Here is a 144179-nt window from a genome sequence, read left to right as displayed (position 1 = left end):
CATCTAAAACATTAACTACCGTTCAATAGAACGTAGTGAGTGCAGAAGCGGTTTGGTGGTCAACATTTGGTCTTTGACTTCTGATGAAAACCCTTTTCAATCAGAATTAGAACATGTTTGTCAAATACACAAAATACAAACGTTATAGTACCAAAGTTATCCATACTCAATATATATACTTGCTATCATCAAAACCTAGAGATGTACACAGAACCAAATCTTGGTCTTACAGAGCTGTCATTTAATTATGTTATAATTTTTATGAGTGATAACAACACATACTTTAACACACTATTTTCAAAATTATTTTATTGATTGGTTGAAATTTATGTTTGTTCAACACATGAATTTCATGGACAACACATGAATTTCAATCAATGAATGAGAAAGTGTTAGAAAGATAGTATTAAAGTGAATGCTACTATAATTTTTTTTTAAATAGTAGTTATATATCAATTTTGTTGCTCATATTAGACATGTTCAAATTTTAAATTTTCTTATCTATCTATCTATCTATAATCTATCTATCTATAATCTATCTATATCTATAATCTATAATCTATATAAAGGGAGAGTTTTTGCATTCTTGGGGGCAAGCCAGTCATTCAACAATTAATTTCAAGAACTATGGAAGTTGGGTATGGTTATTTTAGTAAAAATGCAATTTATTTCCGTGAGATTGAATTAGGGCCGTTAATTGCATCTGCAATGAATGTTGGCTTTTGGCCTTCTATAACGTGACCTGTGCTGCTTGATTTCTAAAACGTATTCTCAAACCCAAATCGACTAAAACTCCTTCAACACCCAAATTCGCGACACAATTCCTTCTTCCTCAGTCGAGCCATCACTGCTACCGCTTCTCTTTCCCCAGCCAAACCACCTTTCCTGCGTTGTTTTCCTTCACCAAATCACAACTCTCAAGGGAATCGAGAGTGAGGGAATCCATGGGGGTGGAGGATTTGCGAACTATCTCGCGGTGGAGAAGGCTACTGCTCACATCGCAACTCATAACGTTTTTCAGGTGAGAACAACTTCTTCTCCTCTCTTCTGCACCATTTCTTCTCCTCAACACTTGGATCCGACGACACTTCTCGTTTTCCAAAACTAAGATTTGCATCCTAAGCTTCCTTCGAGATTATTATCATTACTTAAAGATTTAGAGGTTGTTTAATGTCTTATGAGTTTTCTTTACAAAGTAATTTCCTTTTAGTCTTATCGCAAATCTTATGAGTTTTCAACATCCCGTAATCCCAATTAACTCCCCGAGAATGTCTCGATCCATTATAACCATAACAAGGCCCGAATCTCATTCGTCCTATCAAACTTTCCCCAAAATCTCAAAATAAAATCGGCATGACCTGCCCGCTATTCTCACTACTCAGAATCACAGATATCAGTGCAAGGACATAATTAAATCAGCACAATCAACAAACATGTCATATATCAACACATTCTAAAATAACCACATAGCACTTAGCATATAAAGCATGCATCACACATCCTAGATTACCCACTTAGCACGTACCATGTAATTCAATCTAAAAAACAGTCAGTAGATGAATCATCTATATTGTCAGCCGAAGCCTCAGAAAACATTTTTCCAGTCAAACACAAACAAGTGCGGAAAAAGTAAGTCAAGTCGAAGTATCGACACCTAAGCATTAACTAAGGATTCAGTGGGTAGCCCTCACCTGAAGATTCTCCAGGGTTCCCGTCTAGCGTTCCTTCACAATCAATGCCTTGCTCTTCAGGAAATTCCTCAAAAGCACCTTTAGAGCAAAACCACAGAAATCAATCACAATGAGTCAGAAACTCAGCAAACAATACTCACTAAGGTTACACGAAGTAGTATATACTCCGAGGTACGATAATCTAGCGCGAAAGGACAAGTTTTCGAAAAAGGAATTTTCCTCCCTCCCCCCAAGGGTGCTCGGCCACTATTGGTAGGTGGGTCGATTTTTCTTCGATCAAACTTGGTTCCTAGGTTATTATTAGTCGTAACTAAGGGTATTCTAAACTCGGAAAAATTATCGGATCGAAAACTGTCGCAGGGGTATTTTGGTCAACATTTTAGCTCAGAATTTCAAAACTGAAATTTCGAAAAGCAAATTGGATGGGGACGTCACCAACGACGTTTATGACAACTAATCCTACTAGCACTAAGCTAAGGCGATAGTTTTCAGCCCAAAGGACGAAGCTTTGCCCCAAAATGGGTATTTTAAGAAGAATTGAAACTCGACGGTAGTTTTTCGAGAATCGGCGAAGTATTATTAGCTAAACATGCTCTTGGGCACGTAGGGAAGATGTTTAGAATCAAAAATGAAGTTATCAGGATAGTTTTGCAAAAACCTCAAAACTATGAGCACAGAAAGACATAGAGAAAAGCTATGGAAAAGACGATCAGAGGTAAGGATTAGCGACTATACCTCGATACCTTCAAGCAGCAACTGTTGAATCAACGATCAAGCAAGAAATGAAGAAAATCTCTTCTCCTCCTCCTCTTGTGAAGCTCGCGGGTTTGGGTGGGTTTTTGGGTTAGTTTCGTGATTTTTTTCTCATTTCTTGGCTATATATAGAGGTTGGAAAAACGCGGGAAAATGAAAGTTTCGCGAATCTGATTTTTCCGGCTTCATTCTCCGTGAATTCTAAGATAGGTTTTGGCGACATAAATCCAAAACTAAAAAGAGGTTTCCTGGTATTTTAGGTGACTAATGCAAAGTCGGTGTAAATTTTACCCGATAAGTTACTTTTTGCATCGAATGTTGGAATAGAAAACTTCCTTCTGTAGAAAGATTGAAATCATCAAGAGAAATGGGTGTACGCGTGTGGAATCTTAATCTGAAGTTCCGAATAGAAAAAGTCTTCATTGTCGGTTGATTTTAGGGTTTTGAACTATCAGGGTTTTAGTTTCGGCAAACTTCCGAGGATTGGAATCGGACGTTCGTAGATTCTAGGGTTTCGCCTTGAAACGCTTGTCATGGAAAGGAATAAGAGAAATCCCTATATTCCTTTTGAATATTTTCGGAATAAATTCCTACAGTGTTCCAAGGGTGGAATTTATCTTTTCCTAAGGCTCTTGTCCTAGGCGTAAACGAATAATACTAATCGTGTTATAACATTTTATCGACTTCGATACAATCCTTAGACTTTTCCTGAACTTTCTCCTTCATAAATTTATTTCATTTGGTAAACTCTTGTTCAGGTTTCCCTTCACGATACATCAACCCTAATCGCGAATAAGAATTTTATTCTCTTGGCATAAGTTTAAAAACTTGGGTCTTACAACTCTGGTTCTTCAGTACCTCTTGAGATCTTCTATCTTCAGAACTTTTGAAGGATTTGCCACTGTTCTGAACGAACATGGTGAGCTTTAGAATTCTCTTTTGGTTACTCTTGGGTTTTCATCTTCTGATGGAATTGGCTTGGGTCAGAATCAGAACCTGTTTGTCACAACTGTAAAAGACAAACGTTAGAGTACCATAATTGTTCATCCTCAAAAACCTTAATTGTAATCATCAAAATATAGAGATGCAACCACTGATCAAATCTTGATCTTACAATAATTAAGTGAGTAGTTGGGAGTGGGGCCCATTATAAGACTATTTTAGGGTTAGGAGTGAAATAGAAAGAGAGAAATCAAAATTTGAGAATTGGAGGAGTTAGCAGAGCAGAAGAAAAGAAGTGTGAAAGAGAGAAGAAAACCTAGAATTTGATCTTCAAGAGGTAAGGGTTTGAGTTCATGTTCACTGGATTGGTATGATAGTGGATATTGATAGAAAGTCTGATTTAGGAACCCTAGGATGCAATTTTTCTAAACTCAAGGTGGATAGTTGAATTTAGGGTTATGAATTGTGGGTGGAAGAGAAGGGGTAGCGTGCCGCGCATGAGGCTGCGGAAATTTACGAGCTCTTGAACCCTATTTTGAGTTGTGTTATTGACCGACTTTGAAGAAGTAGTCTTCATAAAGTTGTAGCCCTTTCTGTTATAAAACTTTTTCCGTTAGTTTCAGGTCATTCCGACGTCTGTAGCTTGAGTTATATGCGTTTTAGTGAGGATAGGTTAAGCTGTCTCGTTTCTCACGAACTGCTGTTAGTGTTAGATTTTTCCTGAATTTTGTACTTCGAATTATAGTTGAAAATTTACATAGATTTACAAAACGTGTATAGGAAACCATGATAAAAATATGGGATTTTTCTGAGTGTATTTGAGGTATTTAAAAATTCGCCTAGTTTGCTGTACAGTTTGTAACCGTTAATTCGACAATCTTCTTTTGTATCAGACCATCTTTTCTTCTGCATGGCTGCACACGTTATTTCATGATTAAAAATGAATAAGGTGCAAAGAAATTCTCAAGGGGTGTAAAACAACCAACTTGGTCACCAATTTTCCAGCACTTGAGAAAGAAACGAAGACCCACCTTTCTCCAACTTCAAAATTCAAGACATTTTCACCAAAGCAGCCTTTTTTACTATCGAAAATTTCACTGGCACTTGCCCTCATCACTTTTAGATGATAGATGAAATACCCAAAACATGAATTTTTTTGGAATTAAGAACAAACAGGGGAATCAAATTGTGATTTCAAGAAGTGGTAGTTAATGGGAGAACCTGGAGAAGTATTGGCCTTCGTACACACCCCTCTTCCTCTGTCCTTTTTTTATTGGCTCGTTGAGCAGTTGTGACCATCAGATGGAGATGTGTCGGATGATTTGGAGATCATCATGAGTTATGTGTTGTTGTGAAGAAGTGTCTTTTGTCGCAGAATCGACTTTACCTCAGGGTAAGCTTTTAGAGACATTAATTTAGCTAGAACATGTGGCGACGTGTCGAGTGAGGTCGGAGACGTTGTTTGGCTAATCATTTCGCATTCATGCACCATTAATGAGGTATTAACACGAGACGGACTTCGGACCTCGGTGGATTCCAAAATGGTCATAAGACCCGGATTTCCGCGTAAGAGCGCTATTAGGCGACTCTTAGTAGCAGACCGAAATGGCAGACCTTCGGGTTTACTGCTGATCTGACTACCGTTGTTGTTGGTGTAAGAGGCACGCGGGCCGAAATGGTCCCACCGTGGCTGGTGGTGTTAGGGCTGATCCGTTGATGTCCATCCCTTCCGGAATGCATTTGGTTAACTGGGTTAACCGTCATTTGCATATCATGCAACATGCATACTAATTTAGTTGCGGAGTGTGATTGTTACTTGTTAATCCTATTTGGAACATGTTAATTGTTATTATTGTCGTTATATTCCTTGTGGAATATACAACCCTAGGATGCTATCTCTAGCTATAAGCCTAAGTGGCTAATCTCTTATCTGTATCTATTGATGATATTACTTACATAATTCTTTGGAGTTGACCCTCGCGTCTTCTGTGTGTGTTTTGGCGGACTACGCCCATTGTCAGATGTCTTTAGCGGACTGGTTCACGATGGTCCACCCTTCGGGGGGGACTAGATACGAGATGATAGACCAGGATGACCCCGGTTCGTGGGTGGTAGACCCCGCTAACCATCGCGCGACGTACTCGGGGAGGATCATGGAGGATCGGGTAGACAGAGTAGGACACTTGATGGAAGGAGTACTGAGGAGGAGCACTGTCAGTTTCAACTTGCCGCCTGGCGTGCATTGCGGACCAGGAGTGGGAGCACCACCACCGACGTCATCTTCTGATGATGAGGACCCTTCTGAGGAGGAGCCCGTGGGAGTGCATTCTTCAGAGTCCAGCACACCCACCGTTGTTATCATTGATGATCATGGTTCGGCCCCTAAGCCCGTGAGTCCAGAACCGGAGCGCATTGCAGTTGCGAGAGGAGGACGGATAGTGTTTGTAGACTTGGTCGTTCTGGATTCAGATTCAGACGACGATCATGCTAGCTTGTAGGTTTTAGTGCTGGTGTGAGCTCCTCGAGATAGGATTAGTGTAGGAGTAGAGTCTTAGCTCTGACTCTCATTTGTTTCTTTGGGGACAGGGTAGTTTCCCGCCTATAGCTTTTTGTGTGGTTTCTTTACGGGAATCACAGAGAGTTGGTTGGACTTAGGAGGTCTTGTTTTAGGCCGATAGGCCAGCTTATTCTCATTTTTGAGGTTTGTGTTGCGGACACTTCACCTTTACTTTGGTCTGTACATATTGCCTACGGGCGTTACACTTTTCTTCTTTCCGTCACTGGAGGTTACTCGTGACGAGGTTGCTACTTACAGCGGGGGGCTGTAATATATATTGTATATTAGTTCTATTGTCTTTCGCATTTGCGTTTATTTATTTCAGTCTTGTTTATATTATCGACGAAAAAAAATATTCACGTTTTTTCGCATTAAGTTTATTTTTGGTTACTAAAGTGACGCCACCGAAATCGGGGTGTTACATTGTGGTATCAGAGCTTGTCGAGTCTTTCGAGAGTCTTTGGGGAATAGGTCTTCTGTGCTAGGTTGTGTGACTCTGCAAAGAGTGAAAATTGATTGTCTGCAAGCGATTTTTCGCTTAGAATTGATTGAAGTTATTGCTTAATCATATTGTATGGTTATGCTAGATGCTATCTTATGATGAGTACTAACTGTTTGATTGACTTAACAGAACCTAGATGTTATCCTAGGAATGGATTGGTTGTCCCACTATCATTGTCTTTTGGACTGCAACCGAAAGAGAGTGGTATTTCCTGATTCAGATCTTTCCGAGTATTTATCTGCCAATCACATTAGCGTCTCTTTGAACGAGGGATCTCAAGAGTATTCCGTTTTGCTGAACTTGGAGAGTAAAGGGAATCCGGAAGTTGATAATATTCCAGTGGTGAGAGACTTCACGGATGTTTTTCCTGGCGATGTACCTGGATTGCCGCCTGTACGCGACATTGAGTTTGCTATTGACATCGTACCGGGAACAGGGCCGATTTCGATTGCACCATATCGTATGGCACCTGCGGAGCTAGTGGAATTGAAGTCCCAACTAGAAGATCTTTTGTCGAAGGGATTTATCCGACCAAGTGTTTCACCTTGGGGAGCGCCAGTCTTATTGGTGAAGAAGAAGGACGGGAAATCGAGATTGTGTGTCGACTACCGACAGCTGAACAAGGTAACCGTCAAGAATAGGTATCTGTTACCTAGAATTGATGATTTGATGGATCAACTGTGAGGAGCTGCGATATTCTCAAAGATCGATCTGAAGTCGGGTTATCATCAAATCAGGGTCAAGACCGAGGACATCCAGAAGACGGCATTCAGAACCCGTTATGGACACTATGAGTACTTAGTGATGCCATTTGGGGTGACAAACGCACCTGCCATATTCATGGATAACATGAACAGGACCTTCCATACATTCTTAGATCGGTTCGTCGTGGTGTTTATCGACGATATTCTGATCTACTCAAAGAATGCTGAGGATCACGAGGGCCACTTGCGACAAGTTCTACAAGTGCTGAGGGAGAAGGAGTTGTACGCCAATCCTTCTAAGTGCGAATTTTGGCTCGAAGAGGTAAAATTCTTAGGCCATGTGATCTCTAAGGAGGGGATAGCTGTGGACCCAGCAAAGGTAGAGACCGTATTGTCATGGGAACGGCCGAGAACAGTGACTGAGATCAGGAGTTTTGTCGGTTTGGCGGGATACTATCGTCGCTTCATCGAAAATTTCGCCAAGATTGTTGGACCATTGACTCAACTCACGAGGAAGGATCAACCTTTTGCATGGACCGAAGCGTACAAAACTAGTTTTCAGACGATGAAGGAACGGTTGACGACGTCACCTGTACTCGTCTTACCGCAACCAGAGGAACCTTATGAAGTGTATTGTGACGCTTCACATCAAGGTTTGGGATGTGTGCTGATGCAACATTGGAAGGTAGTTGCTTATGCTTCAAGACAACTGAAGGTTCATGAGAAGAATTATCCAACTCATGACTTAGAGCTAGCTGCCATCGTATTTGCGCTGAAGATTTGGAGACATCACTTATATGGATTCAATTTCACCATATTCAGTGATCATAAGAGCTTGAAGTACCTGTTTGAGCAGAAGGAACTGAACATGAGACAGCGACGCTGGATGGAATTTCTTAAGGATTATGAGTTTACCCTACAATATCATCCTGGAAAGGCTAACGTTGTCGCTGATGCCTTGAGCAGGAAGATGCATATCTCGTCGATGATGGTTAAGGAGCTTCAACTGCTGGAACAATTTAGAGATTTGAGCTTGGATGTGAGATTATCCGAGGGAGAACTGAAGTTCGGAATGATCAGAATTACCAATGGATTGATGGAAGAAATCCGAGACCAACAGTTACAAGATGAGTTTCTGCTCGGGAAAAGAAATTTGGTAAGTCAAGGTAAAGACCCAGAATTCAAGGTAGGAAGTGACAATATCCTACGGTGTAAGGATAGGGTTTGCGTACCTAGCAACCCTGACTTGAGGAGGTTGATTATGGATGAAGGTCACAAGAGCAAGTTGAGCATTCATCCTGGAATGAAAAAGATGTATCAGGACTTGAAGGTAAATTTTTGGTGGCCAGGAATGAAAAGACAAGTGGCTGAGTATGTAGCTGCATGTTTGACATGTCAAAAGGCAAAGGTGGAACATCAGAAATCTTCAGGTATGCTACAAAGCTTAGATGTACCGGAATGGAAATGGGATAGCATATCGATGGATTTTGTAGTGGCTTTGCCAAGAACTCAAAAGGGATATGATTCTATTTGGGTGATAGTGGATCGGTTGACTAAGTCGGCTAATTTCGTACCTGTGAGAACTACGTACAACGTGGAGAAACTATCAGAGATATATATAGCTGAGATTGTACGACTCCATGGAATACCGACCAGTATTGTTTCCGATCGAGACCCAAAGTTTACTTCACATTTTTGGGGAGCTCTTCAAGAGGCTTTGGGAACGAGGCTGAGACTAAGTTCTGCTTATCATCCACAGACTGATGGACAGACTGAGAGAACTATCCAATCATTGGAGGATTTGCTACGAGCTTGCGTGTTAGACAACAAGGGCAGTTGGGATAACCTATTGCCATTGATTGAGTTCACATACAACAACAGTTTTCATACCAGCATAGGTATGGCACCGTATGAGGCTTTGTATGGCCGCAAGTGTAGAACACCTTTGTGTTGGTATCAAAATGGAGAAAATCTATTAGTAGGACCAGAACTTCTACAGCAGACAACCGAGAAGATCAAGCAGATCAGAGAGAAAATGAAGACTTCTCAGAGTAGACAGAAGAGTTATGCAGATCAAAGGCGCAAAACTCTGGAATTCGAAGAAGGAGACCATGTATTTCTGAGAGTTACTCAGACTACGGGAGTTGGTCGAGCAATCAAGTCAAAGAAGCTTACGCCCAAGTTCATTGGACCTTATCAGATCACTCGTCGAATAGGACCAGTCGCTTACCAGATTGCACTACCTCCATTTCTATCAAACATTCATGACGTATTCCACGTGTCACAACTGAGGAAATATATTGCGGATCCGACACATGTTATCGAACTGGATGACATTGAGCTGAAGGATGATCTGTCTTTCGAGACACCGCCAATTAGCATTGGTGACACCAGGATAAAGCAGTTGAGAGGAAAAGAGATCGAGTTAGTGAAAGTCATTTGGAATAAAGACACCGGTGATGCGACATGGGAGCTGAAGGAGAAGATTCAAGAACAGTATCCAGAACTTTTTACTGACCCTTAAGATTCGAGGTCGAAACTTTCTTTTTGGAGGGTAGTAATGTAAGACCCAAGTTTTTAAACTTATGCCAAGAGAATAAAATTCTTATTCGCGATTAGGGTTGATGTATCGTGAAGGGAAACCTGAACAAGAGTTTACCAAATGAAATAAATTTATGAAGGAGAAAGTTCAGGAAAAGTCTAAGGATTGTATCGAAGTCGATAAAATGTTATAACACGATTAGTATTATTCGTTTACACCTAGGACAAGAGCCTTAGGAAAAGATAAATTCCACCCTTGGAACACTGTAGGAATTTATTCCGAAAATCTTCAAAAGGAATATAGGGATTTCTCTTATTCCTTTCCATGACAAGCATTTCAAGGCGAAACCCTAGAATCTACGAACGTCCGATTGCAATCCTCGGAAGTTTGCCGAAACTAAAACCCTGATAGTTCAAAACCCTAAAATCAACCGACAATGAAGACTTTTTCTATTCGGAACTTCAGATTAAGATTCCACACGCGTGCACCCATTTCTCTTGATGATTTCAATCTTTCTTCAGAAGGAAGTTTTCTATTCCGACATTCGATGCAAAAAGTAACTTATCGGGTAAAATAGTTTTACACTGACTTTGCATTAGTCACCTAAAATACCAGGAAACCTCTTTTTAGTTTTGGATTTATGTCGCCAAAACCTATCTTAGAATTCACGGAGAATGAAGCCGGAAAAATCAGATTCGCGAAACTTTCATTTTCCCGCGTTTTTCCAACCTCTATATATAGCCAAGAAATGAGAAAAAAATCACGAAACTCACCCAAAAACCCACCCAAACCCGCGAGCTTCACAAGAGGAGGAGGGGAAGAGATTTTCTTCATTTCTTGCTTGATCGTTGATTCAACAGTTGCTGCTTGAAGGTATCGAGGTATAGTCGCTAATCCTTACCTCTGATCGTCTTTTCCATAGCTTTTCTCTGTGTCTTTCTGTGCTCATAGTTTTGAGGTTTTTGCAAAACTATCCTGATAACTTCATTTTTGATTCTAAACATCTTCCCTACGTGCCCAAGAGCATGTTTAGCTAATAATACTTCGCCGATTCTCGAAAAACTACCGTCGAGTTTCGATTCTTCTTAAAATACCCATTTTGGGGCAAAGCTTCGTCCTTTGGGCTGAAAACTATCGCCTTAGCTTAGTGCTAGTAGGATTAGTTGTCATAAACGTCGTTGGTGACGTCCCCATCCAATTTGCTTTTCGAAATTTCAGTTTTGAAATTCTGAGCTAAAATGTTGACCAAAATACCCCTGCGACAGTTTTCGATCCGATAATTTTCCCGAGTTTAGAATACCCTTAGTTACGACTAATAATAACCTAGGAACCAAGTTTGATCGAAGAAAAATCGACCCACCTACCAATAGTGGCCGAGCACCCTAGGGGGGAGGGAGGAAAATTCCTTTTTCGAAAACTTGTCCTTTCGCGCTAGATTATCGTACCTCGGAGTATATACTACTTCGTGTAACCTTAGTGAGTATTGTTTGCTGAGTTTCTGACTCATTGTGATTGATTTCTGTGGTTTTGCTCTAAAGGTGCTTTTGAGGAATTTCCTGAAGAGCAAGGCATTGATTGTGAAGGAACGCTAGATGGGAACCCTGGAGAATCTTCAGGTGAGGGCTACCCACTGAATCCTTAGTTAATGCTTAGGTGTCGATACTTCGACTTGATTTACTGTTTCCGCACTTGTTTGTGTTTGACTGGAAAAATGTTTTCTGAGGCTTCGGCTGACAATGTAGATGATTCATCTACTGACTGTTTTTTAGATTGAATTACATGGTACGTGCTAAGTGGGTAATCTAGGATGTGTGATGCATGCTTTATATGCTAAGTGCTATGTGGTTATTTTAGAATGTGTTGATATATGACATGTTTGTTGATTGTGCTGATTTAATTATGTCCTTGCACTGATATCTGTGATTCTGAGTAGTGAGAAGAGCGGGCAGGTCATGCCGATTTTATTTTGAGATTTTGGGGAAAGTTTGATAGGACGAATGAGATTCGGGCCTTTTTATGGTTATAATGGATCGAGACATTCTCGGGGAGTTAATTAGGACTACGGGATGTTGAAAACTCATAAGATTTGCGATAAGACTAAAAGGAAATTACTTTGTAAAGAAAACTCATAAGACATTAAACAACCTCTAAATCTTTAAGTAATGATAATAATCTCGAAGGAAGCTTAGGATGCAAATCTTAGTTTTGGAAAACGAGAAGTGTCGTCGGATCCAAGTGTTGAGGAGATTGGTAAGTTCTGAGTATGTTGATACTCTTGTGCTCTGGGAGCAGTTGTGTTGTTGGGCTATCCGGGGGATAAGTCCGGGAAACAGGTAGTTTCCGAGTATGTGATACTCTTTGCTCGTTGAGCAGTTGTGACCATCAGATGGAGATGTGTCGGATGATTTGGAGATCATCATGAGTTATGTGTTGTTGTGAAGAAGTGTCTTTTGTCGCAGAATCGACTTTACCTCAGGGTAAGCTTTTAGAGACATTAATTTAGCTAGAACACGTGGCGACGTGTCGAGTGAGGTCGGAGACGTTGTTTGGCTAATCATTTCGCATTCATGCACCATTAATGAGGTATTAACACGAGACGGACTTCGGACCTCGGTGGATTCCAAAATGGTCATAAGACCCGGATTTCCGCGTAAGAGCGCTATTAGGCGACTCTTTGTAGCAGACCGAAATGGCAGACCTTCGGGTTTACTGCTGATCTGACTACCGTTGTTGTTGGTGTAAGAGGCACGCTGGCCGAAATGGTCCCACCGTGGCTGGTGTTAGGGCTGATCCGTTGATGTCCATCCCTTCCGGAATGCATTTGGTTAACTGGGTTAACCGTCATTTGAATATCATGCAACATGCATACTAATTTAGTTGCGGAGTGTGATTGTTACTTGTTAATCCTATTTGGAACATGTTAATTGTTATTATTGTCGTTATATTCCTGGTGGAATATACAACCCTAGGATGCTATCTCTAGCTATAAGCCTATGTGGCTAACTCTTATCTGTATCTATTGGTGATATTACTTACATAATTCTTTGGAGTTGACCCTCGCGTCTTCTGTGTGTGTTTTGGCGGACTACGCCCATTGTCAGATGTCTTTAGCGGACTGGTTCACGATGGTCCACCCTTCGGGGGGGACTAGATACGAGATGATAGACCAGGATGACCCCGGTTCGTGGGTGGTAGACCCCGCTAACCATCGCGCGACGTACTCGGAAAGGATCATGGAGGATCGGGTAGACAGAGTAGGACACTTGATGGAAGAAGTACTGAGGAGGAGCACTGTCAGTTTCAACTTGCCGTCTGGCGTGCATTGCGGACCAGGAGTGGGAGCACCACCACCACCGTCATCTTCTGATGATGAGGACCCTTCTGAGGAGGAGCCCGTGGGAGTGCATTCTTCAGAGTCCAGCACACCCACTGTTGCTATCATTGATGATCATGGTTCGGGCCCTAAGCCCGTGAGTCCAGCACCGGAGCGCATTGCGGTTGCGAGAGGAGGACGGATAGTGTTTGTAGACTTGGTCGTTCTGGATTCAGATTCAGACGACGATCATGCTAGCATGTAGGTTTTAGTGCTGGTGTGAGCTCCTCGAGATAGGATTAGTGTAGGAGTAGAGTCTTAGCTCTGACTGTCATTTGTTTCTTTGGGGACAGGGTAGTTTCCCGCCTATAGCTTTTTGTGTGGTTTCTTTACGGGAATCACAGAGAGTAGGTTGGACTTAGGAGGTCTTGTTTTAGGCCGATGGGCCAGCTTATTCTCATTTTTGAGGTTTGTGTTGCGGACACTTCACCTTTACTTTGGTCTGTACGTATTGCCTACGGGCGTTACACTTTTCTTCTTTCCGTCACTGGAGGTTACTCGTGACGGGGTTGCTACTTACAGCGGGGGGTTGTAATATATATTGTATATTAGTTCTGTTGTCTTTCGCATTTGCGTTTATTTATTTCAGTCCTGTTTATATTATCGACGAAAAAAAATATTCACGTTTTTTCGCATTAAGTTTATTTTTGGTTACTAAAGTGACGCCACCGAAATCGGGGTGTTACAAGAGTCAGAAGTTCTAAAGACCAGATGTTCCAGAAGGAACGATCCTGAAGTAGAAGACTCAAGTTCTGAAGACCTGCAAGAAGTTCGCTCTGAAGACCCAAGCTATTCTAGCTCTGGCGTTCAGAAGTTCTGAAGAACTTGTCTAGAAGCAGAAGGTTCAAGGTCAGAGGATCCAAGCTTCCGTCTGACTATGATCAGAAGCTTCACCAACGTCCATCTGAAGCATTCCAGATCTTAAGTCCGCTGGTCAAAGGACAGGTCGCTGTCATAGTTCACATCGTACTGTCATAGCCTGTCCGCCACCTACCTCGTTCAGCCTAGCAGTCTGATATTACAAGATTGCCACTCCAACGGACAAAACCCTAGCAACGGCTGCATCATATGCCTTTGAGTATATAAGGGCTGAAGATAGAAGAAAGAAGTTAAGAAACTTTGCTGATATTCTTGAATTCATTCTAACCAATCTCTTAGCAATATTTCTTCATTGTTCTTGAACATCTGAGTTTACCATTAGCTTTTCAGAAGCAATTCTTGTAAACCCAAAACCTTTTACAAATACTTTGTAAAGTTCCTTAAGAGACCAAGGTTGGTCAGATCTTAAGAGAACTGAATCAAGTTTGGTTCAGTGTTTAGCTAGTCTTGAGAGGATCGGTAGATCAACTTCTTGAGAGAATACTAGTGAGAAAATCAGTGTACTGTTAGTCACTTTGCAGGTTGCAAGTGCAGTTGTAACATTCATTGATTTTAGTGGATTGCCTTCATCAGAAGAAGGAAGAAATCACCTTCACGGGTGGACTGGATTAGCTTGAGCTTTTATCTCAAGTGAACCAGGATAAAATACTTGTGTGCTCTACTTCATATTCTTTAGCACCTAGTTCTTATCTTTAAGTTTGTCAAAACTTAAAAAGGGGAAAACTTTTGTTCAAAAACTTTATTCAAACCCCCCTTTCTAGTGTTTTTCGCACCTTCAATTATCTAATAAAATCACTTAATCACCTTATTATATAATAAAATCTCATAATCACCTTATTATATAGTAAAATCGCCTATTTATTTAAATCACTATAAAACCTAATAATAATTAAAATAAATTAATAAATATTCTACTACTCGGAAAATGAGGTGTTACAGTCCGAGCCTCAAAATCCTCCAGCACGACATAGGTATCCAAACCCCCATAAGTAGTCCAATCCATTATATCCAACACAACTGGAGAATCAGGTCGCACAAAAAACTTTACCTCACCATCAATAACAAAATGATACACATCACCTACTTCTCGAACCAAGCGCAAATTAACCGGAGACTTCTCAAACAATGCCAAATATGACAAGCCCTCATTGTCATACCTAGAAGAGCCACCATTGGCATCAGGCAAAGATACCATCACATTATTAGGAACTTCGGAAACACCTGCACTAACACAAGTTTCCGGGAAAAAAAAACGCATCTGGAATCCGGTTCTCTAGAACCCAAGGCCTAACCACTGAAAGTGCAGCCATATCTCCTTCAGGACTTGAACAAAAATGAGCCCCATACCAGACGGCTCCCCACAGAAAGAGTCGGACATAACCTTCATAATCTCATGATCAATCCCCAATTTCGTCGCAGCCAGAGTTGACTCACTTTATGCCTCCATCCCGGTAGGAATGAACTTATGCTTCCCTTTGAAATAAAAATGAGCCATAGACACAGAGATACGAGCACCACCCAGTCTCTTCTGATGCACCGCCGAAAGCGCCTCCAAAGCATAATGCGAATTTGAAAATCGCACGAAACTAAATCTTGACTTTCGCCCACGCTTTGGTTGTTGTTGAACCTAAACAGACATTAGTCTCCCATAAGGAACACAACTCTTACCTGATTATATGTCACTGTTGACGAGAGTCCATCAAGGAACAAAGTGGATGAGCGACGCCAATCGACATGACGCTGATGTTGCATGTTGTCACTACGATCAAAGAACTCCACCTCCATATCGTTAGAACCTTCAACGACGCCAATGTCAGACTCCTCAAGAAGCGGCGCATTTTTGCACCCAACACCCAAACCAGAGGAGCCTTCATCACACCCCGAGGACCCACCAATGCGAGACACAAGTTTTTAAGCTTAGATTGAATTAATGGAATTTCTATTCACGATTAGGTTCAATGTAACGTGAAGGGAACCTGAACAAGTGTTTATCGAATGGAATGAATTTATGAAGGAGAAAGTTCAGGAAAAGGCTAAGAACAATACTAAAGTGGATATAAGTGATAGCGCGAGTCTTATTCGCTTACGCCTAGGGCAAGAGCGTTAGTAGACGACTAATTTACTCTTAAAGCACTATAGAAACTAATTCCAAAAAATCTTCAGAGGAATGTGAGAATTTCTCTTATTCCTTTCCATGACAAGTGTTTCGACACGAAACCCTGGAATGTGCGAACTGTAAGACCCAGGATTTTATAATTAAATAAATAAATAATTTCCAGCTCACGCATAGGATTCTGTGTAAGCGTGAGAGGAACTTGACTTTCGTTTCATGGTTGGATTAATATTATGAAGAAGAAAGTTCAGGAAATGACTAAGAATAGTACTATAGTCGCTATAGTTTATAGCACGAGTTTTATTCACTTCCGCCTTAGGGCGAAAACGTTAGTAAAGGGCTAATCTGCTCTTAAAGCGCTGTAGAAACGATATTCAAAAATATTCAGAGGAATGTAAGAATTTCTCTTATTCCTTTCTGTAAGATCAAGTTTTGATCTAGTAGTACAACTCTATGTTTTGATGATTACAAGTTAACCTTTTGATATGAACAATTGTGTTACTCTAACGTGTTTTTCTGAGTGTGCTAGTTACAGGCTCTGACCTCAACTCAATCTCACACAAATCAGAAGCACTGTGTATAAAGGGTAACCCAAGCAACGCTTTCGCATTCACCATGTTCAGTATGAACAGTGGAAAAGCTTCAGAAGATCTGAAGCTATACAAACTCTGATGAGGACTCAGTCGCTAGAAGCTCTGAAGATCCAGAAGTTCTGATAGCCAAGAAACACTGAAGGTTCAGATGTTCTGATGGTGTAGAAGACTCTGAAGATCCAGAAGCTGAATAGTGGAAACTCTGAAGTCCAGAAGCAAGAAACTCTGAAGGCCATGTTCTTCCCTCTGAGTTCAGAATCAGAAGATACAATGGTCAGAGGATCTGTGCTTTCCCTCTGACTCTGATCAACCGGCTTCACAAGTTCCAATATGAAGTATTCCCCTGATCAGAAGTCTCCTAGGTTAAAAGGTCAAGTCGCTATCCAAGTACAAAAGCAAGTGTACCTTCCTGACGACCTACCTAACGTTCTCAGCCACAGCAGAAGCTGGATTTTCCAGAACTGCCCTCCAACGGTAGCATTTCCCATGCAACGCTCAACCCTAATCCTTGGAGTATATATAGAGGCTGAAGATTGAAAGAAGCGGCGTAGAAAAATACGAGAAGCAACACACGCGCAAGATATTCAAAATATTCTAAGCTTTCTTTCATCCTGTAATTTATTTAGTTTACACTCAGCTTATTCAGAAGCAAACCCTTGTAAACACCAACCTCAAACAGTTGTTTGATTTTCCTTTAGGAGATCAAGGTTGATCGGATCCTAGAGAAGACTAAGAGAGTGAATCTTAGTGTGAGCTAAGTCAGTGTAATTGTTAGTCACTTGTAGGTTTCAAGTGCAGTTGTAACTCTTACCTGATTAGTGGATTGCCTTCATTCTAAGAAGGAAGAAATCACCTTAACGGGTGGACTGGAGTAGCTTGAGTGATTTATCAAGTGAACCAGGATAAAATCCTTGTGTGCTTTTCTATCTCTATCTTTTGCACTTAGTTCTCGAAAAGATTTGTTAAAATCTTTAAGGTGGTAGTTTTGTACTGAAAACGTTATTCAAACCCCCCCTTTCTACCGTTTTTCATACCTTCAATTGGTATCAGAGCGCAAGTTCTGATTACCACACCTAACAGTGTTCAGTGATCCGGGCCGGTGTGAAAAACAATGGCTGCCACCACCAGTGAAACTCAAAGAGATGGTTACAACGGAAAGCCTCCTATGTTCGATGGTCAAAGGTTCGAATATTGGAAAGATAGACTGGAAAGTTTCTTTCTGGGTTTCGATGCAGATCTCTGGGATATTATTGTGGATGGCTATGAGCGTCCAGTTGATGCAGATGGCAAGAAGATCCCAAGGTCAGAGATGACTGCAGATCAAAAGAAGCTGTACTCACAACATCACAAAGCAAGAGCAATTCTTCTAAGTGCTATCTCCTATGAGGAGTACCAGAAGATTACAGATCGTGAGTTTGCTAAAGGCATTTTTGATTCTCTGAAGATGTCTCATGAAGGAAACAAGAAAGTCAAAGAATCAAAGGCATTGTCTTTGATCCAAAAGTATGAATCCTTCATCATGGAGCCAAATGAGTCCATTGAAGAAATGTTCTCCAGATTTCAACTGCTTGTAGCTGGCATACGTCCTCTCAACAAGAGCTACACAACAAAAGATCATGTCATAAGGGTCATCAGGTGTCTTCCTGAAAGTTGGATGCCTTTGGTGACTTCAATAGAGCTCACGAGAGACGTTGAGAATATGAGTTTAGAAGAACTCATCAGCATTTTGAAATGCCATGAGCTGAAGCGCTCAGAGATGCAAGATCTCAGGAAAAAGTCCATAGCCTTGAAATCCAAATCTGAAAAGGCTAAGGTTGAGAAGTCAAAGGCTCTTCAAGCTGAAGAAGAAGAATCTGAAGAGGCATCAGAAGATTCTGATGAAGATGAGCTGACTCTGATCTCCAAGAGACTCAACCGCATCTGGAAGCACAGGCAGAGCAAGTTCAAAGGCTCTGGAAAGGCAAGAGGAAAGTCTGAATCCTCAGGTCAGAAGAAGTCATCAATCAAGGAAGTCACTTGCTTTGAGTGCAAAGAATCAGGGCACTACAAAAGTGACTGTCCAAAATTGAAGAAGGACAAGAAGCCAAAGAAGCACTTCAAGACCAAGAAGAGTCTGATGGTGACATTTGATGAATCAGAGTCAGAGGATGTTGACTCTGATGGTGAAGTCCAAGGACTCATGGCAATTGTCAAAGACAAGGAAGCAGAGTCAAAGGAAGCTGTTGACTCTGACTCAGAATCAGAAGGAGATCCTAACTCAGACGATGAAAATGAGGTATTTGCTTCCTTCTCTACCTCTGAACTGAAACATGCTTTGTCTGATATCATGGATAAGTATAACTCCTTGTTGTCTAAGCATAAGAAGCTGAAAAAGAACTTATCTGCTGTTTCTAAAACTCCTTCTGAACATGAGAAAATCATATCTGATTTGAAAAATGATAACCATGCTTTAGTTAATTCTAACTCTGTGCTTAAGAATCAAATTGCTAAGTTAGAAGAAGTTATTGCCTGCGATGCCTCTGATAGTAAGCATGAATCTAAGTATGAAAAATCTTTTCAAAGATTCCTTGCTAAAAGCGTAGATAGAAGCTTAATGGCTTCAATGATCTATGGCGTAAGCAGAAATGGAATGCATGGCATTGGCTATTCTAAACCAATTAGAAATGAGCCTTCTGTGTCTAAAGCTAAATCCTTGTATGAATGCTTTGTTCCCTCTGGTACCATATTGCCTGATCCTGTACCTGCTAAAGTTGCAAAAAACCCTCTTAAAAAGGGATCTTTCTCTATGACTAAATATCATGCAAATATTCCTTTAAAATATTATGTTGAGACACCCAAGGTGATCAGAACCTCTGGGGTAACTAACAAAAGAGGACCCAGAAAGTGGGTACCTAAGGACAAGATTATCTATGTTGCAGATATCCTTGATAGCTCCACTGAAACACCAATCATGGTATCTGGACAGTGGATGCTCGCGTCACATGACGGGAGAAAAGCGTATGTTCCGAGAGCTGAAACTTAAGCCTGGAGGCGAAGTTGGCTTCGGAGGAAATGAAAAGGGTAAAATTATTGGTACTGGTACTATTTGTGTAGATAGTAGTCCATGCATTGATAATGTTTTATTGGTAGACGGCTTAACACATAACTTATTGTCTATAAGTCAATTAGCTGACAAGGGTTATGATGTTATATTCAATCAAAAGTCCTGCCGGGCTGTAAGTCAGATCGATGGCTCTGTTCTGTTTAACAGCAAGAGGAAGAACAACATTTATAAGATCAGATTATCTGAGTTGGAGGCTCAGAATGTGAAGTGCCTTCTGTCTGTTAATGAAGAGCAGTGGGTATGGCATAGACGGTTAGGGCATGCCAGTATGAGAAAGATTTCTCAGCTGAGCAAGCTAAACCTTGTCAGGGGCTTACCCAATCTGAAGTTCGCTTCAGACGCTCTTTGTGAAGCATGTCAGAAAGGCAAGTTCACAAAAGTCCCTTTCAAGGCAAAGAATGTTGTCTCAACCTCAAGGCCGTTAGAACTTCTGCATATCGACCTGTTTGGACCAGTGAAAACTGAGTCTATAGGTGGCAAGAGATATGGGATGGTTATCGTTGATGACTATAGCCGCTGGACATGGGTAAAGTTTCTAACCCGCAAGGATGAGTCTCATGCTGTGTTCTCTACCTTCATTGCTCAAGTGCAAAACGAGAAGGCTTGTAGAATTGTGCGTGTCAGAAGTGACCATGGTGGAGAGTTTGAGAATGACAAGTTTGAGAGTCTGTTTGATTCCTATGGAATTGCACATGATTTCTCTTGTCCCAGAACTCCTCAACAAAATGGTGTTGATGAGAGGAAGAACAGAACTCTTCAGGAGATGGCTAGAACCATGCTCCAAGAAACTGGCATGGCTAAGCACTTTTGGGCAGAGGCAGTAAATACAGCATGTTACATTCAGAATAGAATCTCTGTGAGACCAATTCTGAATAAGACTCCTTATGAATTGTGGAAGAACATAAAACCCAACATTTCTTATTTTCATCCTTTTGGCTGTGTTTGTTATGTTCTCAATACTAAGGATAGATTGCATAAATTTGATGCTAAGTCTTCTAAGTGTCTATTACTTGGTTATTCTGATAGATCTAAAGGTTTTAGATTTTATAATACTGATGCTAAGACTATTGAAGAATCTATTCATGTTAGATTTGATGATAAGCTTGACTCTGACCAGTCAAAGCTAGTTGAAAAGTTTGCAGATTTAAGCATTAATGTTTCTGACAAAGGCAAAGCTCCAGAGGAAGTTGAGCCAGAGGAAGATGAACCAGAGGAAGAAGCTGGTCCCTCTAACTCACAAACTCTGAAGAAGAGCAGAATCACTGCAGCTCATCCTAAGGAATTGATTCTGGGCAACAAAGATGAACCAGTCAGAACCAGATCTGCCTTCAGACCCTCTGAAGAGACCTTACTGAGTCTGAAAGGATTGGTGTCCTTAATTGAACCCAAGTCCATAGATGAAGCTCTTCAGGACAAGGATTGGATTCTGGCCATGGAAGAAGAATTGAATCAATTCTCCAAGAACGATGTTTGGAGCTTAGTGAAGAAGCCTGAGAATGTCCATGTTATTGGAACGAAATGGGTATTCAGAAACAAGCTAAATGAGAAAGGAGATGTAGTCAGAAACAAGGCAAGGCTAGTTGCTCAAGGCTACAGCCAGCAGGAAGGAATAGACTACACTGAAACATTTGCTCCAGTAGCTAGACTGGAGGCAATCAGACTATTGATCTCTTTCTCAGTAAATCACAACATAATTCTACATCAGATGGACGTAAAGAGTGCCTTCCTAAATGGTTATATCTCAGAGGAAGTCTATGTTCATCAACCCCCAGGTTTTGAAGTTGAAAAGAAACCAGACCATGTGTTCAAATTGAAGAAATCACTCTACGGTCTGAAGCAAGCTCCCAGAGCATGGTATGAGAGACTTAGCTCATTCCTTCTGGAGAATGAGTTTGTAAGGGGTAAAGTAGATACAACTCTCTTTTGCAAGACTTATAAAGATGATATCTTAATTGTGCAAATTTATGTTGATGATATTATATTTGGTTCTGCTAATCAATCTCTATGCAAAGAATTTTCTGAGATGATGCAGGCTGAATTTGAGATGAGTATGATGGGAGAATTAAAGTACTTTATGGGAATACAAGTTAATCAAACACCAGAAGGAACATATATCCATCAGAGCAAGTACACTAAAGAACTTCTGAAGAAGTTCAATATGCTGGAATCTACAGTGGCCAAGACTCCAATGCATCCAACATGCATTCTGGAAAAAGAAGATATAAGTGGTAAAGTATGTCAGAAGCTCTATCGTGGCATGATAGGTTCACTTCTATACTTAACTGCATCTAGGCCAGACATATTATTTAGTGTTCATTTATGTGCTCGTTTCCAATCAGATCCAAGGGAAACTCACTTAACTGCTGTTAAGAGGATCCTAAGGTATCTGAAAGGCACCACTAACCTTGGCTTGATGTATAAGAAAACATCAGAGTATAAGCTTTCAGGTTATTGTGATGCTGATTATGCTGGAGATAGAACAGAGAGAAAAAGTACTTCTGGAAATTGTCAATTTCTGGGAAGCAATCTAGTCTCATGGGCAAGCAAGAGGCAATCAACCATTGCACTATCAACTGCAGAGGCAGAATATATCTCAGCAGCAATATGCAGCACTCAGATGCTCTGGATGAAACATCAGCTGGAGGATTATCAGATCCTTGAGAGCAATATCCCAATCTATTGTGATAACACTGCTGCAATTTCATTGAGTAAGAATCCTATCTTGCATTCAAGGGCAAAGCACATTGAGGTAAAGTATCATTTTATTAGAGATTATGTACAGAAGGGCGTACTTCTTCTGAAGTTTGTTGATACTGACCATCAATGGGCAGATATCTTTACAAAGCCCTTAGCTGAAGATAGATTTAATTTTATTCTGAAAAATCTAAGCATGGACTTTTGTCCAGAGTGAGGATGGATCAGAACCTCTGACTATGATACTTCTTGATCAGAAGATGTCTAGTCCAGAAGGTAACTCAATCAGAGTGTGTGTGCCCACTGGTACTGACTCTGAAGCTAAGACAACAACACGTGCGTCAGAATTTCTGATGCATAGTTCCTTGTGCCCGTGTGACAGTCTGTTATGATTGCGTGTAGATATGCTTATCTCCTGTGTGTGATTGTGTATTTTACTGTTACTGTCTATCTTTAATTTTCAACCGTTGATCTTAAAGTGCTTTTTGAATCAACAACGGTTATTTGATAAAACCCACTATACACACACGTTCTCTCTCACTTCCGGTTTTCACTCTCGCACTCTCTGCTTTTCAAAACCGCCTCCTTCTTGATTTCTCTCTCGATCTCTCCTCATCCTTCAAACTTCATCTTCTACCTCAAACCCTCAACCTCTTCAAAATGGTGAGACAAACCAGAAGATCTACTGCAGATGCACCTCAGTTCCCTCACATGGTAGTCGGTTTGGCAACGGGTCAACAAGGCTCTGAGAACCCAGCACAAGAACAAGCTCAAGCTCAAGAGCAGGTTGTTCCTATTGCAGAACGGGGCTGTGCCGTTCACTGTGTATTTCCTCCTGAGGAACTCCAAGTCCTGGCAGAATGGAGATTCAACCTCGACAACTTGGCTGCTAATGGGTTTGATCTTCGTCCTGAAGTCCAAGCTCAAGGTTGGGGAAACTACTTCAATCGACTTCGAGGACCGGTGTATGAGAAGCTAGTAAAGGAATTCTGGAAGCACGCTGATTGTGATGACACTCAGGTAGTCTCCTACATACTGGGTAGGAAGATCATCATCACGGAGAAGTCATTCGTGAATCTGCTTGGTGCAGAAACTGCTCATGGGTATCGGTTCTCACTAACGGAATCGAAGCTGAAACCCAGAACCAAGGACATAGTCAACAAGGCCCTGTACACCACTTTCAAACCGGGCAAGACGAGCTACAAGGTGATGGACCTTCATCCCAAACTCAGGATCTGGCACAAGATCCTGCTCAACTGCATCAATCAGCGACCAAAGGGAAGTTCTCCAGACTACATCAACTTCAACCAGAAGGCGATGCTGTTCTTCATTCAAGACAAGGAGAAGATCTGCCTTCCCTACTTCCTGTTCTCCTATTTGAAGGAATGCATCCGGAAGTCTCGCACCACCGCCTCCATCAAGTCAGCCATCAAATATATCCCTTTTGGGAGGCTGCTCTCAGACTTTCTCATTGAAAGCAACTTGGTGCAAGATTTGATCAATGCTGGTTGCACAGAGGACTTGAGCACAATTGTCAGTGACGTCTTCACTGCCAACTCTTTGAAGAAGATGGGCTTAATCCAGAAGAAGATTGCTCCTGCTCATGAAGACACATCTTCTGAGATCAGAGGAAGAAGAATGCCTCTGAATAACTACCCTCTGTGGACTCAAGCAGACCATCCTGAAGCCATCAGATGCTATGTTGAAGACCTCAGGGCTCAAGGATTCGAGATTGACCTTGATGATTTTGTCAGCAGACTTCCACCAGCTCCAGAGTATTCTTCTCCTCCAAAGAAGAAAACCAAGAGGAAGATGGTTCTGGAAGATTCCTCAGAGGAATCTGATGTCCCTCTGGTCAAGAAACCGAAGAGCAAGCCTGCTGATGATGATGGTGATGATAGTGAGGATGGTCCTCCAAAGAAGAAGCAGAAGAAAGTCAGAATTGTGGTGAAGCCTACTCGGGTGGAACCAGCTGCTGCAGAGGTCAGAAGGACTGAAGCTCCTGCCAGAGTGACTCGATCATCAGCACATACAAGTAAGCCTGCACTTACCTCTGATGATGATTTGAATTTATTTGATGCACTCCCGATTTCTGCCTTACTCCAACACTCTTCAAATCCCCTCACTCCTATTCCTGAAACCCAACCAGCCGCACAAACCACCTCTCCACCACATTCCCCAAGATCTTCCTTCTTTCAACCTTCTCCTACTGAAGCACCTCTCTGGAATTTGCTTCAGAACCAACCCTCTAGGTCAGAAGATCCAACCTCTCTCCTTACCATTCCATACGACCCATTACCTTCTGAACCCATCATCCATGACCAAACCGAGCCCAACCAAACAGAACCACAACCCAGAACGTCTGATCACTCTGCTCCCAGAGCATCAGCACGTCCTGCTGTCAGACCCACGGATACAGACTCTTCATCAGCCTTCACACCTGTATCCTTCCCCATCAATGTGATTGACTCTCCTCCCTCCAACACTTCTGAATCAATTAGAAAATTCATGGAGGTTAGGAAAGAGAAGGTATCTGCCTTGGAAGAATATTACCTTACATGTCCAAGCCCTAGGCAATATCCTGGCCCTAGACCTGAACGTCTAGTTGACCCAGATGAACCTATCTTGGCCAATCCTATCCAAGAGGCAGACCCCTTAGTCCAACAAGCTCACCCTGTCCCTGACCAACAAGAGCCAATTCAACCAGACCCTGAACCTGAACAATCAGTGTCTAACCAATCCTCGGTTAGATCACCTCACCCTCTGGTTGAAACTTCAGACCCTCACCGTGGAACCTCTGAACCCAATGCTCCCATAATTAACATTGGTTCTCCACAAGGTGCCTCTGAAGCTCATAGCAGCAATCACCCAGCCTCTCCTGCACCCAACCTCTCCATCATTCCCTATACTCACCTTCAACCCACATCTCTCTCTGAGTGCATCAATATTTTCAATCATGAAGCCTCCTTGAGGCTCCGCAATGTGCACGGTCAGACTGATCTCAGTGAGAATGCTGACAATGTGGCTGATGAGTGGAACAATTTGAGCACTTGGCTAGTGGCTCAGTTTCCCGTTATGCTGCAGCTCCTGCATGCAGAGGGCAGTCAGAGCATTGAGGCTGCAAAGCAAAGGTTTGCTAGGAGGGTGGCTCTTCACGAACTAGAACAGAGAAACAAGCTTCTTGAAGCCATTGAAGAAGCCAAGAGAAAGAAAGAACAAGACGAAGAAGCTGCACGTCAAGCAGCAGCTAAGGCTGAACAAGCAAGACTTGAGGCAGAGCGTCTTGAAGCTGAGGCTGAGGCAGAGCGACTTGCACCAGTTATGTTTACTCCTGCTGCTTCTGCTTCCGTTCCAGAACCTCAAGCTGCTCAGAACGTTCCTTCCAGCTCTACTCAGACAAGCTCATCCAGACTCGACATCATGGAACAACGTCTTGACACTCATGAATCCATGCTGATTGAGATGAAGCAAATGATGATGGAACTTCTGCGCCGTACTGACAAACCTTAGTCTTAGGATCTCTTCTTTTTCTTCTTTCGTTTACTTTGTTTTCCTTTTTGTTAAACTCTGTTTATTCTTTTTAATTACTTATTTTCATTTGTTCGTTTGTGATTCTATATGCATATATCTACATATATTTGTGTCACATATGTTTGCAAAACCTGGTTTATTCATAATTGTTCTATGTTTACATCATACTTCTTTCCATCATACATTATTCCCTATATCTAGAATGGAGGATCCTTCCTCATTCTTCTGCATTCTTGGCGCTGCTCCACTCTTTCCTTCTCCAGACGATCCAGTGTATACTCTATGTTGCCGAGTCTGATGCTCAGCTCCTCTCTCTCTAGACTATCTTCTGTCGTCTTAAGTCTCTTTTCCACAGTCTCCTTCTCTTCCAGCAGATTCAGCTCCCGCTGGCAAAGCCCCTGAATCTCCTCCACGAAGCAGAGGAACTCCTTCAGATCTCTCTCCATCTCTGGACCAAGATCTTCTTCCAGCAGTGTCTTCGTCAGCTCTTGTATGGTCTTTGTACCATCGGGATGCCTAATATTGAGGAATATATCTTCCTCAAAAGCCTTCCTTCTGAGCTCTTCTAATGTCGTTCTGTATGATGCCATTTTTTTCTTACTGAAAATTATTCGAGGTGTGAAGCTTACCTTTCTCTCCAACGTTTCTTTTCTTATAGGCTTCACTTTCTCTCTGAAAGTTAATGCTCCTACAGTTTCTCGAGGTTAAGTTCTTGGTAACTGACCCTTCTATTTACTCACTTGACCGGTGGTAAACGTTCATCCCTTGCATTAACTCTCCTATTTATTTTCGCCTAACTCTGATTCTTACATCATTTTCATTTTCCTTAAACTTAGACCTTCTCTAAGGGGGAGTACCTTGTACTTCAAGCTAAGTTTTTCACACCCCAAGCTTTTTGCTTATGACAAAAAGGGGGAGTAAACCCAGTTTTTGATGTGTAAGATGTGTTAGTGTGACTTATTTTTCTTTTGGAGATTTTAAGAGTTCCACCTTCATGACCATAGATGTGTCACTGGGCAAATACAAGGAATACATTTCACTTCTTCTGAAGTGATTCTAAGTTGACTCTGATACCCAAGACTCTGATACCCTGTCTATGACTCTGATCACTTATGCGCTCTGATTATTAGTTTTTCATCTATGTCATAAGCCTTTTACTCTGAACTCTTATATGTTTTAGCTCAGAATCTAGATTTTACTAACGTTTTCATCAAGTGTTAGATTCAGGGGGAGCTAAGCTCAGAATCAAGCAGTGACTTGAATTCAGAATGAGCAAGATAAACTATTCACATCAGGATAAGTTTTTTTTTTATTATCTCTAAACTCTGAGTGAATTCAGTTTATTGTTTAAGAATTGTTCATCAAAAATCTTAGTTTTGTCATCATCAAAAAGGGGGAGATTGTAAGATCAAGTTTTGATCTAGTAGTACAACTCTATGTTTTGATGATTACAAGTTAACCTTTTGATATGAACAATTGTGTTACTCTAACGTGTTTTTCTGAGTGTGCTAGTTACAGGCTCTGACCTCAACTCAATCTCACACAAATCAGAAGCACTGTGTATAAAGGGTAACCCAAGCAACGCTTTCGCATTCACCATGTTCAGTATGAACAGTGGAAAAGCTTCAGAAGATCTGAAGCTATACAAACTCTGATGAGGACTCAGTCGCTAGAAGCTCTGAAGATCCAGAAGTTCTGATAGCCAAGAAACACTGAAGGTTCAGATGTTCTGATGGTGTAGAAGACTCTGAAGATCCAGAAGCTGAATAGTGGAAACTCTGAAGTCCAGAAGCAAGAAACTCTGAAGGCCATGTTCTTCCCTCTGAGTTCAGAATCAGAAGATACAATGGTCAGAGGATCTGTGCTTTCCCTCTGACTCTGATCAACCGGCTTCACAAGTTCCAATATGAAGTATTCCCCTGATCAGAAGTCTCCTAGGTTAAAAGGTCAAGTCGCTATCCAAGTACAAAAGCAAGTGTACCTTCCTGACGACCTACCTAACGTTCTCAGCCACAGCAGAAGCTGGATTTTCCAGAACTGCCCTCCAACGGTAGCATTTCCCATGCAACGCTCAACCCTAATCCTTGGAGTATATATAGAGGCTGAAGATTGAAAGAAGCGGCGTAGAAAAATACGAGAAGCAACACACGCGCAAGATATTCAAAATATTCTAAGCTTTCGTTCATCCTGTAATTTATTTAGTTTACACTCAGCTTATTCAGAAGCAAACCCTTGTAAACACCAACCTCAAACAGTTGTTTGATTTTCCTTTAGGAGATCAAGGTTGATCGGATCCTAGAGAAGACTAAGAGAGTGAATCTTAGTGTGAGCTAAGTCAGTGTAATTGTTAGTCACTTGTAGGTTTCAAGTGCAGTTGTAACTCTTACCTGATTAGTGGATTGCCTTCATTCTAAGAAGGAAGAAATCACCTTAACGGGTGGACTGGAGTAGCTTGAGTGATTTATCAAGTGAACCAGGATAAAATCCTTGTGTGCTTTTCTATCTCTATCTTTTGCACTTAGTTCTCGAAAAGATTTGTTAAAATCTTTAAGGTGGTAGTTTTGTACTGAAAACGTTATTCAAACCCCCCCTTTCTACCGTTTTTCATACCTTCACTTTCCACGACAAGTGTTTCGACATGAAACGCTGGAATGTACGAATGATCGATTTCGATTCTGGGAAGTTTGCCGAAACTGAATCCCTGATAGCTCAAGAATCTTAAAGTAAACTGTCGATGAAGAATTCTTCTATTCGGAGCTTCAAACGAAGATTCCACACGCATACACCCATTTCTTTCGATGTTTCCAATCTTTCTTCAGAAGGAAGTTTTCTCATACGACATTAATTGCAAAAAGTAACTTTTCGGGTTAAATCGATTAACACCGTTAGCGAGTCGTTTGCTTAAATTCCAAGAAACCTGTTTCGAGTTCTGAAATTCTGTCGCCGGATTCTATCTTATAATTCACACAGGAATGTGCAGGAAACATCGGAATCGCGAAATTTTCATTTTCCCGCGTTTTCCCTTTTCTATAAATAGCTTGAAAGAAACAAAAAAAAAACATCACCAACACACACACAACCCGCGACCAAGGAGGAGAGAAAGGGAGGAGAGCTTTTCGCCGATTCTTTTCTGATCGTCGCCCTGTTCGTTGCTACGCGTAAGCCTCGAGGTACTGATGCTTTTCCTTACCTCTGATCGTAAATTCTGTCGCTTTTCTCTCTGTCTTTCTGTGCTCAAAGTTTTGAGCTTTTTGTAAAACTGTCTAAATAACTTGATTTCTCTGTCTAAACTTATTCCCTGCATGCCCAAGAGCATGTTTAGCGGATTACATTTCGCCGAATCTCGCCAAATCGCCGCAGAACTTCAATTTTGCTCAAAAACCCATTTTTGTGCTGAGGTTCCGCTTTTTGAATCAAAAACTCTCGACTGAGCTTAGCGTCAGTAGGATTAGTTGTCATAAACGTTATCGGTATCAACCTCATCCAATTTATTGTTCGAAATTCCGATTTTGAGTTTCCGAGCTAAAAATCTTGACCAAAATACCCATGTTCTAGTTTTCGATCCGATAATTTTTCTGAGAGTTTCCCTGGCCTAGATATCGCCTAAGAATACCTAGGAATTGATTTAGATCGAAGAAAAAGTTCGGAAACCCTATTTTCTAAAGTGGCCGAAACCTGTTTGTTAGGATACCGTGTCCAAAAATAATTTTTAGGTCTATATGACCTAAGCCATTGCGTAGCTCTTTCAATTGTCGAAATTTTGGCGTTGGTTTCGTGTCATTCCGAGTTCTGTAGCTCGAGTTATGCTCGTTTTAGCGAACGAAGTCTCCGTTGTCCATTCGTGCCCAAATGTGAACTCTGAAGCTTTAAAAGCTTTCTTTTCGATTTCGATTAGTATTATTAGATCGTGTTGCTCCTAGTGAGGCTTGTGTTGATGATTGTGTTTCCTTGTTCTAGGTTCGCAACTTCCATGCACAACTTCTTCTCACGAAGGTAAGGGTAACTCAGTTTTAGCGTGTCTTTGAATCTTGCCTGCTTTTATCGCACTGCCTGCGTTTGAGATGAAGATGTTTATATTGATTGGCATTGGGTTATGAATATTGTACTGAACTGGTAAAATGTTTTCTGGAGGCTTCAGCCGAGTGAACTTATTGAGACGTGTGTCTCCGTTTTTTGAGAGGCTTCGGCCGTTTACTGGTTTCTGTCATTGAGCTGATTTGATATGCAATTGAGTTGATTTATGGTCATTGATAATAGGAATAACATGTGGTTACTCTGAATTGATCATTGGTTGGGCATTGTTGTTGACTGACTTGGCATATAGGCTTTGGTCCTTAAGTGGCGATGAGGTGGATTTGTCCCACGTGATTGTCCCGTCTTTCGAGGCGTTATAAAGTGGCAATGAGGTGGGTGTGGTCCCGCGGGATTGTCCCATCTTTTGAGATGTTCTAAAGTGGTGATGAGGTGGGTGTGGTCCCACGCGATTGTCCCGTCCGTAGTGACGCTAAGTGGCGATGAGGTGGGTGTGGTCCCGCGTGATTGTCCCGTCTTGAGAGACGATATTGATCGATCCATTTTGGTAGAAGCATATAGTCGCATTATAGGACACTAACATACGATGGTACTGATGTTTGATTTGATGCTATGTTGTTCAATGAATCGTCATGTAACTTGATATACGTTGTTAGTTTAATTATCACGTTATATGATTAAGTTTGAATGACATGTTTTCTCTTTCATATGTGGTAATGGCATGAAGTTAACCCTTTCTGTTTGCTACTTGTTTTTTGGGCGCTTAACGCTATTAGGCGATGAAGAGCTTTCTGGTGATGTTTAGCCATGCTGAGATGGAGGAGGGATAGTAACCGGCGGAGCAAGGATGGAAGAAGCTGTTTAGTTCCTCTTAGAAGTTTATGCTTTGAGTCTTCTTCGTTATCTGAAAACTCTGCTACTGAAACCCTGTTTTCGCCACCGTTTAAGGGTGCGCACTTATTTTGGAAACTTGCTTATGATATTGTAAGACACTATTATTACATGTCAGGAACGGGTTGTTTAATTAAGACTATGCTATGTATTAAACTATGTTTAGTCGTTTTGAGAAGAAAAAAATATATCGTGTTTTCTTAGGATTACGAAATAGTCCTTAGACTTTGTTAAGTTACTAATGCGACTCCTCAGTTGAGAAATTGGGGCGTTACACGAACGTCCGATTCCAATTCTCGGAAGTTTGCCGAAACTAAGTTTCTGATAGCTCAAGAACCTTAAAATAAACTGTTGATGAAGACTTTTCCTTTTCCGAGCTTCAAACGAAGATTCCACATGTGAGTACTGATTCCTTTCGATGTTTCTAATCTTTCTTCAGAAGGAGTTTTCTTATCCGACATCATCTGCAAAAAGTAGTTTTTCGGGTTAAATCGACCCACACCGACTTTGGATCGTTTGCTTTAATTCCAAGAAACCTGTTTCGGATTCTGAAATTCTATCGCCAGATCTATCTTAGAATTCACAGAGGAACGCGCAGGTAAAATCAGAATCGCGAAATTTTCATTTTCCCGCATTTTCCCTCACCTATAAATAGGTGAGAAATCAAAATTTTTAAACCCACACACCCATCCAAACCCGCGAGCACCAAGGAGGAAGAGGAGAAGAATTTTTTCGCCGATTCTTGTCTGATCGTTGCTATGCGTAGGCCTCGAGGTACTGATGTTATTCCTTACCTCTGATCGTAAATTCTATCGCTCTTCTCTATGTCTTTCTATGCTCAAAGTTTTGAGCTTTTTGTAAAACTGTCCAAATAACTTGATTTTTCTGTCAAAACATCTTCTCTACCAACCCAAGTACCAACCCAAGAGCATGTTTAGTGGATTACATTTCGCTGAATCTCGCCGAAACGTCGAAGAGCTACAATTCTGCTCAAATACCCATTTTTCGACTAAAGTTTCTCTCTTTGGACTGAAAACTCTCGACTGAGCTTAGTGCCAGTAGGATTAGTTGTCATAAACGTTGTTAGTGACGACCCCATCCAATTTGTTTTTCGAAATTCCAATTTTGAATTTCTGAGCTAAAAACACTGACCAAAATACTGCTTCAGTTTTCGATCCGATAATTTTTCCGAGCTTTAATTCACCTTAGTTACGACTAATGATAACCTAGGAATCAAGTTTGATCGAAGAAAAAGCGCCGGAACACATTTTGATGTGTTGTGGCCGAGAGCTCCCCAGGGAGGGGGAGGAGAAAATTTCTCTTTTGCGAAAACTCGTCATATCGCGTTAGGTTATCGTACTATGGAGCTTATAATGCTTCGTATAACGTTAGTAATTATTGTTTGGTTAGTTCTAACTTGTTGTGATTGAATTCTGTGATTTTGCTCACAGGTTCATTTGAAGAATTTCTTAGAGCGGAAGGAGAGGATCGTGAAGGAACCCTGCAGGAGCGCACTGGAGGAAATAGAGGTGAGGGCTACTCACTGAATACTAGCTAATGCTTTAGGTATCGACGAATTCGACTTGATTTATTGTTTATGCACTTGATTGTGATTAACTGGGAAATGTTTTCTAGAAGCTTTGGCCGAGTGAACTAATTGAGACGTGTGTCTCCGTTTTCTGAGGCTTCGGCCGACATTGTTGATTGGAATTTATTTATCGCTTTGATTGTTGTCGATTGATTCATATGTTGTGTGCTAAATGGTTAATCTTAGGATGTGTTGATATATGTACCATGACTGTCTGATTGTGTCATTTGGCTATGCAATTATACATATATCTGTTGTACGTCAGAGTGAGGAACACGAGCGATTGTGCCATACTCATGAGGAGATTTTGGGAAAGTTTGACGGGACGAACCGAGGTTCGGGCCCTTGTTATTGTTTTAGTGGACTGAGGCCTTCTCTGTGAGTTACTTGGGATGATGAGATCTTTTAAACTCATAAGATTAGAGACAAACCTAAATGGGAACTATTTTACAAGGAAAATTCATAAGACACTAATCAACCCCTGAACCCTTTTAATAATGATAACAATGTTAGATGATGGCTTAGGGCTTGGATATTAGTTTTGGAAAATGAGAAGTGTCGTCGAATCCAAGTTTTTGGGGAAACTAATAAGTTTCTGAGTATGTTGATACTCTTTTGCTCGATGAGCAGTTTGTTGTTTGACTATCTAAAAGATAAGCCGGGAAACTATAAGTTTCGAAGTACATTGGTACTCTTTCGCTCGCTAAGCAGTTTTTGACCATCGGAATTGGATGAGTCAGATGACTCGAGAAGCCATCAAGGGTGATTGCACTCCTTTTTATATTTAATTGCCTTTTGTCGCAGAATCGACACTTACCTTAGGGTATTCTTTTTAGAGTCTGATTGTGTCATTTGGCTATGCAATTATACATATATCTGTTGTACGTCAGAGTGAGGAACACGAGCGATTGTGCCATACTCATGAGGAGATTTTGGGAAAGTTTGACGGGACGAACCGAGGTTCGGGCCCTTGTTATTGTTTTAGTGGACTGAGGCCTTCTCTGTGAGTTACTTGGGATGATGAGATCTTTTAAACTCATAAGATTAGAGACAAACCTAAATGGGAACTATTTTACAAGGAAAATTCATAAGACACTAATCAACCCCTGAACCCTTTTAATAATGATAACAATGTTAGATGATGGCTTAGGGCTTGGATATTAGTTTTGGAAAATGAGAAGTGTCGTCGAATCCAAGTTTTTGGGGAAACTAATAAGTTTCTGAGTATGTTGATACTCTTTTGCTCGATGAGCAGTTTGTTGTTTGACTATCTAAAAGATAAGCCGGGAAACTATAAGTTTCGAAGTACATTGGTACTCTTTCGCTCGCTAAGCAGTTTTTGACCATCGGAATTGGATGAGTCAGATGACTCGAGAAGCCATCAAGGGTGATTGCACTCCTTTTTATATTTAATTGCCTTTTGTCGCAGAATCGACACTTACCTTAGGGTATTCTTTTTAGAGACAATAAGTTAGCTAGAACACGTGACGACGTGACGACGTGACGAGTAAGGTTGGAGACGTTGTTTGGCTAATCATATTGCATCATTCATACATTGGGGTTTATACACAGTGGGATGTCGGACCTCGTTGAATTCCAAAAATAGTCATAAGACCCGGATTTCCATGTAAGAACACTGCGGTTATTCTTAGTAGCAGACGGAAATGGCAGACCTGCGGGTTACGGCTGATCAGACTACATTTGTTTGGTGTAAGAGACGCCCGAGCGGAAATGGTTAAACACTAGGCCGGTGTTAGGACTGACTCGATGGTGCCCATCTATCCGGAGCTTTTTGTTCCTTAGCATGTCCTTGCATCTCATCATACATGTTGACCTAATTGTCGAATGTGATTGGTATTTGTTACCTTACTTGATAAGTGTTAAATTGTCATTTATGTTTCATTGGAGGATATACTACTTACAATGCTATTATAAGCCTATGTAACCTAAGTATCTATCCCCGTGAACTTTATCTATTGGGTGTATTATTTATGTAATTCTTTGTGTTGACCCTTGCGCCTGCTGTTTGTGTTTTGGCGGTTGTACGCCCATTGTCAGATGTCCATGGCGGATTGGTTCACGATGGTCCACCCCTCGGGGGGGACTAGGTTCGAGATGTTAGATCAGGACATCCCCGACTCATGGGTGGTTGACCCCGCTAGCCACCGAGCTATCTATTCGGGGAGAATAATGAAGGATCGTGTCGACAAGTTGGGACACTTGACGGAGGGAGTACTGAGGCGTTATTCTGTCAGCTTTAACCTATCACCCGGCGTGCACTGCGGACCTAGTGCAGGAGTACCACCACCACCGTCGTCGTCTGACGACGAGGACCCCTCGGAGGGGGAGTCTGTGGGAGGAGCTTCTTCGGGATCGAGCTCTCCCACTGTTGCTGACCGTGAAGATACTGGATCGGGTTCCAGACCCGTGATACCAGCATAGGAGCTTGTCGTTGCGGCCACCCTTCGCTTGAGGACATCGATTTCCTCTCGTGGTTATCTTGTTGTGTCGTTGGCGCACATGATGGAGGAGGACATGCTCGTTTGTGTAGTGGATGCGGTGACGGGAGTTTCTAGGATTGAGACTCGGTCAGTAGCGAGGGAGGTGATTGATGTAGACAGGGAGCTAGTCGTTCTAGATTCTGATTCAGACAACGACCATGTCAGCGTGTAGGATGAGGAGTGTTGAGATACGCTTCTCTAGGGAGGTTAGAGTAGGAGTAGCGTCATAGCTCTGGTCGTCATGTTCTCATTTTGGGGCAGGGTAGGTCCCCGACCTTTAGCTTTTTGTGTGGTTCTCTCTATGGGAATCACAGAGAGTTGGTCGGACTATGTGGTCTTATTTAGGCCATTTGGGCTGACTTACTTTCGTATGGAGGACTGTATTTCGAATACTTGACCTTTATTTTGGTTTGTACATATTTGCCTGCGGGCACTACTTTCAGATACTTTCTTTCACTTTTCCCGTCACTGGAGGTTACTCGTGACGTGGCTTGCTACTTACAGCGGGGGCTGCAAATATACCTATACATTATCTATGTTTCTCGTTTATGGGTTGAGTCATTATTTCGGCAAGTCATTTATTTTTAAAACAAAAAAAATATTCACGTTTTTCCGCTTTATTTAATTTTTGGTTACTAAAGTGATGCCACCGAAATCGGGGTGTTACAACCAACACCCAAGGAAACCATCTCGGCATAAAACACAAGACACCAACAGCGGACTGAGCAATCTCAAACGCAAGAAAACCACCACAATCACAAACACCAGCACGCCAGGACAAACAAGAATTCAGAAACGAACTCAGCAACACACCCAAAAACGAAAACAGGGGCACGCGTTACAGCCAAAGAAGATGATACAAAAGTACCAGAACCAGAAACCCAAACAAGCAGCACTTGAGTACACACCAGAAACAACACACGACCTGGATGAATCAACCACACAAACCCGCTCAACAAACCGCCCTAATGTCAGCAAACACAGCAAAAACAGGGGAAAAACCTAAGCCTTACCGTCGCCACACCCAATCACGCTTCCACTCACCCTACCTCCGTCAGCAGACACAGCAGAATTAAAAAAAAAAAAGAACAATTTTCCAAGGCCGTTTCTGGTTGACATTCTCTGAAATAGGCGTTTATACCTCCAATTCCAATTTAACTATAAGTAAATAGGATAAATATCCCTTGCAAAAAAATAAGATAAAATATGCAGATTTATGTTTACCTCACATCAAGGAATAAGTGAGGGCTCAAACCTACAATCTGAGAGATACAAGACTCTATCATGCTCCATTCAACCAAAACCATTCGGGTTATCTGGAGCCCGATTTCCTCAAGAATTTCAGGAGGGAAAAAAATCATCCTTTTCCTAGCTTTACTAGATACAGTTTAGATGTGAATATGAAAAAGCCCCTTCTATGTCAGGGGTGGGGGAGAAAAGAAGAAATACATACGGGTTTTGAATTGAACCAGCACAATATTGTTACATGTTCATACATGAAGTATACAACAAAATATGCATTTTCTGATCCAGTAATGAAGTTCCACCACTTAGTTGCATGTGCTCAGTATTGTTCTGTGTTGTTTGTGTAGATCATCAGCGGAGAAAGCTGCATGGGAGATCAGATATCACCTCATATACATATAAAGAAGGATAACTTTATCAAAAGTAAGACCCTGGAGAGGCTGAGCTCTATTAAGATGAATTGATTTTTCAATGAACTTAGGTTGAGGTATTGGTTAAAATATCAAGATGAGAATATCAACTTCATGGAACATACTTATGGTGAGAAAGCTCAACCTCCTGAGAGGTCCACCGGCTTCTCTAAAGTGAGGGGGTCACTTTAGAAGATAAAGTAAGCTATCACAACTGTCAACAGTTAAGGTTGTGATCATATACGCCCATGAATACCAAATCATGATGTTTTTTAAATCATAACCGTTATTTCTCAAACAATAGTTGTGATAACTTACTTTTTCCTTTAAAACGACTCTCACTTCAGATCAGCCAAATCCCCTATCTATACAGCATTGTTAATGGAAAGATAAAAGAAAGATTTTATCCACTACTTGAGATAGAGGAAAGATCTTCTAAAATGACTTTCACATTTCACACAACCCAAATGGAAACAGAGAGGAAGGAAGTGAGAGTTCCGCTCACCATTTTAGTTGTGCAGATAAATCTGTAGCGCATAATTAAATTCTACCCCCAATCATGAGTTTAAACCTACAATAAGACGTAAATTTGGCAAGGATTAATACACTGTGTGAATAATTAGGTACAATATCTTTCTAGATTTGTGAATAAAGAAAGTTGCATAAATAAATAGTTAATACTACATAAAAGGCAAGATGATCCTCTCTTGAAAAACATTTGCTTTACCCTTACCACATTTTCTCCAACCAAAGGCACCATCATATAAAACTCAAAATATTACAAGTCAATATACTTTACCCTCTGTTTTCATTCTACACAAAAAGTCATCCATATCTACCGGCAAAGCCAGTTTAAATAATATGTAATATGAAAACTCTCAATGTAACGAAGTTGCAACGACTAATAAGTTAGTTTTTGAGCTTCTAAAACACCTTACATGTGAAAATCAATATATCACGACTCCAGAAAATGGTCATGCCATAGCAACTACTCCTTTCCTTTGTTGCATTAACAATTAATACTTAACCAAGAACAGAAGGGAAAAAGAGAAAAATTTGACTTCTACATTGGAAAATATAATAAAAATACAAACTCCAGGTATTCTAATTCATCTTCAAAACAAAATCTCAATCACAATGTCGGTTTGACTTGACCAACCAGAACATTCTTTGGCTAAGAACATCACATCTGCACCAAGAGTTTAGGTGAATGCATTATCAGCACAATCTATCACAAACCCTTATGTGACCTTGATATTCATTACCCATCGCCCAACTATCTACACAATATTCAATTGAAACCAGAGCTAAAGACTACATTGATCTAATAAACATTAGAAATCCTCAAAATAAGTTACGTATATAACCTTGCTCACTGACCAACTCCAATGAAGTTCTCCGCAAGGAAGTAACCTGGTCCAGTGCCATTCACAGTGCGAGCGCGGTCAAACTGGAAGATCCTAAGCTTTCCTTCCTACAACCACAAGCAAAAGGTTATAAATGAAAGAATGCAAATGAAATTTACAGTTACATACAAAAGCATACCTTGGTTCCATAAACAAGCCCTCCCCCAGGAAAAGGATGAAAGCATGCCACATTGACCTCATCGTCTGCACTAGGCAGCACCCTGACAAGTTCCATATCAGACACTCTGTATACCTAAAAGACAATAGCAAATTGGGGCATGAAACTCAGCTTAAAACAATTCTAACTACAACAAGCATGTAGCGACTATTATTGTCAGTCCAAAATCCAAACACAAGCATTAAATGATTACCATGACCAGTTAGGGCAACAATAATAGAACATGAAATCGATGTTCCAGAAAAAATGCTTACATTGTAATTAATGTTTATACAGATTACATAATAGGTTATAGGTGGATTATTTATTCACAATGAGGCACAGTTCAGATTAAAAGAACATTTTAAGATAGAGAAAAAGAAAAAGAGGAGAAGGTTACCTCTAACACTGTATAGATTGGTAATGTTGTTTCTCCATCAATGATAATGCTTTTAAGAAGAGAGCCATGACGTCGACCATACGCAAGCAGTATATGCTCAGATGTAGGTGAGAACTACATTTCAAACAACAGTTGCACAAATTCAATCACCAATTGATAGGATGAACAGTGCGCGTGAACAGTAGCAGCAGTAGCGGTTAGATTGCAGTTAGGAAGTTATTATTTAATTACTATTAGTTGAGTAGTTTTATGATTACAGCAGTTAGGTACCTGCTATGGTTTGAATTTAAATTATATAGGAGTGGTTATAAATAGGAGTTATGTAAGATAGATAATTGAAATTATTCAGAAGTTGTGTGAATTTAAATTATATAGGAGTGGTTATAAATAGGAGTTATGTAAGATAGATAATTGAAATTATTCAGAAGTTGTGTGTTTAGTGGGAGAGGTCTGGCTCTCGAAATCCAGAATTACTAGGAGAGACTGGCTCTCGAACAACCAGAGTTTGCATAATTATTTCTTTAATATTCTGTTCCTATCACCAATATTTTCTTTAATTACAGTTGATCAAGTGAAGAAATGTGTTAGAATCAAAAGAGTGTGTTAGAATTTTTCTAGAAACTATCTAGCATCCACAGTTCAAAAAATAACATTAGTTAAAAATCTGTCAAAAATAATATATTCAAAATTTAATCATTTTAAGTATGCAATAACATCAGGAAAATGAAAAAGTCATTAAATAACCTGAATTGAAGTCAGACAATGAGCAGCTCGAATTGCCCGTGAAACAAGCACCGATCCAAATCTGTTGAAACAAATATCGATTTCAAAAAACTCAGACTGACTTAAACTAAGAGTGCATGTGTGAGAGGGATAATCAAATTCTTGGCAGAAATTGTTGAAGGAAGGACTCCTACGTTTCCTCCTCAAGGGAATATATCCGGAGCTCATACATTACTTGATGCGCTGAGATCGGATGTCGAGTTGGCGATGTTGCAACTCCAGGGTCCTGGCGTGCAAGATTTTGTGATCCGGGATCACCTTCTGTATGAGGATGCATACATGCAACGCAGGCAGCTAAAAATCTACCACATGGTGAAAAATGGGCACCCATTTCACTGCAAACCCAATTGCAAATTAAAAATCAATGAAGGCTCTTCAAAAATTTACAAACAAGAATCTAGAATATTATATGGTTAGTCCATACTCATTCACAAGAATTTAAAAAAAAAAAAAACATTCAATTCACATAATGCATGCAAAAGTGCAAAAATGCCATGCTGAAGCAGATATTATAAATTCATAACTTCACAAGGTACCTGCAAAGGACAACATGTGGTATGACTAGACGACATCCTCTTAGCAGAGCACAAGGATTTTCAATGTCATATGGCCATACTTTTAACTTAACAGTGCAAGGCAACTCTGTAGCAGCTGCAGCAGCCGCAGACGTAGCATGTTCTGACTGGATTCGATTTATAATGGTTTGGCTGTCAGACCCATCACGTGGGGCATTAACAGAAGCAAGAAGATTGCCAGAGTCAGATACAGGTATATGGGATTGAGAAAAATGATTCTGTAAACCTGATCTCATAGAAGCTGCAGGTATGCTGATTGTGGCAGGCATTTCTGAAGACGACATTGCTGCCTCAACATTAGTTGTGGACGGATTAGATCCCATGGTGGAAGGACCAATCTGCTGTGGAAAGCTGTCACGACTACCACCAATGTGATGAAGCATTGAGGGAACGCCAACTTGGCTTTGACCCATTAACCATCCTTGCAGAAAAGGTAACTCCCATCCACTTGGATTTCTTGAAGGGAAAAACTGATGAAATCCGTTTGCAGAGTTTTCATGTTGGCTTACATCTGCTGCTTCTGTTTGTGTTTCATTAGTCTCCATACCACCCATTGTGAGGTTACTGATGCCAGTTCTCATTTGATTAGGTGAAGTAGTATGAGCATTATATTCTGCACTAGTTTGAGAGCTAGCGGGAATCTCAGATGATGACAATGCAGTATCATGTTGTTCTGTTTCATTTGCTTCAACCTGCATGCTACTAGAACCAACACCATGCCTAGCATGCTGTAGTTCTACTCTGGACTCGTCTGCAGTATATGAAGGCATGAAGAGACGTAATGACATGTTGGGCGGTTTACTTGACAAATGGATCAGTGTCCTAGGTTGAACATTTGTGACAAAAACAACAGGAGGAGGATATTGTAAATAACCGAGAGATGTTGCCTCTGTCATAGAGTAATCTGACGGGTCGAGATCATTGACCTGATCATTAACCCAAATGTGGTAACCAAAATTAAAAAATGTAATTTGTGCAGCATGGGAAGAGAATCAATTAAAAATATGTCACTTTTTATACCTGAGCAGTTAAAAGATATGGTGCAGCATGTGGGTGAAAATGCACGGCACGGAGTGAGCGCCTTGTCTTCAACACAGCCACTGGTTGAAATGCTTCACCTCCATTATTGTAGTGCCACATGTACAACTGAGACAGTATTCCAAAACACACCGTAACAAGATTTAAAAAATTGCCACCAGTTACCAGACAGAGAATAAGTCATTGAAAGTTTAAACAACAAAGCAGGTTTTTAGAAAAAAGATTACATTACCTTGTGGCCTGATGCAACAGCAATTATTTCCCCGCTGGCATGTAAAGCAAGGGATGCAATAGGGCGATCTGAGAGTAAATTCCATAAATTGATCAAAGAGAAACCATAAATGTAACAAAAGAACAACAAACAATTTCAGCAATAGCTATAAATATAAATTAGAATAGAAAAGGGGAGATGGGGCTGCAAAATTACAGAAATAGTGAGATAATATCCGCTCTGATGTGTTAGCATCCCATAAACGAACTTCTTGGTCCAAGCTCCCGCTAACAAGTATCCGTTGATGTAATGGATGGAACCTAACCTGTAGCCAATTAACACCTAATTAAAATTGGAAAACAGGAAATGAAACTTTCTAAAAGTTAAGAGGAGAAAGATGATAGTAAATTTTACTATATTAGAATATCTAGAAAAATATTTCATTATATCATTATTGTATCTTAAAATGTGAGAGCATCTAGATGATCTTTAGGACAGGTTTCTGCATTTCATGATTTGTTTCCTTTTTTAGCTAAGATTAAGGCCTACAATTATAGCATAAATAAGGATTAAAGATTTTCCTTTTATAACAACCATTATACATGAGATTCCCCTGTCATTATTCTATTGTCAAGTTTCCTAAAATCTGGAAATCTATTACAGGGATGACATTATTTCCATGATTCTTTTCTTGTATAGCCATTGTAACCCTAGATCTTTTTTTGTGTTTAGTGGTTACGTCTAACATGCTTTTGAGCTATTTCATGGCAAGCTTCATAGAGGTTATTTATGAGCTGCCATTGTTTGGGCTACTATGTGGCTTTTTTTTTCATGTCATCTGTTCACACAGACAAATAATGAATCATATCAGTCGTGACTTCTCCTACCACCTACAATCATCTAGTTGTGACTTCTTCACCAAGAATTAATCATGCCAGTAGTAAATTAAGTGATCATAACTCGCACTAGTCCCATGACCCATCCTTTTGTTTAAGAAGAAGTATGGCTCTCATCTTTGTTCCAGGTGCACTCTAGCCCCCGTATCTAGTCTCAGATGTTACCATACCCAGTATATTTTAGTTTACTTTTATTAGAATTTGGGAGACCTAACTCAACCCAAAAGCTAGCTCAAGAGTTGAGGGTTGCTCTACCCTTTATAAAGGTTATCTATGCCATATATTTAGCCAATGTGGGACTTCTAACACCCCCCCTCACGCCTAGGGCTGGACATCTGGAGTGTGGAATTGCAGGACTGGACATCTGCCAGGTGGCCCAAATATGGGAGGTCTCCACCAACAAACGGATCTAGAATAGGCTCTGATACCATATTAGAATTTGGGAAGCCTAACTAACCCAAAAGCTAGCTCAAGAGTTCAGGGTTTCTCTACCCTTTATAAAGATTATCTATGTCATATCTCTAGCCAATGTGAAACTTCTAACAAATTTCTTGTAGTGCTTTACTACTAGTAACAAGTTCAAATGATTTCCGAAGCACCAAAAAAAAAAAGAGTAACAAATTCAAAGATTAGTAAGCTTTAGTTTGACAGGGAGTGTTACAATATCTAGCAAATGTCTCATAATATCATTATTGTATCTTGAAATTTCTTACATGATCTCTTATAAGTAGTTCACATATTTCATGATTTGCTTCATTATTTAATTACGATTAAGAGTTTTGTATCGGTAAGAATAGGGGTTTGTGCTTTGTTTTGTGTTATACTCCAATATACATTAAGAGAATATCATTTGTAGCCCCTTTTATCTCCTTTTCCTTCTTCCCTACTGAAATTCCTATATTTTAAGAGTATCAGGCTGCACCAAAAAAACATCATCATACATAAAGCATGAGTATCTGGCTGGGAACTTAAAAAAGCCTTCAATATTTTTAGGAATCAGTGTGTGAAACTAGTATTAACTTATAAATCTACAACAAAACCTTAGATTAAAAAAACTAATTTATCAAGATTTGCATATCCTCAATCAATCATTGTTACACAAAAACTTGTCCAAACAACAAAAATCCTGATCAATAAATACAATCATCAACAACATGAAGCATTCACCATCTATCAGAAAAGCTTGCAAGCCTTCTCCATATAAGAAAAAATCAACGAATGATGTAATATATGTTTTTGGATCAAAGTTTACTAAATAATTCAAAGGAAGTAATTTATGAATACATTACAACAATCAAAACCAATGAGCATTCCTATATATACCCTTAATGCTGACTAAGACTGAAATTTTTTAATCCACAACACTAGGAATGTGTTAGGACTAGAAACACAAAAGACACCTTCAGGAAATGGCACATGCACTAAAGTAATTCTCACATTCTCTAATAATGGGCCCAAAGCCACTTCTTGGCATCAGAAATTCCAGGGATTTGGAAAGATCATAATTCATGTTACCTACTTCATTTAAGCATCCATGCAATAGTCCAGAAAGAGCAAAAGAAAGTTTTTGGTTAAAAGAAAAATTATTTAACTGCAGGAATGAATATATCACATGCTTAAATTGGAGATAGTTGCCTAAAATGAAAAACTGTACAAGCTAGGAGAAAAAACAAAGTTTAAAGAAAATGGAAAAGAAAAGTCAACTCAATTTACAAGAAACATCATCTTAAAAATTAAATGTAAGATACTGCATTCATTAAGTACATACTAAGTGCAAAATTTGGGCAGCTAGATAGTGCTTCATTAACAATGAAAATTGTGAATCCATTCCATAGAATTGTCTCATCTTTAGAAGTATCTCATCAAAACTTATAGCAAAATATTACTTCTGTCAAGAGTTATTATTATTCCATTTCGTTGTACAGATTTTTTTTATTAGATTCCCCTTTATTGGAACAGAAAGCAGCTTGTAATGTAGCTCTAGTGCTCTACTATAGGAAAGTAGTAAAAAGGACTAGTCTATATTAAACAATTCCTATTGTACAATTATCATCAAGAAATAATATTCAGTTCATTACTTTTCAAGTTGGTATTAGAGCCTAATTCCGATACAGTGATAAATTATTTGTGTCTTCACCTAATAACTTTCGGCTTTTAGGATATTTTGTTTGTGACATTCTCTATATATTGAAATCAGCATAAGAAGAAAATGAATAATAGAAGAGATATAGAGACAAGAAACTAAGGAAAACAGGAAGACTTGAAACTTACAACCCAAGGTGTCCTTCTATGGCCAACTAACACCTGTAAGCAATTTCCAGTTTGACAATCCATTAACTTTACTGTGTGGTCACCACTGCACATGCCAAACAAATAGAAAAGTTCAATCACAAGAGAGTCTTCATTCAAATTAGGAAAGATGAGAAAAACCGGTTACAACTTACTGTGTGGAGGCAAGCACTTTTCCATCTGGACTGAATGCCGCAGCAATAGTAGACCGTGGTGGAGGCAATAAAGGGCAATACTTAGCTGACAAATGCAACAACGACTCAGCCTCAACCCTGACAAGTACTTCTAGAGATGTTAGTCATTGATATTCAATTTCTTTAAAGAAATGAAATCAATCCATCATTCTCAAAAGGCATGCTTTTTCTCAATATAAACTATACGCTGAAGTTGTGTAAGTACCATGAGAGAAGACCACGCTTTGCATCTATTACTGCTTCACTTTTCCGATGGGAGCAAGAACCGGATTTCGATTTGCAAGATTCTCCCCAGCGCCACCTTGGAACATGTTTGGTTCTAGGCGCAATCTCTCTTTGTGCTAGCAATCTAAAGACATTTGTGCCACTGCCAATTTGGAAAAAATAAATATTATATGAGAGAAATATTGTAGCAAAAATATCAAACTTCAAATTCTCTATAAACAAGGGGGGGATTGGTTCTCTGCCTTAGCCCGGCAATAATAAAATTGAAGTTCATTGTTCTATTAGGAATCTGATGAATTATCAACTAAAAGTGGCATGACCTAACGCTAAGCATAAGATGGGAATCAGGATGGCGAATATGTAAGAACTAAGCAAGAACATAAATTATGAAAATGTGGCAATAATTTAAATGGTCCATAATTATCCAATTCCAGAGCATGCATAAAAAGTTCCTGACTTCCTGCACTTGCCATACTATCAAGTATTTATGGTCAATAAATCAATGTGTTTTTCTTTCCAAGAACAACACTAATTAGAGATTCCCAATTGATTTGGCAACCAGTTGGATATAATAAATCAAATTCCTTAGACCTCATCACCTAGCTAATTTCAAACAACTGGAACAGACCTTGGCTAGTTTTTGAGTCAGTGACTATGAATTGAAATTTATCAGCATTGAAAATTAAAAATTACTTCAATCATCCAAACCAATTGAGTCTCATCCAACTTGAAAACTTAGCATGAAACAACCCTCAGAAAAAAATGGTACAATTATGCTGCCACTGAAGAAGCTCAGCTGACTCTACAATGGGGAGGACATCAATAATCATACAAGAAGTGCCAAGGGACAGAACAATCACAAAGTGTATACATGCACAGAACAAAGAGAATGCCTTCAGAATCATACCAATGCATCAAAGTTTGTAAATTTGCATGAAAAATTCACAACCCAGAATTCAATTTTCCTGTGTATACAAAATGAAGCAAATGGGGGGCAAAAAGAAAGAGAAGCACAAGAAAATTCAGACCTGCTGTTAGGATTATAGGAGGATGAGTTGTGATCATGATACCGAGGAGGAGGAGGAGGAGGAGGAGGAGGTTCCGCCATTTCCATGAAGAATTGAGACTGAAGAAGAAGGATCAATTCTGAGATGTTAGTTCTTGATTCTTGATTCTGTAAACCGCAGTTTTCATTGTTTCAACAGCACAGACCCTTCTCTCTGTCTGTCTCTCTCTCTCTCTCTCTCTATCGGTCTAAGTGTTTTCATTTTTTGGAGATTAGAAATATATTAGTTAGTGTTAAGAAGTTAGTCTTCTTAGTTAAATTTTGGTTACTGTATTAGAATTTTTTTTAAGTTAGTGTTATGAACTTATAATATTAAGAGTAAAATACACTCACCCCCCTCAAGGTTTGCAAGAATGACACTCCACCCTATTCTTTTTTTAAATCTACACTCCACCCCATTTTTTATAAAGGCAAAATTTAGTGACGAAAACAAATTCGTCACTAATAAAAAATAATTACTAATTAGTTAAAATTTAAATAAGTTTAATGAATATACACTATCATACATTAATTTATGAAAATAATTTTACTGAATATACTCTGTCTGTTAAGTCCACGTCCTATCTGTCTCCAAATCATATTTCTCACCACAAACGGTCACCACCAAGCCTTTGCTCCCTTTAACACGACGGCCACTGTCCCAAAATGTGAAACCCCATGGCACCACCATGCATCAAAGTTTTGTTGCGACCTGAACCACAAAACGTGAATCGCACATTCCCAAAGCTACCTGTTCAACTACTTCTTGTGAACTTCACCCCCTTTAAGTTGCGAGCGAACGCTCAGTTGGTTTAAGATGTCGTTGGATTTTGTTAAAAACGGTGCTCCACCGCATCGTTGGGTTCTAATAACCTCTGATCCACTTCATATTTCTTAATTCTGTTTCTCTATTTTCTTCACCCATTTGTCTTGCTTTTTGGGTCTACAATCCAATTTTCAAAATTTGAGGTATAAAGAGATTATTTTGATTAAAATTGAATTATTACCAAATATGAAAACACAAGCATGTTTCCCTATGTTCGATATATGGTTTGTAAACCGGTCGGGTGTGCTATTGCAGAATTTGCATTGTGAATTTATGGAGGAAGACCGCGATTGAAAGAATGAGGAGGACTGTGATGTTTTCATTTTTAAATTTATTGGATTATATTGAAAATATTTTTTGAAATTATTGATTAACAATTTAAATAATAATTAATTATTTATGAAGAATAATTTTCGTCACTAAATTTGCATCTATATAAAATGGGGTGGGGTGTAGATTTTAGACAAAAATGGGTGGAGTGTAATTTTAATAAACTTTGAGAGGGGTGAGTATACTTTACTCTAATATTAATTATTTTTGTTGTTAAACAATAGCTAATATGTTATATATTTTTTAAAATGATTATATAACTACCACCGGTTCGATCACGGTCTGACCAGTGAACCTTAAACTGGTACCTCAACCGGTTAAATGACCGGCCCGGTTCAACTAGAGGCCAGGTAGAAATAGAAGGCTTAATTGCATTTTTTCTCCCTGACGTGTCGTGTTTGTGCAATTTAACTCTCTAATGTTTAAAACGAGCGATTTAAGTCTCTAAAGTTTTAATTTGTGAAACTTAGGTTCTTCTGTCTAATCTTCGTCCAATTGGTAACAGAGTTGGCTTAGGTGGCGCTCATTAATTGACGTTGATATTCAGGTGTATGTCATGTAAGCATTATGTGCCACCTAAATATTTCTTTTGCTATTACTTAAAATTACAAAAATCTGTCTAATCTTTGACCAATTGGTAACAGAGTTGGCTTAGGTGGCGCTCATTAATTGACGTTGATATTCAGGTGTATGTCATGTAAGCATTATGTGTCACCTAAATATTTCTTTTGCTATTACTTAAAATTACAAAAAAAACTCTTTTATCTTTATCCTCTAACCTGAACCAAAGTCTCTAATTCTTTCTCTCCAGTAGAACCCCGCCTCTGTAGGGGTTTTTAGATCCCAAACCATGGCCTCCATAGCACTCACCACTGACACCTTTCCCTCCCTCAGCCTCCATAACTTCTCAAACTGAAACCCCACCCTTCCATTTTTCCCATCTTAATCTTCCCACTCTCCACTCTCTCTTTTCATTAATAAGCGTCGTAAGAGAGGGATCAGATGATAGATCCATGAGAGAGAGAGAGGGATCAAATCTCACGGTGGAGCAGGTCCTTGTCTAGAGTGATGGTGGTTTGCATGGACGACATGGTGGTCTTGACAGAGCTCGCGTTCTCTACGACGACGGAGGTTGAGGTCACAACCGAGTTTATGGGTTCCTTCACTTGTTCTCTCTTGTGAATGAGATCATTTCTGGGTGTGTGAGGAGGCAGGTTTTCAGGTTCCTTGCTTTTTGGGTTTTTGTATTTTTTTTACTTCAAGGTTGAATTTTTTTGTTTCTTTTTTGATTAGTTGCTTTTGAATCTGGTTTTGAATTTGCTGCTATTGTTCTTGAGGGAGACTTGACGGAGATGAAGATTTTTTGGGTGAATAGTCACTTTGGTCCCTAAAGTTATAGGCGTCGGGCAAATTAGTCCCTATTCTAAGGAAATGTTGTCTGTAGTCCCTGAAGTTGGCTAACGTCGATCACTTTGGTCCTTGCCTCTTATTCCGTTAGTGAACGTTAACGGAGACGATGATTTGGCACGTTAAGTGGCCATCTCTCCTAGCCACGTGGATTGGAACGTTGGGGGGAAACATTGAACCTTCAATTTAGTCCTTTTCATCTTTATAAGAGAAGAAGAACCCTAGAACAAACCCAAAATCCTCAAATCTGAAAACTTCAATCCCACCACTTTGCTTCTTCCAATCCTCAATTTTTTTGTCTCATTCAACTCGCAACAATTTGAAATTTACCTGATTCTAATGACAAAACACACTCTCCCTGCATGATTAAGAACCATGTGAGATAGCCATCTTCCTTCTTGCAGACGATATCTATTCATCTTTAGAATCACATCAGATCTCACTACCCCAGAATCATCTGGTGGGTAATCCATATTAACAAACAAAACACCTAGTGGGTAATCCATATTAACAAAATGTCTGAAGCAGGAACCAAACGAAATGAAGATTCATGAGAGAATCCTTGCAGCTTGAACAAGAAAGCCTTGTATTTTTGTCTCGAAGCTATTAAGTACACCAATTCAGACCTGTAATGTTTAACAAACATGAACACAACAATCTCTGCTTCTCAACTTCCTTAAAAACTTCATCATTCAAACTCAAACTCTCAACAGCAACAGTATCCGATCATTCGAATCTGAACCCACATCATTCTCAAACGATTCAAACAGGTATTTACTGCTCCAAAATTTCGTGCATCGCATCAAAGCATACTCTCTATTCTCTTCATCAAATATAGCAGCTCTTCCAATCAGTTTCGAGAATCTTCTCTCACATTATTCACTGTAACTCACAGGGTTCAGAGTGTGACAGAACCAAACCCACTCGACATCAAAGGGAGGAAGAATCATCAACAACATCCAAAGATCACGGTACCTGCAAAAACGTTGAAGTTCTTCCACCGTAAGATGAGATTACCGATCAGAAATTTGAGGTAGTTTACAGTTGAGGACCCCATCAACAATACAGTTTGAGGTACCACTTGAATCCTTGCTCCCCTTCGTTTCTGCACTAGATTTCGACTTTTGAGACATTGTATGCCAATTGCGAGTTGAATGAGACAAGAAATTTGAGGATTGGAAGAAGCAAAGTCGCGGGATTGAAGTTTTCAGATTTGGGGATTTTGGGTCTGTTCTAGGGTTCTTCTCTTATAAGGATGAAAAGGACTAAATTGAAGGTTCAATGTTTCCCCCCAACGTTCCAATCCACGTGGCTAGGAGAGATGGACACTTAACGTGCCAAATCATCGTCTCCGTTAACGTTCACTAACGGGAGAAAAGGCAGGGACCAAAGTGATCGACGTTTGCCAACTTCAGGGACTACGGACGACATTTCCTTAGAATAGGGACTAATTTGCCCGACGCCTGTAACTTTAGGGACCAAAGTGACCATTCACCCAGATTTTTTTGGTTGGAGATTAACGATGTAATTAGAATTAATGTTTTTTACATGCAGAATTAATGTTAAACAAATGAAGTTTTTTATTTTTTTAAATTTTAATCATTTTAAATATTTATTTATTTACTGACATGGCATTTCAGTGTCACATGAGATCAGATCCACGTCGTGAAATGAGCGCCACCTAAGCCAACTCTGTTACCAATTGGACGGAGATTAGACGGAACGACCTAATTTTCACAAATTAAAAATTTACGGACTAAAACAGCTCGTTTTAAATATTAAGGAATCAAATCGCACAAGTGTGATACATCAGGGACCAAAAGTGTAATTAAGCCAAAATAGAATAGAAGAATCCATTTTGGGGTGAAAAATATAATATTATGGATTTCAAGAGGGTGAAAATATGAAAAATAATAATTCATGGGGATGATGTTGCAATTAAAGACAGTGTCGAAATTTACCATTAATGGCAATTAAGATTGGATAAGCATCCTCTCATGTGAAATATTATGAATATTTCATTACAAAAATATTCAAAGTCCAAATACATTTATCATAAAGCTGATTATCAATAATAACTTGATAAAATATTAAAATAATATATATTAATACTAAGAGATTAATTTCTATATACTGACAGTGTAAAATAATTTATATAGTCATTCAATCACATCCTTCCATTTCATGTTTTAAATATTATTAAATTCAAAATTAATATGAGCTAGGAAAATGGAGGATGAGATTTGGACTGGGCGGGACATACACGATACTCACGCCCCGCCCAAGAGCAAGAGAACGACTGAGCAAAGACAGCCATGGCGGGAATCAGCGACGCGGTGAATATCCTTGCTTTCCCTTAGGGGGACCCACGAGCCAGCTGGAAGATTCTTTTGGATTTGTCCTGTATGCATAGGGGTTTGGGCCCTGGATGTCAGGCCCAAACATAGGAAAAGTTCATGTCATGACCACACCCTCTATAAAAGGGGAGGTCACCCACTTGTACGAACTTAACCTTTTAAACATTTAATGAGAATATTCCTTTTGTGATATTTTTAGTACTCTGCTAGGGTTTACTTTCCGTCAGATCTCCCTAGTACGGAACATTGGCGCCATCTGTGGGTCTTACTCTGATCTACTACTTGACATAGAGGGTGCGTTTTAAGATCCATGGAAACTCGTTCATGTGGTGTGGGCCACCGCGATCATCGTCGGAGGGGTGGTCGTCACGGCGGCCGCGGCGGTGGACGGTCCAACAACCGCGAAGTACCTCAAGAGTCGGAGCAGGAGGCTTCTTCGGCGGGGGTTCACTCGGTGGCACAGTCACCGGTCTCGTTGGTGAATGCAGCTCCAGGAAGACCTTCAGATCTGATAGCTAGATCAGATCCAGGTGTCAGGTGACGATCAGCGCCGCCTGAGTATGTAAATCTGGATGACCTCAAAACCAGCGTTCCGAGAAAAGTGCCAGAGGTGGTGACGGGAATCACTCCGGCGGCCTTGCAACAAATGTTGGACACTTTGCAAAAAGTACAAAGCCAGAACGAGCAGTTGCAAGCCCAGGTGCAGTACTTAACTCAACGACAAGACTATAAGCAAGAACAACGGCTCGAGGCCGAAGACGTTGTTGAATTCCAGCCTTTTGTTCCCGCCATCACACGGGTGGGCATACCAAAACATCTGCAAACGATGGCATTGGACGCCTTTTCAGGCGACTCAGACCCTATGGAACACTTGCGTTATTTTAACACGAAAATGGTTATTGGAGGAGCAACAGATGAGGTGAAGTGTAGGTTGTTACCATCAACATTCAAGGGGATGGCGATGCAATGGTTCATCCGTCAACCGCCCTTCTCCATTGACAATTTTACTGATTTGTCCACAAAGTTCTTAACTCAATTCTTCGCCAATAAAACTACCAAGGCAACCATGTTTGATCTTATCAGCATACATCAACAGCCAGGGGAGAAGCTCAAGAGCTACATGGCGCGATTTAGTAAAATGGCGGTTCAACTGAAGGAGGACAATCCGGATGTTTGCTTGGCGTCTTTCAAAAATGGTCTTCGTGCGGGTGACTTGAATCGGGACTTAACGAGGCGACCAGCAAAAGACATGATGGACCTTCGTGCTCGTGTTCAGGAATTCATATTAATTGAGCAGGATGATCAGAAAAAACAAGAAAGAGAGGAAGGACGCAAGCAAGACCATTCCGGCGGGGTTTCGCAGGATAAACCTAAGGCAGGGAAGGAAACCAGGGTAGCACAAACCCCTCGTGTACCAAGACCGGGACCATACCAAAACTCCAAACCAGGATTCCAAAATACATGGCACCGTAATTCTCAAGGTCCCGCTGCAGCCACAACTGGTCAGCATGGTACTACGCCAGCTCCAGTTCCACTTACAAAGTTAAATGCGCCCTTAAGCACCATTTTAAGGGCCGTTGGGCAGACAAATGTTGTGCAGTACCCGCCACCACCGCGGCGACCGCCAGCTAATGTAGATACCAATAGGTGGTGCGAATAACACAAAGCGTTGGGGCATACGACGGATAATTGTTGGAATTTGAGGCGGGAAATTGATCGATTGATTAAGGCTGGTCATCTGGCAAACTTCGTTAAAGACACAGCAACGCCAGAAGTCGCTAGGATCACCCAAGGAGACAAAGGCAAAGGCAAGGAGATAGTGGAGGAGTTGGGCGATCCTGTTGGGGAATGTTCATCTATTGCAGGAGGATTTGGCGGGGGTGCAATTTCAAGTAAGGCTAGAAAGCGCTATGTGGCGGCAGTACACTCAGTACATGAGGCAAGCGAAAGCGAGTGTTGGGTGAATCACTCCCCTATCATATTCACTCCTCAGGATTTTGCGCACGTGATTCCCCATGACAACGACCCAATTGTGGTAACAATCAGGGTTAACAATTATGTCACGAAGAAAGTATTTTTAGACCAGGGGTCTTCGGCGGATATCATTTATGGAGATGCCTTTGATCGCCTGGGGCTAAAAGAGTCAGACTTGAGGCCGTATAAAGGAACCTTGGTAGGGTTTACAGGGGACCGTGTCACTGTTCGAGGATATGTGGAAATACCAACTGCTTTTGGCGAAGGAGAGTTTGTAAAGAAATTTCAAGTGAAGTACTTAGTCCTGGCGTGCAGAGCCAACTACAATGTACTCTTGGGACGAGACACCCTCAACAAGCTATGTGCGGTCGTTTCGACAGCTCATTTGACCGTTAAATATCCAGCCTGCAATGGAAAGGTGGGGGTATTACATGTGGACCAAAATGCAGCAAGAGAATGTTATCTAAGAAGTGTGGCGCTTTATGGGCGTAAGGCCGCCAAAGAAAGTCACAGAATCACAGAGATCTTTCCGCAAGAGGGATTCAGTTTGGATCCAAGAGACGATGCTGATGATTTCCGCCCACAACCTCTGGAAGAAACCAAGCAAGTGCAAATTAAGGATAAAATTTTAAAGATTGGTAGCAGTTTGACAAAGGAGCAAGAGGAAAGGTTGATCACCCTGCTGGGTGATAATTTGGATCTCTTTGCATGGACCATCAATGATGTACCAGGGATTGACCCCAATGTGATCACTCACAAATTGGCTATTCGACCAGGGGCGACCCCAGTCACCCAGCCAAGGCGGAGAATGAGTGATGAAAAGAATAAGGCAGTACAATTAGAGACTGAGAAACTAATCAAGGCTCGCTTCATCCGTGAGGTGCAGTACCCGACATGGCTCGCCAATGTTGTGATGGTCAAAAAATCTAATGGGAAGTGGCGAATGTGCACGGACTACACAAGCTTGAACAAAGTGTGTCCTAAAGATTCATATCCACTTCCCAATGTCGATAAACTTGTGGATGGAGCGTCGGGGAATGAACTTTTAAGTCTCATGGATGCTTACTCGGGCTACAATCAAATCATGATGCATCCATCGGATGAAGAGAGTACAGCATTTATGACCAATCAGGCGAATTACTGTTACAAGACAATGCCCTTTGGATTGAAGAATGCAGGAGCTACGTACCAACGGCTCATGGATAAAATCTTTTCAAAACAAGTGGGCAGGAATATGGAGGTATATGTGGACGACATGATCGTAAAGTCCGCCAGGGCTAGTGATCATGGCGGCGATCTTAAGGAAGCGTTTACTCAATTAAGAACATATCAAATGAAGTTGAATCCTGAGAAGTGTTCTTTTGGGATCCAGGGAGGAAAGTTCTTGGGATTCATGTTGACATCGAGAGGAATAGAAGTGAATCCTGATAAGGGAAGGGCGATCTTCGAGATGAAAAGCCCAACAAGTGTCAAAGAAGTTCAGCGTTTGACAGGACGAATGGCCGCCTTGTCACGTTTCTTGCCAATGGCGGGTGACAAAGCGGCCCCATTCTTCACATGCTTAAAAAAGAATTCAAAGTTTCAGTGGACAGAGGAATGCGAACAAGCTTTTACCAAATTAAAGGAATCATTGGCCACATTGCCAGTACTTTCCAAGCCAACACCATGCTTTCCATTAGTGCTCTATCTAGCAGTTACTGACAAGGCGGTGAGTACAGTGTTGCTCCAGGAAGAGGGAAAAAAGAAGAAAGTTATATATTTCGTGAGCCATACTTTAACGGGGGCAGAGTTGCGGTACCAAAAAATTGAAAAGGCTGCATTGGCGATTTTGAAAACTGCGAGGCGCCTTGGGCCTTATTTCCAAAGTTTCCAAGTTAAAGTTAAAACTGATGTTCCCTTAAGACAAGTACTTCAGAAGCCCGATTTGTCAGGGCGATTGGTTAGCTGGTCAGTGGAATTGTCAGAATATGATATACAATATGAGCCAAGGGGCCAAGTCACAATTCAAAGTTTGATCGACTTCGTGGCGGAATTAACACCCATGGAAGGCGAGAAGACTCGAGGAGAATGGGTCCTATCTGTGGATGGATCCTCTAATAAGACTGGAAGTGGGGCTGGGATAACAATTGAAAGTCCAGAAAAAATGATCATTGAACAGTCTCTGAAGTTCGAGTTCAAGGCGAGCAACAATCAATCTGAGTATGAGGCTTTGATTGCCGGCTTAAGACTAGCCATTGAGCTGGGGGTCCAAAAGTTATTTATCAAGGGAGATTCGCAGTTAGTGGTTAAACAGGTGAAAGGCGAGTACCAAGTAAAGGATCCGCAACTTTCCAAATACTTGGAAGTGGTACACAAATTGATGATGGAGGTCAAAGAAATTAAGATAGAACATGTCCCGAGGGGCAAATGAGAGGGCAGATGTGTTAGCAAAATTGGCGAGCACAGGGAGATTGGGCAATTACCAAACAGTCATTCAGGAAACCCTGCCTCGCCCGAGCATTGAATTGGTAGAAATAAAGTTGAAAGCAGTCAAGTCAGTAATTGAAGGCGAGCCTTCTTGGATGGAGTCAATCAAAATCTTCCTAGAAAACCCTCCAAAGGATGACGATGTGAACACAAGAGCGAAACGAAGGGAAGCCAGTTTTTACACAGTGGTGGATGGTGAGTTGTATCGGCGGGGAATTATGTCCCCTATGCTCAAATGCGTTGACACCAGGGACGCCCATGGAATAATGGCGGAAGTCCATGAAGGTGTTTGTTCAAGCCATATAGGCGGGAAATCCTTGGCGGTGAAAATTGTGAGAGTTGGATTTTATTGGCCGACAATGAAGAAGGACTGTCTTGAGTATGTTAAGAAATGTGAAAAATGTCAAGTCTTCTCTGACTTGCACAAGGCTCCGCCAGAAGAGTTAACAACCATGATGGCGCCTTGGCCATTTGCTATGTGGGGGGTAGACATTTTGGGACCATTCCCAATAGCGAAGGCACAAATGAAATATATCATCGTGGCGGTTGATTACTTCACTAAGTGGATAGAAGCTGAGGCAGTGGCAACTATCACGGCCACCAAGGTCAGGAGCTTCTTGTGGCGAAGGATTGTTTGTAGATTTGGGGTCCCCATGGCATTAGTAATGGATAACGGAACACAATTCACAAGTAGTGTTACCCGGGAATTTTGTACAGAAATGGGAATCGAGATGCGATTTGCCTCTGTAGAACATCCACAAACCAATGGGCAGGCTGAATCGGCTAACAAGGTTATCCTGAAAGGTTTAAAGAAGAAACTGGATGAAGCAAAAGGGCTTTGGGCGGAGGAACTACCAGGCGTTCTTTGGGCATACAACACCACTGAACAGACAAGCACAAAGGAAACCCCGTATCGTTTAACTTATGGGACTGACGCCATGCTCCCAGTGGAAATTGAAAACCAAAATTGGCGAGTGGCTCGGTTTAATGAGAATGACAACGGGGAAAATTTGATAGCAAATCTAGTCATGCTGCCCGAGGAACAACGTGAGGCTCACATAAGGAATGAGGCGGGAAAAATGAAGGTTGCAAGAAAATTCTCAACGAAAGTAGTGCCAAGAAAAATGAGGGTAGGAGACTTAGTGCTCCGAAAAAATACAATACCCGATAAACACAACAAACTTTCACCCAACTGGGGCGGGCCTTACAGGATTATAGGCGATGTTGGAGGAGGAGCTTATAAGTTGGAACAACTAAATGGTCAAAAGGTTCCACGAACATGGAACGCCTCTCATCTAAAGCAGTATTTTAGTTAATAGAAACAACCAAAGGTGAATGAAGCCGCACTCTTTTTTCCTTTCTTTGGAGAGGTTTTTAATGAGGCGGCATGTAAAAAGAATGGAGACAATTGTTCTCATGTATGAAAGAGAAATGAAGATTATTTCAACGAAAGTTGCTTTTTCAATTTATATTACGACTTTATGAAAAATAAATCGTATCAAGGTATATAATACCGCGAATAAACCTTTCGGAATAAGAAAGTATCGCCATCCAATATTGCAAGACTTGGCAATTCTAGTGGCCACTAGAAACCAAGCCTCGTCGAAAAATCGACTAAGGTATATAGACCTAAGTAACAACAATAATTGATAACAACTCAAGGTAACAACGAATAAATTTAAAACGGTCTTCATTAAAAGCAAGAAAAAGGGGCGACGCCCGTACAAGATTTGGAATGATAAAAGACAAAAGGGCAAGGCCCCAAAGATAAAGATGACTCAACAAAATAAAAACAAATTACAAATTCAAGCCAGATTCTCATTGTTGGCGTTGTTGCCCTGGCTTGTCCCAGCTTGAGGGTCTTCTTTCTCGTGGTCCTCGTTCTTGTGCTGCTCATTCCCATCCTCGCCATCTTCTTCAGGCTCACTTTCATCATCGAATTGGGGAAGGAGGTCGAGGCTAATGTCATCATCACCAACTACTTGACCATCCTTGATCTCCTTCAGCCACCCAATACGGGAAAGATCAAAGCCCGGCTCAACCACACTAATTTGCTCTTTGGCCGCCAGAAAGCCTTGAGCAAGCTGGAGATAAGCACGCCCCAAGATGGAAGCACTTAGGCGTTCATACTTCTTTTCCAGTTTTTGACATTTGGCCTGAACATCAGTGTGTTTGTCGTTGATGGTTTCCTTTAGGGACTTGGTCTTCTGAAGGAGCAAGTCAGAAGCAGCCAAGTCATCAGTTAACTTAGCACATCTCTCCTCAGTAGCCTTCAGGTTTTTGTTGGCGGTTTCAGCATCGGCCTTCGCTCGCTCATATGCTGTCTTATAATCAGCCGCCTTCTTTTCATAACGGTTCTTGGCCGATATCAACTCCTTCACGCACTGAGCCATTCCCGCCACAGTACTGGCGGCAGAAAGCGCGTGATGGATCGCCAAGGAAGCAATGTTGGGGGGGCCTTGACCGGAAATGTCCTTGTGAATCCGGTTGTCAAAAGTACGGGTCATGAATTCCAGCCCATTGAAGTGACGATCTGACAAGTTCAGCAAGGGGGGAGGAGCCTCGCCACCAATGGCTGAGCTAGGGCCAGCTTGGTTAAATGGAGTTGGTGGGCGGTTGATTAGCGCGCTTGAATCTTGTTGAGGGGGCGGGACATTGTCATGTCCCTTCTTTTTCTCAGCCGGATGACCTTTTGGATCGAGAGTCGATTGGTGGAGAGGCTTACCACCAGCAGCGCCTGAAGTTTTTTGACGCTTAGGGTCCCTGACGTTGTCAGAGCCCGAAGTACCTTCATTCTTCTTCTTTTGCTCAGTTTCGGCGGCCCTCTTCTTCGCCGCCGCAGCAGACTGGGCGAGGTATTCCTTCATCTTGAGGGGGTTGGCATCAACCTTGCTTTTTCCCATCGTGGCTGCATGGAAAACATCGATTAGGCGAGGTACATAAACAAAAAGAAAAACAAGTTGTGCAAAAAATTATGAACTTACTAAAAAATTGATTTAAAGTGCCGGATTTCGACGCTTCAATCAAGTCATGACCAGAGATCACTGGTAGTGTGCGGATGTAATCGGCGATGGCTTGCTCGGATTCATCCAAGGCGTCGTATGAAACAGATATTTTTCGGCGAGGGTTTTTTGTCTAGTAAAAGGGGAAGAGAGGTTGGTTATTGGAATCTCGAAACAAGTTATTCATTTCAGGCGACTCCATGACTTTGAAATATTTTTTCTGCCACACTTTGTAATGGCTTTTAAGGGCGGTGAATCGGCTCATGTTCTTGCGAGCCAAAAGGGGAACCCACTTGACAGATGTAGGTTTTGTGGTGACTGTCTTATAAAAAAGGAAAAATAAGGGGTAGGTGGGAGTGCAACTCAAATGTTCACAGAGAATTTCGAAGCAGCGAATGAAACCCCAGGCGTTGGGCTGGAGTTGACAAGGCGCCACGTTCAAAAAGGTAAGAACGTGGCATATGAAGGGCGAGAAAGGGAGTTTGATATTCAAATCCAAGAAGAAATAACCATAAACAAAAAAGAAATCGGGCGATTCATCAGTAGGTTCCTTGCGTAAAAGAACGCAATCATCCTCTCCACAGGGAAGAACATTTAACAGGTGATCTTCGCTATTAGAGGTGGCGGGATTTATCTTTGTAAACCCTTGGGAAGATATTCGAAGCGAGTTGATGCTCCCAACACTGCCCCAGATTGAGCGCCAAAGACATTTATCTTCAACCAAATGCACGTTGGAACGCCATTCGGGTGAAGACAAGTCTCCATTGGAGGAGAGAATGGAGTCTAGGGAGCCAGCGGGACCGGAATCCTCGTGGGTGGAAGGCGAGGAATGAATTTCAATAATAGTGGGGGCAGAAACTCCCCCATTGAGGGTAGAAACTTCCCCCTCTGTGGAAGGGGAAGAGAGTTCTAAGGAAGAAAGGCTGAAATTTTGGGTAGACATACTAGGAAATCTCATAAAAAAAAAATATAAAAAGAAGAAGATGAACAGATGCAGAAAGAAAAAGAAGAAGATGAACAGATGCAGAAAGAAAAAGAAGCAGAAGACGAACAGTGTTAAGAAAGAAGAAGAAGGACTCACCGGAGGACGAAGTGGAGGATTGAGTAAAGAGGATGTCGGCTATGGGGGAGCACCGCGCAATGACGACGGTCGGTGTGATGGAGGTTCGCCGGAGATCAGAGAGAAGAAGGTGAAAGTCGCAGAGAAAGTTTGAGGGTAAGGGTTTTCGGAGAATGAAAGGTAAAAAGGTTTTCAGAGAGTGAAAAGTGAAAAAGAAAAAAGGTTTTTATAAAGGAAAAGGAAGGAGAGAGAAATGAGACCGTGAAGATCGTGGGATCATGAAGAGTCGTGGGATCGTGGGATTTGAAATTTGAAAAGACGTTACTCCTCGAGACGCACAACTGAAAATTGCATTTATGATAAATGATGACGAAATCCCGGAAAATAAGGAAACGTGCGTCAGTTGAAAAGACGTGATTGACGGTTATGACCAATGGCGATCTATCTTCGAAGCGGTAACAAAGGCGGCGAAATATGAAAATGGCGATGTAACAACGAAAATAAAATGGCGATGTAACAACGAAAATAAATTGGTGATGTTTCAACGATGCGGCGAGAAATAGCGGTATCCTGACACGTCACAAAGCAAATGATAAAAACGGGCAACAAAGTTACATATTAAAGACATTTCGACTTAAGTTACCTGAGTCTCATGTCTTGGGGGCATGTGGACTGGGCGGGACATACACGATACTCACGCCCCGCCCAAGAGCAAGCGAACGACTGAGCAAAGACAGCCATGGCGGGAATCAGCGACGCGGTGAATATCCTTGCTTTCCCTTAGGGGGACCCACGAGCCAGCTGGAAGATTCTTTTGGATTTGTCCTGTATGCATAGGGGTTTGGGCCCTGGATGTCAGGCCCAAACATAGGAAAAGTCCATGTCATGACCACACCCTCTATAAAAGGGGAGGTCACCCACTTGTACGAACTTAACCTTTTAAACATTTAATGAGAATATTCCTTTTGTGATATTTTTAGTACTCTGCTAGGGTTTACTTTCCGTCAGATCTCCCTAGTACGGAACAAGATTGAACGATGATGTAAAACTTACTTACATCGTCAAAAGTAATTCTTTATACTATTAGAATATTAAAAGTCAAAAGTTCATGATCAGGTTAATACTCAGTTTTACTTTATTTTTTTTATATCGGAAAAATAAATTGCACCATTTATGGTTTGCCATCAAGACCTGCCTCACTCAACCAACATGTCCTCTAACTCTTAACACTCGAGCTATCATTCAAAGACAGTTTTACTTTATCTTTTTTGCTACATTACAAAACAACAGTTTTACTTTATTAATCATTAATAACTTGATAAAAATATAAAATTAATTTTCATTAACAAAATTATTTATTGACATCCCTGACTAATTATTAATTCAGTTTAAATATGATAAATACACTTATTAATATTTTTATTACATGTACTTATTGATATTTAATACACTGTAAATGATTTATTATCTTAAGTATATAGTGATTTTCTCTGGTAACAAAAAAAAATCTTAGGTATATAGTAAAATTGACTTGACCAAGTATTAATGAGATAATTAATTATAATATAAGATATAAATTAAAATTCATTAAAAAAATTATATTATTAAAAAATTAAATATCAAAAGTTTATGATAAGGTTTATAATCCGTTTGACTTTAGAATAATTAATAACAAGTATCCAAAAAAAAAAGCATTAATAGCTTGATAAAAATATTTAATTAATTTTAAAAAAAAATTTAATACATTACTAATTAATAATTAATTCAGTTTAAATATGATAAATACACTTATTGATATTTAATACAATGTAAATTAGTTTTTATCTTAACTATATAGTAAAGTTGACTTGACAAAGTATTTATGAGAATTAATTATGAGTTAAGCCACAAATTCAAACACATTAGAAAAGTCTTAAATAAGCTTTTGGTCCCTAAAATTATAAAGGGAATCAAATTGAGTCCCTAGAAAATTTTTGCATCAAATGTTATCCCTGGAAAAAAAATAATCAAATTAAGTCATTTTCATCAATTTTGATCGGTCAATAGTCCAGTGGTGAACCTAATCAACAAAGGTTGTCCACGTGAGTTTTTTCACATCAATTTTAGTTCCTATAAATTTTTTAAATTATATTTTCAGTCCTCCTTTCGACCACCACACTCCTCTACCTTCTTCACCAACCTCCTTCATTCTCTACTCGGAAATTTTTCAGACCATAACCCTTAACCCATAATTTTTTTCCCACACTCCTACACCTCCTTCATCCCCTTCCTCATCTTTTTCCTCTTTCATGAAACCAGAAACTTCCAACCATATCCATCAAATCTGATATCAACCAGCTCCATTGTGATAGAGTCAGTTCTCCCACCACCTCACCTTTGCAACGAGCCCGCCGCCGCTTCTCAACCCCGTTGTTAAGTTCAAACGCTAGATACATCATTTATTATATTTTGAATGATAACAATTTTCAAGAGTATAAGTGTAATGACTAAAAATTTCATATGGACGTAGTCCCATTGTTTGTGGGTGAACCAGGATATATTGCTTGTGTTTTTATCTTTTATTATCTTACACACTTGTCTGCTGCACCAAACGATTGCGAAAACGTTTTGAAAACTTATAATCGTTTGAAAACTCAAGTTTTACAAGAACACAATTCAAATCTCCCCCTCTTGGGTTGTATTACTGCATTTCACCCGTGATCACCTCAAACCACCCCCAATCTACCATATATGTTGAACTCCCCCCCTTTTATCGTCTCTCGTCAAGTGCATTTCGCCTGCAATACGTAAGCATTAGTGTTCAGTTTATTTTAAATCTTGTCTCGTGTTTTTTAAGTAATGTTTCTAGGCTATAATAAAAACAAAAATAAAATGCTCTGAATTCTTTTATAGATATTTCATTCAAATCTTGGATGCATAACATACTATGAACTTCAAATCTTGGTGACCCCTACAACTTGAAGATCTTTATACAATGAACTTCCATACTTTGAATTTGAATTTTTGGGTAGAGGATGAAGGATATTGGTGAAGAAGGTATAGGAGTGTGGTGGTGGGAAGGGGGACTAAAAATATGATTTAAAAAATTTACAGGGACTAAAATTGATGCGAAACCTCTACTAACTAGGTTCGCCACTGGACCATTGACTGGTCAAAATTGATGAAAATGACTTAATTTAATTAATAAAAATTCTAGGGATAACATTTTATGTAAAAAGAATTTAGGAACCCAATTTGATTCCCTTTACAATTTCAGGGACCAAAAGCCTATTTAAATCCATTAGAAAGTGTTTATATTATTAAAATATTAAATATAAGAATTTTATGATAAGGTTAATAATCAATTTTAATTTAATAATAATTAATAGCAAATAATAAAAAAATTATCATTAATAACTTGATAAAAATATTAAAGTAATTTTTAATAATAAAAATAATTTAATGACATTAATGACTAATTATTAATTCATTTTAAATATGTCCAATACACTCATTAATATTTAATGAAATTTAAATTAATTATTATCATATTAAAAATTAAAAATACTTTAATGAAAATTATTAAAAAATATTTAATAAATTATTGGAAAATAATCAACTAATTCTATGACAACTATGGTTTAAACAAAACAAATAATACTGCGAATCATTATAGTTCAGTGTTGAAGATAATATTTTTTAAAATTGAACAAATAATAATGAGAAATTTAATTAACATTTAAGTTCAAATATATAAATTCATTAATAAATTTATATTAGTTAATATTGTGAAATTACTTTATCGATCATTCATTATTCTCTTGTACCAAAAAAAAAGCTGCCAAAAAAAATAACTCCACTAATTGATTATAAAAAATAACTATCAAATAAATCGTAAAAAAATTATCAAATAATGAGAGACTTAATTATTAAAATTTATAATTAAATATAAAATGTCTATAATTATTGATAAAATCTACTTGATGAAACATCCATGAAAAAATTCATATAATTATTAAATTTATTAATTAATTTAATAATAATTATATTCTTAAATATATTAAATGTTATATTATGAAAGATTTAAACTATGAGACATATGGGTTAGGGTGGGGGAGGTCCAATGATCAATCCCTTGAAGGTGTAATTTATCATTCCAATGTAAAAAAAAAATTTAAAGATTCAAACTATTTTATGATCTCGCAAAAAGTTTCAACTCTTTCACACAACCCCTTATTAAATATTCAGTAAAAGTTCTTTCTCAAGTATTTTTTCGTTATTTAGAACAAAACTTCATCCCTACATACTTGATAATTTCGAAGTCCATCAACCATTTTATACAACCGATCTTATTTACATGAAGGAATCAAGTGCAATTTTGGAGATAAATGACATAAAGAAAACACATTTTACTTCAATAAGATGCCATTTATTTTAATAATATATGTTTGGAGCTACATTATAATAGTTCCCAACTACAACAATAATGAAAATTCAAATCCTGAGCAGTCTTAACCATATCACATACATGAAACTAGTTAATCTCCTCAGCTTTAGGAAATTGAAAACAACAGTAAATTAAAAAACATAGGCATCATCACCATCATCATCAAGGAAAGATCTCAGAAAAATTCAGGGGTCCTCCATACCCTCCCATGTTATCAAATCCAAACGAGTGATGAGCCTGCGTCATGGGGCCTTGAAAAATTTGTTGTGGGAACGCTTGAGGGGGTGGAGGCGGTGGGTTGTTGAAATGGATCATGTCATTGTTGATACCACCAAAACCATCAACAAATTGATGAATTGGTGGGTTGGTAGCAGCAGTAGTAACACCGCAGAGAAGGACTTGCTTCTTAAGCTCGACTAGTGCCTCCCTGAATATCTCAAGTTGAGGCCTATTCATCTCCTCCGCCTTACAAGCCCACCAGAATTGGGCTTGAGCCTCCTTGCGCATGCGGTTAAGCTCCTCACTGTTCTTCCTATCGGCGTCCAGCTGGTTGTTGATTCGGGTGAGATGCACATTGAGGTCACGCACATTGGCGCTTCGCTGAGCCTCAATGTACCTCATGGTGATGGAAGTTTGATGTGGGGCTTGAGAGAGGTAGCGTTGGGTGATGACATCCACGCTAGGGTGCCCGAAAGAGAAGGCTTTCTCACCAGGTGAAAAGACTATGAGAGCGAGCTCTACACCACAAAGGGTGCATAACTCGTTAGCTTTCTTGAAGAGCCCGTTACGGCGCTTCGAGAAGGTAACTTGAAGGTTGCTCATATTGTCAATTTTTTTCATCTCGATCTTTTGTCTTCCCCTGTATTTCTTTCCAGAGGTTTCAGGAGTTGACATGGTTACAGGATGAATGAAATGAAAGGAGATAATGGGATTAGAGTTAAGAAGATGAGTTGCATACACATTTTGTAATGAGTTGTGTGAAAGGTTTTTATAGGCATTTTTTACACTCAACTATTCATTGCATTTAGATGTTTCTAGATTGAGATATTGTGCATATCTCCTATTAGTGGTGGATATGGTAGAAAATTGATTGTGAATGAATGGTGCTCCAGGGACAGTTGTTCAGAATATTTCTATCCTTACTCAACAATGTTGGGATAAGATATATGAATTAGCTGTAAATGATATTAATCTTTTTATTTTCTGGAAAATGGTTGTTAGCTTAAAGTCCTTGATAATAAAACAGGAAAGAAAGTGAATGTGGATATATACAAATTAATCCATTAGATGGGTAATTTTATGAGATGAAAGCAAGATAGATGGTGAAAATAATAATTGATGCGAAACCTCTACTAACTAGGTTCGCCACTGGACCATTGACTGGTCAAAATTGATGAAAATGACTTAATTTAATTAATAAAAATTCTAGGGATAACATTTTATGTAAAAAGAATTTAGGAACCCAATTTGATTCCCTTTACAATTTCAGGGACCAAAAGCCTATTTAAATCCATTAGAAAGTGTTTATATTATTAAAATATTAAATATAAGAATTTTATGATAAGGTTAATAATCAATTTTACTTTAATAATAATTAATAGCAAATAATAAAAAAATTATCATTAATAACTTGATAAAAATATTAAAGTAATTTTTAATAATAAAAATAATTTAATGACATTAATGACTAATTATTAATTCATTTTAAATATGTCCAATACACTCATTAATATTTAATGAAATTTAAATTAATTATTATCATATTAAAAATTAAAAATACTTTAATGAAAATTATTAAAAAATATTTAATAAATTATTGGAAAATAATCAACTAATTCTATGACAACTATGGTTTAAACAAAACAAATAATACTGCGAATCATTATAGTTCAGTGTTGAAGATAATATTTTTTAAAATTGAACAAATAATAATGAGAAATTTAATTAACATTTAAGTTCAAATATATAAATTCATTAATAAATTTATATTAGTTAATATTGTGAAATTACTTTATCGATCATTCATTATTCTCTTGTACCAAAAAAAAAGCTGCCAAAAAAAATAACTCCACTAATTGATTATAAAAAATAACTATCAAATAAATCGTAAAAAAATTATCAAATAATGAGAGACTTAATTATTAAAATTTATAATTAAATATAAAATGTCTATAATTATTGATAAAATCTACTTGATGAAACATCCATGAAAAAATTCATATAATTATTAAATTTATTAATTAATTTAATAATAATTATATTCTTAAATATATTAAATGTTATATTATGAAAGATTTAAACTATGAGACATATGGGTTAGGGTGGGGGAGGTCCAATGATCAATCCCTTGAAGGTGTAATTTATCATTCCAATGTAAAAAAAAAATTTAAAGATTCAAACTATTTTATGATCTCGCAAAAAGTTTCAACTCTTTCACACAACCCCTTATTAAATATTCAGTAAAAGTTCTTTCTCAAGTATTTTTTCGTTATTTAGAACAAAACTTCATCCCTACATACTTGATAATTTCGAAGTCCATCAACCATTTTATACAACCGATCTTATTTACATGAAGGAATCAAGTGCAATTTTGGAGATAAATGACATAAAGAAAACACATTTTACTTCAATAAGATGCCATTTATTTTAATAATATATGTTTGGAGCTACATTATAATAGTTCCCAACTACAACAATAATGAAAATTCAAATCCTGAGCAGTCTTAACCATATCACATACACGAAACTAGTTAATCTCCTCAGCTTTAGGAAATTGAAAACAACAGTAAATTAAAAAACATAGGCATCATCACCATCATCATCAAGGAAAGATCTCAGAAAAATTCAGGGGTCCTCCATACCCTCCCATGTTATCAAATCCAAACGAGTGATGAGCCTGCGTCATGGGGCCTTGAAAAATTTGTTGTGGGAACGCTTGAGGGGGTGGAGGCGGTGGGTTGTTGAAATGGATCATGTCATTGTTGATACCACCAAAACCATCAACAAATTGATGAATTGGTGGGTTGGTAGCAGCAGTAGTAACACCGCAGAGAAGGACTTGCTTCTTAAGCTCGACTAGTGCCTCCCTGAATATCTCAAGTTGAGGCCTATTCATCTCCTCCGCCTTACAAGCCCACCAGAATTGGGCTTGAGCCTCCTTGCGCATGCGGTTAAGCTCCTCACTGTTCTTCCTATCGGCGTCCAGCTGGTTGTTGATTCGGGTGAGATGCACATTGAGGTCACGCACATTGGCGCTTCGCTGAGCCTCAATGTACCTCATGGTGATGGAAGTTTGATGTGGGGCTTGAGAGAGGTAGCGTTGGGTGATGACATCCACGCTAGGGTGCCCGAAAGAGAAGGCTTTCTCACCAGGTGAAAAGACTATGAGAGCGAGCTCTACACCACAAAGGGTGCATAACTCGTTAGCTTTCTTGAAGAGCCCGTTACGGCGCTTCGAGAAGGTAACTTGAAGGTTGCTCATATTGTCAATTTTTTTCATCTCGATCTTTTGTCTTCCCCTGTATTTCTTTCCAGAGGTTTCAGGAGTTGACATGGTTACAGGATGAATGAAATGAAAGGAGATAATGGGATTAGAGTTAAGAAGATGAGTTGCATACACATTTTGTAATGAGTTGTGTGAAAGGTTTTTATAGGCATTTTTTACACTCAACTATTCATTGCATTTAGATGTTTCTAGATTGAGATATTGTGCATATCTCCTATTAGTGGTGGATATGGTAGAAAATTGATTGTGAATGAATGGTGCTCCAGGGACAGTTGTTCAGAATATTTCTATCCTTACTCAACAATGTTGGGATAAGATATATGAATTAGCTGTAAATGATATTAATCTTTTTATTTTCTGGAAAATGGTTGTTAGCTTAAAGTCCTTGATAATAAAACAGGAAAGAAAGTGAATGTGGATATATACAAATTAATCCATTAGATGGGTAATTTTATGAGATGAAAGCAAGATAGATGGTGAAAATAATAATTTTACAACTCTAGTTTGATATGTTTTTTTTTTTTTTGAAAACAAAAATATTATTGAATGAGTAAAAGTTTCTAAGAGAATACCCCTCTCAAGGTAAGGCTATAAGATCAAAACACCCCCAAAATTAAAACCCCCTTGGGAACCAAGCCGAGCCAAAGGAATGAGCCTCATTAAAATCTTACTAAGGAAAACCCAATGGAAAAAAACCTAGTAAGGAAAAAGAGTACTCAAACCCAAAGCAATCAACAACAGCAAATACTTTGTTCCCAACTCTAGTTTGATATGTTTACATATACTTTCTCTTTTATTCTCTTTTCATCTTTTTCCCTCCATATAATTCTTTGTTGCTCTCTCTTTACATCGTTCATCATGTCTCCTGCATATTCTTACCTCTCTCAATGTGGAGGTTGATTTGATGTTTTAACAAAACATTAGTGATTTGCAACCCATAACATTTTTTATTTAGATTAAATTTTATTTTTTTTATATTTCATTATCTTATTTTTTAGGCTGTGTTTTTAGTCACTGGCATATAAAGATGAATCTAGATTGGTCCTTGTAAAAAACCATTTCAATAAGTCCCTCAATTTTTTTTAATTTGAAATCAGTCCAAGTGTGTACATGTCATAATTTTTTCCTAGTTATCAGTCCATGTGGTGAACCTAGTCACCTAAGTGGGGACCACTTGGACTTTTCACATCATATTTGGCCCCTCTAATTTTTTTTTAATCACTACCGGTCTTTCCTCCTTTCCCTTATTTCTTTATAACCATCAGATTAGAGATTTGACCGCTGAAGCTCATCTTGGCTACAACACCTCCGACTACACTAACATGTTATAAATCGAAGCCTCCTCCTCCCCACCAAAATATTAGGCAATTTAAACTTTAAGAAAATTAATTGATACAAATTATTTTTAAATTATTAAATTAATTAAAAATACATACAATGTTATATATATATTATTAGAATAGTCATTTTATATGAGAATATAAGAATGAATCATGATCATTAGATCTATTCATGTATGGTTAAGATTAAAATATTAAGTCAATCACTTTTTAAAATGTCACATGACATATTTTTAAGTGGACATGACTATTAAATTATTTTAATCTTAACCATTCATAATTAGATCTAACGATCCTAATTTGAAAAAAAACTTGATTTAGGTCGTGCTGCCGCAATTCTTCATGAGCAGCGCCGCCAGGAAACCTACTCTCCATTTTTCAATATTCTTTCATCGCCACTAATCCCAACCGTAGGGGGGACGGAACCAGAAAAATTGGATAAGGATGACGAAATTTTAAAACATCAAATAAAATGAACAATTCCTAATTGAAAAATGTCGTATAAAAATTTCAAGTGTGCGCGACTACCACACTTAAATAGTATTCTATAAAAAAAATATAAGCAACAATTTTATTAATAATTTTTTTTTCCTCTTGGGGCATACTACCATTTGCAATTTTTTTTTCTCTTGGGACATACTACCATTTGCAATGTATGTGGTTCGGTCTCTGACCTCAATTCTTCCACTGCTTGTGGAGCTTTCTGTAGTTAAGTTTTGAGTTTTGATTTATTAACTCTGATTTCTCTTTCATTTCATTGTAGCCCTTCTTTACCAGGTAGACTGCCACTACATTACATTCTTTATAAATATGTGAAACTTTGACTACCTGAACTACCTTCTTTAGCATCATGTATGAATTTACTTAACCATTTGGATACGATGACAAAGACTATTTGTTAATGGCAAAAGACTGTTTTACTGTTTGCACCTTTTCAAAAGTCTTTCTGGGGCGTATTGAACAGAGAAGTTGAAATGGGATAAGAGTTCGTCCACGTTAGGTTTTAACTGACTCGCGAACTTGTTAGAAGTGCCCGACTCAGTTAAATCAGTTAGCAGAGTTCAGTGAAGAATAAAATACCCACAACAACGAATCCATGAATTTTGAGCTCTGAGGCATGAGGCAATCAAGCTCATGGGAAAGCACATTGGGAAAAACCCTCAACCAGAATCAACCTCACACAAGAATGGAATAACCTTATAAGAAAATGTGAACAAGAATAAACCCTAACTTCAGCCCATCAGTTTCTAGTTTCTGCACAGGTTAACCAATGAAGGGTATAAATACAAAACGAAGAAACAAGATTTACAGATGGAAGTGTACGCCAAAATTCCTGCACGGATAAACCATGACTTTACAGACTCATGCTGAACAACTTAAGGTGGGTGGAAAATAATGGAGAGTTTATATACACGTCAGTAGCCTTGATATGGAATGCATTTCTGTTCAACAGATCTATGCAAGTTACGTTCTTTTCTACAAGCTGGGTCCCCATATGCGAATTGTATGATCGTCACTTGCAGATGCTAACATTTGTGGCCTTCTTGGATTCCAGCTCACACAATTTACAGTCAGGGAGTGCCCAGATAAAACCTCTATTGGCCTCGGGCTCCCAGAATTCCAAATGTATACCTGCATGAGATCAATTTTGAGGTGCAATGCAGAGTGTAGATTGCGGTGTAAGATTTTATTTTATTTTAGAAATTAAATTGCGGTGTAAATTGATGGTTAAGTAATTTCTATAACTAGCTGCTACTAAATAGTACACAGAAAAGGAAACTACCTGAGAATTCTCGCTGCCACTGGCAATAAACGCGCTGTCCAATCCACCAAAACACGACCTGATCACATATTGGCACTGCTTATGGCCCGTGTACCTCAATGGTTTATCCCATTTGCCGGCCACATCCCACATATGAATCTCCTGGCTGTTCAGATTCACAATGAAGAACTTGCTATCTCCAGAAACTGAAATAGACGTGATCGGGTGCTCCTCCGAAATGACGCATTCAGCATTGGTTCTCAGATGCAAAATCCGAATTTCTTTATCCAAGAATATGCTGATAAGATACTCGCCGTCTGGAGTAACAGCAATGTCTACAACTTTGGGCATCCTCATTCCTCTCCATGATCTCATCTCGTTTCCTTCACAATCCCACATGCAGATGCCCTTTTCAGGGTCGAAACTGCCACACACAAACTGCTTTGAGTTGGGGAACCAGGCACATGAGCTGACAACAAAGCCTTGATTCCCAAATGTATGCTTGCATGTACCTGTTTCAACATCCCACAGCTTCAGAACTTCTTTGTTCCCGCATGTGAGCAACTTGGTGTCGTCAGGACTCCATGCCACAAAAGATACAGCACTTTGGTGACCAAAAAGTGTGTGTTTCAATGTCAATTTCCCATCTTCTTGCACCTGGCACAAGTACTTCAAGACTTTAGAAATCAAATTACTATAATGTCTCTCCATTTCCACATTCAAACTTACAGCATAAAACTAAAAATCGAGAGTAAAATTTTAAACATTTTTCTTATCTTGCTTATCAACTACTAAATTGATATAGTTTGGCAGAACTCAAATTTGATCTATTGCAGTCAAGGTTGCAGGATATTAAAAAAATTCACATTCCTCAACAGTTGAACTGTCAAACATCTTAGAGTATTCTCCGGAAGTCTTCAAAACAAATATATATATATATGTATATATATATATATATGCACACAATTTAATTCTTTGAAACCCAGATAATTTCTGATGAGCACTTAATCTCACAAAACATGCCATGTTATATTGACTACCTTGGACACAAGCCATTTTCCCAGGAAGAAACTTGGTACAGTCCATAATGAATTCAACTGCTCGGTCAAGCCTAGACCAATAGAAGAAAGGAGACAAACTTCAAAAACCAATTCCAGTTTTAGAATTCAGACATTAATTCAACAATCAACAAATATTCGGCATATTATACTCCTATTATTTTAGAACTTGCATTTTGTATACGACTATTTTCTTCCATTATTAATTATGCATTCACTTTTTATGTTGTAACTAGGACTTTGGCAAGGATTCTTGTATGACCTTCCAGTCCAGTAACTAGGCTAAAGGAATATGAGTTGGGACTTGGGAGTCAGGTTAGCAGTAGCATGTAACCAAACAACGGAGACCTATATTTTTAGCCATTTCCAGATTATCTTCCTGGCTGACTGACCCTAACATTCATTAATATAGTGCTTATGTTGAGGGGATTTGAGGGCAGGGCAGGGGAGCAGTTTTTTTAAAGCTATATCGGTCGCTTCAAACTTTAGGACAAGAGAGGAGGGGACCAAAGCCCCTCCTGACTTAATTTTGGCTCCCCTCCAAAAGTGGAGGGATTTTGAGGGGAGATAAATTATATGACTAGAATGTCCTTACTAGTATTTTGAAACCCAAAATTATTGAATGTAAGAGCAACATAAGAAAATTAGTTTTAGAATCTCTCCCCTTCCGTAATGAATCAAACAAGACAAGGATTACCCCGCCTTCCCCTCCCTTCCCTTCTCTTAACAAAACATGATAAAAATTAAAAGGCCCCCTCCCCTCCTTTGAAACAAACCTAGCATAATTTACCCATACATATTAAGACCTAAACCAAAGAAGAGACATCATTTAGTTTTTTTATTTCAATTAACTTCCAGACAAGATAATGAACTCCAACTCTTCTTTCTATAAGAAAAATCTTTCTAGGAAATCAATCCCTTTTCTCTCTTAAGCTCATAAATCTAAACATCAATAACAATAAAAGCTTTATCTCACCAAGTGAGGTCGGCTATATGGATCACTTTACGTCATTTAGCTCGATCAAAAACTAGATTTTGAGGGAAGAGGAATCAAAGATATCATTCTATTAAAAATATGTACTTTTCCTTAATCATTTGATGTTCCCCTGACTGTTTATTAGCTTAGAAGTACTTCTTTGGATCTACATACACCATGCCCATTAAATTTGCATGTCTCTTTCAGTCCAAATTTTTTCATGCTAATGACATAACTAATCAAAAGAACCTAGCAGTTGAAAACTCATGAATTCCGCTAAAAATTGTAGGGAATATGATGGAAACCTGATTTTTATTGATAGAAAACCTAATTCCCAATTGGAAACTAGGGGAAAGATACAAGAGAAAGGGATACCAAACACCCTCTCTAACCCTAGAAAGAGAACCACTTCTCTCTCTAAACCCAATTCCTAACTGAATACAAAGATACCCCTAACTCTCTAATGTCTGTTATTTATAGGCTAAATGCCTCAACAACATTCTAACTAACTCACTAAGTATAACTAACTAACCCCAAACCTTGAGTTCCTATCAATACTCCCCCCCCCCCTGAAAATTCACCTTGTCCTCAAGGTGAGGAACAAAAAGCAAACTAAAACAGTGAACAAGTAGGCCTACTATACAAAAGTGACAAATTCCTGAACTGCTATTCCAAACTCCCAAGAGTGGTAATCACATCTTCCACCCAGGGCCCATAGCCGAAAGCAAAAAGTCCAAAACATGTATGACTTGGGGGAAATCTTCACTGTCCTGCTGAAACTAATGTGGCATAAGTACCATTGCTGGAAAAACAAGTAGCAGAAATTCCCGTTGATGCAAAGAGATTGAAATAGCACTGTTGCAGCATTTTTAAAAGCAAATCCCAACATGAAAGAAGTGGCAGGTATCTTCCCAAAACTAGCCAACAAATGCTGATTGGATGTCTTCTCAAATGACATTAATTCAGAAGGTTGCAACTGTATGGGTTGAATACAAATAGCACAATCCTCCCCTTCCCTTGCAATTGTGGCTGTAACAAAATACAAGCTACAACAATGAACAATCTCAAATACAGCTATGCCAAAGATCCAAAAGTGACAATTCATGTTTCCTCCTGGATCCCAGTGCATGAAGCAGATAATCACAACCATGGATGAATTGGTGACCACCACCAATTGGAATAGCAAGCCATAGAAATCATCAAAAGAAAACCCCTCCAAACTAATATTTTCCAAATCAATTTGATACCCAATGGAGTCCAAACACAATTCAGTTTTTCTACTTTGATTTCCAAAATCCATGTCAAGCTGGTCTTGGCCCCATGAGCCCAAGTAGTGATAATTCTCTCCTGCTGTCAAATTTTCAACATTGACCTGGGTTGCTACCAAACCATTTTGACACATCAGAAGGAACTCACATAGCTCACCCATCTCCTTCAAGCTTGCTTTGATACACCAGATACAGAATCCCATTACATTCAGAACAGCACCCTGACACACTGAAAAATCTGGAACTTTGGTAAGACTCCCAGCTATTAGGAACAAACAGTAATTGGGAAAACAATTCCAGGTTTGAATAAACCCTCTTTGTAGCTTTCTCTTGATTTCCCAATTGAAACATGCAAGGCCTATTATTCTCAGAAATTTGTCTTCCACAATGTTCCCCAATCCAGTAAGAAGTTGGATAGCAACCCATTTAACAATACAATCAACAGACCCTCTTTTTATCCTAAGTTGTGCTTGGCCCAATCTACCAAAAACATGTGCATACCTTTTTCCCATTTCATAAACGTTGCTGCTGTTGTAGAAAATCACTCCAGTGGGACACTTGTCTTTGCTTGTGTCATGTGTTGCCAGCACCACTTTTTCTTCCTGCCTCGTGTCTACCTTCAGTGGCCACCGCATAAGGTTTTTGGCACTTGGGAGCCAATGCAATGTCACTATCACACCACCTCCTTCACAGCACGACTGAGCCAGCAGCGCCAAGTCGGAACTGTCACCTCCCAATAAACCCGGCGGACCAAACAAATCCGGTGGTTTCGCCAGTGACCATTTTGCCTCCTCCTGCCTGCAAGGATGTCGATTCAACGATCCTCCTGCATGCAACACTCTCACCCCGACGTGCGGCGGTTTCGGTGGCGGCCGTCGAAGCGATTGCATCTTCTGTGGTTGTCGGGTCTCCGCCACTGGCGACACCTTGGCCTTTCCTCCTTTCAGCGTCGGTGGCCGGAGATGGATGTGTTTCTCCATCATCGGTTGCTGATGGATCTTCCATCCAAACTTCTCCCAACCATCTCTTCCTTCAACCTCTGTATCAAAGGTCAGGTTTTTCTCCGCCATTGATGTCGACCCCAATTCCTTCTCCCTCTCCTCCTCTGTTACCCGATTGTCTTCCGCTACTTCAAGATTGAGTTGCTTCATCTCAGAGGTGAAAACCCCCTCTGTTTCATACGCTTGCTCATCCACCGTAGCGTCTTCTTCCGCTGCCGTTTCTGATTCTCTCTCTGTTTCAAGAATGGATTTCTGAGTCGCCTTCACCACTGCTGAAACTGTCTCCGTCGCGGTTTCCAAATTCGCTGGCGATACCGCCGCCGCTACACGCTCTGTCTCTGCCGCTTCATGATCAACGGGTGTCGATTGGTTAGCCATCACTGCAACCTCTGGTTTCTCCAGAATCTCCTTTGCTGCCGCTAACTTTTCCTCCGACCTGACATCAGATTCCATCTGCGATGCCTCTGCTTCTCTTCTTTCTTGTTCCCTCTGTTTTCTCCTCTCTTCAAGTTCTCGCAATTTGTTCTCCAATCTTGAGATTTCTTTCTCAAGATCAGGATTTGCAACAAGTCGCACCCCCATTTTCTTCGCCACCGCCGCTAGTACGAACTCGTTCTTCCCGGTGATAGCCTCCACTGACTCCATCCTCGCTCTCAATTCTTGGTTTTCCTGAACAACTTCTGAACTTGCCATTCTTCTCCTTTCCTCTTGTGCAGCCCAGGATTGTCGTGGTTCAGGCACCAGGATGGTGCTCTGATACCAATGATGGAAACCTGATTTTTATTGATAGAAAACCTAATTCCCAATTGGAAACTAGGGGAAAGATACAAGAGAAAGGGATACCAAACACCCTCTCTAACCCTAGAAAGAGAACCACTTTTCTCTCTAAACCCAATTCCTAACTGAATACAAAGATACCCCTAACTCTCTAATGTCTGTTATTTATAGGCTAAATGCCTCAACAACATTCTAACTAACTCACTAAGTATAACTAACTAACTAACTAACCCCAAACCTTGAGTTCCTATCAGAATATGTATCTGATTATACAATAGACATGTATCAATTTCCCAGCTAAACTTTTGTCATGCATATTGTGAGCTCAAACACAGAAGTTTAATCAATGCCCAATAAAATTAAGACATTAATATTGGAAAAATCAACTAATGCAAAAATGTATGCTGCTTTTAATGACAATAACATGATACCTTCCATATGATGGCTGTACAATCATAGGATGAAGAAGCTAGATACTCTCCATTATTAGAAAACTGAACAAACCAAACTTCATTTCTATGTCCAGTCAGTACCTGCAATGATGGCATTATGGCAAGGGGGAAAAGTGTTATTTAATGTGTAAACCACGTAATGTTAAGCACTCAAAAGTATATTAATTTCACAATATATCTACATGATTTCAATTCTGATTCATCCCCCATTGTCATACAAAGCAGCCCCCCATAATTAATCTCTTGCCATATGGTCCAAAAAATGAATTCTGATTAGGAATCAGAAAGAGGGAAAAAATTCTTGACGTGTTCTCATATGGTACAGGAAAATGACAACAAACATAAGTGCAAGAAACATATGGATGGTAGACACTAGAAAACATAAGTGCGTTGTTCCTTTTTATGTAAAAAAGCAATTAACTCACTCATACAGGAGCACATCATAAATGCTTAACTAGATAAAGATTATCTCTATTCATAAATGCATAGTTCGACACGAAGAAGACTGAAATAATGTCATATTGTCATATCCAACTTTGAAGGCATATAATGGGAGGTCCATACTTACAATGAAAGAGAGAATACAAGATCTAACCAGTAAAGGCAAAAGTTAAAAACCACAACTGACAAAAAATGCAAACAAAGTATAGTATTTAACAATACACACAATAGAAAAGACTAAATGTCCCGCCTTCAAAGAAAAAAAGTCTAAATGTCCCACACTAAAAAGCAACAATATAATATAAATTTATGAGAAGAAACACAATTCTGTGTTTCAAATCATATTTAAAAGACAGACAAAGCAAACTCTTAATTTGGATCAATAGGCAGCATTTACCTGGAATGCATTTAATTTTTTTTAAATGGGAGGAAATGTTACGGATAATAAAAGTCATTGGTAGATGTACTAATATTGATCTAAACTTCATATTTCAACATCAAGTGTTTCCCTGAAGTTTTATTTTAACACCCCCCCCCCCCCTCTCCAGAACACAAACCCACAATGACATGTTTAAAATGAGATGCAAAAGGATCTGTCAGTCATTTAATATCGATTTGCAAATGGCCAAAACCAAATTCTTCTAGAACATCAAACAGATTTCAACTCATCTTAAAAATCAGCTTAAAAATATAACCAATTTATCCAGCATACAGTAATAGTCTACACTCTACAGACCCAACTCACCTGGGTAGTTGTAGTAGGAATCTGATCCCTACCACACCGATGATCCTCATAGAGTGAAATCGGATTCGACGAATTGTGATACAAGCACGAATCAACCCAAGCAGTAACAGTAGTCTCAACTAAATGCTCAAGCCTTCCATCCGGTATCAAAATTGGCGGAGGGAGCAATTTCTCCAAATCTGTCAACAGCTTCCTCCGCAAATCACGAACAGCATCACCATCCACGGCGCCACCAATCTCGGTATCCTTCAAGGAAAGCATACTATTAGCCAGGCTGTGAACCTTGTAACGGTCCAAATGCAACGCGGAAACTCGTTTCCTCAACACATCCAAGGCCAAAGTTACCTCACCATGCTTTATATACTCCATAAGACACTGCCTCAGGACAAGAAACAGAGCAGACTCCACAGCTTCACCCATAATATCCCTCATGGAATTAAGAAAACCAATGCAACCATCCCAATTCCCATTCAAAACATGCGATTCAAGCAACTGAAACTCCTTGGACTTGAACAAAACCCCAGATTCAACTTCCAAACAAGATGCAGACTTGCTGTACCCTAATGAATACAGACACTGAACTATAATCCTCACAAATTCATGTTTTTTAAACAACGCTTTTGAACCAATAAGCACCTCAGAATGATTACTCTCCATCATGTTCCCAATCCTTAAACTTGTCGCAAAACAGACAGCACGTGATGAAGGGAACCACGATTCAATGAATCTAAAAACAAAATCAAAACAAAACATAGCCGGATTAAAAAGAAGGGGAATCACGGGAATTAACGATTGTGAAAAGACACGCACCTGCAAACTCAGAATGCAAAACCCAGAACTGAAACTGAAACAGGGGTTTGTTCATGTGAATTGTTGGAGAAAACAAAATTGGAAACTGTAACAGAATCTGGGTTGGTTTTCCTTGTTTTGTTCCCTCTCTGCACAGACAGTGTGTTGAAAAGACGGTTTTTTTGTTATCTACCTGGGAAGCTTCAGATCCGTATGAGCATGGTGAATGAAAATGTCAGCACGTTTTTACCTTTTGTTGTTTGTCAGTAAAATAGTAAAAAAAGGTTGGGTTAAAAAATCATTCGATTAGAATTTACCAATGATAAATTTAGATTATAAAATATTTAAAACGAGAAATAAAGTGATATATTAAAGGGTGAATTGAGCTTTTGGTCCATGTATAATAGGTGAAGTTCCAATGTCGTCTCTCATCAGAGTGAAATTTATATTTAGTCCCTAATTTTTGGGAAACTACTTCGTCTTAGTCCTTGTCAAAAATGGCGGTCTAATGACCTTGAAACATAACGGTATTACGTGGCAAGCCTACGTGTTAAATGAGGCTGATGTGGAATTATAAAACTAATTTTTAATGAAAATTTAATTTCCACTTATATAATTAAAAAAATAAAAAATGACACTAAAATGACTTTCAAATTATGTTAACCTTATTAAAAGACAAATTATTCATCTTCATTTTCCCTCATCTTCCTCAATCCTCCACTATTATCTTCATTGACCAAAAAAAATCTTCAATATTCTAAATGTTAAAAATATTCTAAAATATTAATTAAGTTTCTTATACAAAATAGTAATTTAATAAGTATTAATTAAAAATAGTTGAAATATTAATTATCAGTCTTAAAACATTGAAATAAGACTAAGTATTATTTTTTATTAATAAAAGACATTAATAATTTAAATTAATTACTATTTACTAATAAGTAATTTAGATAAAATTTCATACAAATAAAAGTCATTTAATATTATTAATTGTGTTAATTATTAATTATCAACTTTCCGGTTTTCAATTTCTTAAAAAATTTATTTATTGAGTACTAATTAAAAATATTTAGAATATTAATTGTCAATCATAAATTGAGCAACAAATTTTAAAATATTAAAATAATAATAATTAATATTTTTACATATAAATGACTCGTCTAGTGGTCAGGACAAGATAGGATAGGAAAACAAGATAGCAACATGATATGATAAGAGTAGAATTGATAGTTATCCTGTCCAGCGTTTGGTGTGCACCAGATAGGATATACTCATATCCTATCCTGTGTTTGAGGTAGACTGGATAACAACAAGATATGATAAATATTATACTCAAATGACAGAATTACCCTTTAATGTAAATTAAACGTATATTTTTCCAAAATTATATTTTACAAAGTATTTAAAATTAATATCTAAAATTATATCTATAAAAATGGTTTTTTATTAGTTGTATGATATAAATAATTTTATTATTTTTTAATTATTTTCATAAAGGACACTTTTGTTTTATTTTTATGGAAAACAAAAGATATGTTTGATTAAATAGTAACATAGGCAAAAAACTCTCTCAAGTGACTAACAAAGATTATAACTAACATACAAATACAAGAGCCACAAATATTATAAACTAGTCCTAATGAAATTGCTCACTAAAGTTCAAACAATAATTTGAGACAGCATTATCAGCATCCCAAGGCACAACCAAACTTGAAAAATCGTGGGTATTAAATAAGGATACCACAAATAGTGAAAATACAATAGATAAGTTGAATCATATGCTTCTTATAAATAAATTAAGCATCATAAACATCCTCCATCAAAATAAAGTAACATAGCATAAACATTGTCCAACAAAATGATGTACTATCCGAATGTAAAGAGGAGCAATGTCATCTCCACCCTAGAAATAGCATAACAAAGCCAAATAACATAATAATCCAATAAAATAGTGAACTATCCAAATGTAGTAGAGAAGCCAACATAAACAAAGCAAAATAACATAAACATCATCCAACAATATGTCATTCTCCAAAGCAATTACTCAAAGCAATTATATCAATGACTTCACAAACTTGAGATGATCCTCTCCATGACAAGCCCAAAACATGTGCACACGATGAGGCATATACATTATTTTATCTCCAGCTGCATAACGCTCTTGATCCGTTAAACCCATTTTTAGCAGCTCATTCATGACGCCCCTAGAATCATCAAACATGTCTTTATCAAGCCAATCGTTCAGCACCTAATTCAAGCCATTTCCCAAGAGTATTTCCTAATTCAGATATACTATTAGCAATCAGATTTGCTCCTCTGTTTTTTTCCTTGATTGACTTTCCATAAGGTCATCTTTTCTACATTGTGATTTATTAACAGATGATGTCGGGGTCATCTCCACTCTAACAGCATCATGATCAGCTTGTTCTTCATCTTCTTTATCCAATTCCTCAACAACATCTGCAGGAGAATAAGATAATTTTATAGTAGCACGGTCTTTTCCAAAAGCATAAGCAAGCTTTTCAAGGAGTGGAATCTGTGCATTCCTATAATCTTTTGCATTCGGATGACTCTAAAACAACACAAAATGAGACGCATTTAATTTATCTCTACTATTGTCAAAGAAAATAATTCATTAGTGAGGAAAAATTATAAGCACTAACCTTTATATACTCATTCCACACATCTTCACTATCCACCTTAATCTGAAGGTATGAAAAACACTAGAGGGGGGGTTGAATAGGGTTTTTAAAACTAAATCGCTTTCTCTTAAAGATATTGACAATCTTTTCGGTGAGCGAGTTTAAAGTGCTAAGAGTTAGGGATAAAGAAAAACACACAATGATTTTATTCAGGTTCAATTGATGAATCACTCAAGCTAGTCCAGTCCACCTGTTAAGGTGCTTTCTCCCTTCTTAGAATGAAGGCAATTCACTATTCAAAGATTGTTACAACTGCACTAGCACACCTTGCTCAGTGACTAACAATACTAAGAACTAGCAACACTAAGACAACCTTTCCTTACTCTTCTCAAGAATACTGACCTCACCGGTCTCTCAAGGAACTACAAACAGAGTTTGTGAATAAGTTTGGTTTACAAAGAATTGCTTCTAAAACAAGCAGAGGTAAACACAATAGGAACAATGAAGAAATATTGCTAAGGTATTCACTTGAAGGTTTTTCACTTGTATGCAGAATAGTTTCTTAGCTGATTTCTTCTATCTTCAGCCGTTAAGTACTCCAAGGTTTATAGTGTGTATCTGTTGGATGGATTTGTCCGTTTGAGGGCAGTTCTGGAATTTCCAGAGCCTGCTATGGCTGAGCGTCGTAGGTAAGGCGTTCAGAAAGGTACATCTGCTTTTGTACGAATGACAATGACGTGCTTAGCCTAGTTGACTCTTGATCTTTGAAGAAGCTTCTTGTTGGAACTTGTGAAGCTTACGCGATCAGAGTCAGATCGAAGCTTGGATCCACAGATCATTCGAACTTCTGCTTCTGGACCGTTCAACAGAACTTCTGGTCTTCAGAAAGTGAAGTGCTTCAGATCTTGAAAGCCAGCTTGTTCTTGGACTTCAGAGCCTCAAGCCTTCAGCTTCTGGACCGTTCATCAGAACATCTGGTCTTCAGAGTTTCAGCCCCTGATTCTTCAGAGTCCACATCAGAACTTACAACTTCAGATCATCTGAAGTGTTTGCTACCGTTCAGAAGAACGTAGTTAATGCAGAAGCGTAACATTGACTACTCTTGAGTCTTTAACTTCTGATAAATGTTGAGTCTTTAGATCAGAGTCAGAGCCTCTTTGCCACAACTTAACAAACAAACATCAGAGCACCGTAATTGTTCATTCATAATAAATAAATTTGTTATCATCAAAACATAGAGTTGTACCACCTGACCAAATCTTGGTCTTACATAATCATCTTCTTCTCATCATCCCAACCAAATCCACTTTGATTCAGCATATCATAAACAACATTATAAACTCCCTTGAGCATCTTCATTGCAGGTTCAATATTTTGTTTCACCTTAATACCACATACAGGAAACTTCTTCTCTAATTTAGCCTTGGCCGCTTTGAAAGTATTTCCTTTGAATTGTCCATTTTCATATCTTTGACCTTGGTTAACAACTTCAATCAATATGTCTAATAATGCTTCATCCTCATCATTAGACCATTGCTACGATCTCTCTTTCTCTTGTTGTTTTGTTGGATGCTACTTTCAGAGTCCATTCCTATGAGATACTCAAACTTTTATTCAACATATATCAAAAAAATAATTAAGACATAAGGCATGAGTATGTCATAGGCAAACACAATGGCCCAAATTCTATAATGTAGTGCAATAAATACAAACAACCAAACATATGTCTTAGTTCATTATCAAAGTACACAAACCAAATACATAACCAAATTTCCAAAAAAATAACAGACAAAAGTACACCATAGACCAGCAAAGTAACTCAAATTCCAAAATTTATGACAAAAATTACAAACAAATACATGTCCTAATTCATATTTCTAGTAGCAACGCATTCATTCCACATCTGTGTAGCTAAATTTTCTCTCCAGGTAGACCACTCCTCAGTCGTCTCAATCGTACTAATAGTATCATTATGTGCCACATCCTCATTGTGTAATTGTGCTTCAAATTCCAAATCTAGTTGTGCTTCTAATGGTTCAATAGACATTTCTCTTCTAACGAAATTGTGTAAGAGGCAACAAGCAATGATTATGTTGTTTTGGACTTTGAGTGAATAAAAAGACCGACTTCTAAGTATAGCCCATCACATCTTTAACAATCCAAAGGTTCTCTCTATCACGTTTCTAGCCATAGAGTGCCTCATGTTAAAGAGCTCTTCTTTACATTGTGGAGTGGATACACGTTTCCACTCACTGCGGTGGTAACGATAACCTCTATATGGAGTGAGAAATCCTTCAGAGTTCGCATACCCAGCATCCACGAGATAATAGTAACCTATAATAAAACGTGTCAATTTAAAATATTTTTAATCTATAATCATATACACTTTGCAATATGCAATGCTTATACCTATTGGAACTTTTAAACCATTTCTCCTAGAAATGGCATCTCGTAATATCCTTGAGTCTGATGCAGATCCTTCCCATCCAGGTAACACATATATAAACCTCATATCTCTAGCACATAAACCTAGGACGTTGGTAGATATATCCCCCTTTCTATTACGATATCTTGGTTTATCAATTGCTTGAACAATAACTTCAATGCGATTTCCATCTAGTGCCCCAAGACAGTTCTATATGGAAAATCCAAATATAAAATGAATATCTTAAAAGAATAATACAAAACTATTGACAATGAAAGTCATTTCTTAATCACAATAGGCTAACACCATACCTTAAACCACTTACATCTTTCATCTAAGCAATCTTCTAATACAGGATCCGGTGCTCTAAGGAGTGATGCATGCACTCGTACAATGCTATTCAACACCTTATTAAAATACCTACTAATTGTTTCTCCCGACCGTTTAAAGAGAAACTTTATCACATGATTCTTTGAATGATGTGCCAATATGTGTAGAAACATATCCACTTGTTCCTCAATTGTGACCAATCCATCCGCTTTCAATTTACCTTCATTACGAAGGATAGCACATAACAAATTAAAAGACCTAATGTCCATACGAAGTTGATCAATACATGTCACATCATCTCGATTGACCAATCTCTGTAATAACTCTCCTCTTAAACCTTCTCCACTTATAGGTAGTTTCCTAAGACAACTATTTTCATAAAACCATTGTGTAGAAGAGCTAACTGTCACTGCAATGGCAAAACAAACCCCCCACCATCTGATAGAACGTAGTTTCCATAGTTAAATATGTTAACATTCACGCTGTTTTGATTCATATTTACCCCTGTTATCAAGAGACAATTATGACAAGTACAAACATAGCAAACTATTAATATGAAGATTATGGTTCCATAGGCCCAAGAAAATAAAAAGCAGAATTAGGAAAAATATAAACATGTCCAAATCAATCTGAAACAAATAGGGAAAAACGTAGCTTCCACTAATTCTTCTTCCTTTCTAAACACATCCTTTCTTTTAATTTCTTGTCATGTTTGCTTACATTATACTTCTCATTTAATACCTAAAATTCTGAATTGGTTCACCAAATGGCTTTCTATAAATCTTTCTCTCTTTCTCTATTTATACTAGGTAAGTAAGTAGTAGTACTAAGCTACTCAAATTAAGAAATAGGGTAGATTGTAACTCTACCATGTGTCAATTGGAAGAAGCAATTAACCTAGTTAAAAACTGTTATTACTTGTTGTAACAGTAAGATTTAGAATAGAAAGACCAACATGCACTGGTTTCAATTTTTATACCACTATTACTATATATCTCTACTCTCTAGAACTACTATTACTCTGTGATATTTACCTGGACTCATTGGAAGAACAAGCATGTGAGTTTGGTTGTGAAAAAATAGTATTTCAAAAACTATATATGAGAAGCACACAAATCTGTTTATTACATTTGCTAATAATATAAATGCAAAGGGCAGGGAAAAAATTAGTTAGTTGATGTACATCAGAACATCCAAAGTTACACTTCGTGTTTGGACTCTAAATAATTAATGATTTGGACTAAAATCCTGCTACAAAATTGGTTGATATGTGCTCGTGTAATTTCCAATGGAAAATAGAGTTCAATTTATCTCATGGTGTGGCAAATTGGAAGGAATTTGGACTGGGCGAGCGGAGGGCCTACGTCCAGGGGTTACCCGCCAAGCGGCGGCCGCCCAGCCTAGGAATTGGGCCTCCTCTAGCGAGGCCCAACAGAGGCAGTTGCACACATCAGGCCCAGCTCCCACCCTATAAATAGGGAGCGGTTACCATTTGTAGAGGACTCTTGGCTCATTTGCTAAATACACATAAGAAATTCAGTTATATTCTTTCTCTAACTTTCTCACTCTAAGTGCAATCTCTCTAGACATACCCTTTCTCAATGTTCATGTCAAGAACATTTGGCGCCGTCTGTGGGGAACGATAAATTTTCTATTCCCGGATCACGTGGATTGGTTGCATGGTTGAAATAAGCTCCGATCAGTGTTGAACTCTTGCGGTATCTGTAGAATTCGTTCATTCCTTGTGTTCCTTAGACGATTTCTGATGGAGACTCGTCGTTGACGACAGCGTAATTCACCAGAACAGAGGCGCGTCTCATCTCTGCGTCGCAATAGGTCGCAGGAGCGAGAGGTGCAGGGGCAACGCAAGGAGGTGCGGCATGAGCAGTCGGTCCTTCAGCGTTCTCCAACACTTTCACCGCTGCCTCCATCACCTTCGTTGCCGGAAAGTCCGACGCAATCGCCAGTTTTGTCACACTCCTCGTCGCCATCACCTCGAATGACGGTCACACAGAGTCTGGTAGTGAATATCTCGTAGTGTCGACGACATTCAACAGAGGAATGAACGCATGTAGACGCAGCTCGATTTCTTTCGCCTTGAGCAACAAGACGAAGGAATTCGTGAGGCGGCAGCAGTCGCTGAGTTTGAACCTTTCTCAACGAAAGTGAGAGAGGTTGCAATTTCGGACAACATGAAGAATCTCGTTTTGGAGTCTTACAGCGGGAAGACTGATCTGAAGGATCATCTTCTCTACTTCAATACAAAAATGGTGATCAGTGCGGCATCGGACGCAGTAAAGTGCAGGATGTTCCCCTCGACGTTCAAGAGCACGACGATGACGTGGTTTACGACTTTGTCCCATGGTTCTATCACCAATTTTTGCGAGATCAGGCAGGTGACGATTGATAACTTGTATAACGTTCGCCAATCAAAGGGCGAAACATTGAAGCAGTACGTGGCGCGTTTCTGTGCAGAATCCGTAAAGATAGAGGAATCTGAACCGCGCGCTTCCGGGCGAGCATTCAAGAATGGATTATTGCTAGGCTCATTAAATAGCAAGCTAAGCAGGAAACCAGCCCGATCCATGACGGAAGTTTGAGCTCGGGCGAGTATGTATATTTTGGATGAAGAGGACGATGCATTCTAGCGTAAGCGCGCGAAAAGAGAGAAGGATGGAGTCCTAGTGAAACAACCTGGGAAGTAGAGGTACAGTGGTGAGAAGAGGAAGAGTGGTAGGCGAGAGGAGGCGAAGGGAAAGTCAATGGCGAAGCCGACGAAAGAGCAATTGGCGCCACTATGGTGGCGGGAAAACGTGGAACGACGTCGCCGCTGGGAGCAACAAAGTTCCAGCTGGCGAGCAGAGACAGACATAGTACTCAACACTAACCTGGCGGACATCTTCCGCGAAATAAAGGCTACGCACTTGATTGACGAACCATAATTGCCTAAACGCCCGCCGCGGAATGTTGACGCGACCAAATGGTGTGAGTACCACCGTGCAGTAGGCCATGATACCAATGAATCTCACGCCTTGGGAAAAGGGATTGAGAAGTTGGTTAAGGTAGGACGCTTGAGGCAATATGTTTGGAGTGATCGCAAGCGGGCCCCAGCGAAGAGACAGGAAACCCTGGCGATCACAGTGCAAGGAGCCGGGGAAATATTCGATAAGGAGTTGGAGCCGCTATCCAAAACCATGAACAAGATAGCCGGAGGGTTCGGAGGCGGTGGAGTCACCCGTGCGGCGAGGAAACGACTTGTGAGGGTGGTGAACTCTGTTCAGGAGAATCCTTTTGGTTTGAAGCACCCTGATATCATTATTTCAACGGAAGACTTTGCTGGGATCCGGCCTCACTTGGAGGACCCAATTGTGGTCCTGTTGCGGATCAACAATTTTGACATCAGGCGTGTGATCCTGGATTAGGGCAGCTTGGCGGACATCATCTATGGTGATGCATTCGAGTAGCTCGGTTTGGCGGACGATGATTTGACTCCTTACACAGGAACTCTCGTGGGGTTCTCGGGTGAACAAGTTTGGGTCCGGGGGTTCCTTGATTTAGATACAACTTTTGGCGAAAATGAGAATGCCAAGGTGTTGAGGGTGAGATACCTGGTTCTGCAAGTGGTGGGGTCCTACAATACGATCATCGGCCAGAACACCTTGAACCGAATGTGTGCTGTAATTTCGACAGCTCATTTGGCGCTTAAGTACCCGTTACCCAGTGGAAGGATTGGAAGAATTAAGGTAGACTAAAGACGAGCCAGGGAATGCTATAGCAATTCCCTGGACTTGTATGGGAAGAAGAATGCCTCGACCGGCCACAAGTGCCACGAGATTGAAGCCCCAGAAGAGAATCTTGACCCAAGGGGCGAGGGGCGCTTGAACAGGCCAACGCTGACCGAAGAAGCTAAGGAATTGAAGTTTGGCGATATAGTCCTTAAGATCGGGACAAGGCTCACCAAGGAACAAGAGACACGATTAAGAAAATTGTTGGGGGATAACTGGACCTTTTTTCTTGGAGTCATAATGACATGTCGGGGATAGACCCAAACTTCATCTGCCATAAGTTGGCGTTGAACCCAGGAATTAAGCCAGTCTCCTAGTTACGTCGTCAGATTGGCGACGAAAAAGAGAAGGTCGTGCAAAAAGAGGTGAACAAGCTGCTGGTTGTTGAGTTTATCTGTGAAATCAAGTATCTCACGTGCTTAGCGAACGTGGTGATTGTAAAAAAGGCCAATGGAAAATGGAGAATGTGCGTGGATTACACAGATCTGAATAAAGCATGCCCAAAGGACCCTTACCCGTTACCGAGCATTGACAAGCTGGTCGACAGAGCATCGGGCAACGAATTGTTAAGTTTGACAGATGCTTATTCGGGCTATCATCAAACACGAATGCACCCATCGGATGAAGATAAAACCACGTTTATGAGCGCCGGGGTAAACTACTGCTATCAGACCATGTCGTTTGGGGTTAAAGAATGCAGGATCAACTTATCAGAGGTTAATGGACAGGGTCTTCGCCAACCAGTCGGGAGGAACATGGAAGTTTACGTGGACGATATGATTGTGAAGTCAGTGATGCGGGTGAATCATTATGAGGACTTGTCCGAGGCTTTTGGCGAGCTCCGCAAGCACAACATGATTACATGAGGCTTAACCCGGAGAAGTGCTCCTTCGGGATTCAAGGGGCAAAAATTTCTAGGCTTTATGATTACATCTAGGGGAATTGAGATTAACCCTGGCAAATGCAGGGCGATACAACATATGAAAAGTCCAGGAATTCAAAGGAAGTTCAGCGCTTGACGGGACGGATTGTAGCCCTTTCAAGATTCCTTCATCACTCAAGCGATAAGTCGACTCCATTCTTCAAGTGCCTCAAGAAGAACACAACATTTGAGTGGACTCTTGAGTGCGAGGAAGCTTTTAATCGCTTGAAGGAACTCTTGTCCGCTCCCCCATATTGTCGAAGCCAATCCAAGGTCTCCAACTCCACTTATACTTCTTAGTTGGCGATAACGCGATCAGCTCGGTGATTTTGCAAGAGGTGGATGGCGAGCAAAAGATCGTATACTTTGTAAGCCACACGCTGCAAGGGGCGGAAATCAGGTATCAGAAGATAGAGAAGGCGGCATTGGTCGTGCTTGTGACCGCCAGGCGGTTGAGGCCTTACTTCCAAAGCTTTTAAGTAAGAGTGAGAAATGATCTGCCTTTGAGACAAGTTTTGTAGAAACCGGATTTGTCGGGTAGCTTGTGGCATGGTTAGTAGAATTATCAGAATACGGTTTGTAGTATGACAAGCGAGGAAAAGTTGGGGCACAGACTCTGGCGGACTTCGTGGTGGAACTAACACCAGAATCCGACGAGAGGGTGAACACGCAGTGGACGTTATTCGTGGATGGTTCCTCGAACGAAAACGAAAGTGGGGCAAGTGTGACTTTGAAAGGACCTGGGAATTGACTTTGGAGCAGTCTCTAAGGTTCGAGTTCAAGGCAAGCAACAACCAAGCAGAATATGAGGCACTAATTGTCGGGCTGAAGTTGGCGATCGAGGTACAGATTGATAGCTAGCTCATCAGGACAGATTCTCAGTTGGTGGCGAACCAGGTGAGTGAGGCTTTTTAGGTAAAGGAGCCCAATCTGGTTAAGTACTTGGAGCGTGTGCGATTCCTGATGGGTCGCTTACAAGAGTTGACCGTTGAGTTCGTTCCAAGAACAAAGAATTAGAGAGCGGACGAGCTGTCTAAACTAGCGAGTACCAGGAAGCCCGGAAACAACCGAAGCGTGATTCAGGAAACTCTAGCTCGCCCGAGCATCGAGGGATAGTTAGTTGCGTGCGTGACACAGCGAAAGACTTAGATGGATCCGATTGTAGATATCCTGGTGGGAGAGCCAAGTGAGGTGGTGCAACACACTAAAGAGCAAAGGCGAGAGGCGAGTCACTATAGCGCAATGGATGGACATTTGTTTCGTTTAGGTTTTACCTCGCCACTTCTGAGGTGCTTACCGCCAGAAGAGTACATGGCAGTCATGTCGGAGATTCACGAGGGAGTTTGCGCCAGCCATATCGGGGGAAGGTCCTTGGGGTGAAAAGTTTTGAGGGCAGGATTTTACTAGCCGACTATGAGGAAAGATTGCATAGAATTTGTCAAGAAATGTGAGAAGTGCCAAATCTTCGCGGATTTACCAAAAGCGCCGCCGGAGCAGTTGACAACGGTAAGTGCACCGTGGCCATTCGCCATGTGAGGGGTCGATTTGATCGGGTCATTCCTGACTGCCATGTCTCAATTGAGGTTAATCTTAGTGGTTGTGGACTACTTCACGAAGTGGATCGATGCCGAACCACTTGCTAAGATCACGACAACAAAGATCGTCAATTTCTACTGGAGAAGGATTGTATGTAGGTTCGGGGCCCCCGAAGGTGATTGTATTGGACAATGGGACACAGTTTACCAGCAACCAAACAAAGGAATTTTGCAGGGAGATGAGGTTCTCCTCGGTAGAGCACTGTGATGTGAGCTTAGGGCTTGTTTGATGGGTAAGATAAACAGACATGATAGAATATTATAATCATATCATACTCTAATATGTTATTTGTTGTACCAGCAGGATCAGATAACACAATTATGTTATCCTATCATGTCCATCATGTATAAAAGTTATCATGAGGAGGAGGTATGATAGTACTATCTTGACAGGATAAGATAACAATTTTTCGATCATATTTTAGTACCCTAACCCTAAATTCAATTATTTCAATATTTATAAAGTATATAATTTATATTAATATTAATTAATAAATATATAAATATCGATTTTAGTAATATACTAATTTTTTTATTTTTCAATTACTAGTTGTTATTGTTAAGTTAAAATTATTAAGTTATTCATAAATTTAATTAAAAATGAACTAACTTATCAATGATGAAAACATTGAATTTACCGATATAAAATAATTAAATTATCATTATCACTTGCTTAGTTAACATTATTTTTTACTTAAGAAAACATTATTTTTTTCTTTCTACTGTAGTAAAAATAAAAAAAAATTGTTATTCACTAATAGTGAAATTGACTACTCACTTATAAATATCAATTTTTATTGACATAAATATCAATTTATTAGTAGTAAATATAGACTAGTTTTATATTATCATTTTCTATTGTTTAAAATTATTTCTCTAATTTACTAATATTACTAACAACTAACATTTGCCTATAAAAAAAATTCTAGTTAATTTTATTTTTGGTTACAAGAGGAAGGCATTTCTATTTAATTAAAAACATAGACTCATTGTAAAAAATAAATTTAATAGAATAATCACTTTTAAAAAAAGTTAATTTAGAAAAATTAATTTATAAAAAATATTATGTATATTTTATTCAAAAGAAAATTGATATATTTTTCACCGTTTATATCATATCATATCATTATCCTGTTTACCCCAAACACAAGATATGATAAGAGCCTTTCCGGCTCTTATCTTATTCTGCCTTCATTCAACTATCTATCATATCCTATTCTTATTCTATCCTGACCATCAAATGAGTCATTAGAAAATTGTAATGCTTCTTAAAGTTAGTGGGCAAGGGTGATCGTGAGACAAGTTGAGACGGGTTGTACTCATTAGTCTTAACACCTCCTCAATTAATCTCCCACCCTCCTTTATGAACCAAAATGTCTCAAATACCCTTAAAATTTAATTTCATTCCAAACATATCCCTTTTCCTACCTTATCACTACCATCATCTTTGTTTGTCACACCACCCTTCACTTTTACTCTCATCTCATGGTTTTCTTCGTTGTCACTTTTCACACTTAATATATGTGAAAATATTTCATACTTTGTAAGTGTGAACCGAGATATGTTCATTCTGTCTTCACCTTCTTCCTTTCGTTTTAAGTGTTTCACACTCAGTGAGGGTGAAATACTGAGTGTGAAAATGTTTCACAGTGAGTAAGTGTGAAAATTTCATTTTATCACTGTTGTTCATATTTCACACTTTAGAGTGTGAATTTGGTTTGTAGTTCACACTTTGAAGTGGGAAATAGTTGTTCCGTTCACACTCTAAAGTGTTAAATTTACTTGTTTGCGAATTTTTCTTTTTTGATTCTTACTCTTTTCCATTTCATGATAGCTAATTATGTCTCATGTGCTTATTGAGGAAGTCGATAATGTGGCTGAAGGGGATCATATCAAGGTGGATCATGTGAAAGAAGTAGATAATGAAGTGGATGCTATGAAAGAATGGGGTCACGTATTGAAGGGGGATGAAGATTTAATGAATGCAATAGATGACATGAATGCATCATCTCTTGTTGTTATGGCAGATTGTACAGAAGCCTTCGCCACTGAAAAGGTTCACATATCTCATGTTCTTAATATGATATATACAATTGATTGACTTTATTAAATAATATGCTAACCGTGTTTGTTGTTTGTAGAAATTCCAAAATCGGCATGAAAGTCTTTGATTGGGCTCAGTTGGTGGGGAATGACAATGACTTTGTTGTTGTTATGATAAGGTCTGACTATGGAACCTTGAACGGGAAGGAAAGTTTGACATTAGGGTGTGAGCGGGGTGGTAAATTCAAACCGTACAAGGAAAAGTTTGACATTAGGGTGTGAGCTTGCATTTTTCGCAATTTTGAATGTAAAATTTAATTATAAAAAAACGAAATATTTAAAATTAAAAATAAAATTCTTAACAGTCGGTTTCTTCACACTGTTGAGGGAGAAATTTGAAAATATTTCACACTCTAATGAAAATATAAAAAAATGAAAAATTATTTTTAAAAATAAAATTATTAACAGTTCAATAACTCACACTCTTGAGTGTGAAATTTGAAAATGTTTCACACACTTGAGTGTGAAATTTAATTATAAAAAAACGAAATATTTAAAATTAAAATTAAAATTCTTAACAGTTGGTTCCTTCACACTCTTGAGTGTGAAATTTGAAAATATTTCACACGCTTGAGTGTGAAATGAAAATATAAAAAAACACGCATGATCTTGAGTGTGAAACACAATTGTGTGAATCGAGTATGTTCATTATCTCTTCACCTTCTTCCTTTCGTTTTAAGCGTTTCACACTTAGTGAGTGTGAAACACTCATTGAGTGTGAAAATGTTTCACAGTTAGTAGGTGTGAAAATACTATTTCACACTTTGATTATCTCTTTATAAGAGAGGGTATTACGGGAATTTAGAAAATAAAAGAGGGTGTGAGATTAATAATGAGGTGTTAAAATTAATGCCCATTGCCCCCCTAAATATTGACAGGTCCAATTTGTAAACTTGACGACGTACGGGTTCGATGGGCTTGGGCCATAAAGGGTAATATCAAGCCCCACAAGAGCGGTTTCCAATTTCCACTGACGAGTCGAGACCCAGTTTTTCACTCACGCGCCCCCACACATGACATGTAGTAGAAACACTACACAGACACACTCACTTAACTACACTCACTCTTACACAGTTGCAGCGTTTCAACAAAAATTTATTCTCTTCCGCCATTTTTGTCTCTCTCTCTCTCTTAGATCTTCTCTCTCCCTGCATTTCAGGGATCTAGAAGATTCCGTGTCACTCACAACCACCATTCTCGCTTTCTCTCCTCCTTCTTCTTCATCATCATCAAGGTTTTTCAATTGTACATGCTTCCTTCCTCGCTCTCCATAAACCCTCCACAACCTCTCAATTCCGCCTCACAATGCCGCCGCGCAGACGATAGCTTCCGGAGCTCAGGCGAGGTCACCGCTACCCCTTTCTGAGAAAATGCCAACGCCGATCACCTTCCTCCTCGCTCTCCTTCACTTGCTGCTTTTCTCTTGCTGCTCAGGTACTCGCTTTTCTCCAATTGCTTCATTGTCTCGTTGTTTTATTCGCGTTTGGTTCTTGTTAATTGAAAGAATTGAAAAGTTTAGTTTTTGGTGAATTACCATAAATGATTTGATTGTTGCCACTTTGCATTCCCTGGTCTTCAACCATTAGGGTAAAGCTTAGTTTAGTTCTATAGCTTGATGTTGACACTGATGGCGCTAGAAAGTTGCAATTTTGCTGGGAGTTCGTATTGTGATGCTTACATATTAGTTGGTTGGCAATTATGTTCTATTCGTTCTGCTCAATTGTTTATGATTTTAGTTTTATGTGTGTCGCATACGGCTTATGTTTCTTGCTTAACGGCTCTTTAGTAATCCGAGGTTGTTGTCAAATCAATTTACTTATTGGCTAACCCGTAATTCTCTGACACGGGGGAACAATGTGTATTGAATCTTGCTTACTTTGGTGTCTTTTGGGCTGTAGCTGTATGGTAACTATGCTGCGAATGGATTGACTTATATGTAAATATTATTGAGTATTTTGATCTCAGGGCAGCATTCTACTAAAGTTGTATTTAGCAATTTGATCCAACTGCATGTCTGCCATTTCCCGACTCCCATCTTCATTCTTTCTTCTCTATCTAATAATCTGAACACTGAGTAATAGTAATCTAGAAGCATATTCAGCTTGCCTCTGTGTCATAATTAAATCACTGTTCATAGCTTCCTCTTCGGATTCTACTTGTGTGTTTGCTTGGGATTATACCATCTCAATGGGCCGCGTATAAGATTTCATACTTGTTTATGTTTCTACTACAATATTAAAAAGGATAATCTTTGAGAGGATGTGCTATGATGGTAGAGGATCTTCAATGGATTTAAGGTGAGTATATAAACTAAATTGGAGGCAAGGATAATCTAGCAAGATATGTAGTAAAATACGCATCCAATATTTGAGAAGTTTTTTTTTTGTTTTTTGTTGAATGAATCCAATGCTATATTTCTATGTTCTTCTGCTGCTGTCCATATTGGATTGCATACTTTGCAATTAATGAAAATGAATCATATTAGAACTTGCACTTTTCCACTGGCTGAAGTTGGCTACATGAAAAGAATTAGGAAATTTTGGGGATAACTACTTGAAAAGGATTATCAATTATTTCTATTTTAAAGAGATTCCTTTTTAGATCTCTATATAGCACTATACCATTTTGTATGACATATTAGGTATTTTTCCTGCAGCGGAGCTGGGTTATACTGGTCTGTCTTTTGCTTCATCTGAACAAGCTAAAGCGTGGTTAAGTAAACCTTATTCTGGGCCATATTCTGCTCCTGTGCCAGCTCCATCTTATCAAGGTATATTATCGTCTTTTTCTATAACTTACTGTTACACTACATGTTTGCTATGATCCTAAGAATCAATATTATCCTATTTTAGGGCCCAGTGCGACTTTAAGATTGAAACATCCTCACCATCACCACAGTGTGAAACCTTATGCTGTGGCTCCATCCCGTTCTGAAGACCAAGGTAATTTCTGGAAGTTTGACTCCTTTCTTCTGCTCCTACTTTTACCTGGGGTTGGATTGTGTATAATATAATAGCTTTTTTGGTCTTCCTATATATGGTCACAATCTTGTTTTCCCTTGATATCTTTCTCTGCATCTCTGTTTGGTGATGTTAGTTGATGAACGGAACCATGGGTTGATTAGTTGTAACCTAATACTCTAAATTTTGTGACTCAGCTATCTTAGTCAGTTCTTTTAATGTATGCTATCATTTAAATATGATAAGATGCTATATATGGGCATACTGTCAAAGCCAAAATTATTTGGAAGATTCTTTGAATCTAACTAGTTTAATACTTCAAAAAAGTTGTGTTAAGTTAAGGTAGAAGTGTTATGTGGGAAGAATATTTTAAACTATAATTGCCTCTGGATGTTCTTTTAAGTTGCCTTTGCCTTTTAAAATTGTTTTCTGCTTCTATAGGTTATGATCGGGTCTAATGGGTTTAATTACAGTGGAGTGGAGTGGACCTAATTGTTTTTTTTTAATGAAAAATTCAATGTTTAATTTGTGGTGAGGTTAATCCCTTTCCTGATTGAAATACATGAAATTCTGCGTTGTAGCATTTTTTACACTCCCTCGTATATCATGACACAACCATTCACTCATTTTATAAAATATTTCTGGCAGCTTGTGGTCAAACCTGTACGGATCCGTTCACAGCAACTCCCTTTGGTTCACCTTGTGGTTGTGTATATCCCATGAAAGTCAGACTTATACTGGATGCAGCTCTTCTGGTTGTTTTATCAGTAATTGGTGACTTCGAGATTGAAGTTGCATCTGGAACATATTTGAAGCAAAGCCAGGTGAGGATAATGGGTGTCAATGCTGACATTCAAAATCAGGGAAGAACCATTGTTGATATTAATTTGGTTCCACTTGGAGATAGATTTGACAATATCACTGCAGTTCTGACATATAAGAGATTTTGGCACAAGAAAGTTCCTCTAAATCGGAGTCTTTTTGGTGATTACACAGTCTTGAACATTACTTATCCAGGTAGTTATTATGTTTTGTCCTAATAACATTTTATTTTATTCTTGTCATGTTGTTGTGACTGAAGCAGTTAGTATCAGGTATGCCATCACCGACGCCACATGGAACCTTACCTGGGAGGGGTCCTGATCCCGGTGAAAATACTGATGGTTTTCTCCCAGTCACTGCCGACGTTATGAGCAAGAGCGAGAAAATGAATCTTAGAACCATAATCTTCATTGCTTCATCTTGCATTTTACTCTTGCTGGTTTTGGTTGGAGCACTTATCATCATTTTTAAATGGAGGAAAACTAAGAGACCATCAAGTGCTGTTGACCCTCCATTCACATCATCTGTAAACAAGAGATCTGGTAAAGTTTTAAACTTCTATTTTGTAGGTGTGGGTGTCGTTTTTGTAAAATAATTTTCAGATGCTTATATAGAATTCGAAAAAATTGACATGAAGTGTTTTATTGTAAATTATTCTCTATCACTTCACGGTGCTTTCATTACCAAGTCTGAAAATTATTTTTCATATTCTATTTCTTGGAAAAGAAGTTGTAGAAGATTTCTTTTGCAAATTCACATGATATTGATCTCTGGACTTTTGAGGTTTGTCTAATGTCATTGATAACTAGATGTTAGTGTTGTGCCACACTTCAGTAAGGTTTCTGTGATTTACATGTGACTTCTTTCCGTGCTTCACTTGTATAGAATAGTTATAAAATCAGTTTTTTTTCACCCATAGGTACTAGTTTTTGTATGTGCATGATCAATAAGATAAACAAGATTGCCTCCACTTTTGTTTGTTATTGATAATGGTGTTTCAAATAAAGTAATGAAGTTAAAAAAAAAATCTCATTTATGGTGATGAGTTCCAGTTTCTCTAATTTGTGCACTTGTGTTCCTGAGTGGCATGCATAAATTGTTGCAAATATGGTACTTAGCCTCATGCAGTAATTGTAAGAATTATTACGTAGTTTTGGACACTTAATCGTCTATTTCATGCTGTAAATGGCATCATGATTGAGATAAAATATGAATGAATGATATGCAGCCATGGAGTCTATGCTGTCAAGCAGAATTACAAGCTCAAGATCAATGTCTGTAGTGTCCACCATGGCTACTTCTATTCGCTCTGTTAAAACGTTTTCCTTTTCTGAGCTTGAGAAAGCAACTGATAAGTTCAGTTCACAAAGAGTATTAGGAGAAGGAGGATTTGGGCGTGTTTATTGCGGTACATTGGATGATGGAACTGATGTTGCAGTTAAACTTCTAACAAGGGCTAAGCAGAATGGAGACAATGAATTCATTGTGGAAGTTGAGATGCTATGCCGTTTGCATCATCGAAATCTTGTGAAACTCATTGGTATATGCAGAGAAGGGCGCAGGCGTTGTTTGGTGTACGAGCTTGTTCGCAATGGCAATGTTGAGTCTCATTTGCATGGTAATTGATAACATATTTTCTTGGGCTTTGAGTATGCACCAATTATTCAATTTATTTGATAAATTAAAATTAACTCTCGTTAACTGTCCCTGTAGGTGTTGACAAGGAAAGCAGCCCTCTTGATTGGGATGCTCGGATGAAAATTGCCCTTGGAGCTGCAAGAGGATTGGCCTACCTTCACGAGGATTCTAATCCCCGTGTAATTCACCGAGACTTTAAAGCTAGCAATGTGTTGTTAGAAGAAAACTTTACCCCCAAGGTTTCTGATTTTGGATTAGCAAGGGAAGCAACCGAAGGAAATCACCATGTTTCTACAAGGGTCATGGGTACATTTGGGTAAGTAAGACTTTGCTGCATTTTGATTATTTCTTAAGAGTTACACTGCATAGCCTGAGTTTGTCTCTAACAAGCATAACTAGAAAGGTTGGTCCGAAGTGTATCCTGTACCTGTAAAGGAAGTGTAACTTTTCATAAGCGTTATTGAGTGTTATCATCATCATAAAGGTTTTCAACATCTTTCAGTTTTTGCCCAGATAATGTTTAACTCTACTTCCATGAGTTAACTCATATATTTTAGTTAATTAGCTACTCAAATCTTCCGATAGCTAAATACAAATTGTTATTCGTCCATCACGTGGTGTCTTCCCTTGTCTACTGAAAAGTTTACCAAAATTAAGTCCACGACTTCAACTACTGCATAAATTGTTACTCCAGCATCTTATAACTTGTGCATGATTGCCATCAGTTTTTGATGCCATTATAAATTCCTGCCCTCTATAATTATGCCATTTCTATCTGTTCAATTTTACAGATATGTTGCCCCAGAATATGCAATGACGGGCCATTTACTCGTCAAAAGTGACGTTTATAGTTATGGTGTCGTACTGCTCGAGCTTCTAACAGGCAGAAAACCTGTGGACATGTCTCAATCTCCCGGACAGGAGAATCTTGTAACATGGGCGCGCCCACTATTGACAAGTAGAGAGGGTTTAGAACAGCTGGTGGATCCATCTTTGGCCGGAAGCTATGACTTTGATGACATGGCAAAGGTGGCTGCTATTGCTTCAATGTGTGTGCACCCGGAGGTTGATCAGAGACCTTTTATGGGTGAAGTTGTGCAGGCTCTTAAGTTGATATGCAATGACAAAGATGAGGCCTGTAGTTTGAAGGAGTCTTCTGCTCCGGAGTCGGATTTTGGAGGTGACCTTGCATTTTCTGATAGCAGTAGGTGGAATGCTGAAGGGGTTACCCCTCGATTCATCACAATGGAATACAGTTCTGGTCGACTTGAAGGTGAAAACAGGCCGTTTTCAGCTTCAAGCTTGATTGAAGATGAGATATCTTTGCCAATTAGGCATGGGAATAGATCAGGTCCCTTGAGACCTGCCCGGAGCAAGCTATCCTTGTATAGATTTTCTGGAAGTAGGAGTGAACATGGAGTACTTCCTTCCAAGCGTGTTTGGAATGATGGTTACTGGCCTTAAGGTTTGAGGTTTCTTCTATAGAAATGTACAGTTAAAAAATGGGTTTGATTTGGTGACTGATTTTTAGGATAGGCGTCTCAAATTCCTAAAGTTTTCTTGTTAAGATTGGAGAGAACACATAGACATAGACTTCTAATTTTGAAATATTGATTTATTATGTCGGCAGGGAAGGCAACTTGAACAGTATTTCATAGTGTAAATGCCCTAAATTGTAGCTCAATTCGTCTGTTAACTAACTTTGGTCATTTGGTATACAGCCGGATGAAATGGGGATAGTTTAGTTTTTTTTTCCACCTTTTTTAGTGGAATCGAATTGCATAATTTTTTATTTTATGCCTAAATTCTTTTTTTTCCTCAAAGCTCCTTAATCAGATTAAGGCTTAAACCAATCAAGCTAAATGACACTTACAAGTAAAGGGAATCAAACCATAAGGAGCATTATAACATAGCACAACAAACACGGACGGATTCAGAAATTATTTTTCATATGGGATTATGTATATTTTGTAAACTCTGCACAACTTTTTTTTCATTCTCAATATTACCAATTTTTTTTGGCATCATTTATTTCTTCCCAAGCAAAATTCCTATATATAAAAACTATTTTATTAATATGAGTAACTTTAATCAAAATTTTGTGGCATCAAATACACCACATAAGTCTCAATATTAGCTTATAATTAGAGACGGAAGAAATATAATAATAAGATATAAAATAGTAATAATAATAAGAAGGAGGAAATATAATAATAAGAGATAAAATAGTAATAATAACAAGAAGGTGAACGTTCTAAAAAATAATAATAATAAGAAGGTGAAGTCTTGGGAGTGTCCAACCTATGCCTACCGTACCCAATAAATATTACACACCTAGACATGAAACAAAAAGTTGATAAAAAGTTAGAAGAATCGGAACACTAAATCATTAAGAATTTGATAAGAAGGTGAAACCTTGGAGTGTGGGGCAATGAGGGCTTTATGGGTTTGTCTAAATCACCATAAGAGACTACTTTTAACTCCATATTTAGTATTTTTAAAAAGTTTTTATAACTTAGGAGACTACTTTATTAGTAAGTAAGAATTGATCTCCTCTCTTTTTCATTTTAAGTTTCTCGTATATCCTTTCTAATGAAAATATGCATTTTTAACTCTCGCAATTACGGTATCATTTTAAAAGCGTTTATTTGAGTTTATCTTATAGTGTCTGCGCTTATACAAGTGCTCATCGAATAATAGCTTAAGTGGTAAGAGCTGTGTGACATAATGGTAAGACATGGCGGATGCAATTTAACTTTCTGATATAAAAAAACACACAGAAGTGTTTGACATCATGAATCTCATCAAACCTATTCTTTCCCCTTTTGATGTTTTGTTGTAATTGCCGAGCTCTTGATATCTAATGGGCTTATTTTTAGGTAGTGATCTTTGTTTTCTTTCAATGTGCTTTTTGACACATTATCTTGATTATTTGAGCTTTAGAAGAAGCCTTCAAGGAGTAATTTTATCTTGATTATATGATTAAGAATTGTGGTGTAACTCGCATTCTTACTTCAATTTTTGATTTTATTGGGCTTTCATTCGTTCGTAAAAGTGGTAATAGTGTCGCAGATTATCAGAGTTGGAAGTTTTTCTAGTTTCCCATTCTCGAATTCTCTTTGAGTGTGAAAGAGTTTCCTCCTAATTTTCTCCATCTTGTTCCATATTGTCTCCGCACCTACTTCTTTATTCTAATATATAAAGTTGTTATTTAAAAGAAAATCATGAATCATCTTAAACATTGATTGATGTAGAAAATTACATGAATAAATTAAAAAATGCAAGTGAGTCCTCGGAGAACGTAGAGGGCGGGGCGGAATTTGAGAAGTCAACTGAAGCATATCGCATCGCAACAACAACGCAAATGAGGTGATGGAAGGAGTGGACACCACAACACTACAAAACCACACAGTCAGTCACACATACACAACAAGTAGTTACACAAAAAAATGAAATCATCATCGCTTTCTTCTTCTTCCTCCTCAAATTCAAATAGCCACAGCTCCTCCTTCCAGTTCCACTCACCCTCGCCCTCCAGATTTGCAGAATCAAATTCAAAACTAACAATGTCTTCCGATTCCGCTCTTCCTCTCCCCGATAATCCAATCATCGTGAGTTTCTTACTTACTTACTTACTGTTCATCATTCTCACTCACCCACTCACTCACTCTGGAGGTTTTGTTTTGTTTTGCAGGTGGGATTTGGTGGGCTTGGTGTGGATATTTTGGCAGCGGTGCCATCATTTCCCAAACCGGATTCTAAAATCAGGACCACTCAGCTCAAGGTTTTCCTTTTCCGCCCTTTACCTAGCTCTCAATTCAATCCTTTTCTCGTTCTTTTTCTTTTTACAAATTCTTGTTAATCTTCATGATTACAAATTTAACAAATAAAACATATAAATGCTTAAATATGTTTCTGTTTATGTTGAAATTACTATAAGTTTTTAAATTCATTCAAGGTATCTAGCCTTTAATAATGACTAGATACATTAAAGACTAGATACATCATTTATTCAATGAATGTTGTTTTTTTGCTTATAATAGTTACGAGAGAGTGTGCCTCCTAGTTAAGAGATGTATAAAGCAAAAAAAAAAATATGTTGACACTTTAAATACACTCCCACCTAGATGAAATATGAAGACAAAATAAATAAATTAGTAACTAATATGACACGTGGTGTGATAGGAATTAAAAAGTGGAAAAGTGATAAAAAGAAAAATGTGATGGAAGACAAACCAGAGTGTGAATATATCAAAATTCAATTATAAAAGTCAAATAACTTCGAGATGTTCATTAAAAAATATAGTTAATATAATTGGTATTACTTTTTAATCATTTGTTAACTGACTCTGCATTTCGCCCAAGCTCTGGGGTAATTGTGTAGTGGGTTCTGGGCCCAGGGCCCTTTTGATGCTGACTCTACCTTTAACTAAACCCACTCACTTTCCCTCCGGTGGGGCATACTTTTATAAGTTATTTCTTTTCATTTCATTTCTACCACTAAAATTGAGCAATTGTTTTTTCTTAGATAACAATAACAATGTTATCTTGTCTTGTGTTCTGTTTAATCATGTGGAGCTAATGTCACATACATATATAGTGGGGCTAATTTGCTCTCATAGTGTTGCAGCTTATAACTTGAATCATACATAATCACACTATCAATTTGTCACTATCATTGTATCTAAACTAATAACACCGGCTTTTGCAAATTGGTCTACAAATTCTTCCTTTACCAACTTCTGTTCCAATTTAACTAAGGCAAATTCCGAGTGGACAGTTTTTTTTTTTCTTAAATTATATTTTTTAAAACTATAATTTCCTAATAATGGTGTAAATATAATCATGTGCTGAATAAGGTTTATGTTTGGTTGGGTAGGTCCAAGGAGGAGGAAACACTGGAAATGCTATGACTTGTGCTGCTCGTTTGGGCTTAAAGCCAAGGATAATTTCTAAGGTTTATTGATTTTGTTTCATCACTCTCATCCTCGTGGTTGTGGCTAATTTCTAATGCATATTTTGGAATATGAAATCACCAGGTTGCAAATGACATTCAAGGTAAGGGTCTGCTGGAAGAGCTAGAGGCTGAGGGGGTGGATAAGTCTTTGGTTGTGGTATGCATATATACGCGTCTTTCTTAATTTGTTGTTTGGCTTAAGTTATAATGACCAAGAGGTTAGAATCATAGAATAGAAGGATATGGAAAACACTACCGGAATTCTAAAATCTGGTATTCAAATTTAAGCTACCGGATTGTAGAATGCAGTTTTAACGTTCTAAAATGGGGTGATGTTTCATTGATAATCTGATTCATTTTCCATTTATTTCCAGGTCTCACAGGAAGGGACTACACCATTTAGTTACATTATTGTTGACAGCCAGACGTATGTGCCATTGTTTAAATTATTTTTACACAAAATTTATGTTGATTTTAGCTAGGTTTTACCTAATTTTTCACTTAAGGGCTTTGAAAATGTTAGTATTGACAATGACATTTAATAAAAAAGTAATGCTAAAAGAAAAATATGCTTAAGAAATAAAATATCTTTGAACTATGGAGGAGATATGTAAAAAATTTCGGAAAAAGAATTTTCAACAAGAGAAATTCAATCAATAGTACTTAAGAATAATAGAAAATATACAAGTATAATGCTGGTGTAAAGAGTGGGAACTCAAATATATTCCCAACATGTTGGAAATACTGAAGATTGCATGATATTATGTGATCTATCTTCATATGAAAATTCCTTGCATGATAAATTTCCATGGGCAACTTGAATGATTTGAGTGATTACCTTAATCATTCAGGAGTGAAAATTGATTAATCTTAGAACTTTGAACATTCAGGAAAACACGCACTTGTATATTCACTCCAGGATATCCTCCAATGGTACCAGAAGATCTTCCACGAGCAAGTTTGTTAGCTGCATTGGATGGAGCTAGAGTGGCCTATTTTGATGCAAGGATGACTCAAACTGCTCTTGTCATTGCTCAAGAGGTAATTAAATATTAGTTGTAACATAAGTTAAGTCATGTTGAGGACGAGCCTCGGCGCAATGGTAAGGTACCATTGGCTTTGCGGTCACAGGTTTGAATCGTGAACTCAGCCTCTTGGAAAAGTGCAAGGTAAGTAGATCCACAAAGTGGGTCTGGCCCCTCCATGGATCTCACGCATAGCGGAAGCTTTATAGCATCAGGTTTGCCCATAATAGGTTAAGTCATGCTCATGAAAAGCTTCCATTAGAATGATTCTCGTTACATTTGTGTTAATTGGCATGTTTATGAGTTATGACTACTATAAGTACTTTTTCTGAAGAGAAATGTCCATGGTTGTTAAACTCTAGTTTGAAATGTCATTGGTTAACCTTGAAGGTAACAGAGCACAAGCCTCATATTAGTAGGGTGGAAACTAGAAAAATCCAAATTACCTGGGCTTGAATGACTGCAGTTAACATTTTAAGAAGATAGAGCCATCTGATGAAATGTAATCTAATTTAATTATATTTTTTCTCTTGCAGGCATTTCGCCAGAATATATCTATCTTAGTCGATGCTGAAAGGCCAAGGGAAGGGTTGAATGACCTCCTGGAATTGGCTGATTATGTTGTATGCTCAGAGAAATTTCCAGAGGCAAGTGAATCATACTATCATGAAGTAGAATTACTACTAGGAGATCACAAAACACTGAGGGACTATCAGTTGCTTTGGGACTAAAGTCACTAAGTAATACTGTGCCTTAGGTAGTAACATTAACAAATTCACATAATTTTGTGTTCAGATTTGGTTGAACTATTTCTTTGTCAAAATTCATCAACATGAATAACTTGCTTTTCGAAGTTTGTAAATATAATAATTCGTTACATTTTAACAGGCCTGGACAGGGGCATCATCTATTCCAAGAGCACTAGTATCAATTATTTTAAGGCTGCCAAGGGTTAAATTTGTCATTGCAACTTTGGGAGAAAATGGCTGTATAATGCTTGAGAAATGTATAGATGGTAAGCAAATACGTCTCATCCCTCCTTGTTTGGGCCTCATAAAGATGAAAGAATGGGAAAAAACTGTAGCATCTGGTTAAATAACCTTTTTTTCCATTCTCATTGAAGTTCCTTTTATAAAGTAACTTGCATTATACTTTCTAGCAGAGGGTTCTATCTTAGAAGAAATGGATCTGGACAGCTCTTTGAAATCATTAACAATGAGAAAGGATGGCAGCATAGCCATGCCAACTTGCGTTGCCTCGGTAATAACTGTGTAAAACTTATAGCTGTTTGTTCCCTATTGTGATAACTCTATATTGAGCTCTGATTGTGCAAGGGGAAATGATTCCTTTTCTTACTGCTTTATCCTATGAGCAAGATAACATCCTTTTCCTTTTGCCATTGACTGTATTTATTTGATGTGATGGTGTACAATTTATCTACTGTGGAAAGGGAGTTGATCTTTTGGTAATCAACATTGTCTTACACCTTGATTACATGATTACATGATTACTTAGCCTAATATTTTAACATCTGGTCTTATCATGGGAAACCAAAATGTTTGCTACTAGGAAATTTCTTGTATTGTCACGTCTTAGAAGCACTTGTTACATTAAGCATGTTTACTTGCCATAAGAGCACTTTCCATTATTCTGACTTGGGTATATGCCCTCAGGTAAATTCTACTTTGATTGATCTTTTTGCTTAATCCTCCCAGTCTGTTACAAAATTTAGAGCAGAAGGGATAGGATGTGTGTGTGGGAGGTTGTATATTGGGACAGCCGAAAAGATTCCGCCATCAGAGCTTATTGATACAACTGGTGCCGGGGATGCATTTATCGGAGCTGTTTTATATGGTATGATCAGCCTATTCATATTGTATCTGCACATGAGAGCCTTAATTGTGATTTTTCCATTGAACTTGTCAGTGTCAAAAATGTGTTTGATGAGTTTAATTATAAAATTTACAGAGCCTCTCTTTTATTTGCAGCAATCTGTGCCAACTTCTCACCAGAGAAAATGTTGCCATTTGCTTCTTATGTGGTAAGCACTGAGCAGCACAAGATGCAAGTAATTACCAAACTAGAGCTAGAAATAAGATGACATAATTTAGATATATAATCATTATTAGACATTCAAAAGGTTGTTACAAAATGCAGAACACTAATGTAAAGTGTTTTCATACTTTTCTGGAGGTAATTTAATTCAAAGTTGGGAAACAATCAAGGTTATACCAGTGTACCAGATATGGCTTTTTTGCTGCTATATATAAGTGTATTGGTTGTTTGTTTTTTCATGCTAATTACAGGCAGCTGCCAAATGTAGAGCTCTTGGTGCTAGGACTGGTCTTCCATACAGCACTGAGCCATACCTGGTATCCTTTGCTAAGTAGAGCTCCAATCTGGTCATGGAAATAGTCAGCATAGTATGCAAGATACAAGGCTCAAGCAGCATACAAATTATGCACTTACAGTTACATTTCACTTTATGACCTATCATTTAGCTCAAATGCTTGAAAGTTTTAATGTAATAAACTTGTGTCATATGCTAAAGCATCTAATTTTGGTAATGGTTGATTTATGGTTTTTTTTTTACATGATTGTGTAAGTTCTATTAGAAGTACTATTTTTAATTTAAAATAAGGCTTAAATAAAAATTTATTCCCTAAATTTACAAGAAAATTTGGTTTTGTCTCTACCATTCAATTTTTATGGTTTTGGTCTCTACTTTATATAACTATGGTTGTAGCCTTCGTTTTATAATATTTCATTGTTAAATGGTGATGTGCTAACATAAGATCATATCACTATTGTCGTCCCCTCTTTTTGTTATCACGCTTTCATTGCTCCGCTTTATAATATTCCACTATTACAAGATTGTTTAAAAGTAAATGTATTGGCGGCAACGCTCTCGAGCAGTTTGGTTGAAAGAGGGGGACAAAAACACTCGTTTCTTCCATGGAAAAGCCACTCAAAGACAGAAGGTAAATCGATTGAAAAAGATGAGAGATGAGCATGGTGCTTGGATATATGGGGAAGAGAAACTTGGACATCTTATGTGCAGTTTTTTCCAAGAGATTATTAGCTCATCACAAACTCAAAATATTGACAAGGCATGCGCGGCTATCCAGCACAAGGTTAGCAATGAAGGTAAGGCTTGGCTAAATGACAGGTTCACAGCACTGGAGGTGAAGCAAGCTTTATTCATGATGCACCCTAACAAGGCGCCAGGACCAGACGGTTTCTCACCAGGTTTCTTCCAGAGATATTGGCACGTGGTGGGTGAGGATGTTACAAACTCGGTCCTAGCTGTTTTGAATGAGGGGGATGACCCAACTGAAGTCAATAAAACCTTCATCTGCCTCATACCAAAGGTGAAGGAACCGGAGCACCCAAAGGACTTGCGCCCAATCAGCCTGTGTAACGTGGTGATGAGGATTGTCACGAAGTGCATTGCTAATAGAATGAAACCTATATTGGAGGAGGTAGTGGGGGAACAACAAAGTGCTTTCTTACCTGGTAGATAGATTACAGATAATGCTCTGACAGGTTTTGAGGTATTCCACTATATGAAGCGTCTGAAGGGGAAGAAAGGTTTTATGACTCTCAAATTAGATATGTCAAAGGCCTATGATCGCGTGGAATGGGATTTTCTTAGGAAGGTACTTATTTTTATGAATTTTCCAACACGGTTGATTGAGGTTATTATGAAATGTGTTACCTCTGTTTCCTATGGCATTCTGATTAATGGTACTCCCACCCCATGGTTTCTCCCTGAAAGGGGTCTTAGGCAGGGTGATCCTTTATCACCCTACCTATTTATTTTATGTGTGGAAGCATTTTCTGGTTTATATGTGGAACAGATGAAGCAAAAGACCTTACACGGGGTGGTGGTTGCTCGTGGTGCCCCGGAGATTAGCCATCTCTTCTTTGCGGATGATAGCCTAATCTTCTCAAGAGCAACACTAGAGGAAGCGGAGGTGGTATGTAAGGTGATTAAGGAGTATGAGCAAGCTTCTGGACAGTTGGTAAATCTTGACAAGTCAGAGGTGAACTTCAGCCAAAATGTGTCTGAGAATAGGAAAAATATGATCCGGGACCGGATGGGAGTTAAGGCTGTGGAGGTTCAGGAGAAGTACTTGGGGCTACCAACAATAATTGAAAAAGATCAAAGAAGCAGATTTTTGCTAAGGTGGAAGATAGAATGTGGAAGAAACTCAAAGGGTGGAAGGAACAAGCACTCTCAAAAGCGGGAAAGAAGTTCTATTGAAGTCAGTAGCTCAAGCCATCCCGTCTTATATCATGAGTTGTTTCCGTATTCCAGTGGGTAGTTGTCAGCGGATGGAGGCTATGTGTGCTAAATTCTAGTGGGGACAAAGAGGTACAGAAAGGAAAATCCATTGGAACAAATGGCATGACTTATGTAGGCCAAAAGAGCATGGAGGTTTAGGGTTTCGTAATTTGGAGGACTTCAATACGTCGTTGCTCGCCAAACAGGTGTGGAGGTTAACTCATAATGAGAAACGACTCTTGTACAGGGTCTGGAAGGCAAGATACTTCCCTAAATCCTCACTTTTGGAGGCGGGAATTGGCCACAATCCTAGCTATGCGTGGCAGAGCATTTGGGGCGTGAAACAGGAAGTGGAGTGGGGATTAAAATGGGTGGTTGGTGATGGTAATAGCATACGAGTGTGGCAGGACCCGTGGTTGCCTGGAGACTCTTCGGGGTTGGTTTTATCTTCTGCGCCGGTAGATACGAGTGTGTCAAAGGTGGCTGATCTCATGCACTGCGACTTCCCACGACGATGGAATGTTGACCTGATTCATAGCACCTTCAATGCTCAGGAAGCACGACTAATCCAGAGTATCCCTGTAAGTTGGACTGGCATTAAAGACAAGAGTGTTTGGCGATGGACTCATAATGGCATGTTCTCTGTACGCTCTTTATACTGGCAGCTGCAGCAGCGGAAATTGGCGGGGATGGAGAGCACATCAACAACAGGTAGTTATCCCTGGAAAAAGATATGGAAATTGAAGGTTCCACACAAAGTGAAACACTTCCTCCTGCGGATGCTCAGGAATACTCTCCCGTGTCGTAACAACTTGATCAAGAGGGGGTCTTGCTTCATAATCAGTGCGTGTTCTGCAACGCAAGTGAACCCGAGACCATGGACCATTTGTTTATGCGGTGTGAGTGGACCAAACGATGCTGGTTTAGCTCCGTTTTGTCCATCAGAATGGATAACATAGCAGATGATTATCGTACATGGTGGGCAGGGTTGCTTTCAACCGGAGACCTGGATGTTACAGGGCAAGTGGCCATGCAAGCATGGACTATATGGAAGCAGAGAAATGAACTGGTTCATCAAGGAACACAACCAGATGTGCAGCGCACGATTGAGATGGCTCATGAGTTGTGGGTGGAATGGAAAGGCTATGCAAATGAGAAGAAGTCCAAGCCGATAATGGAGCAAGAAGGTGAGAGCTGGAAAAAACCCGATGAGGGACTGTTGAAAATCAATCTTGACGCTGGATGGTCGGGGAGCAACGGACAAGGTTTTGGCATGGTGATCAGGGATCATAGGGGGGAGTGTATGTTCGCAACTACATCTTTTTCTCCACATAGAGCTGCTCCCATTGTTGCGGAATCAAAGGCGTTGAGATGGGCGATTCAAATGGCTCAGCGATTGGAATTGACACATATTATTCTTGAAACGGATGCTAAGAATGTGGTGGAAAATTTCCTGGGACATCAGGATACTCCAGCTATAGCACCAATCATCCATGACTGTCGACGTTTAGCTACTTCCATGGAGCAGGTTGTAATATGCCATACTAAGAGGGGGGGGGGATAAAGTAGCTCACTTGTTAGCAGCTAGTGCATGCAATACTCCTAATGCTGTATGGTGGGATAAATTTCCTGATGTAATTGCTACAGATCTATTAGCTGATGTATTTTCTGTTTTAATTTAATGAAAGACGTACTTTCCATAAAAAAAAAAGATGTATGCACTGCTTAAAATAAACGCTTGGTCTAAGTTTGTGGTAAAATAGAATTTAAACTGATGATATTTAATTATATGAATTTAGTTTGTTTTTTATTGTTTTTAAACTCACTAATCTGAACCAGATTTGATTAAGATCAGATTGCTTTGGTTGGACCATTGAGAGTTTGATATATAAAGAATAAATAAATTTGAGAATTCAAACAATTTCGATTCAAAATGAAGTTGACCTATTAGCTAAACTAGTATTAACTATTAACCAAGTAAATTATTTTTTTGGTACATTGGCTAAAAAAACAAAAAACACTACAACTTGAGAGCTAAAACTCTAGAGTAGTCACTTCTCAGAATATCCTGAATCCCCGGAGGGGGGGGGGGGTGCTCGTGCACAACAAAAGCCCCAGTAGACGTTGCACCCAACTTTGCAAACACATCCGCAACAGCGTTCCCTTCGCGAAGCACATGGGTGAAAGTCACTTCCCACTCGCGCCTCTGCAAACTCTGAATAGCACCAATCACTGTCGCATACGGATGGAACATCACAAGGACCTTAGCAACCAACCTAACTGCTTGAAGCGAATTAGATGAAGGAACTCTTTCTTCCATAGCTGGACAACTTGGAAGACAAACTATATTGACTAGGAAAATGCACCCTATGAAGGGTAGTTGCTGCAACATTAATGATACCAGTGATGAGGATGACCATGCTCCCAAATCATGATTTTTATCTTTATCTAATGTCGTATCTACTCTTTTACTCTTCTTATGTCTTTTTATCCTTAATATTGCAAAAAGTAATAGCAACCAAGACATAAATATAAATCTAATCACTAATTAATAAACGTATGAGTCATTGATGTGCCAAACTGCAAGTGTACAGTTTCGCCTGGGGTTTAATTATCGAACACAAGGATTGTGTGTGTTTACTTATAAATATACCAATTTAGTTGTAAGGACGAAAAAATAAATATAAAAATAGAGAATTGATTGATTGTGATTATTGCGAAAAGAAATCAAGAAAAACAAATAAACGGTTGTTGATTTGTAAACTTAGGGGGAAAAGCTGCACTAGGGAATTGAATCGGTTACCCTCGTTATGCATGTACCCGCTCCAGTTACATATGAATTCGCCTAAACTCGTTCAAGGCGCTATGTCTATGTGATTACTTACTAATTCTTTAGTCAAGTTCTCCTTCTAGTTAATTAGTGATAGCTAATCCCTTAGTACCTAATCCTAATTAACTAGAGATTCAGTTCAATATCAGACAATCACAGATTAATTGCTATCCTTATCCCTAAGGCGTAGAGACCAAAATCCAATTCCTCTCTAAATCCCTAGTTCCTATCAATTTCCCAATTGTATAAAAACAAGTAAAACAATCTATGTGCATTAGATAACAATCACAGCAAGAGAGAAATTCAAGAACGGAATATAGTCATTCATATAAAAACCAAAACGAATCCAAACATAATCAAAGATGTAACTTCATCTATCCCTAATGCAAAAGAGGATTAGTTCCTCATAGTCATAGGAAACAATTCAAGAAAAAGATAGCAAAACATCAAAATTACAATAGAAACCTGTAAGGGATCCTAAAGAACTCAGAGCTCTGCCTCCAAAAGTCTCTCCCAATGTTTCAACGTGAAAAGATATCTAAACTAGGTTAAAAACGCACTTAAATAGATTCTGGCTGATATTTCGCGCAAATGCACGAACTTTGTAAAGGAACTCGCGCAAAACTTTCCAGCAGCTACTTCCTTGGCGCGTCTGCGCGAAATGCAAGAGGAAATTGGTGCAGAACTGGCGCAAATAAATCCAGATTGTTCCAGGTTTCGAAATTCATATCTTTCTCCCTTGATTTGCTTCTTGTTTCCATATCTTCTCCTAAAATAACAATAACAATAAGGGAAAATAAGTAAAACCTAATAAAAAAGATTAACTAGAAGATAGAATAAGATCACCAACCCAAATAACTTAAGTAAATCCTAATAAAACATAAATAAAAATCATAAAATTATAGAAAATACTAAAAAAACATAAAAATAATAAAATGCATGGAATAATTCTAAAGTGACCTAAAATGACTAAAATATCCTAAATAATATATTAAAATGCATGAAAATTATATAGAAAAATAGCATTTAATCCCGGGTCATCAGTCATGGAATCTGAAACAATAACATTTACATGAAATTTGGATGAAGCTTGCAAGTGAATAGTAAAGAGGCATAAGTTATAAAATTAAAGTGCATTCAATAAATTTTTAGTAGTTATAGAATGAGGATTCCTAAAGTTCCATTCTATATTAACAATTATAATAATTATTGTCATAATTAAATATTATTATATCACTCGCACATTTTTTTATTGTAGTTTTAATGTTGGAATAAATGAGATATGCAAAAGTGTTGGAAAAATTAAAATTAAAAGAGTAATATATGGAACTTGATTAAAAATAATAATAGAATAATTTATTATTTAAAGAAGAAATATCAAACACATATAGATATGAGATCTATATCACACTTAGGTAAATATTCAAATTGAAATAAATACAAACATTTGATTTAAGAAAAATTTCTTAGAAAATTTAATCCTCCTATCTCTAAATTTTAAACCAAAACCAATATAAAGTTAAATTTAATTTTAATTAATATTTTATTGATTTAAAATTAAATTAAATTGAAATAAATGGTTTAAATACGATTTACTCATAAAGCTAATGTTTATATCCCATTGAACGTGTCCGGTAGGAAGATTGTTCGGTTAAGAACAAGTTCTTCATTCCCTTGTACCATCCTGTGTGAAGGAGTTGGAAGCTGAGCTCGAGGCTTTGAAGGCCTCCGAGTGAAAGATTGTTGAGGAGAGTGCCGCTTTGAAAATGGAGCGACCTTGGCTGACAGCTTGGCGGAGCGGGACGCGAAGATTGTCGGTCTGGAGGCTGAGACTAAGCAGCTGCGGACTAGTCTGGCAAAGATTAACAAGGCGGCTTTCAACAATGTTGTTAGTCAGTTGAAGTTGGTCAACCTGGGGATCAACGTCAGGCCAATCCATTATCGGAAGTGCGTGTCCGGTGGGAAGATTGGTTCGGCTAAAGACAAGGTCTTCATCCCCTCGTACCCTCCCGAGAAGGCCTGATGACCGGGATTTTGTCTTGTTTTTAGGGTCTTTTCGTTGTTAGTTTTGAGTCTTTTTCTTGTGTCTCATGTAGTGTTTCATGCATTCTCATGCATTTTTACCTTTCTTTGTGTTTTTACTTTGTCTTGGTAATTTTGTAGTTTTATAGGGACCTTTCTTGCATTTTAAGTAGATTTAGGAGTTGCATGACTTTTCTACTTGAATTGAGGGTCCATTGTGCTAATAGACTCTTGAGTTCCTTGATATTTTCCCAATCTTTTTTCCCAAGAAACCAGGTCTGAAATTGATGAAGGAAGAAGGTCAAAAGGCTTGTAGAAATGAAGGAGGCTTAAAGAGGAGTTAAGAAGAAGATCAAGAGGCTTTCCAGCGTGTGTTGGGCGCCTGAGCATGCTTGATTGAAGCCGAAGTTTCTGTTTTCTGAAGTGAATTGGCGTCTGAGCATGCTCAGGGAGCGCCTGAGCATGCTTAGAGGGCGCTTGAGCGCCCGACACAGCAGAAACTCACCCATTTTTTTTCTATAAATAGGTGTTTTGTTGTTTTGTTTCATATCTTTTGTAGTCATTCCTTACTTTACATAAGTTCAGAGGGAGAAGAGCTTCTAGGAGAGTGAGAGAGGGCTTCCAAGCTTGTAATCCAGGTTCTTAGCCTTGGCTAAACTCTCTCTTCATGCTTTGGTTTCTTGTAAGACTTTTCATATTTAAGTTATAATCTTAAGTTCTTTCCCACATGTTCTTCTTCTATCCTTGAATCCCATTATCTGAATTTCAATCTAAGCTTGAATCTATAACCGGAATGAAAGTTTGTTATAGATTCGGGAACCGATTTGGGATTACTCCTTCTATGCTTGCTACTAGGAATAGAGGAAGGGTTGAGGTTTGTTGGCCTGATCATTGTAATCTTTATGCTTCAAACAAATGTTTAAGTACACAAGAGATTTAGCTTATCTTTTGGTTTGAAAGAATTATCTATACGAGACATCGATAGGTAGTTTCTTAGGCTATAACATCAAGGATAGATTCATGAGTTCATGTGGATAGGATAATATGCTTAAATTGACTAGTTGAACAAGAACCCAAAGCATTTCCATCTCTGTTTTTCTTATATTTTATCTTTGCTACATCGACATGTTTGCCTCAATAAAACAAACCTTCAAACTCAAGGCTTAAGCTGAATTTATTCACTCACAATTCTTGTGGTTTAATAATTAAAACCGGGTTGATTTGTACACTTGCGGATTTCCCAACAAGGCCCCTTGATGTAATTTTTACTTTTTAATTTTTTTTTGCTAAGTGTTGGACAATTTTCCTTTATTTTTCATTGGATGAATGTAATCGCTCGTACTCGTATTTTTATGATATTGGTATTGCTCCATTGGAGTTTTTCTTATTATCGCTTTGTTCGTTCTGCTATTCTCTCGTACGCGTGGTCATTTCCTGAGGTCTTGTGTTGCCCAGTTTGGGTCTTTTATGTGCCTCAGTCGATTTTATTCGACATTAACGAGGTCTTGTAATGCTCGTTCAGATCTTTCTTTCTTGAGGCTTCTTTTCCCGGCTTTCCGGTTGTCGAACATCTTATGTATATTGGCACTTGTTATTTTTTTTTGCTTGAGAAATGCTTTGTGTTGGCAACGATCATTCATAATTCTTTCATTCATGAGTTTCCGGGGTCTCCCTCGGCCATGGATTTTGACAAAAAGAGACGGGGAGGCTCGGGTGTCTAATGTTGATCGGCTACAAAAGAGTAGTAGAAAATATCTAAGTTAAAGAAAGAAAAAAAGGAAAGAGGCTTAGGAGATACTAGTTATGGCGTCTTCTCGTCCCTGGAGAGAGAAGAGGTTGTAACTAGCTGTAGTAGCGCCTCAAGTTTGTTGCGTTCCAAGTGCAGGGGATTTCTCTCCCTTCGAGCGTTTCCAATTTGTATGCCCCGGTGTCGGTGGATTCCGTGACCCAGTAAGGTCCTTCCCAGTTGGCTGCCAGCTTACCCCGCTCCGTGTTCCTCGCTCCAATGCTAGCCTTTCTAAGGACGAGGTCCCCTACTTTGAAGGCTCATGGGACGAACTTGTTGTTGTAACACATTACCACGTGTTCCTTGGCTATGGTCTCCCTGCAGTTTGATATTTCCCTTCTCTCTGCCAGTAGATCAAGGTCTTCCTCAAAGAGTTTGTCGTTGGTATCAGGGTCGAAGCCGATCGTTCGGGCACTAGGCTCTCCGATTTCGACTGGGATGATGGCCTCAGTGCCGAAGGTGAGTCTATATGGACTTTTGCCTGTAGTAGAGTGCGAGGTTGTTCGGTAGGCCCAGAGGACATGGTCTACTTGCTCGACCCACTCCCTTTTTGCTCCCTTCAACTTTTTCCTAATTCCCCTAAGAATCACCCAGTTGGCTGATTCAGCTTGCCCATTCGTTTGAGAGTGTTCTACTGAGGTGAAGTGCTGCTTGATGTGGAGGTCGGGGAGTAGCTCTCATAAGCCTCTTAAGGTGAACTAGGTTCCATTATCAGTGATGAGAATCCTTGGGACCCCGTAACAGCTTATGACGTTCTTATAGAAGAACCTCTGTATTCTGGCTGAGGTGACGGTGGACAGAGGTTCGGCCTCAATCCATTTGGTGAAGTAGTCCACCGCTACGATCAAGAATTTAAGTTGTCCTAGAGAGTGTCAAAAGGGCCCAATAAGTCCATTCCCCACCGGTGGAACGGCCAGGGGCAAATGAGGCCGGTGAGTTTTTCTGCTTCACGTGGTTGGTCGCGTCCTTTTCCAGGGTTGGCCAGTAGTAACCTGCTCGCAGGATTTTTCTTGCCAGTGATTGTCCGTCGGGATGGTGGCCACAACTTTTCTCGTGTATCTCGGCCAATACGTAGTCTGCTTTTTCCTTTGATAAGCATTTGAGGAGAGGGGTCGAGTACCCTCTTTTGAACAAGGTTCCATTTATTAACGAGTACCAGGCCGAGCATCTTGTCAGTTTCTTGGCCTCCTTCTTATCTTCTGGCAGCCAACTCGTCGAGATGTGTTTGACTATGGGGTTCATCTAATCGTCCCCATCTAGGATCTGCAAGACTAGGTTTGTGTGGTGAAACGACCCGTTTTACTATATATCAATTCCTATTACTAATATTATTATTATTATTAAAAGAAACATAAGAGAATAAGAATAAAAAGAAAATATAAAAAAAAGGAGAAACTAAGCCCTCGACAACAATGACATAACCCCACCCCATCACATTTTTATAAAACCTAATACTTTCTTTCTCTGGTTCCAAAATTTTGGCGGTTTACGGTTACGATGGGTGGGTTTGTGCTGGAAGATCCAGAAAAATTGAAAAAGGAAGATGAAGATTGAAACGAAAACTTAAATTTTGATCATTCAGCATCAGCAGATATTTTTACAGAAGAAAAAAAGATGGAAGAACCCTATAGTGAAACAAATCTTCTTCTTCAACAGAGAAATCTGAGGCGGTGATGCGGCGACAGTTGATGGCAGCGTGCTGTAACGGTGCAAATCCGGTGTTGGAACGATGATTCATGTCGTGGTGGCGATGTCGGACCTCAGAGCACGAGAAGGTTGTGCGTCTCTCGATCTCTATGGTCGGGGTGATGGTATGGACCGCAGAGAAGGTGGTGGTGGTGCAAAGGACAACGGAGTTCAGAGAACAAGGCTAAGGTTGTTGAGTGGTGGGAGAAGGAGAAGGAAGTGTAGGACGACGGCGTGGAGGGACGGCAGCGTGGAGGCTGGGTTCTGTGAGACGTGGAGACTGGAGAGAGATAAGAGAAGTTGGCTAGGTTTTTTTGCAGAAGAGTCTTCAGTTAGGGTTAAATGTGAGAGGTGAGATGCTTTTTTTTTTAATTCTCCCTCTAGGATATTGGGCTCAGGGCTGTTGGGCCCTTTTTTTTTTAAACATTATTACTCCGGTCGGGCTGGAGCCCAAACCAAACCGACCGGTTGAACCCACAAAAAAGGCGGACGAACCCGCCTTCGAACTGAACTGGCCCGTTTCGTAAAAAAACCGCCGGTTTGCTCGGGTTCGGTTCGGTTTGGAAATTCCTGGACAATAGGGGTGAGCATTGGGCAGGTTCGGGCCCGAACCCCGGTTTTAATCGGGTGAAAATTGCCAAACAACCAGACCAACCACCGACCGAATACTATCTTCGGTTTGTTCGGTTCTGGGTTGTTCGGGTTCCGAGTTGTTCGGTCGGGTACGAGCGATTTCTCACCGTTTTCGCTCCAGGCGCTCTTACTCACGATCTCTCTAACTATTTCCTTCTTGCAATCGACGTAGAGGATTGAGGAGAAAACTAGATGACAGATTGAGGAGGTTGGTGATGAAAAGAGATCGAAATTTGAATGTGTTGAATGTTAGAGGAGGTGGTGCAGTGGCGTAGATGATTGAAGATGGCGGTCCGCGGTTGCGCCAAACAGGGTGACGGCGACGGTGGTGTCGTGTTGCTGGGAAATGGAGATTTAGGGTTAGGGGATGAAGTGAGTTAGTGAAAGATGAGAGAGTGGCGGCTACTGTGCATTTAGGAGAGATAGGAGAGATTTAGGGTTAATGTTTATTGTCTAGTTTTTTAATGTTGTTGACCCTTTTTTTATCTGCTAAATAAGGCTTTTGAACATGATTATTGGGCCTCTTACTACCAGGCATTTCACTGTCAGGTACAAAGGGAAAAACAAAAAAAATATAAAGATGGGTTGGGTTGAGTCGGGTACCGAGGTTTTTAAAAACCAAAACTGGGCCCGACCGAATTAACCCAAACAGACCCATTTTTAAAACCCGTTTAAATCCTAAACCGACCCAGCCCGACCCAATAGCTTTTTTTGGCCTCAATTTTCTCAGGTTTTGGTCGGGCCGGATAAAATGCTCAGCCCTACTGGACAGCACTAACTCCAACTTCCCTTCATCGCCGAGAGGGACGCTCATATAACTCCACGGCCACGCCGAAACGTGTTTTACGGTATTTAACAATAACTCCCGTTTTATCGACTTCGGGTATTTAATCAGCATCTCAGCGTAGCAGATACTGTTGATTGACAACAAGAATGATGTTTTGTGATCTCTGTGTGAAATTCGTTACCGGACTGCGAATCAATGATGCTCTCGTGTGAGTAATCCTTTATACTTTGGAGCAAAGCAAATATCTTTTCTCTTGTGTGTTAAATTCAAAGCTGTTTTTTTATTTTTTTCAATTTGAGTTTTTGTTAAATTATTGTGGTTCTTGGAATCTTGTCAGATGTTGTAACGAATGTGGGAAGATGTTGGTGAATCTTTTTATGCCTGAGGAACCTAACTTTGAAAAGAATTCGGCCGGGCAGGTAATTTAGTTTTTAGGGCTTGTTTGGATTGATGGCTAGGGGTGCGTTGATAGAGGGTTGTATTGTTTGAATGATTAAATAAAGAGAATTGCTATATAGTGCGAAACAAATCTCCAAGAAATGCAAAAATGCATCAATGTAAAAAAACAAGGGAAATTTGTTATTATACAGGGGGGAATTTATTTGAAATTTTATATAGGCAGTTAATCTTCATGTTATTCGTCTCGTGCTAAGTATGATTTCTCTTAAATTAGATAGAATAGATAGAATGGATTAGAATGAAATGAAATAGAATTGGATGGACTCCTTCCCTCTCTTTACATCTTTCTCCCAACCAGAAAGATTCCAAGATTGTGTGGGATTCTAGGATCCGGATCTTGACAACACTGGGGATAAGGGATGGAATAGCTTGTGGTGTTGTCTTTGTTGATGTCTGACATTAACTAGAAATATTGCCAAAGTAGTTTTTGTGAAAACTTGGGCAATCCTAGCATTACGAGTTAGGTTTTAGGGTTGAGTTGAACCCTACTTAAATACTAAGGCTGTATTAAAGCCCTATATCCCTTATTTGGTCGCCTAAAGATGGGTGGGCCACCGTTAGATGTTCAGTCTTGCAAACTTCGTGTAAGATGTCCAGCTATAAGCATGAGGGGGCTGTATTAAGGTCCCACATTAATGTAGATATATGACCAGAGTAGTCCATATAAAGATTTGCACAATCCTCACCCTTACAAGCTAACTAAACTTGGACAATCCTACCTTACAAGCTAACTTTTGGGGTTAACTTAGGTCCAATCAAACCCTGTTCATGTTATGGAATTTTGTTCCAATCCAATCAATTACAGAAAATTCTTTTGGTGCTATTCATTTTTTGCGTGTTCTAGTACTAGTATACCTAGCAACTTTTGGGGAATGTTGAACAGCATAACAGAGAAAAGAGAGAAAACAGTACGAAAGGTTTCTGAAAAGTTTCTTTATGATTCATTGATTGATCTCTTCAGTACAAGATGCTTTATATACCATGACTTGAGTACAAAATAGAAGTCACTAACTGCAAGTTGTTTGATGACAGCTGTACAAAGTAACTAATTAACAAACTGTTAACAACTGTACAAACTAACTGACTAACAGCAGAATACTGACTATCTCTAACAGTTCCCTGCAAACTCAAGGAGGGTGACTAAGTTTAAAAATATCAGCCACCTTGAGTTTGTCCCTAAGTGTAGTAAATCTCAAAGGGGACAGGCTTTTGTAAAGATTTCAGCATATTTATTAAGATGGAATGTGCTTCACTATCAGGCTTTTATTCAGCACATTTTTCCTTACAAAGAAGATATCCAATTCCATGTGTTTAGTTTTAGCATGGAGAACTGGATTATGAGATAGAGCTACTGAGCTGAGATTATCACAGAGGAGGACCAGTGGTGTAGTATATGAAATTTTTAATTCAGCAAGCAAGGCCTCAAGGCATAGAACTTCAACAGCTGTGTTAGCAAGGCTTATATATTCTGCCTCAGTGCTGGAACGTGCTACAAGAGACCATGGTTGCGAAAAATATGGAGAAGATTACAAAATATCTGGGTTGAAGATGCACCTGGTGCACCAGAAGGAATGTGAGCAACATTCGCAGAAACATTAGAATCTCCAAGTTGCTTCTTTGTACTACGCTCTAGACGAGCATTGGATTCAACTTCAGCAATAGTGCAGTGCGATGGGCAATTAAACAGAACTGACATAAAAGAATTAAGTTCTTCAGGTAAGGCATAAAAACTAGCATCAAGGTGACTGCGATATGGCACTGAATCACCAATGGATATTAATGTCTTGACAATCGTTCTAATTCTCTTCAAATAATCTGAAACTTTTCGAGCCTTTGGTGATATTCTTTAACTTGACTGCAGTTGAGTGGATTGTGCCCGAGACTGAGCCTGGAAGAAATCATGTATTTCTTCCCAGATTTGCTAAGAATGCACATTTGATCTTGTTGTTCCCAGTCAATATACTTTTGAGTTACCCTCATCCAAGCTCAAGTTGGGTGACAAGTTAGAACTAGTCAGCCACTTTGAGCTAAGGGCTTGTTTGATGGTCAAGACTCAAGATTGGATATGGAATGATAGGATACGAGAGTCAGATAAAGAGTAGGATAGACTCTTCTCCCATGTGGCCATGTTATCCTATCCTGTGTTTGAGTTTGACTAGACAATAATGGTAGGATATTTTATAAATAATAAGAAAATGATGACATTTCTCTAGGAATAAAATTATATATTTTTTTAAAATAAACTTTTTCTAAATCAATGTATTTTAAAATTGATTAATGTATTAAAGTCAACAAAAATTATCTCTTTTAAATGAGTCCATGTTTTAATTAATTAAAAAAATATTTTCCTTTTTTATAAATTAGTCTATTCTTCAATAAGAACTATATGGGTAACATTCTGTACAAATATGCTGCATAAACTGCAAAAAGACTTGAGGGTTATCGTTTTGTTAATATATGTGTAGGAAATGAAACAGAGACGAGCTGAAGAGGCAAAAAATTTGGGTCCTCCTCAATCTGCTGCAGAGGCCACTAAGCAAATGTTGAGAACAAAGGTACTTACTGAAAAAAACGTGCATATTTAGATATGTTGTTTATTAAACTCCTGCTGATGCCTTTTCTTTTTGATGTAGCGCGGTTCGATGCGAGCTTCGATGACGGATGAGTCCAGTTAGATTTCCTGATTTAGCCCATCTGAATCCATCGCGGGCCCGCAGAATATCATTTAAGGATTTTATTAGGATTTTATTTATTTTCAATTAGGATCTTTTATTTTCAATTAGGATCTTTTAGGATCTTATTTATTTTTGGTTAGAAACTTATCTATTTTCAATTAGGATCTTTTATTTTCAATTAGGACCTTTTAGGATATTATTTATTTTTCTGTTAGGATGTTTTCTTCTCCTATTTAAGCACTTGTAAGGCATAGCCTATTTCAGTTTATTATTGATAATCAAATTTGAGATTTCTCTCTCTTTACTGGTGGATTCCAGAGTTATCTTTTTAGGGTTCAGTGCTTGCTAACCCTTACTTTCTGGTGGATTCCAGAAACCTTTTCCTTTAGGATTTGCGCTTGCAATCCTAGTACGACTTTCGCTGTATCAAGTGGTATCAGAGCAGGTTTCTCCTGTCTCTTTTCTTTGCTTGATCAACCATGGAAGATCAATCAGTGACCAAAGCAGACCTGAAGGATGTTACCGCGGCTGTTACCGCGGCCCTAACTGCTATGACACAACAGATGACACAACAGGTGACACAACAGATGGCGACGTTAATGACGACTTTAACTGACAGCATCAACAACATGATCCAGCGAAGAGACGGGGGAAGAGAACCGCGTAGGGTTCCACAAAGAGGCAACAACGGTCGTCCCATTATTGTGAGAAATTCAAGTTCTGAAGGAGACGAATCTGATGTAGAAGAAACAGTTGACCAAGGGAATCAGAATTACAACCGTGACTACCGAGTGAAAGCTGATATTCCATTATTCTGCGGAACTATGAGAGTGGAGGATTTTCTAGACTGGCAGATTGGAGTCGATAGATTTTTCGACATCATGGGCATCCCTGAGAACAAGCAAGTCAAGATGGTTGCTATCAAGTTGAAGAGTACTGCTGCTGTGTGGTGGGATAAGCTTGTCATTCAAAGGCAGAGGCAGAGAAAAAGGCTAGTCAGAACTTGGCGTAGAATGAAACAATTGATGATGGAGCGATTTCTACCAGAAGATTATGAGCAGATTCTTTATAAGATGTATATCGATTGTGTGCAAGGAAAGAAGACTGTGGCGGAGTATACAACCGAGTTCATACGTGTCTGTCTGAATGTAACGAATTGGGAGAATCCGAAAATCAGAAGGTGGCTCGATACATTAGTGGCTTGAAGGGTTCCTTGCAAGAGAAGATGGGTTTGCAAACTGCGTGGACTGTGGCTGAAGCATCCAGCCTTGCTTTGAAGGCGGAATTGATGGAAAAATCCCCTAGAAATTTCTCATCCTTTCCAAGCTTTTCTCCTCAAAATGACATCGAGTCAATAGAAGAAAAAGAGAAGAGTACCGCAACAAGGGATCCCAATTCTGGAAACATAGGAGCCAGTAATTCTAGCGGTGTGCAACAGAGTAAGACACTCAGCCAGAAACCAATTAACCCTTATGCGAAACCGATCGGTGATAAGTGCTTTCGTTGTGGTGGGCAAGGTCATCGATCGAATGTTTGTCCTTCTAGGAGAACTGCCGCCATTCTGAATGAGGAGACTGAGGAGGAAGAAGAGAGCAATGAGTATGAAGGATTTGAGGTTGCTAAAGAGGAGTCTGAGGAAAGTGTAAACTTTGTGCTCCAGAGAATCTTGCTATCATCCAAAGAAGAAGGTCAAAGGAAAAATATTTTTCGAACACATTGTTCCGTTAAGAACAAGGTGTGTAACTTGATTGTGGACAGTGGCAGCACTGAGAATCTGGTTTCCCAGAAGCTGGTAGAGTACTTGAAGCTGACAACAAAGCCTCATGATAAACCGTACACCTTAGGGTGGGTGCGTAAAGGGCCAAAGGTGAAAGTTTCACAGACTTGCAAGCAGTGGCGGAACTAGAAAAAATAATATGGAGGGGCCAAAATAAACTTTTAAACATAAATTAAAGTATTTAATTTTTTTGGTACATCTTAACAATAGACGCACATATACACAAAAATAATTATTGAATTAATACATATACTCATTGGAAATGAAGCTTCAAACAAATTAAAAAAATAGTAGAGAAAATAAATTTTAAATTTTTTACACCTATATGAAAGTATTACTAAAAAAAATCTACTTTTTTTCTTTTGGCTACAAAAAGAAACCTACTTTGAGGATAGAATTGAACACCCAATATTGATTAAATACATGTTTTTTTTAACGTTAAATACATGTTCTATAGTCAAAAATAAGTTTCAATTTTTTTACATCTATATGAAATGAAATTATGAAAGTATAACAAACCTACTTTAAGAAGAGAGTTTTCGTTTTTTAAAGTAAGGAGAGTGAGTTGAAGACCAAGCATTGGTTAAAACTTAAAATATATACATATTAGAATCCTTGCTATTGAGGTCAAAATATAAAGGCCTCAACCGCTGGAACAATGTTTCATATTTAGAATTCTGTGCACCATTATATATATATATATATATATATATATATATATATATATATATATATAGCAATATGTAAATAAAATACCCTATCTCTATAATCTATAAGATTTTTCTATGACTTGGGGGGGCATGGCCCTCCCCTGTCCTAACATAGTACCGCCACTGCTTGCAAGGTGCCTATTTCTATTGGGAAGCACTATAGAGAGGAGGTATTGTGTGACGTCATGAGTATGGATGTATGTCATGTTTTATTTGGGCGACCTTGGCAGTCTGATATTGATTTTACATACAAAGGAAGGGATAATGTGATATTGTTTACGTGGGGAGCACACAAAATTATTATGGCTTCTGTTTTACGCTTTGATGAGAGTCCAGAAGAAAAGAAGTCGAGTTTCTTGGTGATGACGCAAAGTGACAAGGATGAGGACGTGAAAGAAACTAACTGTTTCTGTCCAGTGATGATTGAAGAAGCTGTATATGCTCGGTTGGAGGCTCTCCCACATGACACGAATATCCCAAATACCCTCAAGTATCAAGCAGATGATGTCCTTTATCACGATGAGAACTCGAGGTCGAGTTCTTCAGAGGTGGAGGAGACTGATGTAGCGCGGTTGGATGCGAGCTTCGACGACGGATGAGTCCGGTTAGATTTCCTGATTTAGCCCATCTGAATCCATCGCGGGCCCGCAGAATATCATTTAAATATTTTATTAGGATTTTATTTATTTTCAATTAGGATCTTATTTATTTTTTGTTAGGAACTTATCTATTTTCAATTAGGATCTTTTATTTTCAATTAGGATCTTTTAGGATATTATTTATTTTTCTGTTAGGATGTCTTCTTCTCCTATGTACGCACTTGTAAGGCATAGCCTATTTCAGTTTATTATTGATAATCAAATTTGAGATTTCTCTCTCTTTACTGGTGGATTCCAGACTTTCTGGTGGATTCCAGAGTTATCTTTTTAGGGTTCAGTGCTTGCTAACTCTTACTTTCTGGTGGATTCCAGAAACCTTTTCCTTTAGGATTTGCGCTTGCAATCCTAGTACGACTTCCGCTGTATCACTTTTTCTCTCACATCTATATTTAAAGTGAAGAGTTGTCTTTTTCTCCTCTATGCGTAGATACTACCACTAATCTATGACTAAGACTATATACAATGGATGTTGAGGATTGATGTTGAGGCTTGTTGAATTTTGTTGAGAGCATCCAATGGTTATTGAATTCAGTTGAGAGGAGAGAGGAATGGCTGAAATGTTGAAGGAATTCAACAAAGTTGAGAGGAGAGAGGGACGTCACGTGGCGCCCTCTGAATGGCCCTCGCAGACGCGTGCACTGCACGCGGAGACAAGGCGCGTGACGCGCCTTGTCTCAGGAGAGAGAAACGACTTTTTCTCCTCCTCTGCCACGTGGCTTCCTCTGGTTGGTTGCTCCGGATTTCGTTTTTCCTTATCTTTTGAACTCAATTATTTCATCAAAAAAAAAAATTTCTGAAAAAAAAATTTATGCCAAAATTCATAAATTTTTTTTTCTCTATAAATAGAGACTTGGTTCGTTTGATTTGGACAAAGAAAAAAAAACCAAGTTTTTTCACTCTCTTATTATCTCTCTCACCATCTTATTTATCTATCTATTAGCATTTGTATTGAAATGGATCCCAACAATCACCATTTCAACACCCATAATTCTTCAAACAACCCATTTTACAACCAAAATCACAACAACTATGAAGATCCAAATCAAATTTCTTACCAACGTCATCAAAATCCCACCAATTATCAAGTCCCACATCAATTCTTCAACCAACGTCCTCAAAATCCAAACTATTATCAAGTCCCACATCAAATCTCCAACCAACGTCCTCGAAATCCAAACTATTATCCAGATCCAAATCAATATTCGAATCCAACTGTAAGACCTGGATTTACATAACAAGTTAATTTCCGACTCACGCGTAGAATCATTGTAAGCGTGACAGGGGTTTGATGTTTGAGAAAGATTAATGAAGAAGAAAGTTCAGGAATTGCTTGAGGAATGTTGCGTAGTCGCTGTAGGAATTAGTGCGAGTCGTCTGCACACCTGCCTTAGGGCGAGAGTGTCCAGAATAGGCTAATTTCGCTTTTAGAGCAACGTATTAAGTGAGATTTCAAATCCTTGGAAAATTTAAAGGTTCTCTTTATTTTTCCTTCGACCAGCGTTTCATCTCGGAACCCTGGACTGTACGCACGATAGTATTCACTTTTCGGAAGTCCGACGACGCTAATTTGTTTGCTTCGAAACCCTAGATTTGATCACTGGATGAAGACTTTTTCTATTCGGGACTTCTAACGAAGTTTCCGTCTGCATTGCCAGATTTGTTTCGACATTTCCAATCTTTCTCCAGTACAAAGTTTTGTCGTCCGACCATCACAGCAAAAAGTATTTTTTCGGGACGGATTAACTTACACCGCTTTTGGGATTTTAGATATCGTTTTTCCCAAATGTCAGAGATTTCTTTTGAGTTATGGAATTCTGACGCCAGAATCTCTCTTAGAATTTATCGGTGAACGTGCTGCAAAAATCGGAATCGCGAAATTTTCATTTTCCCGCGATTTCACCTGCCTATAAATAGTCGAAAAAGCAAAATATCTCCCATTTTCTTCACATTGGGGTCGTGGATTGAGGAGAGGAAAGGGAGAGGAGATTTTCTCCGAAACTCGACCGATCTTCGCGCAGTTCGTCCCTACTTCAAGGTACCGAGGTAACTAGCTTGATTCTTACCTCTGATTACTGTTTCTACTGCGTTTCTGTAGTCGTTTCTGTGCTCAAAGTTTTGATCTTTTTGTAAAACTGTCCGTTTTTCCTGTTTTCTCGCTTGGGTTATCTTCCCTACGTGCCCAAGAGCCTAAAACCTCCGTCAGTATTCGCCGATTGTGATCGAGTTGTCCAAGATCTGAAAAACTGTTTCAAAACCTTTTTGGCGCACATTTCGAAACTTTATTGTCGAAAAGTCGTAATCTGACTTCGTGCCTTTAGGATTTGTTGTCACAGATGTCGTTAGGATCATTGCTGTCAAATTTGTTTTCCGAACTGATAACTTTGAGGTTTTGAGCTTTTATTTTGGACCAAAACGCCCCTGAACAGCCGTATTTTGATCCGATCGTCCGAAAATTGTTCCGACAGTTTCTTTGCCTTAGTTTTACCCTAAAACTACCTTGTGAACAGATTTGATCGAAGAAAAAGAGTCGGAGCCCTTTTTCCTTTTTGGCCGAGAGCTTGTAGTGATGGGGGGAGTTTTCGTTTTCGAAAACTTGTCTTTTCGTACTCGATTGTTATATTCTGAAGCTTTAATGCTTTGTCTATCGTTTATGAGTTGTATTGCGATCGAACTAATCGATTTTGTTTGGATTCTGCTTTGTTTTTCTCCGAGGTTCAGTTGAAGGAACTTTGGGAGTTTTAGAGCATTTGTGTGAAGGATACTTTAACCACGAGACTGGAGCAGCTCGAGGTTAGGGCAACTTACATATTAGTTATGATTGCATGATAGGCGTCGATGAATTCGACTTATGCTTTACTTTGATGTTGATTATGTTGATGAACTGATATTATGATGTTTTCTATAACTTGTGTTGTTGAGATATTGTTGAATTGTGCGTTTTGACGCGACTTCGGAGTGGGGGTTCATTGATCTGGTGATCTTTGATATTTAGGGTTGGATGTACAACCCTAGGCAAGTTCAAACTTGAGTTTTGAGACTTAGCCCTTTGTTCGTATTCTTAGACTTTCCCCGGGAAACTTCTTTTGGGTGGTTGGTCTTTGGAAACTTAGAATGATTATACTTTCGAAAAATAGAGACTTTGGGAAACTTAGATTTTGAGAAATAAACTCATAACTTGACTAATTCAATTCGAAACATTTTTATTAACGAATAAGCATAGGAGAACGAAAGGGGGAAAATAACTGCGAAAGACGGGGGAAAGTCGACTTTTGTTGTGGGTTTTGGAATTGGGGAAAGCCACTGAGGTGAGCTACGGTGATGATTGAAAGTCACCGAGTACTCTAGTACTCTTGTTATTCGAGTTGTGTTGTATTGACCGACACTAACTCTGGGGTTTTGTTGTTCGAGTTGTGTTGTATTGACCGACACTAACTCTGGGTTTTGGGTGTTGGGGTTGTGTTGTATTGACCGACACTAACTCCGAGTCGTGTTGTATTGATCGACACTGACTCTGGTTTTGATTTTGGGTTTTGTTATTGTAGTTGTGTTGTATTGACCGACACTAACTCTGAGTTGTGTTGTATTGACCGACACTAACTCTTGGGTTTGTTTTGATATTGGGTTTGAGCTAAACGCATGTGTGGTGAGGACGATTCGATGTTTGGCTAACCATATTGCATCAATCAGGTGAATAACGGGAATGGTTCACCTGTGCATCACATGGTGAATAACGGGAATGGTTCACCAATGCATTAATAATGAATAACGGGAATGGTTCACCAATGCATTAATAATGAATAACGGGAATGGTTCATCATACGGTGAATAACGGGAATGGTTCACCAAGGATGAATAACGGGAATGATTCATCCATAGTGAAGAACGGGAATGCTTCACTTGTGGCGAACGGGAACGCGTCACAATCCGGATCATATTGATTGCATTTCACGCATACATTCATTCTGACTGCAGTGACTGGAATTGTGTGCTGTTTGATTTATTGAAGCATTGTTAGAGCCAATAACATGCTAGGATTATTTATATATATATATATATCAACATATATCTATACCCCATATCACATGTTGAGTGTATATCTACTTATTTCTGTGAGTCGACCCTAGCGCCTTGACTTTGGTTTCATGTTTGTGTTTGGGCGGTCGGCCTGCTGCCAGACGTCGACGGAGGATGGGGTTTCGATGGTCTCTCCCTCGGGAGGGATCAGGTTTGAGCTGGTTGACTGGCATGTTCCCACCGCTTGGGTGATCGATCTTGTGGGTCATCGGGCGACGTACCGGGGAAGGGTCATGGAGGACCGAACTGACGAGCGTGGACGTTGGACGAAAAGAGTTTTATGACGCATGGAGCTGAGCTTCAACTTGCCAACTTCAGTTCGCTGTGGACTTGGTACTGGGAGGGTAGGTTTAGGCAGGCGTCATGTTTTGTGTAGAGCTCTGATTCGTTTTGCTTTTGGGACAGGGTAGGTTCCCGACGCATGACTTTTTGTGTGGTTCTCTTGCTAATGGATCACAGTGAGTCAGTCGGACTGTAGGGGTCTTTGCTTAGGCCATTTGGAGGCCGACTTTCTTCTGGGGATTGTACTTATAACTTTCTCACTCACACTTCTAGTTCTTCATATATTTGCCTGCGGGCACACTACTTTGGAGTCACTGCGAGTGCGCGTGACGGGAGAGTGCAGCTGAGGCTGTACATGTGTATATATTTGTATATTGGTTAGTTAGTGTTGGGTTATGTCTTTATTTTCCATCGCTTTATTTAAAAGGAATCAAACGAAAAAAATTACCTATTTTCCGCGTAAAGTTTATTTTTGGTTACTAAAGTGACACCTGGAAATCGGGGTGTTACATTGTGGTATCAGAGCCTAGTCGAGTCTTTCGGGAGTCTTTGGGGAATATGTCTTCTGTGCTAGGTTGTGTGACTCTGCAAGGAGTGAAAATTGATTGTCTGCAGAGCGATTTTTGCTCTAATTGCTTGTGTTACTACTTAATCGGATTGAGTGGTTTGTCTAGTGCTACCTTATGGTTAGTACTAATTGGACGTATGATGGGATATAGGATGGTGGACCTTAACCGGATGGCGGAGGCAATAGCTACACTAATTGAGGCAATGATGAACCAGGCTGCGGAAGACGCTTATATGCGCGCTGAAGAGGCTGCACGTGAGCATCATCAACGACTGATGGCGACGGCAATGTATCAACAAAGAGGAATGAACAGAACAGGAGCTGGGGGACCAATGAGGTCAGGTTCCCAAGGCTACAACAGAAGGGAGAGCTACTATCAGTGGGGACTGTATCAGCGTCCCGAGAAAAGAGATCGTATCTCAAGAGCGTACAAACCAACGACTGCTGATACTGGAGGGAAGCCAGTTGGTGACAAAGGTGTGACATGTTTTCGTTGCGGAAAGTTTGGGCATTTTGCTAACAAGTGCCCATTGATTGGACGAAGATGCTTCAAGTGTAACCGAGAGGGGCATCTAGCTGTGAACTGCAAGACACTTCAGGAGGGAACGTCTGACAGTAAGATGAAAGGGAATGATGCTACCGGAGGGACAGGAAACAAGATTTCGGGAAAAACAGTGACGTGTTACAGGTGCAGGAAAGTGGGGCACTACAGTAACAAGTGTCCAGACGGGGGGTCTCTATGCTTCAACTGTGGGGAAAGCGGGCACTATGCCAGTAGGTGCAAGATCAAGGAAAGTCTATGCTTCAATTGCAACCAACCGAGACATTTCTCCAGAGATTGTAAGGCACCCAAGGGCGAATCATCAGGGAATGTTGGGAAAGGAAAACAACTCGCTACAGAGGAAAAGGTTCATACCAAGGAGGGAGCAAGAGCTGAGGAGTTGAACGAGGAAGAACGTGGGAACGATGGTAATATTTTAACTGTTCTCTTATTCTAGAATAACTTACTCCTTTATCTTCGAAACGAGTGTGACGCGCCTAACTTGTATTTACTACTTAGACTATGATCTTATGGTTATTATCCCTAGTAGGACCTTATTCGAAGTTGCTCGTGATTTAACTATAGAAGTTACACGAGGTCTAGGATAGCACGCGGAGCTAGGGAGTTGTTGTACCGATGCGTCGATAAGGAAGCTAGGACCTCAAGGAAGTTCCTTATGGGTACGATACGTAGGATTTTAGGGCGTTTAGTTTTGAAGCGGAGTCGTCAAGGATCTAGAAGGTAGGAGAGACTCAGATGTGCTTGGTATTCCAAAAATTTGAGATTTGTGCTGATGTTGTTCTGAAGAGGTACCTGGACTACCGCCAGTACGCGATGTAGAGCTTGTGATCGACATTGTACCCGGAACCGGACCGATTTCAATTGTACCTTACCGTATGGCACTTGCGGAGTTAGTAGAGCTGAAATCTCAGTTGGAGGATCTTTCGGCAAAAGGGATTCATTCGATCAAGTGTTTCACCGTGGGGAGCGCCAGTGCTTTTAGTTAAGAAGAAAGACGGAAGGTCGAGATTGTGTGTGGATTATCGACAACTGAACAAGGCGACGATCAAGAACAGATACCCGTTACCGAGGATAGATGATTTGATGGATCAATTACGATGGGCTGCCGTATTTTCCAAGATAGACTTGAAGTCAGGCTATCATCAGATCAGAGTGAAGACTGAGGATATACCGAAGACTGCTTTCAGAACACGTTACGGACACTACGAGCACCTAGTGATGCCGTTTGGAGTGACAAATGTACCTGCTGTTTTCATGGATTACATGAACCGCATCTTCCATGAATTCTTAGATCGGTTTGTGGTGGTGTTTATTGATGATATATTGATATATTCGAAGGACGCGAAGGAACATGAAGAACATTTGCGCCAAGTTTTACAAGTGTTGAGAGAGAAAAAGCTGTATGCGAACCCTTCCAAGTGTGAATTCTGGCTGGAGGAAGTCAATATCTTAGGCCATGTTATCTTAAGGGAAGGCATAGCTGTGGATCCGGCGAAAGTAGAGACTGTTTTGGCTTGGGAGCAACCGAAGACGGTGACAGAGATCAGAAGTTTTGTGGGTTTAGCTGGATATTATAGACGCTTCATTGAGGGATTTGCCAAGATTGTTGGACCTTTGACTCAACCGACGAGGAAGGATTAACCTTTTACATGGATTGAGGGTGTGTGGTTCCGTAGCGGAATCGTTAGGGACTTGATATCAGGATATTTGTGGTTACTGGATGTTAGGAACTCATTGACTGTTCCAGTGGGTTTTTCTAAATTTCCACCTTCGATGTATTAGGCCTGATCAACCTAATATTGAGGGGGTGATTTTCGGAATCACAGCTGGTTATGGACTTTGATAGAAGGATGTGTAAGATGAACTTGAATTGATCGAGGATTAGTCGGATTTGAGAGGGAAGTTCGTGTTAAGTAATTGATTTTCTTTGGGAAGGAGCTGTAGCTTTAAGAGATGAATATTCTTTTAAGAAGTGTTGGAGAGTTAAGGGATATTGGTGGTCCAAACTTAGTGAAGGTTCAGATTTTAAGCCAATTGATTTTATCCCAAACGCGAGAGACATGAAGTCTTGTCAGGTTCTGATCGAGAGGCTAAGTGTTGGATTGATTGGAGGAAGATCAAGTTATAGAAAGAAAAGTGTTAGTATTAAGATGAGTACTTGAGGTTTTTATATTTGGGCGAGTTTCGTAGAGTTTAAGAGTCAATGGAACTTTGTTATGCATTTTGATGATGCATATTACGGTTAACAAGTGAATTTTACTAAAGTTGAATGAGAATCCTAAGGCTAAGGTTGACCTAGTGAGTTGAGATTCATGTACACATAAGAGATTTCGTGGTGTTAGCGGTTACGATAAGAGTTAAATCTCAGAATGTTGAAGGATCGGATGATCAAATGACTAGTTAAGTTCCTTGAGGTATAGTTATGATTTAATCTTCTAGAGGATAAGTCTCGATTTGTGCGAAGTGTTATGGATTTCAGTAAGTGTAAATAGGTTTGGGGTGAGGGAAGTTTTGAGGAAGAAGACGATAATAATGGATTGTTAGATATTAAGAGGAGGATTATCTTATAAGCTGTTGATAAATTGATGTTGAAGGGGATAAGATTAGTGAAGGACAAGAAATAAAGACATAAGTCGAGTTTTAATTCGAATAGTGACTAAGTAGAAGTTTGATTTCTTGGTGTGTGTAAAGATAGTTACGAAGTTGGAGGTGTTTTAATGGACTAGCGGTTTCCAAGGGGAGGATTCGTCTAGGAGTTATCGAACGGACAAGTGGAGTTTTGGACTGTAGATGAAGATCACGAGGACAAGTTGAGTATTTACTTTGAAATGACAGAGAGGCACCGAGTTTAAGGAGAATTTCGGACGACCGAAAGTAAAGAAGCAAGTGGCTAAGATTGTGCGACTGCACGGAGTGCCAACCGGTATCATTTCAAGCAGAGATCCGACGCAAGTGATCGAGCCAGGCGACATGAAGTTGAATGATGGTTTGTCTTTTGAGACGCCGACATTTAACAGTGGGGATAGAAGAGTGAAACAGTTAAGGGGAAAACAGATTGCTTAAGTAAAGGTGATATGGAACAACGATACGGGAGACACTACATGGGAATTGGAAGACAAGATCAAGGAACTGTATCCCGGGCTTTTCACAGAACTCTGAGTTTCGAGGACGAAACTTTCTTTTTGGAGGGGAGTATTGTAAGACCTGGATTTACAGAACAAGTTAATTTCCGACTCACGCGTAGAATCAGTGTAAACGTGACAGGGGTTTGATGTTTGAGAAAGATTAATGAAGAATAAAGGTCAGGAATTGCTTGAGGAATGTTGCGTAGTCGCTGTAGGAATTAGTGCGAGTCGTCTGCACACCTGCCTTAGGGCGAGAGTGTCCAGAATAGGTTAATTTCGCTTTTAGAGCAACGTATTAAGTGAGATTTCAAATCCTTGGAAAATTTAAAGGTTCTCTTTATTTTTCCTTCGACCAGCGTTTCATTTCGGAACCCTGGATTGTACGCACGATAGTATTCACTTTTCGGAAGTCCGACGACGCTAATTTGTTTGCTTCGAAACCCTAGATTTGATCACTGGATGAAGAATTTTTCTATTCGGGACTTCTAACAAAGTTTCCGTCCACGCTGCCAGATTTGTTTCGCCGTTTCCAATGTTTCTCCAGTACAAAGTTTTGTCGTCCGACCATCACAGCAAAAAGTAGTTTTTCGGGACGGATTAACTTACACCGCTTTTGGGATTTTAGATATCTTTTTTCCCAAATGTCAGAGATTTGTTTTGAGTTCTGGAATTCTGACGCCAAAATCTCTCTTAGGATTTATCGGTGAACGTGCTGCAAAAATCGGAATCGCGAAATTTTCATTTTCCTGCGATTTCACCTGCCTATAAATAGTCGAAAAAGCAAAATATCTCCCATTTTCTTCACATTGGGGCCGTGGATTGAGGAGAGGAAAGGGAGAGGAGATTTTCGCCGAAACTCGACCGATCTTCGCGCAGTTCGTCCCTACTTCAAGGTACCGAGGTAACTAGCTTGATTCTTACCTCTGATTACTGTTTCTACTGCGTTTCTGTAGTCGTTTCTGTGCTCAAAGTTTTGAGCTTTTTGTAAAACTGTCCGTTTTTCCTGTTTTCTCGCTTGGGTTATCTTCCCTACGTGCCCAAGAGCCTAAAACCTCCGTCAGTATTCGCTGATTGTGATCGAGTTGTCCAAGATCTGAAAAACTGTTTCAAAACCTTTTTGGCGCACATTTCGAAACTTTATTGTCGAAAAGTCGTAATCTGACTTCGTGCCTTTAGGATTTGTTGTCACGGATGTCGCTAGGATCATTGCTGTCAAATTTGTTTTCCGAACTGATAACTTTGAGGTTTTGAGCTTTTATTTTGGACCAAAACGCCCCTGAACAGCCGTATTTTGATCCGATCGTCCGAAAATTGTTTCGACAGTTTCTTTGCCTTAGTTTTACCCTAAAACTACCTTGTGAACAGATTTGATCGAAGAAAAAGAGTCGGAGCCCTTTTTCCTTTTTGGCCTGAGAGCTTGTAGTGATGGGGGGGGGGGAGTTTTCGTTTTCGAAAACTTGTCTTTTCGTACTCGATTGTTATATTCTGAAGCTTTAATGCTTTGTCTATCGTTTATGAGTTGTATTGCGATCGAACTAATCGATTTTGTTTGGATTCTGCTTTGTTTTTCTCCGAGGTTCAGTTGAAGGAACTTTGGGAGTTTCAGAGCATTTGTGTGAAGGATACTTTAACCACGAGACTGGAGCAGCTCGAGGTTAGGGCAACATACATATTAGTTATGATTGCATCATAGGCGTCGATGAATTCGACTTATGCTTTACTTTGATGTTGATTATGTTGATGAACTGATATTATGATGTTTTCTTTAACTTGTGTTGTTGAGATATTGTTAAATTGTGCGTTTTGACGCGACTTCGGAGTGGGGGTTCATTGATCTGGTGATCTTTGATATTTCGGGTTGGATGTACAACCCTAGGCAAGTTCAAACTTGAGTTTTGAGACTTAGCCCTTTGTTCGTATTCTTAGACTTTCCCCGGGAAACTTCTTTTGGGTGGTTGGTCTTTGGAAACTTAGAATGATTAGACTTTCGAAAAATAGAGACTTTGGGAAACATAGATTTTGAGAAATAAACTCATAACTTGACTAATTCAATTCGAAACATTTTTATTAACGAATAAGCATAGGAGAACGAAAGGAGGAAAATAACTGCGAAAGACGGGGGAAAGTCGACTTTTGTTGTGGGTTTTGGAATTGGGGAAAGCCACTTAGGTGAGCTACGATGATGATTGAAAGTCACCGAGTACTCTAGTACTCTTGTTATTCGAGTTGTGTTGTATTGACCGACACTAACTCTGGGGTTTTGTTGTTCGTGTTGTGTTGTATTGACCGACACTAACTCTGGGTTTTGGGTGTTGGGGTTGTGTTATATTGACCGACACTAACTCCGAGTCGTGTTGTATTGACCGACACTGACTCTGGTTTTGATTTTGGGTTTTGTTATTGGAGTTGTGTTGTATTGACCGACACTAACTCTGAGTTGTGTTGTATTGACCGACACTAACTCTTGGGTTTGTTTTGATATTGGGTTTGAGCTAAACACATGTGTGGTGAGGACGATTCGATGTTTGGCTAACCATATTGCATCAATCGGGTGAATAACGGGAATGGTTCACCTGTGCATCTCATGGTGAATAACGGGAATGGTTCACCAATGCATTAATGATGAATAACGGGAATGGTTCATCATACGGTGAATAACGGGAATGGTTCACCAAGGATGAATAACGGGAATGGTTCATCCATAGTGAAGAACGGGAATGCTTCACTTGTGGCGAACGGGAACGCGTCACAATCCGGATCATATTGATTGCATTTCACGCATACATTCATTATGACTGGAATTGTGTGCTGTTTGATTTATTGAAGCATTGTTAGAGCCAATAACATGCTAGGATTATTTATATATATATTTATCAACATATATCTATACCCCATATCACATGTTGAGTGTATATCTACTTATTTCTGTGAGTTGACTCTAGCGCCTTGTCTTTGGTTTCATGTTTGTGTTTGGGCGGTCGGCCTGCTGCCAGATGTCGACGGAGGATGGGGTTTCGATGGTCTCTCCCTCGGGAGGGATCAGGTTTGAGCTGGTTGACTGGCATGCCCCCACCGCTTGGGTGATCGATCTTGTGGGTCATCGGGCGACGTATCGGGGAAGGGTCATGGAGGACCGAACTGACGAGCGTGGACGTTGGACAAAAGGAGTTTTATGACGCATGGAGCTGAGCTTCAACTTGCCAACTTCAGTTCGCTGTGGACTTGGTACTGGGAGGGTAGGTTTAGGCAGGCGTCATGTTTTGTGTAGAGCTCTGATTCGTTTTGCTTTTGGGACAGGGTAGGTTCCCGACGCATGACTTTTTGTGTGGTTCTCTTGCTGAGGGATCACAGTGAGTCAGTGGACTGTAGGGGTCTTTGCTTAGGCCATTTGGAGGCCGACTTTCTTCTGGGGGATTGTACTTATAACTTTCTCACTCACACTTCTAGTTCTGTATATATTTGCCTGCGGGAACACTACTTTGGAGTCACTGCGAGTGCGCGTGACGGGAGAGTGCAGCTGAGGCTGTACATGTGTATATATTTGTATATTGGTTAGTTAGTGTTGGGTTATGTCTTTATTTTCCATCGCTTTATTTAAAAGGAATCAAACGAAAAAAATTGCCTGTTTTCCGCGTAAAGTTTATTTTTGGTTACTAAAGTGACACCTGGAAATCGGGGTGTTACACCAACCTCCTTAAAACATACAAAATTTTAACCAGTCATCAATTGTTCCAAACTCTCATCCATCTTATGGATCTGTGAGATATTCATCTCAAACACCCCAGTCTAGTGGTTATATGCCAGTGGTTCCTGAAAATTTTCCGAGTGTTGATGAACCGGAATTTCCGGAATTTTCAACACAAGTGAATCTTGGTGGCGGGTCAGCTGATAATGAAGTCAATGAAATCACTCCTAAGAGCAAAAAAGCCCCTTCACCCGCATGGAACACTGCACAAAATCTAGTGCTAATTAGTGGGTGGATTAATTGTGGAACAAGCAGTGTTGTCGGAAGAAACCAGAAAGAAGAAACATTTTGGAGAGATATTGCTGAGTATTGTAATGAGCATTGCTCATTCGATCCTCCGCGCGATTGGGTTGCCTGCCGAAACCGTTGGAATTATATGAACGCAAGATTGGGTAAATGGATTGGCGCTTATGATAGCGCTAAGCGTGAGCAACGAAGCGGTTGGTCGGAGGATGATGTTATCGCAAAAGCGCAGGAATTATTCGCAAGTGGGAAGATTAGTCAATTTACTTTGATGGAAGAATGGCGCGCTCTCCGTGATCAACCACGTTTCTGTAGTCAGGTAGGAGGAAATAGTGGCTCGAGAAGTAGTGGATCTAAGAGATCACACGACAGTGATGAAAGTGGCTCAAACTCTATAGGATCAATTCCTCGTCCAATGGGTAGGGAGGCAGCTAAAAAAAAGAGTAAAAAGAAAATTAGAGAAGATGCCAACGAGGTGGTGGACAAAGAGTGGGATTCTTATATCCAATTCAAGGAGAAAGAGCTTGAACGATTGGACAAGATAGCATCGGTGCAAGCAGAGACTAACGAATTGATGAAAGAGAAGACTAATGCGATGAAAGAGAAGACTAATGCTAAGAAAGTTAGTATGTATCTAAAGCTAACTTCGGAAGAGCATCTCAGTGACCGTAAGAAAGAGTTGTTAGAGCAGTTGTCCAAAGAGCTATTTGGAAATTAATTTCAAGCGAGTCTTTGTCTGTATTCGGTCAAACTTGTCAGTGGTGTGAAGTCTGTAGTGTTTGCTTTAATCTTTGCTTTAATGTTCGCTTTAATAATTTTCAAGTGGTGACAGCTATGTAATGTTTGCTTTAATGTATGGGTAACTGTGTTTGAATATGTACCACTCAATTCGAATCTTGTCCTTTTCCGATAATTAACTCTGGTTGATAACTTATTTCAAATCCACCAGTGGTGTCAAGTCTGTAGTTTTTGCTTTAATAATTTGCCCGTGGTGTCAAGTCAGTAGTGTTTGGCTTTAATAACTCTCGGGTAACTGTGTTTGAATATGTACCACTCAATTCGAATCTTGTCCTTTTCCGATAATTAACTCTGGTTGATAACTTATTTCAGATCCACCAGTGGTGTCAAGTCTGTAGTGTTTGCTTTAATAATTTGCCCGTGGTGTCAAGTCAGTAGTGTTTGGCTTTAATAATTCTCGGGTAACTGTGTTTGAATATGTACCACTCAATTCGAATCTTGTCCTTTTCCGATAATTAACTCTGGTTGATAACTTATTTCAGATCCGGCACTCAACCACCATTCAATGTACCTACTTATATGGACTCATAGATCCATTGATGTACCAATATCCCAAATCTCTTCCAATCTACTTCAAATTTCACAAAATATGGATCCATCTGATTGTCCTTTTGATCTTGCAGCATACATTCAAAATAGTCAAATTGAAGAAGCTTATGTACTCAACCGATTTAGAGAGCGTCGAAGAAAAATTCGAGAAGATACTGCACCTCGTAGTAGAAAATATCTCGGTAGAGATCATACAGCGGCAAACCAGAGGCTAATTGGTGACTACTTTGCCAATGAGCCTACATATGACGATGCAATGTTTCGTCGTCGGTACCGGATGCAAAAACATCTTTTCCTTCGAATCGTTGATGACCTTTCAAGTAGTGATAACTACTTCACCCAACGCGTTGATGCAGCCAATAAACAAGGTATATCACCCTTAGCAAAATGTACCACAGCAATGCGAATGTTAGCATATGGTGTGGCAGCAGATGCGGTTGATGAGTACATCAAAATTGGAGGTACTACATCATTGGAGTGTTTACGTAGATTCTGTAAAGGAATCATACGATTGTATGAGCAACAGTACCTGAGAGCACCAACCCAAGAAGACCTGCAAAGAATACTACATGCTAATGACATGCGGGGGTTCCCAGGCATGATCGGGAGTATTGACTGCATGCACTGGGAGTGGAAAAATTGTCCTAAAGCATGGGAAGGTCAATTTACTAGAGGGGATAAGGGAACCAAAACAGTTATTCTTGAAGCAGTTGCAACTTATGACCTATGGATCTGGCATGCCTTTTTTGGATGTCCTGGAACGTTGAACGACATAAACGTTCTAGATCGGTCACCAGTGTTTGATGACGTGGAACAGGGAAAGGCTCCAGCTGTGAATTTCTTTGTGAATGGTCGTCCCTATAATATGGCATACTATCTAGCCGATGGTATCTATCCTTCTTATCCAACTTTCGTCAAAACGATTAGACTTCCTCAAAGTGAACCCGATAAGTTATTTGCAAAAGTTCAGGAGGGATGTCGGAAGGACATCGAACGTGCATTTGGAGTTCTTCAAGCTCGTTTTAAAATCATCCGTGAACCAGCTCGCTTGTGGGACATAGATGACTTGAGTATCATTATGAGGTCATGCATCATATTACATAATATGATTGTCGAGGATGAACGAGATTCATATGCTCAACGTTGGACCGATTTTGAGCAATCTGGGGAAGGTGGATCTAGTACACAGCAACAATACTCGACCGAGGTTTTACCCGCTTTTGCAAATCATGTGCGTGCTAGATCCGAGTTGCGTGATTCAAATGTTCATCATGAACTGCAAGCAGATCTAGTGAAGCACATCTGGGCAAAGTTTGGAATGTCTCAGGATTGAAGATGATTTGTATCGTACTAATTACGTTATTTGTGTGTTGTGTGCTTAGTTTTTCCTTGTCTTGCATTTTAAGATATGGTGTGCTTAGTTTGTTGTCTTGCATTTTATTTTAAGAAAATAAAATAAATTCTTGTATGCTTAGTTTGTTGTCTTGCATTTTAAGTTAAGAAAAAAAAATTATAGTCTATATTTAAAAAAAAATTGTTAAGTGTTTATTGTTTTAATTTAATTTAAATCGATAATTGTAATTTTATGTAATTATAAAAACAAAAATATAAAATTAAATAAAAATGTGAAATAAAAAAGTGGTGGGGTAGGGTGAGTGGTGAGTGGTGGGGTAGGGTGTTGAGAGTTAAGTAAAACCATTGGACTGAGTAATTGTTGAGAGTTTGTTGAATTGGAGAGAGAAGATGATGTGGAGTGTTGGGAAGAGAAAAAGTGGGGTAGAAAAGGGTTAAACAAAACATTTTTTGTTTAACCATTTTATATGGTCTAATAGTTTCTTCTCTTGTATTTGTTGAAATAGTTTCTAAAACCTATTATCACAAGTTGAATGGTCTTTCTAGGCTGATAGCTGGATCAAGGCTAGTTTAGATACACTTATATATTGTGCCGCTCTATGGTGGCACAATATGTAAGTATAATTTCAAGAGATAAGGATCATTGATCAGCCAGTCCATTATATGCCTAGATTGGATTATAAAAAGATATGATTACTATGAGTTGTAATTTTTTTTTCCTGTGAGATATATGAAGTAGGAACCAGTTTGACTTTATTGTCAAGTTAATAGAAGTTAAACAGTTGTATCACTAATTAAAATAAATTTGGCGGGTTATGAAAGAAGGTCTAGAGCATTTTGCTAGTTGAAAAAGCTCAGAGGTTGTTTGGGAGGAGGTTTTTAGAGGAAAGGTGGGAGGAGAACATATTTTTAATTTTTCATTAAAATATTTTTTAAAATCTCGGAAGGTAGGAATTTAGTTAAACTTTAACAAAATCTAAAGGAAGTTAGGAATTTAGTAAAAGTTTAACAAGATCTGAAGGACTTTGGAGGGCGTAAGATTAGGATTTGACGAATGGGAAATTTAGGGATTTTTTTTTATCATATTTTGGGTAAATTGATGTTTAAGTTGGGAGTATTAGTAGCAGAAAGTTTTAAATGATTTAATTAGTTCCGTTTGTATAGATGCAAAAGTACAAAAAATGGGAAAGTTAGAATTATTTGCAGAAGTAAAGTGACACCAAAACTTACGGGTGGTTGGTTCTGGTGGTACATGCTCGATTCTGCCCTTAAGCAAGGTCTTAGATTCAAATCTAGTGCATTGGTTGAGCTGGACCTACCATAATGTAAATTTTCCCAGCTCGTATAGGATATTCCCTTGGAGGATACCTGTAATGCACACAAAAATGAGATATTTGGGCTTAATTATAACAGTTAAATTAAATATACTCCAGAAAATATTGGGAGATTAAAATCACATATCAGCCACAGCGTATAAGTTGAAAATTAGAACATTTTTTTTATTTATTGTGATCACAGTTGTATATTACTAATGGATTTTTTCACATGTATTATCTGCAAGAAAAGCTGTTTTGCTACCTTTCATGGTTATATTTACCTTTTTTTCTGTTTCAAAAAACAGAAAATTATTTTCCCTTGAATTATTTTTTCTTTATGGGCTGAAACTTGTTTAATTAAAAAAAGTTATTGTAATTAATGATGTGCTTACCTTTTCTAATTTATTTCTAGGATCATTTTGCTTTATCTCTATATGCTCTTGATATCTCAATCTATATTTAAGTATTTACTTGATATTTTGGTTTCCTATTTATCATTGTTAGCTATAACTACTTTGTTGTTTTGTTTAAAAGATCATTTTGCATTACATACATGCTCCCAGTTGCAATTATGTCCTGTAAAGTTGTCTTTTGTGAATTAACCTGGAAAATTTACACTTCTATTTTTTTTGTTCTTGTTGTACAAAGTTAACTCCTATTGTTAACAGGTGGCTCCAGAGAATCCCAAGAAAGTACGATTTGAAATACCCTCTGATAATTATGATTACTTGAAGTCGAAGTTTGAGGACAAGATTCAAGATGATGAACTTAAATTATTGATAGTATAATTTACTAGTGTGATGTGCAACTATTAAATTATACTTATATAGAGAAGAATGTAATTAATAGAAAAGAGTTGTAGTTGGTTAATATGAAAGGTGATAGATGAGAGAAAATGTATTAAATGAATAGGTGAAAAAAAATGGGGAAAAATGCATTGGCATTCTAAAACAACAAATTATTTGGGATATTGAAATCATGCCCAAAATTACAAACTTTCTGGAACGGAGGGAGTAATATATTGAACTAATTTAGTAATGGGTATTCAGATATTGAATTGTTTTTGTTATTTTCTCATACAACCTCCCTTAATTGTTACTACCTAAACCATTATATTGTCTGGTAATTTTATTTAAACTCAACAGGCCTTTACCATTAAAATCGGGTATCCTGTATATCTTATTGAAACGGAAATGTTTGACGAAATGAGTCTGATAAAGCTATTATCATGTCATATACTAGAATAATATGTGTGTTTGTAGTAGCACATCATTTTAGTACAATTGTGTTATTTTGTTACGTTTATAAAAAGAAAGCAATCTATAAAGTGTGGTCTAGTGGTAGGTGAACTAAATTCTCATTAAGGGGAGATTACACGATTGAATCTTGGGAAAATTATTTGTTGGGAGGAGCCATCACCGTATTTGAAATAGGTTAACACAAGGTAAAAAAAATCAAGCAAATTTGAAGAATAAAATTAATTTTAAATGTATGAGAGAACATAAATTAGAATGTGTTTTTTTTGTGATGCACGTGTATATTAAGTTTTTTTGTGATGTAACATTTAAATTAAATCGTGTTATCTTTTGTTTATATATTGGAATTGTGCATCATTTAATACTTAGCTAGTACTCCCTCCGTTTCACAATAAGACTATGTTTTACATGTCATTTCAGCTAGTTCAAAGCTTATTTGACTAGTTTAAAAGCTCTTTAAAAGTGTTTGGTGAAGGTGCTTATTTTAGTAGCTTAAAGCTTTAATCTATAAGCTATATCAGGTAGCTTATAGCTTAAAGCTTATAGCTTATTAAATATATTCATTTTTATCCTTATTATTTTATTAAAGTTCCACCTTGAGCCTTATATATTTTTACCTAACCTATTTACTTGTTACTTTATAATAAAACATTAATGTTTTATTATGGGATGCAAGATGATATTTTTATTATTATTACTTTCGAATGAAACAAATAACTTTAAATTACAAATTACAAATTATTTGTTTTATTTTATTTAAATTAATAAAATATAGAAAATTAATGTTATATTTTTAAGATGATAAATAACTTAAGAGAAATAAAAGATTTTAAAGTTCTAATAATTTTAATATTAAGGCTTAATTCCACTTTTAAAATTAATGTCATATAGGTATTAATTTGAAAATAAAGTAATGTTAAATATAAAAAGAATTATATAAGTATATCCTTTTATGTCATTTTACAATTTTAGCTAGTTCAACAGTTAATTTAACCAAATACTTTTGTTCCAATTGCGTAGCTTTTCGGCTTTCAGCTATCAACTTTCAGCTATCTTATAAGCTTTCAGCTAGCTGATTAGCTAGGCGTGCCAAACATAACGTAAGTGTTCACTTAAAGAAGATACATACATATTAAGAAGTGTAATAAATATTGTTGACTTTTAAAATTATATTATTTGTTTTCCTAGTTTACCCCTTAATGTATATTTTTATCTCTCCTCATTTATTGTTCTCGTAAGGGTATTATATGGAAAAAATCAATTAATGCAACCTTGGAATTCTAAGTGAACAGTTATTATGAAACAAATATTTTTACTCTAGGTGGACACTTTTATTGAAACGAAGATAATATTATTTTTTGTTACAGTAGGAAAACTAATAATTAGCTAGTATATGGCAGAGTTGAGAAAATATGTATGAACTAATAAAAACCACTAAAAAAGTCATTGTATTAATTCAAATACGTAATAAACAATGTTCTGAAAACCGAACCGGTCGTTGAACCGGTGAAGGTACTAATTTAAGGTTTAAAGGTTCAACCGGGTTAGACCGAGGTCGAACCATTAATAACAAATTAAGATTTAAAATATATAGAATATACTAAATATAATTTAATACTAAGGTAGTGTTTGGCTCAACTTATTTTAGACTTTTAAGTAAAAATTGGGCCAAACACAATTTTTGTAAGTAACTTATTTTTTACAAAAGAAAATGAAAATAAGTAACTTTTAAGAAAAAGTCAGGGAGAGGTGCTTTTTACTTTTAAGTAACTTATTTGTATTCATTACTCTTTTCGGGAAAAAAAAGTACTCCCGAAACAGAGTTTTGGTTTCTTCCATATTGATTCCTGAAGCAACATATCAACTCAGATCTCCGCTCGCCGCCGTGGATGTCGGCGATGTCTTCTTCCCAATCTGCATCTAAAATAGCTACAACAACAACCTATCTCTCCGCTCACCGCCATGGATGTCAACGGCGTCTTCTTCCCCAATCTGCATCTCAAATAGTTATGGCAGCAACCCAAGTCCGCTGCAGTGGCGGTGCTCTTCTTCCTCTCAACCTCGACATCGAGGGGGCTCGCATCATAGCGGCGCAAGGCCGCACTCACCCTTCATCTTTTACGTTTTCTGGTTTTTTATGAATTGTCACTTTGTCATGCTCCAATTGAAGGTGCTGTCATGGATTTTTAAAAAAATTTCTATAGATTTTTCTCAAGGCCTTGTTGTGATTGAAGTCATTTTTTTCAATTCTAACTATACTTGGCTGGTACGTGAGGGTTTGGAATGATGTAATTACAAAGCCAGCTTCAGTATGTTCATAGTTACCAACAACACCCTTGCATCTTTGTTGTGGGTGTTGAGGGACCAATTGAAGGGTTTAGCTTGTGTGAGATGGTGTTGTTTGAAATCTGTTTTATGGATTTGAAATCAATTTCACGTGATACTCACGTGCTTCCCTCTCTTCTCATACCTCATTTTTCTCTCCAACTATACGTCCACGTAAGTCTCCTCCATTAAGAAATAAACGGTAGGACTAACGTTGCACACGACCTACAACGTCGGGGACCATTCATGTAATTAAATTAGGTGAGGGACTAAAATCGTGACATTGGTAAACGTCGGGGACCAAAGTTGCAATTAAGCCTATCAATAATCATAGGCCATACTAGTTTGGCTTCCCAAGTACATAGAAACAAAATACAAAATGCAGAAACAACAAAGCACTTTCCCATTCAGCTTGTGCTCTCTTGTGTTCCTAGTCCAGCTCTTGATCTCTTCCTTCCCCTTCTGGCTACACCAGCTGGTGGTAATGAAGCTGTAATTGTGCTACCTTGAGAGTGTGGTTGTGATGCATTTGACTGACTTCCATGTGAGAATGTCGAATTCAACCAAGTTTTGGGACGGCTCTTTCTCCCTCAGCTCCACGAATTGCCTTCTCGCTGCTCTTTCTTCCTCACTCTTTCAACC

General features: G+C 39.0%; 8 protein-coding genes and 1 pseudogene across 15 annotated transcripts; 3 read left to right on the top strand and 6 right to left on the bottom strand.

Moving 5' to 3' along the window:
* Positions 1 to 36107: 36107 nt before the first annotated feature.
* LOC130718039 (uncharacterized) lies at positions 36108 to 46097 on the bottom strand. Of its 5 annotated transcripts, none has more exons than XR_009012512.1 (15): positions 45847 to 46097; positions 44799 to 44960; positions 44555 to 44671; positions 44382 to 44466; positions 41431 to 41539; positions 41236 to 41303; positions 40986 to 41111; positions 39927 to 40891; positions 39525 to 39725; positions 39352 to 39412; positions 38608 to 38721; positions 38190 to 38303; positions 38025 to 38118; positions 37150 to 37215; positions 36108 to 36598 (listed from the first exon to the last, which is right to left on the bottom strand). XR_009012512.1 is itself a non-coding variant. In XM_057568476.1 (14 exons), exons 1-14 carry the CDS (start codon positions 45930 to 45932, stop codon positions 37760 to 37762), a joined length of 2376 nt encoding a protein of 791 aa, XP_057424459.1. In that variant the 5' UTR covers positions 45933 to 46097; the 3' UTR covers positions 37502 to 37759. The 5 variants fall into 5 exon arrangements, 3 of the variants coding, with proteins under 3 accessions (XP_057424459.1, XP_057424461.1, XP_057424462.1); XR_009012513.1 differs by having other exon boundaries at positions 38012 to 38118; positions 45847 to 46096; XM_057568476.1 differs by lacking the exons at positions 36108 to 36598; positions 37150 to 37215 and adding an exon at positions 37502 to 37833.
* Positions 46098 to 63873: 17776 nt separating this feature from the next.
* Positions 63874 to 64605, bottom strand: LOC130719533 (agamous-like MADS-box protein AGL62). The gene has a single exon (XM_057570154.1). It carries the CDS (start codon positions 64603 to 64605, stop codon positions 63874 to 63876), a length of 732 nt encoding a protein of 243 aa, XP_057426137.1.
* Positions 64606 to 66532: 1927 nt separating this feature from the next.
* Positions 66533 to 67264, bottom strand: LOC130719532 (agamous-like MADS-box protein AGL62). Its single transcript, XM_057570153.1, has one exon. It carries the CDS (start codon positions 67262 to 67264, stop codon positions 66533 to 66535), a length of 732 nt encoding a protein of 243 aa, XP_057426136.1.
* A 2459-nt stretch (positions 67265 to 69723) lies between these two features.
* Positions 69724 to 78044, bottom strand: LOC130717538 (WD repeat-containing protein WDS homolog). Of its 2 annotated transcripts, XM_057567784.1 has the most exons (6): positions 77847 to 78044; positions 77382 to 77763; positions 77037 to 77282; positions 75830 to 75931; positions 70340 to 70975; positions 69724 to 70188 (listed from the first exon to the last, which is right to left on the bottom strand). In XM_057567784.1, the coding sequence occupies exons 2-6, from the start codon at positions 77694 to 77696 to the stop codon at positions 70033 to 70035; spliced, it is 1455 nt and encodes a 484-aa protein (XP_057423767.1). In that variant the 5' UTR covers positions 77697 to 77763; positions 77847 to 78044; the 3' UTR covers positions 69724 to 70032. The 2 variants fall into 2 exon arrangements, with proteins under 2 accessions (XP_057423767.1, XP_057423766.1); XM_057567783.1 differs by having other exon boundaries at positions 77037 to 77763.
* A 1690-nt stretch (positions 78045 to 79734) lies between these two features.
* On the bottom strand, positions 79735 to 82056 carry LOC130716834 (uncharacterized protein At2g29880-like; annotated as a pseudogene).
* Positions 82057 to 82610: 554 nt separating this feature from the next.
* Positions 82611 to 83498, bottom strand: LOC130719531 (uncharacterized). The gene is made up of 3 exons (XM_057570152.1): positions 83204 to 83498; positions 82877 to 83102; positions 82611 to 82801 (listed from the first exon to the last, which is right to left on the bottom strand). The coding sequence occupies exons 1-3, from the start codon at positions 83489 to 83491 to the stop codon at positions 82611 to 82613; spliced, it is 705 nt and encodes a 234-aa protein (XP_057426135.1). The 5' UTR covers positions 83492 to 83498.
* Positions 83499 to 92657: 9159 nt separating this feature from the next.
* LOC130720217 (receptor-like serine/threonine-protein kinase ALE2) lies at positions 92658 to 98804 on the top strand. Its single transcript, XM_057570843.1, has 8 exons — positions 92658 to 93061; positions 94284 to 94397; positions 94480 to 94569; positions 95236 to 95604; positions 95682 to 95951; positions 96638 to 97027; positions 97123 to 97363; positions 97839 to 98804. Exons 1-8 carry the CDS (start codon positions 92998 to 93000, stop codon positions 98509 to 98511), a joined length of 2211 nt encoding a protein of 736 aa, XP_057426826.1. The 5' UTR covers positions 92658 to 92997; the 3' UTR covers positions 98512 to 98804.
* Positions 98805 to 100294: 1490 nt separating this feature from the next.
* LOC130720076 (uncharacterized) lies at positions 100295 to 105666 on the top strand. 3 transcript variants are annotated; one of them, XM_057570675.1, is made up of 12 exons: positions 100303 to 100658; positions 100742 to 100831; positions 101927 to 102004; positions 102087 to 102161; positions 102379 to 102431; positions 102895 to 103045; positions 103566 to 103676; positions 103918 to 104044; positions 104189 to 104289; positions 104745 to 104883; positions 105018 to 105070; positions 105336 to 105666. In XM_057570675.1, the coding sequence occupies exons 1-12, from the start codon at positions 100497 to 100499 to the stop codon at positions 105417 to 105419; spliced, it is 1224 nt and encodes a 407-aa protein (XP_057426658.1). In that variant the 5' UTR covers positions 100303 to 100496; the 3' UTR covers positions 105420 to 105666. The 3 variants fall into 3 exon arrangements, with proteins under 3 accessions (XP_057426661.1, XP_057426658.1, XP_057426660.1); XM_057570677.1 differs by having other exon boundaries at positions 100306 to 100658; positions 104192 to 104289; XM_057570678.1 differs by lacking the exons at positions 105018 to 105070; positions 105336 to 105666 and having other exon boundaries at positions 100295 to 100658; positions 104703 to 104877.
* Positions 105667 to 106595: 929 nt separating this feature from the next.
* Positions 106596 to 108973, top strand: LOC130719530 (uncharacterized). Its single transcript, XM_057570150.1, has 4 exons — positions 106596 to 107341; positions 107454 to 108028; positions 108304 to 108845; positions 108965 to 108973. The coding sequence occupies exons 1-4, from the start codon at positions 106596 to 106598 to the stop codon at positions 108971 to 108973; spliced, it is 1872 nt and encodes a 623-aa protein (XP_057426133.1).
* The last annotated feature ends 35206 nt before the right edge of the window (positions 108974 to 144179 follow it).

Source organism: Lotus japonicus, chromosome 5, assembly GCF_012489685.1.
Source record: "Lotus japonicus ecotype B-129 chromosome 5, LjGifu_v1.2".
Classification (NCBI taxonomy): domain Eukaryota; kingdom Viridiplantae; phylum Streptophyta; class Magnoliopsida; order Fabales; family Fabaceae; genus Lotus; species Lotus japonicus.
This window is presented reverse-complemented; position numbering and strand designations above follow the sequence as displayed.

Bases quoted from the DNA above. Each gene is read 5' to 3' on its own strand.
- LOC130718039 (XM_057568476.1), bottom strand. From the start codon at position 45,932: ATGGAAATGGCGGAACCTCCTCCTCCTCCTCCTCCTCCTCCTCGGTAT. The intron at 44,467-44,554 runs GTAAGTTGTAAC...TGGCATGTGCAG, and splicing joins AAAGTGCTTGCCTCCACACA to TGGTGACCACACAGTAAAGT. The intron at 37,834-38,024 runs GTCAGTGAGCAA...CTCTTGGTGCAG, and splicing joins GGAGAACTTCATTGGAGTTG to ATGTGATGTTCTTAGCCAAA.
- LOC130719533 (XM_057570154.1), bottom strand. From the start codon at position 64,605: ATGTCAACTCCTGAAACCTCTGGAAAGAAATACAGGGGAAGACAAAAG.
- LOC130719532 (XM_057570153.1), bottom strand. From the start codon at position 67,264: ATGTCAACTCCTGAAACCTCTGGAAAGAAATACAGGGGAAGACAAAAG.
- LOC130717538 (XM_057567783.1), bottom strand. From the start codon at position 77,696: ATGATGGAGAGTAATCATTCTGAGGTGCTTATTGGTTCAAAAGCGTTG. The intron at 75,932-77,036 runs GTGAGTTGGGTC...CCATCATTGCAG, and splicing joins TTCCTACTACAACTACCCAG to GTACTGACTGGACATAGAAA. The intron at 70,189-70,339 runs GTAGTTTCCTTT...GATCTCATGCAG, and splicing joins GTGGCAGCGAGAATTCTCAG to GTATACATTTGGAATTCTGG.
- LOC130719531 (XM_057570152.1), bottom strand. From the start codon at position 83,491: ATGGACATTAGGTCTTTTAATTTGTTATGTGCTATCCTTCGTAATGAA. The intron at 83,103-83,203 runs GTATGGTGTTAG...TTTTCCATATAG, and splicing joins AAAGATGTAAGTGGTTTAAG to AACTGTCTTGGGGCACTAGA. The intron at 82,802-82,876 runs GTATAAGCATTG...GTTTTATTATAG, and splicing joins TGGTTTAAAAGTTCCAATAG to GTTACTATTATCTCGTGGAT.
- LOC130720217 (XM_057570843.1), top strand. From the start codon at position 92,998: ATGCCAACGCCGATCACCTTCCTCCTCGCTCTCCTTCACTTGCTGCTT. The intron at 93,062-94,283 runs GTACTCGCTTTT...TTTTTCCTGCAG, and splicing joins GCTTTTCTCTTGCTGCTCAG to CGGAGCTGGGTTATACTGGT. The intron at 95,605-95,681 runs GTAGTTATTATG...AGTTAGTATCAG, and splicing joins CTTGAACATTACTTATCCAG to GTATGCCATCACCGACGCCA.
- LOC130720076 (XM_057570675.1), top strand. From the start codon at position 100,497: ATGAAATCATCATCGCTTTCTTCTTCTTCCTCCTCAAATTCAAATAGC. The intron at 102,432-102,894 runs GTATGTGCCATT...TTGAACATTCAG, and splicing joins ATTATTGTTGACAGCCAGAC to GAAAACACGCACTTGTATAT. The intron at 104,045-104,188 runs GTAAGCAAATAC...TATACTTTCTAG, and splicing joins GCTTGAGAAATGTATAGATG to CAGAGGGTTCTATCTTAGAA.
- LOC130719530 (XM_057570150.1), top strand. From the start codon at position 106,596: ATGAAGCGTCTGAAGGGGAAGAAAGGTTTTATGACTCTCAAATTAGAT. The intron at 107,342-107,453 runs GTATTCCAGTGG...TGACTTATGTAG, and splicing joins TTATATCATGAGTTGTTTCC to GCCAAAAGAGCATGGAGGTT. The intron at 108,029-108,303 runs GTAGTTATCCCT...CATGGTGGGCAG, and splicing joins GGAGAGCACATCAACAACAG to GGTTGCTTTCAACCGGAGAC.